General features: G+C 43.0%; 3 protein-coding genes across 5 annotated transcripts; 2 read left to right on the forward strand and 1 right to left on the reverse strand.

The window, feature by feature from the left end:
* Nucleotides 1–5984: 5984 nt before the first annotated feature.
* LOC118090979 (olfactory receptor 4S2-like) lies at nucleotides 5985–6941 on the reverse strand. The gene has a single exon (XM_035127507.2). The coding sequence runs from the start codon at nucleotides 6939–6941 to the stop codon at nucleotides 5985–5987; it is 957 nt and encodes a 318-aa protein (XP_034983398.2).
* A 16677-nt stretch (nucleotides 6942–23618) lies between these two features.
* On the forward strand, nucleotides 23619–36380 carry RHOD (ras homolog family member D). 2 transcript variants are annotated; one of them, XM_060277631.1, is made up of 6 exons: nucleotides 23619–24168; nucleotides 24620–24990; nucleotides 27949–28036; nucleotides 31995–32104; nucleotides 32956–33090; nucleotides 33979–36380. In XM_060277631.1, the coding sequence occupies exons 2-6, from the start codon at nucleotides 24844–24846 to the stop codon at nucleotides 34144–34146; spliced, it is 648 nt and encodes a 215-aa protein (XP_060133614.1). In that variant the 5' UTR covers nucleotides 23619–24168; nucleotides 24620–24843; the 3' UTR covers nucleotides 34147–36380. The 2 variants fall into 2 exon arrangements, with proteins under 2 accessions (XP_060133614.1, XP_034981401.1); XM_035125510.2 differs by having other exon boundaries at nucleotides 23619–24990.
* Nucleotides 36381–43432: 7052 nt separating this feature from the next.
* On the forward strand, nucleotides 43433–98737 carry KDM2A (lysine demethylase 2A). Of its 2 annotated transcripts, XM_035125521.2 has the most exons (22): nucleotides 43433–43539; nucleotides 44353–44380; nucleotides 46160–46264; nucleotides 65438–65576; nucleotides 67624–67702; nucleotides 70400–70446; nucleotides 70772–70950; nucleotides 74015–74121; nucleotides 74642–74735; nucleotides 77300–77453; nucleotides 77930–78045; nucleotides 78795–78921; nucleotides 79408–79805; nucleotides 85358–85441; nucleotides 85948–86214; nucleotides 86498–86629; nucleotides 86721–86810; nucleotides 91781–92496; nucleotides 94733–94896; nucleotides 95935–96093; nucleotides 96288–96503; nucleotides 97638–98737. In XM_035125521.2, the coding sequence occupies exons 1-22, from the start codon at nucleotides 43520–43522 to the stop codon at nucleotides 97817–97819; spliced, it is 3603 nt and encodes a 1200-aa protein (XP_034981412.1). In that variant the 5' UTR covers nucleotides 43433–43519; the 3' UTR covers nucleotides 97820–98737. The 2 variants fall into 2 exon arrangements, with proteins under 2 accessions (XP_034981412.1, XP_034981421.1); XM_035125530.2 differs by lacking the exons at nucleotides 43433–43539; nucleotides 44353–44380; nucleotides 46160–46264; ... (8 more) ...; nucleotides 78795–78921; nucleotides 79408–79805 and adding an exon at nucleotides 79817–83061.
* Nucleotides 98738–109242: the final 10505 nt, after the last annotated feature.

Consider the following 109242-nt stretch of genomic DNA (forward strand, 5'->3'; position numbering starts at 1 on the left):
CTGGAAAATAATTATCATTACTGGTGATGGGGAGTTGTAACATTTTTAAAAATATATCTGTTTTATTTATAAATATCAGGATATTTTCCTTGAGGCTTTATGTTATTCTCACTTAAAGCTTAAAAACTACTAAGCATTTGAAATCCTAGCGTATTATACTGGAGGTAGTTGCACATTGCTATCATCTTTAATATATAAAATAATTTTTTGCCATGTAGTTGAAAATGAATCTTGTTTTGTTCATCCTCTAGTGTACCTTAATTTTTCAGCATTTCCGAAGGACCAGTTTATTTCATTTTTCAGCACTATCTATGGACCAGATTGGACTAGGTCACGAATCCTTATTTAATTCCTTTAAATATGTCCATTTTCTTGCAATAACCCACACAGGAGGTAGCAATAAGAGCAGATTCAATTCTTTATCAAAAACCATCTTCATTTGACCCATCCCATATCCGCAACAATACTAATGAAGAGATTAGTATCAGTTATTGCTTTGTTATTAAATTAATTCCTATGAACACCATCTCCCAAAAAGCTCCCCAAAAGAGGAAATACATGACTTTGGGTTTTTTACACCACCAGCATTTTGCAGACATACTGGGGTTAATGTATGATAAAATTACCAGTGTATAGTTCCACCTAAAGAATTTATTGAGTAGAGTCTTGAATCTTTACGGAGATTGATTTGGTAGATACCTTGTTCCTTATTCTTTCCTATTTAATGAGGTCAATATCATAACCCAAATATGTTGCCCAACATTTTTGTGATCCGGTTAGATCACCTGTTAGATCAATAAAAGAACAAATGATCAATGCTTTCCATCCAGTCTAACAGCAATGATCACATGAGATGAGGGGCTTAGTGTTGGGCTGTGGAACATCGGAAGTTGCCTTATACCGAGTCAGATCACTGATCCATATAGCTCTACTGTGACAGATGATGGCAGACCTCTTCCAGCCCTACCTTTAGATGCCAAGGATTGAACCTGGGGCCTTCAAAATAGATGCTCAACCATGGAGCTATGTTCCTTACCGTGTCCATATGCCCTGTTGCCTTTTAGAGGGGATCAACAATGTCAAGTCTGAAATACTGGATCAGCTGTTAGGCAGCAAATGGGGCTCTATACGGACAGCTATTGTCCCAAAGCCTCTTGTTTAAGTCATCAGGGCCAAAGTGATTCCAGTTCAATGCACACTGAATTGGGAATAAGGCCTATTACTGACCCAGCAGAACTTAATTCTGAATAAGCATTGGATTGGGCTGGACAACTGGAGGCAACCAAGCCCAGTCTCATGACCACCTCAACCATGGATGAGGAACCTGTAGCTCTCCAGATATTGTTGGACTCCAACTCCCATCACCCACAGCCACTATGGACAATGGTTAGGAGTGCTGGGAGTTGTAGTCCAACAACATCTGGAGAGCCACAGTTTCCCCGTCCTTGACCTAATCAAGCCATTCAGCATCTTTGTACAACCTTCTCACCATGGTCAGAAAGGAAAGGACACATTTTTAAATGTGGTTTTGATTATCCTCTTTTTGGCACATATCAAGAACCTGCAGTAGCGGAAACATTAGAGAACTGTGTGAAGTTTTTATCTGCCAATCAGTGACATTGCCAATATGGGCAGAGAGACTCAAAATATCTCTTTTCTTGCAGCTCCTCAGCACCTTAGTTGCCTCTTACTATTGAAAGACCTACACTGGTTTCCAGTACGTTTCCGAGCACAATTCAAAGTGTTAGTGCTGACCTTTAAAGCCCTAAACGGCCTCGGTCCAGTATACCTGAAGGAGCATCTCCACCCCCATCGTTCTGCCCAGACACTGAGGTCCAGCGCTGAGGGCCTTCTGGCAGTTCCCTCGTTGCGAGAAGCCAAGTTGCAGGGAACCAGGCAGATGGCCTTCTCGGTAATGGCACCCTACCTGTGGAACGCCCTCGCACCAGATGTCAAAGAGAAAAACAACTACCAGACTTTTAGAAGACATCTGAAGGCAACCCTGTTTAGGGAAGCTTTTAATGTTTAATAGATTATTGTATTTTAATATTCTGTTGGAAGCCGCCAGGAGCGACTGGGGAAACCCAGCCAGATGGGCGGGATATAAATAATATATTATTATTATTATTATTATTATTATTATTCATGATTTGAACTTCTCTTTTTTAAACTTACCCTTGTTGCCCTCACAATTTGCATTTAGTTTACCACTGAACACTCATGCCTGAAATAAAAGACCTGGAATCTTACAATATGTTAACCATGCGATTATTCCAGTTGCCTCAGGATAAAGGAAAAGAACTCACAAACATTTACCCCTTCCCATATGTTCTGGACCCATCATGACTTTGCCAGAGAGGGGGTGTAATGTCACATCAAAATAAAATAGAATTTTTAAAATGGCACTTTGGGGAGTGTTTTAAGAATAAATAAGGAAGTACTGTATGTACCTCGATGCAGCATCAAAGAAAGAAAGAAATGAACCAGCTGGAAATCCCAATCAACATTTTCTTTAGTGCAATAATAATCAGTGATCTGTACGCTTCATTACTGTATCTCGCCATTCTTACCTGGGTGGTCTTGACTGAGGAGTGTCCTTTAAGGGCACTGCTGGGCTGTTGCTATCTTCAGGTGGGATTCAATCACATGCCAGCAAATTCAGGTTATGCAATTAAAGTTCGTAAACAACAAACCCAATCCCACTCCCCAAATGCAGACTTCTGTGATAAAATGTGCTAGAAAGGATGTGATAATGTTTGCTTGATGCAATGTGATGACATGTGCTTCATGCACCCCATGATGCAATGTGCTTCATGCACCCCATGAAGAAATCAGCATGATTGTTCCATAGAAGGCCAGTGTTGTGTAACTTTCCTGCAAAATTTGTGCATACAATAAACTGGTCCTCTGGAAGAGATCCTATTTCACTATCTGCCACCACTGACAAAGTTTCCTTTATACCTTCTGTTACCAAAGTCCCTGCATCTCTCTACCAAGTTTATCTAATCTTTGATTCACTGAACTGCTCTGCAATTCCACCAGCTGACATCTGTCCAAGTGCTGGTGACTTAGCCCAAATTCCTCTCTTGAAAGCAAAAGACCGGCTGAAGCTATTGACTCGATATATTTATCTCGAATCACTGCTGCTTCTACAAACTCTTTGGGAAGGTTGCCACTCCTCTCCTTTTTCTGAACTGAAATATTTGCATGTGATAATGTTCCGCAATAGCACATCGTCGTCATCAATTTAGTTAATAAGCTCTCAAAAGAATATAGACGTTTCCCAATAGAAAAAAGTTCACAAAGAGGCAATGCAAAACTTTCTTTTAAGATACAGGACAGAAATGTCAATCAAGGTTTTGTTTTTTCTATCAATATCCCTTTTTCATTGAGAAGGGGCGTTTACAGGTTCTCCCTTTAGAAGTTAGAAGAGAAACTCCAGAGTTTGGTTCTCTGGTGCTGCTCTGGTGTTTAAAATCAAAGCAACATGTGACATGATGGAAATTTATAAAATGCTGCATGGCATGGAGAAAGTGGATGGAGAAAGCTTTTCCTCCCTCTCTTCTAACACTAGAACTCATGCGCAACCAATGAAGCTGAATGTTCGAAAATTCAGCACAGATAAGAGAATGTGCCTGTTTAGACGGTGCAGAGTTAAACTTTGGAACCCACAGGATGCAGTGATGGCCATCAATCTGAATACAGTGGTGCCTCGCTTAACGAATGCCCTGCTTAACGAAATTTCCGCTTAACGAAAGGTTTTTTCTAGTGGAGGTTGCCTCGCTAGACGAATTCGTTTTATGAAAAAATCGTATAGCGAATCGTGGTTTCCCATAGGAATGCATTGAAATTCAATTAATGCGTTCCTATGGGCAAAAAAAAAAAATTCAATGCATTCCTATGGGATTCGCTGGACGAATTTTTCGTTATAAGAAAAGACCCGTGGAACGAATTAAATTCGTCTAGCGAGGCACCACTGTAGCTTCAAAAGAGGATTAGGTAAATTTATGGAGGATGTGACTATCAATGGCTACTAGCCACGATGGCTATGTTCCTGCTCCACAGTCAGAGGCAGTATGCCTTTGAATACCAATAACTTGGTTTTACTATGTTTTTATATGTACTGTAAGCCACCCAGAGTGGCTGGGGAAATCCAGCCAGATGGGTGGGGTATTAATAATAAAAGTAGTAGTAGTAGTAGTAGTAGTAGTAGTAGTGAGCACAGTTCTGTTGCACTTGTGCCCTGTTTGCAGGCTTCCTATATGCATCTGCTTGACCAATATGACTACTAATTTGGGCTTATAGAACCCACAGCAATACAGAAAGGACGTCATTTCTCTCCCAAACCTGGTAGAGGAGTTGAGTGAGAACACACATTGAATCATATCTCAAATGTGTGTAGAAGTTTTCCTTCTGGTATTTCAGTACCTAATGGAGTTATCCCCTTACAAATGAACACATTTATAGACAGTACGCCAAAGTAGCAAGTGAAAACCAAGGTATTTATTTATTTATTTATTTATTTATTTATTTATTGGTTCATTCATTCAGTCATTCATAGCATTTTTATCCTGCTCTTCAACCAGAAAAGGCTCCCAGAGCAGCTTACAAATGTCAGTGATAAGACAGTCTTGCCCTCAAGTTTACAATCTAAAACACGTAACACAAAAGGGATTGGAAGTAGGGGACAAATTCAGGCACTGTTTCTTAATTACGGAGTTCTTGTAAACACCAGCTGGAATGAAAAGAGTTCAAGGAAAGGAGCATCCCAGTTGTGTTGGTCTTGCAGAATGCACCGGTGGGGGGGGGGGCACCAGAGTTAGTGGAATGAACTGGCACAGAGTATGGTGACATTTTGAATGGCTCACCAAAACAGATCTGGTTCCTTCCATCACTCCACTAATTTTCTTCTTCATTATTTCATAGTACAGTGGTGAGAAACCATCAGGACCTCCTTCTTGCTCCCATCCTGCACCTCAGTTAGGTTTGGAGAAAATCTGCTATTGGAGGCAATAGGATGCTTTTTCCCCAAACCTAAACGCAGCGCAGGGAGACATTTTTATAGGGGCTGCTGCTGAGGGAAGAATTAGAGCTTTTTCAATGGTGGGTGAGAGACAGACAGACAGACAAGACAGACAAAGAAAGTCACTTGTGCACCATCTACAACCATTCCCGGACAGGGCTAGTCTTGCCAGGATGGCCCATGAATTGGTAACCTCATGATTAGACTACCCGTGTGCCTGGTTCAGAAGCTGCAACTAGTTCAAAGTGCAGCTACCAAGGTACTGAGTCACATAGTTGTTCACACATTACACCATGTCAGGAACATTCCTTCCCAAAGTGACAGCGAGGGCTCCGAGGACCAAGGGGGGTGGCAGGCAGAAAGAGACAGACTTGTTTTCTTCCCATGTGGAGAGTGAGGCGAGTCCCTCCCGTCCTGGAATGCATGTCATAAATTCCCAAGACAGCGTAAGGCAGGCAGAGGGGCCGGAGCTCTCAGACACATTCTCAGGGGAGGAGGGGCAAACTGGACAAGCTGCCCCTCTGTACTACGAGGAGGAGTAGAGTCCAGGCTTGGTGTCAGGCCAACAGAAGGAGGGGAAACTGATGGAGGATATCCTGTTGGCGAAGAGCCTACCCTTCAGTAGGCTCAACTGACCCATCTAGTGAGGAAGATTGAGCTGTGTGCTCTGACCGAAACTACTGTGTAAATACCAATAAATCAGATTGTTCTAAAACTGCCAGCTTGCCGTCTCTTGGTGTGAGAGGGAGATCGTAAATCCTGACACACGAGAGCTAAAAAATCTGCACCAAACTACTACAAACTCATCCACACATCCCCTTGCCCCATGCCTAGAAAGCATGGATCCAAGCAGTTTTTTCGCTTGCCCTGTGCTTTCGGGGCATGGGTCCAAGTGGTTTTGCCCCACTGGATTTCTATGCACCTTATTTAACTAAATTAATGACTTAAATAATGCTAAAATTCAAATTTTTGCTTTCTCGCTTGAAGTCACTTTCCTCCTCCATAGTTTTCTCATGGCATTCTTCATCTCCGCATTTCGTAATGTGTAGATCAATGGGTTGAGCATCGGGGTGATCAGGGTGTAAAACACAGCCACCGACTTGTCTTCTGCGAAGTCACTGGAAGGACGTATGTACATAAAGGTGCATGGCCCAAAAAATAAAATGACCACCAAGATGTGGGAAGCGCAGGTAGACAGAGCCTTCTGGCGCCCTTCGGAAGAGCGAGACCTCAAGGAGACCAGGATGACAATGTAGGAGACAAGCAGGATGATGAAGCAGCCCAGGGCAATCATCCCACTATTAGCCACCACGATGATGCCAATAAGGTAGGTGTCTGTGCAAGCCAGTTTCAGTAAAGGGTGGACATCACAGAAATAGTGGTCAATTTCATTGGGTCCACAAAAGGTGACCTGAGTGACGGATAGGGTCTGCACCAATGAATGCATGAGCCCTCCAACCCATGAGGCTGCTATCATCTGCCCACAAACCCGCTTGGTCATAATGGTGGTATAGTGGAGAGGTTTGCAGATTGCGATGTACCGGTCGTACGCCATCACTGTGAGGATGAAGATTTCTGTGCAGCCAAAGAAATGGACCCCAAAGAGCTGCGCTATGCAGCCAATGAAAGAAATGGTTTTCTTTTCATCAAGGAAGTCTATAATCATCTTGGGGGCCGTGACAGAGGAGTAGCAGATGTCTACAAAAGATAAGTAGCTGAGGAAAAAATACATGGGAGAATTCAAGCGGGAGCTGAAGAGGATGGTGACTGTGATCAGGGAGTTTCCCAGCACAATGGCTAAATAGAAGAACAGAAAAACCACAAAGCAAATTTTCTCCAGCTCCTCATTTTGGGTGAGGCCGAAAAAGATAAACTCTGTCACATTGTTTATGTTCTCAGCTGGAGATTTGAGATCCATATCTAGATCACCTGCAGAAACAAGGAATGAAGATGCTCAGAAACTGGCATATCTTTTTCGGGATTCACCCCTGGTTTTATGACAATCAGAGCCAGGAAGGAAGCCTTGCCATGCAACTCCATATTAAAGGGATGGGGAATCTGTCACCCTCATAGCTGCCAAGTTTTCCCTTTTCTCGCGAGGAAGCCTATTCAGCATAAGGGAAAATCCCTTTTAAAAAGGGATAACTTGGCAGCTATGGTCACCCTCTGTTGGATTCCAACTCCCAACCAGCACGGACATCCCTCAATGGCAGTTTTGCATAAATTAGTTGACTAGGGTTGTTGTTTTTAAAGGAAAGAGGATTTAAATCAGCAGCTCCTTAACAGTTGCTGAGCTCAGGAAGGTATTTCAGCTGATTTTTCACTTTCTGAATAAGCAGCTGATTTAAATCCCCTCTTTTCTTCTCTCTTTTTAAAGTTACCCATTAACTAATGTGTCTGTAATAGTCAGTTCTGCTCTTTGTTTATTTGCAGATCATACAGTTAGAGCAGAAATCCTCAAATGCAGCCTGCTGCCTTACGTTTACAGTATTCTTTACTAAAGTGAAATAAAGAGGCAATGGGAAAGAAATGGGCTTGTCCACACTGTAGCAAAAAGTGGGTTTGCACCTGCCTGTCTTGCCATTAATACAGGAGGGCCCATATGCCCATCCCAGTGGTGCCCTGGAACTTCCCCCCAACCCTTTAAATAGGGGGGGAGCAGTCTTAGATGTTTTGGACTTTCCAAGAATAGAAAAACCCTATGTTTAGAGAGGGAAAAGGTCTGAGACAACACTGGTGTCTTGTGGATGCCCCTACATTAAGGGGAAGACAGGCAAGTGTAAATCCACATTATGTTCCAGGGTGGGCAAGCCTGAGGAGGAGGAGGGGAGAAAAGAACTGGGACAGAACCAGAGCAAGGCATCCACCACCCAATGACAGCACACATTACCTGGCTTTTTTGGGCTTTCCACAGATTAAAAAAAACCTCTGCATTTAAGGTGGGGAAGATCCAAGGCAACAAATGGGAGGAAGAGGGCATCATGTGCACATACAAAAATTAATGAGGAAACAAAGCAGACAAATAGACATTTTTCTCTAGTGTGAACAAGCCCCTAGAATGCGCTGGTTTTAACCTGGGAAATTTTGCTGTGCTTTTATGCAACTTGGTGGTGCAGCTGGAAAATTTTAGACACTGAACTTAATGGGCTTCATGGAAGGGAGGGGATCCTTTCGCTAGTGACATTTATTACTTCACTTTCAAAGCACACAATTAACATTTTTCTTTCCTCTACCTCCACTATTGTCATTCCATGCTTTACAGCTGCTTCTACATTCCTGATATGAGAGAGAGAGAGAGAGAGAGAGAGAGAGAGAGAGAGAGAGAGAGAGAGCAAAATGTTTGCCCATCTGAGAACAGCAACAAAAAGACTCTGCACACACGTCATTTCACATTTTGAAAACTCAGCTAAATCATAGCACCATCATGACATTGTGCCATTAGGAATAAAGTGATGTTTACTTACTGCTGCAAAACATATAGGACTTCTCCAAACTGGAACAAAACGTGGTCCCCATCCCAGAGTTCTTCATGACCTTCCCCACTTTAAAGGTTGGCTTTTTCTGATTCAAACTTTCCAAGGATTCAAAAGCCCCACATTAGGTAAAGCTAATCTTATAGCATGTTCCCTTATATTATTAAGACTTGTTTGAATAAATAATAAATCTGTTGTGCATTTGGGAATCTAAGAGATGTTGGAAAGAGAAACTGGGTTGAACAGAAAGATTACCAAACAAAGAGTGCACACACAAAGTCCCTTTTTCTCCCTTTGAATGTCTTAAAACAACAGCCAAAGTTAAGCACTTTTAAGTATCATTGATTACAATGGGGTTATTTAGGAACTTGTCCACATATATATACATATATACACACACAGCATAAAAAGAGAACGCATCCCTTCTGCAACAGGTATATACCTTGCTTGTATTTGCAGCTGTTGATAGCCTTGTGTGGTTCTTTCAAGGTTTCCTTTGGAGTTTCTCACTATCTTGACCTAATGAGTTGAAAGCAAAAAACATCTAGAGGATATGAAGCCTGCTGCAGAGCCATTCACTTTTATGGCACTGGATGGTGAATGGGCAAAAGAATGTAGAATTCTCTCATGCACCTTCATTCAAAAGAGTAGTTCACAGTAAGGAGGACTCTTCTAAACTGAATTCCTTGCCGATTGATAAATTAGCTATTCTGTACCAAAAGGGTGACTGAGCATCTTCGATGATTATATGCAGTCATGAAAAGGCATAATGGTATCTCAACTTCCCTCTTTTGGGTGCTGGGAGGGGTTGCGTGGAGATGTTCCTTAGCCTTCGTGTGACCCTATATCAAATCTACCCACTTTGAATCTTTGGGGAGGTGGAGTGATAGGGCAGAGTGATGCAACTATCCAATTTGCAGAGTATGACGTGAAACACTGAGTCTGAAGCTAACAAGATATCCTAAACCTGGATAATAAGATCCCAGGGGCCACGAGAAGCGCAAGAGGGACACCAGCCAAAAAAGGACTAAACTTTGTGCATCACTTTTCAAAACTATTTGTAGCCTCAGGCTCTGATGCTCTCTTTAACTCCAGGTGCCCAGCCTTGAATGTGCTTGTGCAAAGTTATTCTATCAGTGTCCTTCCCGAAGCCAGGCCACAAAAAAATTCATGCGGTATAGATTCTATGTGCCTAACAGTTGTAAGTCAACTCCACACCATCCAACATTTCTCTGTTGAAAATAGGGATGTCAATGATCTTATTATTTATACCTTGTTCATCCGACTGGGTTGCCCCAGCCACTCTAAGTGGTTTCCAACATCTATTAAAAAAACATAATAAAACATTAAACATTAAAAAGTTTTCCTATACAGGTCTGCCTTCAGATGTCTTCTAAAAGTTGTATAATTACTTATGTCCTTGGCTCGGGGGTCACCTAACATAGCCGCCAACATTTCTCGGATAAAAATAGGGACATCCTAAGGAAAAAGCCCCCTTCATGGATCAATGCCTTGTCGTGGCGAAGGGGCTTGAATAACTCAGAGAAGCTATGAGCTATGCCATGCAGGGCCACCCAAGATGGACAGGTCATAGTGGAGAGTTTTGACTAAACGTGATCCACCTGGAGAAGGAACTGGCAAGCCACTCCAGTATCCCTGCCAAGAAAACTCCATGGACAAAGACAACAGGCATATAAAAGTTATGACGCTGGAAGATGAGCCCCTCAGGTCGGAAGGCGTCCAACATGCTACTGAGGAAGAGCGGAGGACAAGTACAAGTAGATTCAGAGCTGATGAAGCGGCTGGGCCAAAGCCGAAAGGACGCTCAGTTGCGGATATGCCTGGAAGCGAAAGGAAAGTCCGATGCTGTAAAGAAAAATATTGCATAGGAACCTGGAATGTAAGAACCATGAGTGGAGGTAAGCTGGATGTGGTCAAAAATGAGATGACAAGAATAAATATCAACATCCTGGGCATCAGTGAACTAAAATGGAAGGGAATGGGCGAATTCAGTTCGGGTGACTATCATATCTACTACTGTGGGCAAGAATCCTGCAGTAGAAATGGAGTGGCCCTCATAGTCAACAAAAGAGTGGCAAAAGCTGTAATGGGATGCAATCTCAAAAATGACAGAATGATCTCGATACGAATCCAAGGCAGACCTTTTAACATCACAGTAATCCAAGTTTATGCACCAACTACCGGAGCTGAAGAAAGTGAAATTGACCAATTCTATGAAGACCTACAACACCTTCTAGAAATGACACCAAAGAAGGATGTTCTTCTCATTACAGGGGATTGGAATGCTAAAGTAGGGAATCAAGAGATAAAAGGAACAACTGGCAAGTTTGGCCTGGGAGTTCAAAATGAAGCAGGGCAAAGGCTAATAGAGTTCTGTCAAGAGAACAAGCTGGTCATCACAAACACTCTCTTCCAACAACACAAGAGACGACTCTACACATGGATATCACCAAATGGGCAGCATCGAAATCAGATTGATTATATTCTCTGCAGCCAAAGATGGAGAAGCTCTATACAGTCAGCAAAAACAAGACCTGGAGCTGACTGTAACTCAGATCATCAGCTTCTTATAGCAAAATTCCAGCTTAAACTGAAGAAAGTAGGAAAAACCACTGGGCCAGTAAGATACAATCTGAATCAAATCCCTTATGAATACACAGTGGAAGTGAGGAACAGGTTTAAGGACTTAGATTTGGTGGACAGAGTGCCTGAAGAACTATGGATAGAGGCTCGTAACATTATACAGGAGGCAGCAACGAAAACCATCCCAAGGAAAAGGAAATGCAAGAAAGCAAAATGGCTGTCCAACGAGGCCTTACAAATAGCGGAGGAGAGGAGGCAAGCAAAATGCAAGGGAGAAAGGGAAAGATACAGGAAACTGAATGCAGATTTCCAAAAAACAGCAAGGAGAGACAAGAGGGTCTTCTTAAATGAGCAATGCAAAGAAATAGAGGAAAACAATAGAATGGGGAAAACCAGAGATCTGTTCAAGAAAATTGGAGACATGAAAGGAACATTTCGTACAAAGATTACCATAATCAAGGACAAAAGTGGTAAGGACCTAACAGAAGCAGAAGACATCAAGAAGAGGTGGCAAGAATACACAGAGGAATTATACCAGAAAGATAGGGAGGTCTCGTACACCCCAGGTAGTGTGGTTGCTGACCTTGAGCCAGACATCCTGGAGAGTGAAGTCAAATGGGCCGTAGAAAGCACTGCTAATAACAAGGCCAGTGGAAGTGATGATATTCCAGCTGAACTATTTAAAATTTTAAAAGATGATGCTGTTAAGGTGCTACACCCAATATGCCAGCAAGTTTGGAAAACTCAGCAATGGCCAGAGGATTGGAGAAGATCAGTCTACATCCCAATTCCAAAGAAGGGCAGTGCCAAAGAATGCTCCAACTACCGCACAATTGCGCTCATTTCACACGCTAGCAAGGTTATGCTTAAAATTCTACAAGGCAGGCTTAAGCAGTATGTGGACCGAGAACTCCCAGAAGTGCAAGCTGGATTTCGAAAGGGCAGAGGAACCAGAGACCAAATAGCAAACATGCGCTGGATTATGGAGAAAGCTAGAGAGTTCCAGAAAAACGTCTACTTCTGCTTCATTGACTATGCAAAAGCCTTTGACTGTGTCGACCACAGCAAACTATGGCAAGTTCTTAAAGAAATGGGAGTGCCTGATCACCTCATCTGTCTCCTGAGAAATCTCTATGTGGGACAAGAAGCTACAGTTAGAACTGGATATGGAACAACTGAGTGGTTCAAAATTGGGAAAGGAGTACGACAAGGTTGTATATTGTCTCCCTGCTTATTTAACTTATATGCAGAATTCATCATGCGAAAGGCTGGACTAGATGAATCCCAAGCCGGAATTAAGATTGCCGGAAGAAATATCAACAACCTCAGATATGCAGATGACACAACCTTGATGGCAGAAAGCGATGAGGAATTAAAGAACCTTTTAATGAGGGTGAAAGAGGAGAGCGCAAAATATGGTCTGAAGCTCAACATCAAAAAAACCAAGATCATGGCCACTGGTCCCATCACCTCCTGGCAAATAGAAGGGGAAGAAATGGAGGCAGTGAGAGATTTCACCTTCTTGGGCTCCTTGATCACTGCAGATGGTGACAGCAGTCACGAAATTAAAAGACGCCTGCTTCTTGGGAGAAAAGCAATGACAAACCTAGACAGCATCTTAAAAAGCAGAGACATCACCTTGCCGACAAAGGTCCGTATAGTTAAAGCTATGGTTTTCCCAGTAGTGATGTATGGAAGTGAGAGCTGGACCATAAAGAAGGCTGAACGCCGAAGAATTGATGCTTTTGAATTGTGGTGCTGGAGGAGACTCTTGAGAGTCCCATGGACTGCAAGAAGATCAAACCTATCCATTCTTAAGGAAATCAGCCCTGAGTGCTCCCTGGAAGGACAGATCGTGAAGCTGAGGCTCCAATACTTTGGCCACCTCATGAGAAGAGAAGAATCCTTGGAAAAGACCCTGATGTTGGGAAAGATTGAGGGCACTAGGAGAAGGGGACGTCAGAGGACAAGATGGTTGGACAGTGTTCTCGAGGCTACAAACATGAGTTTGACCAAACCGCGGGAGGCAGTGCAAGACAGGAGTGCCTGGCGTGCTATGGTCCATGGGGTCACGAAGAGTCGGACACGACTAAACGACTAAACAACAACAACAACAAGGAAAAAGCAAGACATTCCAGGATCAAATCAGAAACCAGGACAGCTTCTGCAAATCCAGGACTGTCCCTGGAAAACTTAGTAGGAAGAGAAACTGGGGAGATAATGGAGGAGAGGTCTAAGTAGCTATGAAAGCAGAATAGACAAGGTGGCAGGAGGGCTGAGATTCATTTTTTTATTAGAAATTAGAACAGATATTTGGCTATAATACCAGAAAAGGAGGTGAGGTTTCTCAGGTCCTGCAATTGTCTTCAATACCACCTTGTTTGTGGCATGAGCCTTTGCCAAAGGATCAAAGGGATACAGTTTCCTCTATTGATTCTAATCAATCAGCCATTGCCATAAGCAAAGCCTAAATTCTTCAGTCAAGGACTAGTAATCTGAAGTTACAACAACCAGGTAAACCTGAAGCTATAAGTGCCCACTCCAGTTTCTTGCCCCAAAACAGAAAAATGTAAATGGAGAGGCGTTAGCCGACGTTTGCCAGCTAACATACTGTAGACCAGGCATCCCCAAACTTTGCCCTCCAGATGTTTTGGGACTACAATTCCCATCACCCCTGACCACTGGTCCTGTTAGCTAGGGATGGTGGGAATTGTAGTCCCAAAACATCTGGCGGGCCAAGTTTGGGGATGCCTGCTGTAGACCCTCCAAGTATCCTTATTTCCCAGGGACATCCCTGATTTAGAGAAGCCGTCCTGGTTTCTGATTTCATCCCAGAATGCGCCACTTTTTCTTAGGATGTCCCTGTTTTCATTGGAGAAATATTGGAGGGTATGGAGGGTATCTGACCCCGAGCCATCTAGAGGCAATCCTGTATAAGGGAATTTTTTAATGTTTAATGTTTGATCATGTTTTTATACATGGGGCAACCCAGGAAGATGTGTAGGGTATAATAGTAAAATTACCATTATGGAATGGGACATCCCTATTGGAGAAATGTTGGAGGGTATGCTAACAGCAATTTCTCTCTCTCTCTCTCTCTCTCTCTCTCTCTCTCACACACACACACACACACACACACACACACACTTTTCAGAATGTAATGCCTTGCATTACATTCAGTGTTGGTTTGGTACAGCAATAAGAATGCTGAGAAATGGGAGACTCAGGTTCAAATTCTTGCCAAGGCTGCAGTCCTAACCCCTCTTTTACTTCGGCTGTGTCCAAATTCTCATTTATTCTGTATCCAGTGTTGGTTTGGGAAGCAAACTCTCAACTCTCCACCCTGGCTTTTGTCCTTCTCACTCCCTGTGAGATGCAATTAGTTTTGAATCTTCTCATAAAGAACTTGATCTAAATCTTAACACAACAACCTGGTTGTTATATTCAGTTACATTATCAAAATATTCTGAAATCCCCTTATGAGATCATAGGAGGCACGTTACTTTTGAAGAACACATTCTAATGTTAAATTCAAATTCACACCAGGTTTCAAAATAGACAGTTCCATTTCAGATCAAGTCCATTTTAAAGACATTTCACACACGGATTGTGAGGAATTTTTAAAATCCAAAGGAATATATTGATCACCAGTTTTCCAAGCGTTTTCTCTGAGTTTTGGGTTTTTTTAAAAGATGTGAGCAAGTCTTCTTAAATTCCCTATTCTGGCAACTTAATAAAAATTAAGAACTCTTGTATATTTTATGAAAAATGTATGTGCATTCATTATTGGGTTGTTCTTGTATTTATTTTTATTATGTATTTTGTGATTTGTGCTTGCTTCGACAGCAGATATACTAAAATGTATTTTTGTGATTTCATGTTGTGATTTTATGGCGTGAACTGCCCTGAGATCTGTGGGTATAGGGCGCAATGCAAATTTTAATAATAATAATAATGTCCAGGCAGGTACAAGCTGCGGTCCTGCGAGACTGGTGAAATAACTGACACAGGACAAAGATGTTGGATGAAATCAGGCCAAATCTTTATTGACTACAGTGGAAAGCAGGCTTGGCATGGAAATAGGGCAAGGATCATTTCTTCATTGCAGTCACCCCCCTGCTGATGGAATAGCACTCCATCGGTGTTGGGGAAACACCCAGCCCCCTTCCATGGGAATTATCCTGCGCTGAACCCTGGTATGGTACAAGCCAAGCTACCAGGGTCTCACTGGGTGACCAGGAGAGAGATTCCAGCCAGGCAGAGGCTGTAACCAAGTTTAAGGCATTCCTTGGCCCAGGCATCCCCAAACTTCGGCCCTCCAGATGTTTTGGACTACAATCCCCATCATCTCTGACCACTGGTCCTGTTAGCTAGGGATCATGGGAGTTGTAGGCCAAAACATCTGGAGGGCCACAGTTTGGGGGGTGCCTGCCTTGGCCAATCCTTCCTCAGACCGCTTATGGCCCTGTTCTCTCACAAATCAGCCTTTTAAAGGCTTCACCTATCCCTCTTCTTGCAAGATCTCATGGGAGAGTCCAATCCCACAAGATCTCACTCCAAAGGGAGGCGCAGCTACAGTTCCCCCACCACTCTCTGGGTTGTGCACTGCCAGGAAGGTTGGCCCAAACACAGATTGCACAAGGAATGAGGCTTAAAATGCTATCAGTGCAAAACTCATTCTCTCCCTCACATTCTCCTGCTGCCAGCCTTGCCTGCCATAGCTGTCTCTTTGATCCTCTTCTGCTGGCTATGGAAAAATCTCTGGTGATGTCCATTAAGTTGGCAAGAAGAATAGGAAGGATACTCTTCATCACTTTTGATGGCACAAGAAAGCAATTGGTGACCTGCTGCTTGTCCCACTACCTCTGGTGGTTCCTTGAGAAGGGTGGAAGGCAAGACCCTCTTCATTGAGCAGCCTTTTTGGTGCAGATGTTACCCAAGGACCATGTCTGAGTGCAGTCATTTTGGAAGAAGAGCTGCAAGGTTTGTCATGTGCCACCAGGGGACTGTTTCCTTCTCATGCTAGGATTGGTCTCAAGAACTCATGGGATCCCTCTTCTGGTTTGTCCCAATGCCCCTGACCAGTAGTGAGTTATTTTAGATCTTGAGGTGAGGAGAATCAATTCCCCTTGGCTTGTTCCTACTACATTGGTACCTCTACTTACGAATTTAATGCGTTCCGAACGCACATTTGTAAGTCGAAAAAAATTGTAAGTTGAATCCCATAGGAATGCATTGGGAGAAAAAATTCGTAAGTAGAAGCAACCTTAACTAAAAATTCGTAAGTAGAAAAAATCCTATCTAAACCACATCCAAGATGGCGGACGGAGCTCCATTCGTAAGTAGAAACATTCATAAGTAGAGTTATTCGTAAGTAGAGGTACCACTGTACTATTTCTCTGATTGATTCTGAAACAGCTTGTGTGACCTGTGCAAACTTGCCACATCACCTGTCACCCTCAACAATCAGAGATGGATAGTCAGTGGCGGAGCTTCATGCTCCGGCACCGGGGGCGGGGCTGGCACCCGTTCTGGGGGTGGGGCGCGCCTCCTGGAGGGCCGGAGTGCGCGTTCCAGGGATGTGTTGCACCTCCCAGAGGGGCGTGACATACGTTCCGGGGGCGGGGAGCGTGTTTTGGTGGCAGGACGGGCGCCCGCGATGGCGCCCCTTGGAGCCCGCCGCTCAGGGCAGCCCGCTCCTACCGCCCCTATCTTCCTACGCCCCTGTGGGTGGTGTTCTGTACCTCAATGTACTTTTTTATATATATATAAATACTTTTTATTAAATTTTCCAATTAAAAAAAAACAATTCAATTATTTCAATTATATCCAATTATACATATACATATCAATTAAGCCAAATATTATGCCAAATCCTTAAAACAATTTTTTTCGACTCCCCATGCTCCAAAGTCCTGGGATTTTAAGCAGCTGTTAACATTGCCATCCTCATCCTATTGTCAAAATCTTGCTGTTATCCATCATAGTCCCAATCTTTTCAATAATCCTTCTAGATGTTTTCCTCTCTCTTTTATCTTTCGTCGCAGCTTCTGAGATAAGCATCAAACAAGATTTAACACTGTCCATTTTTCCTGTGTGGGTTTTTTATCCAGTCCAACCTCCCCATAAATCTCTCTTAGTCCAGTATGCCTTTCTTGCCACGTCAACAGTCCGACACAAACCAGCGCCATTTTAGGAATCTCGGATTCTATGCACTCTTCTTCCAAACTTCTTATAGATTTTGCACGAGTCCAGCTTTTGGCGTGGAACAGCTGTTTCACCTTATGTATAACCTCTTATGATTGACTTACAGCCTTCCTCGTCCTTCAGCTGGTCACCGCACTCCGAGACTCCCGTTTGGCTGCTACTATCCATCAATTTTCACATACGCCACAACTCAGCGCCATCTTGAGTGCCTCGGGATGTACCTTCTTCTTCCAAACTGATTATGAACTTAGCGAGAGAACAGCTTTTTAGCGAGGGGCCGTAATTGATTTATAGCTTTCCTCACCTTTCTGCTGAACCCTGCAGTCCGAGACTCCGATTAAACCACAATTAGCTCTCAGATTCCAAAGACGCCACAGCTCGTAAATCCCACTCGTCAGCGGCATTCAGGCAGTACTGATAAACGTTCCGGGGAGGAGGGGGGGTTTCCAGTTAAAAAAAACATTTTCTAAAATGATAATCCTCTATTTAAATAAGATCCAATGCCACACAGTTCATTTCCATTTCTCATTTGTCTAAAATAGTCAGGCAGTCCGTCCAGGAAAGTTATATGTACGTCTTAAAATATGAAAATAGAAAGTTCACTTCCCTTTTCGTTCCGCCCCAGTCATTCTTTTCTCTTGATAAAATACTCTCTCGGCTCTTCTCACTCAGAAGCTGATAAAGTCCTGGCAGTATCTTCTTCCCTTTCCTTTGAAGCATGTCCATGATTTTAAATCTAATTATTCTTCTTAATCATGGCGTTCGTGCTCGCATGGGGGGCCTCCAGGAGTTTCGGCTCCCATGAGTGCTTAGCCCAGTCCCCCCCACCCCTTCAGGAATCGGGGTGGGTTAAGGGGCACCCGCGGGCCAGCGGCCCCCCCGTCACCCCCGGGGGGGTCAGGGGACTGCCTTACTCCCCTGGCAGCCGCCAAAATTCCTCATGGGAGTCGAGAGCGATGGTACGGGTCAGCCATAACTCCCACGAGCACGAGCGGAAGTCACCTCAATGTACTTTTTAAGGCTAGGAGTGGCAGCTATGGTCTCTCTCTCAGCCTAGAAAAAGTATTATTATTATTATTATTATTATTACCCATCTGGCTAGGTTTCCCTAGCCACTCTGGGTGGCTCCCAACAGAATATTAAAAGCACAATGAAACATCAAACATTAAAAACTTCCCTAAACAGGGCTGCCTTCAGATGTCATCTAAAAGTCAAATTGTTGTTTATTTCCTTGACATCTGGTGGAAGGGCGTTTCACAGGGCAGGCACCACTACCGAGAAGGCCCTCTGCCTGGTTCCCTGTAACCTCATCTCACAGTGAGGGAATCGCCAGAAGGCCCTCGGCACTGGACCTCAGTGTCCGGGCTGAATGATGGGGGCTGAAAAGTTCAGAGTTGAGAGAGGAAGGGTGAAGAGTGACGCCTTTCTCATTTCCTTCCATGTCTCTATATACTTTCTAAAGCTGTGAGGAGAGCACAGAGATTTCACAAGCACCTGGGGAGGTCATCACTGGCCCAGTTATCCCCACAGGCTTCACACTGGCTACACTAGTCTTAGGGGCTTCAACTTGACTGTTTGCTATGTCTCTATCAGCATAGCTGCCAAGTCTCCTGTTTTTCATGGAAAACCCCCGTATTTAAACCCGTTTCCCACTGTTATCCCAAATAGAGAAAAATCCCGTAAATCCCCCGGATTTCCTACCTGCCAGGGAGGCTCCTTCTGTGCATGTCTGGACATGCATAGAAGCGACTTCCGGTGCCACACCGCTGCTGATCCCGGATTTTTCTTACCGGGAGTTGGAGGGTATGTCTATCAGTACTGCAGCAGACAGTCCTTTCCTCCTCAGCCTCGTTCTCCTCAGTTAGAGACCTTTGAATGATGAACTGGAGAGGCTCCCTGAACCATCTCTCTCTACAGAAAGCTACCAGGAAATAAATGGCAGGGTTGATGCTGCTGTTGATGCAGGCAAGCATGTAAGAAACACTGGAGAGTTCATAATAAGAGGCTATGTGGTGCACACTGAGGGGAACACTGAAAACAACAAACACAAGAACTGTGAGCAAGATAGTTTTACAGAGGTGTCCTGTCGGACGCTGCAACAGCGAACAAAACCTGACCTTTATGACCAGGGTCAGGCTGGACAGAATCATGATAGGGGTGAAGAAGGTGAGGTTGACAAGAGAGATCTTTTGTTGCATTTTGTCACACACTGTTTCGTTACTTAAAGAATAAATGTCCAGCCCAAACAGCAGGATGTCAGCAGACCACAGTGCTAGACAACCACGCAGGGCGGAAGCAGCGGGACCAAAATGGGCACAGCACACAGAGACACCGCTCAACACTGTTAGCAGTGAGGAAATACATGCCACTGCAGAATGAGGACACTTCCATCTTGCTCAATATGGTCATCAGCTCACACCACTGAAAGATGTGGGTGGCAAAATACTGCGCAAAAAAGAAAGATGTGATAAACAGGCACAAAAAGAGAAAGAAAAGGTCACCCACGGCTAAACTGAGGGTGTAAATGAGGAGTGGATTCTTCCTGGTGCCTAGTCGGAGAAACCAAAGGACAATCCCATTCCCCAGCAGGCCAAGATGCAGATGAACAGACTGAGGCAATAGATGATGTCATTTGTAAAATTGTGCCCAAAGTATTTGTATCCAATATCACAGCTTTGTGTCTGAATGCTGCAAATAAGCAAATGTGCCTGTGTTGAGTTAGCCATCACAAAGGCTTTGCTGGGGCTGGCAGATGTCTCCTCCTCCTCCTCCTCCTCCTCCTCCTTCTTCTTCTTCTTCTTCCTCTTCTTCTTCTTCCTCTTCCTCTTCCTCTTCTTCCTTCCAGCCCCTTTTCACCCGCAAGCACAGAGAAGATGGAGGAGTTTCAGTAAGTAACTCAGGCTGCACTCCCATTGGTGATTTATGCATTGACAGATTTGTGGTATTTATAACCCATCTTTTACCCAAAGCTTGCAGAGTCTGACCAAACTGCGGGAGGCAGTGGAAGACAGGAGTGCCTGGCGTGCTCTGGTCCATGGGGTCACGAAGAGTCGGAAACGGCTAAATGACTAAACAACAACAAGTTGCTACTCTTTGCCCCTGAAAATGCTTGTCACAGTCAATGTCTCCTTGGGGAGCAATTAGGGGGCCCAGCAGGAGACCAACATGGGGCCCTGATCCGGAGCACATTCTAGTTTTGAGCCACATTGTTGCTGGAAGTGGCCAGTTTATACACACCTTATTTAAAGTGTATTGATTGCACTGTGTAGTTTGGCTCTTAAATTAAGAGTTAGTTACAGTGTGAGTCTATACCTGTCTACTCAGAATGAAGAGACATTGAGTCTAATGCAGGTTACTTCCATGTAAGTGAGTACAGAATGACAGCCTTTGTTAGTTACTGTTTTTTAATTGTTTTATTTGTAATTTTGATATTTCATGCAAACTGCTTATACAGATCAGCGGTGGCAGAGCTACCTGCTCCCTCACCGAGAGCAGCGTACTTCCGGGGGGTGGCTGGCGTGTGTCCCAGGGGGCGTGGCGCACTGCCTGCAGGGGCGTGGCACACACTGGGGAGTGAGCAGCAAGCGGCACGCGCCCCGGGGCATGCGCAGCAAGCACCGAGCGTCCCAGGGGCGGGGGCGGCCCTGATGGCACCCCCCTGGGATGGCACTTGGGGCGGACAGCTTTGTCCGCCAGTGAGATCAGAATGATTTTAACCAGCACTGGTTTCTTGTGGCTCTGCCATTACATATCTGCAGTGGGGTCCCACCCCCAACATATTACTTTTTAACAACCAGCCTTTGCCTACTTACTCTCTTTCTTCTCAGCGAAGTAATGTGTACAAAAATGCATTTACTGGGGCGAAGTGTGTATAGAAATGCATCTATTCATGAAAATAACATGCAGGAAAGTTTTATATTGCAGGAAATTGCTTTGCAAAATCGTGTGTGTTAGGCAGCAGGAGTGTTGCCTTCAGGAGAGATGTCTGGATCCCCTACAACTGATGACTGCCAGCTGGGTATTTGAAAGCAACATCTGGAAAGCTCCCTACAGAGGAAAAGGGACTATGATACCCCATAGTATACCTACAGCTACGATGAAATCAGTCATGCTCAAGCTTTTGCTGCCATCATGTGGCTCTTTGTTTTATACAGTTTCGAAAAGCTCCTGACAGCAGAGGGACATAGCAAAGGGATGGTAATCCACAATATACAAACTACTGCTCCAAAATCCCACAAACCCCCATGATGCAATCAAAGAATGACATAGGCTATTAAATCAACCTCACCCAATGGACTAGAATGTGGTCTAAACCTCCCTTTAAGTCCATACTAGCCAAAAGAAGGAAACTCACACTGAAGTAAACTGGTCCCAAGCTGCTAAGGGCTTTATTTCATTTCATTTTATTTTATTTTATTTTATAAAGGACATACACTTCAATAACATATAAGAAAAAAGGAAGGAAATACAACTGAATTAAAATTAAACATACATACAAAACAAATTTGAGTTGTTACGTTCACAGTCCCTAAAAAGAATTATTAGTATTGGGAGTAGGGGTAATAACATTATTTTGCTAAATTTTAATTATTTCATTACATATAAAATGTGAATATTTGAAAATACAGAAACAAAAAATGACTAGCCCTTTCAACATCAGATGGTGTAACTTGTGGGCTTTAGATAACAAGGTACAAAAAGCACAAGGAATTTTATGACCACATGATGGCAGCAACATCCCAGAGAAAGGATCTCTTAAGGATCTTCAGCTCAGTTGGGAGCTAGGAATAAAACTTTTTAGGATTGCGTTGCGTCAAGGCGTCGGTGTCTCCAGAGCGCGCAGCCATTCAACTGAATGTTTCATTTGCCACTCTAAGAGCAGCTTAGAATTCTCCCCATTCTGAAGCTGATGAGTAGAGAGGAAATATTGCTCTTGCCGTTCGGTATGGGCGGGACTCATAGTCTTAGTACCAGATAAGTTACACTTAGCTAGTGTGTGAGTCACTGCACATTCTACCTTGGACTTTGGTTGTTCTGATTGTTTTGGGTGACTATAAAGGAACTGTTGGTATGTATCGATTTTATGCTTGGCAAGTTGCAACCAGGAGATACTGTGTTGCTGTTTCAAAGGCTAGAGGCTGCAAGATTGTCCAGGTTCACCATTGTTCCCCTCGATCATATTCCTCCCCTACGAGCTGCATTCCAATTCTGTCCCGCTTAAAGCAAGGGAGGAGGGTGGGCAAAAAAAAAAAACTGGTGGAGGATCAAGGCAAGAGAAGCTCCATCTGCAGGATCTCCTGCAATCTCATAACTTCAAAGGGAAGTGCAACATCTCTCTGCCCCCAATGTGGCGACCCTTCTTGATTCTGTATAATCTGTCCTCCCAGTGAATACATAAGAAAGATGGTTTCTGAAAAGGCAATCCACCCCTGACCATTGGCTGTGATGGAAAAGGTGTGGATAACCTAATCAAAGGGGAGGGAGTTCAAATGTATATCAAGTGGGTGTGCTGTGGTCATGAGTCTATTTTGCCCACCCCTTAAGAGAACCACCCTGTTACTTTAATTCCCCCCCCCCTGCACTTAACATAGCAAATGAAGGTTTATCTGCCATGGATATGAATGGAGAGGAGCTTCCTCAGCTGCATTTCTGTGCACTTAAGCTGGTGTTCAAGGGTAAGTAAAAATGTATCTCTTGTTGTTCTATTCTTCAAAGAACACCTATGATTTTAAGAATTGCAGCAAGGGCAAAATTTCACCAGACACAACTATTTCCATGCACCTATAAAGCTATAGAAGCCCACACTCACTCAGCAACCCTTATTTCATCGTTGAATTAAGTAATTGTGTTCATAGACAGGTGTCAATTTACAAAGCTTTACCTTTGTAAAGCTTCTTATGGACGGAAAGTAGGGTGCAATCTGACTGATGGCCTTTTCTTTTGAAGTCCTTCCCTCTGAAACCCTGGTGATATTCTGTGCTACTCCCAGTCAGAAGAGCGCAGCTGAAATCAACAGGCTCAAGGAACTGAAGTGCATTGATTTCAGTGGGTCGACTCTGAATATGACATAGTTCGATCACCTTTTGTGACTTTTAAACAGAGCATTATTTTATTCCATTTCTTCATGGGAAGAGGTTTGAGGATCAGAGCCTCTGAGCTTAGAGAGAAAGAGAACACAGCTTGAGAGCAACAAAGAGCACGGGGAGGTGAATAGTTAATGGCCCATTAATTTGAACAAAGAAGTTCATTCATATTCAACTCAAAGTAGTAGTAGGCAAGGACTGAGCAGGTATAAACTGGCCACACTCTTCATCATACAGAGGAATGAGCTCTTTGGAAATGGACACACCACCATTTCCGTAGACTCCTTCATAGGTCCTGCCTGTGTATTTAGCTGCTGCCCAGCCTGCCAAAGTAAGTTCCCTCCTAGGGAAACAGAAAGCAACCAGATGCTCCCTCAAATTTATAGCAGATAAAAAGATTTATGTGGCATCGAAGCACTGGTGAAAATGTAAGTTTGAATATTCAATTAACTCTGTGCAGGTGGCACATGTCTGTATTCAAATTTGCACATGTTTGCTGTGTCTGTGTGTCCATAACAGAGTATGCATGCATTTTTACACTGGCATCAGAACAAGGGTCAAATGAGATGGTACACAACTACACAAAGTGTGTAAAGGTAAAGGGACCCCTGACCATTAGGTCCTGTCATGACCAGCTCTGGGGTCGCGGCGCTCATCTCGTGTTATTGGCCGAGGGAGCCGGCGTACAGCTTCCAGGTCATGTGGCTAGCATGACAAAGCCGCTTCTGGCGAACCAGAGCAGTGCACGGAAATGTCATTTACTTTCCCGCTTGGAGCGGTATGTACCTATTTATCTACTTGCACTTTTGATGTGCTTTCAAACTGCTAGGTTGGCAGGAGCTGGGACTGAGCAACGGGAGCTCTCCCCGTTGCGGGGATTTGAACTGCCGACCTTCTGATCGGCAAGCCCTAGTGTCTGCTTTTATCTATATCACTTCTGTTCCTCTGTGGATTTTGTTGAGTATACCATTGTGTGCTACACCTGTGCGCATGTGTAGTCCTGAATGTATGTAAGATATGGGCATGAAAAGGATTTAACAGTGTTTAATCAATACATGGCTGATGCCCCCATCTTCCTTGCTTTGTGAACTGTTTGAAAAGCACTTTGCCGATATGTGAATTTCCCTATCTTCCATTCTATTCGTCATCACCATGAGGGTGGATGCCTCTGGCAAAGTGTCCCTGTTTACAATCTCCACCCTCTGCCAACCAATCCTTTCACATTCCAGCCACACCTGCTGTTCCACATTCACCCTTGGCCACTCTCTCCCACTGACCTTGTGCTGTGAGCCTCAATTTTTAAATCTACGGCAAAGAAAAGAGTCAGCCTGCAGATCTCAGCGTGGAAGAGCCCTGCTATACAACTGTCGGAGAAAAGAAGTTATCTCATCTGCCGTTTCCTTGGATCATTGCAAAAGATATCCTTTTGTAGGGCCCTGTGGGGCTGGTAGAGATGCAAAGAGGCTTAGAGACTCCAGACCAGTTAGGTGCCAACCGGGAGACTCCAGGAATCCCTGAGATCAAAGTTGTTGTAGTAGGAGATGGAGGCTGCGGAAAGACATCGCTGCTCATGGTCTTTGCAAAAGGAGACTTCCCCAAGGTAAGCCCTTTCTGTCCACAGGATTGCTACCACCCATAATCTGCTTACGATCTGCCATACTACATCCTGTCCAAGGCAAACTGTCCATGCATTCTGTCCAACCTTCAAAGTGGGTTTGGGTTGTTGACTGCCCTGAGGTAATTGTTCTGGGAACCTCTAGCATAAGGGTGGCGGGGAAACCTTTTACATTCCATTCTAGGTAACCTTGCAGGAGCCATATGTAAGGGTGGGTATCAGGGTCAGGTCAGCAACGACTCACAAGATATCTTTATTCAAGTCTTTATTCAAAGAAACAAAAATGGCTCAGCCCTAGTAAGCACGGCTACCCTTCCCAGTAAGTCCTGCCCCAATGAGGCAGTTGCCTTACCACCTGCCTTACCACCGCTCTTTAAGGCTCCTCCTCCTCCCCAGGTTCCTTCCCAAGCTCTCTGAAGCTCATTCGTCTTGTCTCTCATTGCTCCACCCTCTTCATGCCTCTGTGGGTTCTAGAAGTCCAGGGGGGAAGAGAGCTGAACACAGCAGGAGGGGGAGACCCCCTGACTTCTTCAACAGCCTGCCTCCACTCTGCCTCTTGGCCCACCCTCCTCTCCAGCCTCCACTTCTGCCTCTGGACTGCTCTCTGCCACAGCCTCTTCCTGCTCACTAAAGCCTGTTACCACTTCAGCTTCTGGCATCTCCTCCTTCCAGGCTGCTCCCTCTTCTCCCTCTGACCACTAATCGTCATCCAAACACCAATTCCCTTGCTCTGAGCCTTCTTCCTTTGGGAATTCCCTTGGGGGTTCCCCAGCTGGAGTCTCCCACCACTTCTCTGCGTCCAACCAGTCCATGACACCACATGACAGAAATGGGCAGGGCCAGAGGCAATTGTGGGTGGAGCAATTTATGTAAATACTAGCTTTGTGCAGGAGGCTCACACTCACCCATCCCTCTCTGTCAACCACCCAGGCAAGGAAAAGGCATCATCAGAGCTTAAGGACATATTTCAGTCTGGCAAAACTACCCAAGGAGGGTGCAAAGAGGGACTGGTGACAAGGTGGGGTCTGTGGAAAGGGTATGTTTAATTAATTAAATGTATTAGTTTTATACATTTATGTATGGCCTAGGGAGAATCCTATGGGGCAGATAGAGAGGCTGGGGGTGTCAACTTTGGTCTCAGGCCTGAGTTTCCCCATCCCTGATCTAACATGGTGAATTCTTTTTTAAAAAAAATAATTATTGAATTTTACATAGAGAGAAAAAGAACAAAAAAGGGAAAAAAATAAAAAAGAGATACCAAAAATACAGAAAAGAAAAATAACAATATTATCACATCTTATCTCTTCAAGCTTCTTCGCTTCCCCTTCTTACAGTCCTTATTAATAATTAACTCTTACCATTTCCAAATCTTAGCTAAACATCATAAAATTACGTCTTATCTCCCATTTCATAACCTTATTCTTAAATAATTCTTATTCATTTTATATAGAAGAATGAAGGAAAAATGAAAAGAAAAAAGACCAAAATAAAAATAAAGAGACATAATCATATTTTCCAATTTCTAATCTAATCATTTCGGACTTCCTCATTTCCCCTTCTTGAGCTCCTTATTAATCACTAATTATTGCAGTTTCCAAATCTAGTATTACATTCTTTCTTCCAATTTACAACTTCTTTTTAACCATTTACCCTTCATACTTCTCTTTACCTTTATTACCCAATATTCTTTACCCTTTTACCCAAAAATATTCATATTTAATTTTCAAAATCTTTTCCCCCCTTTCTATTCCCACCCTCGAAACTGGATCTACCCCCTTTCCTTGGAATCGATGTCTCCAGAGATTTCAGCCAGCTCCGTAATGCTTTCCGAGTTCAAACCGTGTTTTATCCACCTATAAAAAATCACCCCAATTCCTCCTCACCACACTCCTGCTCTATCCCAGTCTAAATTTTGCTCAATCCTTCCCCCCTCCTCCGCTGTATTCCCAACATTTTATCTTCGATCTCATTCTCTTTCTGCCCCCCACCTGCTTCCTTCTCCCCCTCTCTCACTGGGGTAACAACCTTTTCTAACATGGTGAATTCTACCAGGCAAGTGAGCTTCTTGTTTTTACAAGGCAAGCGAGCTTCTCTCACCATCTCCTTGGAGTCGTGGGTAATGGGACCCTTGGTACTTCTCAGGAACTAGTACAGTAGGGAAAACTCAAGCTGTGACTAAGAGTACTACTGGTCAGTGTCACCAGACTTCCTTTCACACACACACAAAAACCCCATATTTAGTTGCCAACACTGTTGCTATACAAAACAAGAATTTGTCTGGTGTGCATTTTCCAGTGGTGCCCACTAGGGGTGGTTGGGCGGGAGGCAGGAGGACCAAAAATAGGTGGAGCCAGAATCAAGGACAGGGAGACCCGACTGATTCAAGTTCTGCCCCATCCTCCTCTTTGCTGACTTGCACCAGAGCAACCCTGAGGCTGAGGAGGAGGAATCTAATAACCAGATCCACCCCGATGGCTGTTTGTAAGCACAAAGGCAGACAAGTGGGAACTGGCTGAGAGAGCAGACTGAGGGTGGTGGGTCAGTGCAGTCGCCTCTGGTGTTTTCAAAAGGTAAGCCCACCTGGCAGCAAACACAGCACAGGGATCAGTAGCAGATGGTGGCGTGGGATGGGATAGGATGGCTGTGCTCACCTGACCACCAGACTTTTCATGCTGCTTACTGGGAAGTAGAAAGGAAGGGGTGGTGCAGGGGTGAGGCCAGTATGGTGCAAACACAGAAGCAGAGCCAATCTCGTGCTCCTGCCAGCGCATTTGCACTGCGCCAACCTCACCCCTGCACCTCCCAGTGACCAGCAACAATGTGAGGGAAGAAATGCACGATAGTATCTTGAAGAACAAATTTTGGAATGGAGATAGAATACAAAATGGTCCTTTCTCACAGACAAGGCAAAAACATCTCTTTCTCACCTTCCTCTTCTTCTAGGTTTACATCCCAACAGTATTTGAGAAATATTCAGCCCCCTTCCGCATCAACGACAAGCAAGTGAATATCAGTCTCTGGGATACAGCAGGTATGTGCGTCAGGGTAGCTGAAGAAGAGTGTTACGGACAGTCACATTGGAAGGTGACATATTATCAGGTCATCTTATGCTGGGAATGGGTGTGCTGTCAAGTCATAGAGGCATCATCAACCAGAAGAAAGCTAGGTGTGACACAGATTTCTGCATATTCATTGTGGCCTGGTTGGAAAGTAGGGTTGCTCTTTCATAACGACAATTGATTTCGCTATGTCAACTATACAATTATATCAAAATGTGTTTTCCCTTTTACAATACAGTAGTACATTTCTTACCGTGGGCTAGCCGGGGGGGGGGGGCCTTAGGGCATAAGCCCTGACCCAGACTTGGGAGCATACCAAGGAGCCAAGCAAGCTTTATGAAGCACTTGTGTCAACAGCCCAAGCCGTTTGGCTGTTCCAGTGATTGGCCAGGGCTTTAATAGGAGCGCCAGTCACAGCAGCCGGAAAATCCCCGCTTTCAGTGTACTGTACCGGTATTCGCATTCTTTTAAATGATCATACGCTACATTTTCCGTGTTGCTGATGAGACTCCTTTTGGTTGTGTGAAGCGATACATACATCAAACAAACTGAACGTAAATTAAACTTGAGTGGGGTGTTACAGATGCTATAAGCTCCCTGACAGAGATTTTTGTTCAAAGAGGCAGTATCAATAGATTGTTAAAATGCTTGGGTGGAACTTCCTTCCCTAAAATGTCACACAGGTAGTATATATTACTCACTTAGGTGGAAAGAGCCTCATACCCCCCAAACTGCATCGGGAAAATAAGGATGAAAACTCAGGTTAAAGAACACAGTATGTGGAATATTTCTTCAAAATAAATTCTCCATTTTTTAATGTAGAGTAGAAAACAGAACAGAAGTTGAACTTAAACATGTAAATAAAACATATCTTAATATTTGGAGGGCTTATTTATTTACTTACTTCCAAAAGTCCATATTTTCATGGTACAGCTTCCTGGAAACCTTATTGAGCATTTCCCTGATTTGTTGCAGGGAGGTTAGATGACATTGGCCTTCGTTCCGCCATTGTCTCCCGAGGTAGATGGATGCCAACCAGTTCTGATTCATTTGTAGGGAGGTTAAATGACATTGTATCAAAGCAGGTGTCAACCCCCCTCCCCACCCCACTTCCAGTGCATTTTCTGATCACTTCTCTTCTCGCAAAAATTTAATTCTTTTGGGGAACTTGGTTTCTTGAGCAAGAGCTCCCAATCAGCAGTAACTGCAAAACCTGAATGTGCCGGTATATGACTGGATCCTAGTACAGTGGTACCTTGGTTTACGAACTTAATCCGTTCCAGAAGTCCTTTTTAAACCATTCTTAAACTGAGGTGCACTTTCCCTAATGAGGCCTCCCGCCGCCGGTGCCCTTCCACCGTTCGGCTTCATTCTTAGACTGAGGTAAAGTTCACAAACCTGGACACTACTTACGGTTTTGCGGAGTTTGTAAACCGAATCGTGAACAGGACTGTTCTTAAACTGAGGTACCACTGTATGTGACTAAATCCCCCCCAAACTATAAGGGTGTGGAAATGTTTCCTTCCAGTAGGTGGCAGCCCAACCAAATTTGCACAAACAATACCTTTACAGTACTGTTAATTGAAAACACATTTCCCACCCCACCCCTCAAAAAATTCTAGGCATTGATTGTAGTTGGTTTGGAGCTGCTGGAAATTGTAGTTCTGCAAGCAGTAAACTACAGTGGCTGAAATCCTTTGAGAGAAAGAATGTGCTTTGGCTGTGCTTTAAAAGTATAGTGCATACACAGCCCCAATATGAGGAAGAGAACTTTCCTGTGAAAACTGGAAATCTGTTTTGTTAGAAGAGTTATTTTAAAATTTCTGAATTTCAGTTTCCAGAGTAGCCAAGCAGGGCCCTGGTGGTGCTTAAGTAGGTTATCTGAGACAGGTTTCTGAGGGAAGACAAAAGGGAAAGCCTCCCTCACTCCACTCCCTGCCCTCAGGCACATGTTCTTATTATGAAGGTATCCTTTAAGTGGTCCATGGGGTCACGAAGAGTCGGACACGACTAAACGACTAAACAACAACAACAACAACAACAACAACAACAATCCTTTAAGTGATAAGCATGATAAGATTAACAAGATAGAATGCAATGCAGCAATATTCCCCTAAGGAAATGCAAGTGGTGGCATTTTTTGCTTGCTTAAGTATAAATTAATCAGATGTTAATGGCTCAAACATTCCATTTAAAACTTCATTTTCAGTAGGAACCTGTTTCCATGCTAACCGTGCAATCTTGCAGTGTTGTTGTTTAGTCATTTAGTCGTGTCTGACTCTTCATGACCCCATGGACCAGAGCACGCCAGGCACTCCTGTCTTCCACTGCCTCCCGCAGTTTGGTCAAACTCATGTTGGTAGCTTCGAGAACACTGTACTACCATCTCGTCCTCTGTGGTCCCCTTCTCCTTGTGCCCTCAATCTTTCCCAGCATCAGGGTCTTTTCCAGCGGAGTCTTCTCTTCTCATGAGGTGGCCAAAGTACTGGAGCCTCAGCTTCAGAATCTTGCAGTAGAAAGGCTGAATTGAAATCCTCTGATTAAAAAAGGTCTAGCCTGATGGACTTGTAGAAGCCAGTTGGCCCATAACCTGTTAGACTCAGGTCCAACCATCTGTTGTTGATACTACACCACACTTTGACAAGTGTGATCAGCAGAGTATGCGCATCTCCAGCAGATACTTCCAGCACAACATGCAGAGTCTTCCTGCTTTCCAGCAGCCCACCATTTCCAGAGTTCCCAGTTAAAGCAACTCCTTTCTCACTCAGTTCAGTTCAAATTGTTGTTGTTGTTGTTGTTGTTGTTGTTGTTTAGTCGTTTAGTCGTGTCCGACTCTTCATGACCCCATGGACCAGAGCACGCCAGGCACTTCTGTCTTCCACTGCCTCCCGCAGCTTGGTCAAACTCATGTTCGTAGCTTCGAGAACACTGTCCAACCATCTCATCCTCTGTCGTCCCCTTCTCCTACGGTAGTGCCCTCAATCTTTCTCAACATCAGGGTCTTTTTTCCAGGGAGTCTTCTCTTCTCATGAGGTGGCCAAAGTATTGGAGCCTCAGCTTCAGGATCTGTCCTTCCAGTGAGCCCTCAGGGCTGATTTCCTTCAGAATGGATAGGTTTGATCTTCTTGCAGTCCATGGGACTCTCAAGAGTCTCCTCCAGCACCATAATTAAAAAGCATCAATTCTTCGGCGATCAGCCTTCTTTATGGTCCAGCTCTCACTTCCATATCTCACTACTGGGAAAACCATAGCTTTAACTATATAATAGTACCGTATATAACTATACTTTGAACTATATAAGTTCAAAGTATAAAGTATTTATTGTCTCAAGGCACAAGACAAGCATAAACATGCTTAGCTACGTTAACTGATGCTGGTACATCATGAACTAATCTACTATAAAATACAATTATTCTGGTCTTAGAAATAAACATTTCAAAGATACAAATTTACAGAGAGATCCACTAGCACTTTGCCATGCTAGCTCACCATGCTATAGCATGTAACCTTCAGTTTCACAACATTTATACTTCGCACTGAGCAGTGAACACCTCACACCGCTAGCAAAAGCAGCCTTGGCTTTATACCACCAACACCATCCCACTCCACATACACACATTTCTTAGAGAAAGGGATGGTGGGTGAGTTGTGCTTTAGGCATTTATACTTGGACTGTTTCTAACCACCTGGCTCTTTCTCTAAGCAGAACCCAGTCATAGAGGATGTGCACATCAAAACACTGCCCAAGCATTTAGTGCGATTTCACCCACCCCCCAAATTACACCAACATAGCTGTTAATATTTTGGACAGTGAAATGCAACATGGAAGGGGGATATTTATTAAAAGCATTTGTCCTCGGCAAGGAGCATTTGCATATTGCGCTATAAAGGTGAAAGCAATGCGTCCAACTTTGTCTCCACTTCACCTAGGGCAGGACGACTATGACAGGCTCCGCCCCCTCTCCTATAATGGGGCTCATGCAGTTATCATGTGCTACGATGTCACCAGCCCTGCCAGCTTCAACAACATCCTCACAAAGGTAAAAAGGCCATGCAGTACCTAAGCCAAGGCTATCTATGAACTCAGTAAGAATAGCTGCCTCTGGAGTCTATGGAATAGGTGATATAAGAATAATGTGATATTGCAGATGGATGTACTGTAGTAGATATAATCTGCAGATTTGTACCCAACATTGCTCAGGAATTCTAAGATACCTTTAAAAAATCAGGGTCGTCTTCAAAATGGCATCCAGTTGTACCCTAGCATAGATTAAAACAGGCATCCCCAAACTGCGGCCCTCCATATGTTTTGGCCTACAACTCCCATGATCCCTAGCAAACAGGACTAGTGGTCAGGGAAGATGGGAATTGTAGTCCAAAACATCTGGAGGGCCGAAGTTTGGGGATGCCTGGATTAAAACCAGCTTGATCACAGAAAACGTGCAAAATTTTGTTTAAATGTCTTAAGAGGTGTCCAAATGCGTAGCAAACAAACAAATTTCTCGTGTGTGCGTGTGCTATAATCAAATTGGTATGCCAAGTTGGCATGCACACACAAACATTACCAGAGACAGCAACTACAGCATTCCTGAAACATTGAAAGAGGGGAAGTAGTAAAGAGGAAAGGCAGCATTTAGCAGATGGCCAGTGGGTGCCTTCTTTAAGGAAACAACTCATTTTCATTAATATAGTGAACAAACTAAACATTTTAGGTTGTGGTTCTTCAGAAATACCTCTATTTCTTTCTCTGCTCCTTTATATATCAGGATCCAGTCCCTCACCACCATGTTATTCTCTCTCTCTCTCTCTCTCTCTCTCTCTCTCTCTCTCTCTCTCTCTCTCTCTCTCTCTCTCTCTCTCTCTCTGTGTGTGTGTGTGTGTCCCCTTTTAGTGGTACCCTGAAGTGAACCATTTCTGCAGAGGGATTCCACTTCTGCTTGTTGGATGCAAGACAGACCTAAGAAAGGACAAGGTTCTGCTAAGGAGGCTGCATCAGGACCAAATAGAGCCCATCACATACCGGGAGGTAATACAATCAGCAGATTGCTCCTGTGCGCCAGCCTCAGATGGGCAGGAGTCAGCACCAACAGACTTCCACACTAAACAAAATGAATCCCACAGACAAATCTCTGCGACACAATAGACATGTTGTTGTTTTTACTTCTGCCCAAGCTTGGTAGAATTTCAGCAATTGAAATAAATCTATTACCCAGGATGCTGTTTTTATTCCCATCAGTCTCAGTTGTAAATAATTCAGGCTGTTTCAAAGAATGGAAGAAGGATATTTCTAAAGTTATCTGGCAGGGGGGAAAGCCAAGAATCAAACATAAAATTATGACAGATAAAAAAAGAAAGAGGAGGGTTTGCCCTACCAGACCTGCAAATTTATGATGAGGCAGTCTGTTTGTGTTGGTTAAAAGAATGGATTACTGTACATTGGATAATACATGCATCCTGGACATAGAAGGTTATGATTTAAAATTTGGCTGGCATGCATGTCTTTGGTATGGGAAGGCAAAAATTTATGAAGGTTTTATGAACCATATTATTAAGAAGAATCTGTATAGAGTTTGGGAGAAACAAAAATATCTGCTGGAAAGGAAAACACCTTTATAGGTATCTCTTATTGAGGCTATTACTATTAAGAGAGTTAATATGGATAGATGTTTATTGAGTAGCAGCAGCCTCACCATTGAGATGGTCCAATCCAGGCACCAGCTTTTGTCTTGCCATGAAAGGGCAGAAAATTTCTTACTCTGGGATTCAGTGTGGATTTTCTGTTTCAGGAAGCAAAATGTCATGGACTACCCCTTATTTTCTTTTTGGTAGGGTCTTTACTCTCCTCCTTTTCCCTAACAAGATCTATGGCATTCTCTTCTTCTTCTCTGTTCCCCCTCCACACACACCTTTACAGGGGGAGAATATGGCCCGGAATCTCCATGCAGTTGCCTACCTTGAGTGCTCAGCCCGTTTCCATGAGAACATCATCGACATATTCACAGAGGCTTCCAGAGCAGCCTTGAGTACCATGAAGAAGAAGAAGCGCAGGCGCAAACCCAAAAGGACTTGCCTGCTTTCCTGATAGCCAGAGTAGATCAACATGTAAGCAGATGGATGGAACCAACAGTGGAGGCTTGGTGGGGTGTTCGGCAACTGCCCAGCACCTCACACTTTAGGGAGCCCCCCAGTCTTGTACAAAATCCTGCTTGCCTCCTTTATGGTCAGTCATTCCCAGCAGGATTAGCACTGATTTCAGTTGAACATAAACTTGGGAGAGGCTGGAATTACAGTGGATTGATTGAGGACCCCCAAGGAGGCTCAAAACAGTTCATTTCATTAAACAGGGTACTAGAGAATTGACTTTTAAATTATCAGTCATTATACCATTATTTATCAGTGAACTGACTATCACCAAACCACCATATGTTCCTCCCACGATGATATTACATAATAATCATTTTTAAATGTTTAGTTTTTGGGGGTTTCCTCAACATAACAATTTGTTTCGTTTTGTTTATGACTTGTATCTGTGTAGTTACAATGTGGTGTTAGATAATGTATTGTTGCACACCAGCTAGTCACCGTCCATTTATATTCAAGAACACCTCACTCAAGGGCCCTCTTCCAGAAAACATGAATCCCAACTTCTGACACCAGTGCTGCACACCACCCCAATCTCTGAGCTGTGCAAAATTCTAGGGGTTCCAGGTACTTTGTCCAGGGTCCATGTTTCATTTTGGGAATGAGGCACATCAGAGACTGTGGAGTCTTTATGATATATAGTTTATTTATACATATATACCTGAGCCTGAACCATAAAGAAGGCTGATCGCCGAAGAATTGATGCTTTTGAATTATGGTGCTGGAGGAGACTCTTGAGAGTCCCATGGACTGCAAGAAGATCAAACCTATCCATTCTTAAGGAAATCAGCCCTGAGTGCTCCCTGGAAGGACAGATCGTGAAGCTGAGGCTCCAATACTTTGGCCACCTCATGAGAAGAGAAGAATCCTTGGAAAAGACCTGATGTTGGGAAAGATGGAGGGCACTAGGAGAAGGGGACGACAGAGGACGAGATGGTTGGACAGTGTTCTCGAAGCTACGAACATGAGTTTGACCAAACTGCGGGAGGCAGTGGAAGACAGGAGTGCCTGGCGTGCTATGGTCCATGGGGTCACGAAGAGTCGGACACGACTAAACGACTAAACAACACAAACAACAACAACAACCTGAGCCTATGATGGGTTCACAGCATTAACACTCCAAGAGTGTATTGCTTCTCCCATAGCTGCAGCCTTGAATCCAAACAAACATCAGACATCATGCCCTGCCTGCTACTTCACTTCTCCTGGTCACATAACTCCAAACACTGCTAGTCTAAGCTCTGGCTTTATCTGTTGGGGGAAAGGTCCCACTCATTTGCCATCTCACACCGAGCACCTTTGATCTTTTGTCATATTAATGGCTCATCACCCATCCCACCACCTCAGCACAGGAGAATAGCCTGGCTTAATTAGCTCTGGACACTTGCTGATTCTGGGGAAACTTAATACATACGGGTCTGGCATCTAGTTTTAACACCCTAAGCTTAAATTAAATTCTAACAGCTACTAGACCCAGGAATTTAGGGATGTCTAGCACCCATAAACTCATAATATTCTCCACTCCAGTTGTATTAAAAATTGACCACAATGAATGTATTATGAGACAATTGTACTTCCATTGCAGTTTCATGTAAAGAATCAAGTGAAATTTTATGCCTGACTTGCTTTCATTCCTTTAAGGGGCCCCAAATGATTTCTTGCCCAGCCCCCCCCAAAAAAAACCTTAGGGGCACCAGAATGTACCAGCTTAAAATCAATCCTCCAAGATCAAATGACTCAATATCTTCTTGCTTTTAGCAGCTGGTCATCAATTGCATAAGCTTAAGTGGAGAAGATTAGTAGATGGTCTTAGCTTCTGGACCTAAATGTCATGAGAACCAGGTAAAGACCTCCCTCCACATACTGTATTCCATTTATGTTTATACCAGCCAAATGCAGCCTACCAGCCACGCAATAAGCCTCCTGTTTTTTCTGTCTGCTTGCATTAGATTGCAGATGGAGGAGTTGTCAAGTGCCTGGCATGCTGCAGTACACAGGTAGCAAGCAGGCTGCAACCAGCTTCTTTAGGACAGGTTTACACCAAACCTTAAAAGAACATTCTCCCACCTTCTAGATCTGTTGTCCACTATATCTACCCAAGCGCTTATGTCCTCCTTGTTGTTCCTTGTCAACAATGTCAATTCCAGAAAATTATATTTCCTGAGAAGCTGCAGTAGAGGTTAATTTCACACATTTTTTTTTCATCCTTTCTGGGACCTGATTCTGCTTTTAGTTCACTTAGGATCAGACAGAGTACCAGTAGTTGGCGACAACTACAGGCACCTGGCCACAATGAGTGATATTATTCCAAGCCACCCAAAGAACAGGTTTTCTCTGCTACTTATAAGGTTTCATTAGATATTGACCAGAAAGAGTCTCTGTTCGGGATTACTGTTTTTTAAAGTCACTGCTTTTTGTTTTTTAATTTGTTTTTATTTGATTTTACATATATAAATTTATAACAAAACCAAATACAGAGCCATATAAAGAGATTTCTCTGAATCTCAAGACTTCCCCCCCCCCATCCCCTCCATGGGTTCTAATGTCAACATTTTCAACTGCATACCATGCCATAGTCTATATTTTATATCTATCCATATTGTCCATAGTGTTTGTAACATGGGACACGGGCATAGCTGTCAACTTTCGGATTTGAAAATAAGGGATCAGCAGCAGCCTCACCTGTCCTGGGGACAGTCTACAGTATATCTAACAATCCAGGATAGCAGTGGGAAACGGCGCTGGAATAAATAATTTCCAGCAAAAAAAGGGAAGGCTGACAGCTGTGGCTTGGAATAAGGGAGTTTCTTGCAAAAAAAAAGGAGGGTTGACAGCTATGGACACGGGTGACACTGTGGCCTAAACCACTGAACCTCTTGGGCTTGCTGATCAGAAGGTTGGTGGTTCGAATCCCTACGACAGGGTGAGCTCCCGTTGTTCTGTCCTAGTTCCTGTCAATCTAGCAGTTCGAAGGCATGCCAGTGCAAGTAGATAAATAGGTACCGCTGCGGCGGGAAGGTAAACAATGTTTCCATGCGCTCTGGCACTCGTCACGGTCCTCCGTGTGCCAGTAGCGGTTTAGTCATGCTGGCCACATGACCCAGAAAACTGTCTGTGGACAGATGCTGGCTCTCTTGGCCTGAAAGTGAGATGAGCACCGCAACCACAGCCTTTGACTGGACTTAACTGTCCAGGGGTCCTTTACCTTTACCTAGTATTTGTAACATTATAGTGAAATTAAAATACTGCTAATGTTTTCATCTGCTTACAGTGGTCTCCTAAGTAGATTATTAAATTTTCCCATTCTTTCTTGACTTTAATTTATGGCAGGAAAGAGCACAGGTGGCACACTCACTTAAACTGGGCAAAAGTAGCGCTGGCCACAGCCCCCACCCAACAGTCTGGGAGTATACAATACAGGAGCACATTCAAACCAAATGTGGTCATTCAATGGGAATGCTGTGCAACTCCATCTGCGGCATGTGTAACCTTGCACTGATTTCCCTGTTGGCCAACAGCACCTCACCACGCTCAGACATTAGTTTCCACAGCATGTCTAGAATGACACAGAAAAGAAAAAGAAGTGTGCATGCACACGAAAGCTCATACCAATGACAAACTTAGTTGGTCTCTAAGGTGCTAGTGGAAGGAATTTTTTTGGTTGTTGTTTCGACAGAAAAGAGAGTGAGGCCTGAGTATCACCTGCATATTATTGATAGCACCCCACACCAAATCCCCAGTTTCATGTAGATGTTAAATAGTATAGAAAAAAATCTGTGGGGGTTCCATAAACCAAGGGATCAAACAGGTGTCCCCCAAAACCACCTTCTGGGACCTGCCCACCTAGGTAGAATTGCAGCCATCACAAAACAGTGCATCCAAGCCCCATCCTGTCCAAACAGCACAGGAGTCATCAATTAGTCCCATGGATTATAATAGTGTGCCTGTAAAAGACTTCTGGGGAAAGATTTATAATGAACTTCAGAGAGTGTTGAAAAACACATTTATTAAAAAAACCAGAAGCCTTTTTACTTGGACTAATAGGGGAAGAAATTCCCAAAAAGGATGTTAATTTCTTTTTGTATGCCACGACAGCAGCGAGAATTTTAATGGCACAATATTGGAAGAAACCATAATTACCAACTATAGAAGAATGGCAGTCAAATGATGGACTTTATGGAACTTGCTGAGCTGACGGGAAGACTCTGAGACCAGAAAGAAGAGTCGGTGGAAGAAGATTTTAAAAAATTAAAGTATATTTAGGGAAATATTGTGATATATAAGCATGGACTTCTGTGGAAGACATTTATTTTAGGCTTAGGGATATAAATAGATGATAGGAGAGATATAAAGATGATTGTAAGGTGAAGTTTTTTGATAGAATTGAAATATTATTAAGGTGGAAAATATTTAAGGCGATGAGTATGAAACTGCTATTGAGGATTGGAAAGGGAAATCAGATTGGGGGGACTTTGGGAAGTCCCAAGAACAATGGTTTGAGAAGTTAAGGAAAATGCAAATGGTTTTATGTTTTTGTTATTGTTTTGTATTTGTTTTTTAAAATGTCGTGTTGTTCTTTTTTGTGTGCAAATTATTATAAAAGTTATTTCCTTAAAAATAGCGTGCCTGGAACTGCTATCTTAAATATATATTTTCTTAGGCTGCAATTATTTCTAATTGACAGAGAGCAGAATAGAATCATCCACAAACCACATGGAAAGTGCTTCCATTCATGCAGAAGGAGATACAGTATATCCCTCCATTTCTGGGATTCACTTCCAGGTTCCTGGCATTGCCCGTGTGTGTGTGTGGTTGTGTGCAAATAGAGCACATGTAAATGGAGAGTTGCCTGAAGATGTGTTTCAAGGTAAAAAAAAGGGGGGGGCATCAGTGAGTGGAACGAATTCCACAAGCAGGAAGCCACCACAGAGGAAGCCCTATGCCACATCACCATGTACCAAGCCATGCACATTTATGGGACTGCGAGATGTGGCTCCCGTGCATTCACATGCACAAATACCGTACATAGGCACATTTTATACAGACACACACAATGAGTAATACTACTACTACTACTAATAATAATAATAATAATAATAATAATTTATTATTTATACCCCACGGCTCCCAACTGAATATTAAAAACACAATAAAACATCAAACATTAAAAACTTCCCTAAACAAGACTGCCTCCAGATGTCTTCTAAAAGTCAGATAGTTGTTTATTTCCTTGACATCTGATGGGAGTGCGTTCCACAGGGCGGGCGCCACCACGGAGAGGGCACCTCTGTCTGGTTCCCTGTAACCTCAAAGTGAGGGAACTGCCAGAAGGCTCTTGAAGCTGGACCTCAGTGTCCGGGATGAACGATGCGGGTGGAAATGCAGGTGAAGACGCTTCTTCGTACTTGGCTGAGGCCGTTTAGGGCTTTAAAGGTCAGCACCAGCACTTTGCAACTCCGAATGGTTTTAGGTGTTGTGGAGGAGAAAGAGGATGAGGAATTTTAAGGGTGTGCTTACTCGCTAGTTCTCAGCCTGGACAACTCCGAGGGGCCAAGGAGCTAGGAGCAAGAAGGTATGAGAAGGAGAATAGCTTAGATCAGTGGTCCTCAACCCCCAGGCCACGGACCGGTACCGGTCCGTGGATCAATTGGTACTGGGCCGCCCAAGGAACATTTAAATACAATTAAATTAAAATTATTAAATCAAAACAATCTAAATAAAATATAACCAATCAACGTCCCCCCCTCAGCGGGCCGCGGTAAAATGATCAAACATTGACTGGTCCGCGGCGATAAAAAGGTTGGGGAGCACTGGCTTAGATGAGTGCTAAGGGGGAGGCAAAAAGAGCAGAAGCCAGCCATGCTCCCCAGATTCTGGGTGCAGCCTCTCCCAGCAGTGCCAGACTGAGGGCATTGCGTGCAGTTCCCCTGCACAGGGCGCTGAGCTGAGGGAGTACAAAACTGAGAAGATCCATAACAGAGAAGTTCTCTATCACCATATTACAAATGATTACCAAAGTCCGCTCCTACTTTCAGCCAGTGCTTCATGGAATTTCTGGCCCTCTCTTCCTCTTCCCCCAAAAAGTTTTGCTCCAAACACAACTCAAGCCTCCTGTAAAAAAGGGCATCTTTTCTGCTATTGTTCTTTACAGTACTTGTTAACACATAGCTGGGGGAGGAACTCCACTCCACTTTTGTCTGACGCTGAATAGCTCACCCTTTTGTCAGGGTAATGACCCCGCCATCACCTGTCTTTGTTCTTTGATAGCACCTCTCTCAGCCAATCTCCTGAGGAAACTGGCTTGACTTAATCTTTTAGGCCTTGCTAAATCCATCGACCAAACCCCACATTTACTAATGCCATAAATTATGGGGAGGACCTGGCACCCAGGAATTTTAGGGGGATGCTTGTCCCCTGTAAACCCATAACACTATGTTTGAGCATGTGCACAATGTCCTTTGTTTCTGGGTAAACTGACCTAGTCAGCCCCACATGCCTGTGGAATAAAGCAGAGAATTTTTTTAATGAAACAGCACTACAGCTTGGGAAGGTCCAGAGCTCAGTAGCTGAGATTCTATGTAGCTTGCAGAAGGTCCCCATTTCATTCACCTGCATCTCCAGGTGGGGCTGGAAGAGATCTCTGTTTGAAACCCTGGAGAGTCACTGCTGGTCAGTGTAAACAATACTGAGCTGGATGGCCCAGTGTACAAGATAGGCGGTCTTAAAACCCAGCATTATTTACTATTTTTAAAAAGAGCAAAACCTAAGCACTATAGATGCAATATGTTAACTTGAAGCAACATCCGTCTAAAACACTGCCAGATAGGCTTAAAATAAAAAGGCAGAGGTATTGGAGACAAAATGGGAAACAGAAAGATGGGTCAGGTTTTTACATAACCTGTCAGACTGGAGAACCAAGGAGTGCCTCCTTAAAGCTCATTTGGCTGTAGCCACACCTAAGAGCTGAATTCGCCTTTGAAAGTCAAGCAGTGGCAAAGAAATGTAGAATCTGAAAACAAAAACGACCAAAATCTGTTTAAGGGAATCTTAAAAATTAGTACATTGATTGCAGTATAAACTTTATAAAAATAAAAAATAAAGTTAACCTCTTCTCTATCTCCAGTTTCTTACAAGTTTCACTGAACCCAAGATACTAAAGAGATAAGGCAAAAGCAAAAATCGCTTTATACTAATCTGGCAATTGTTTCACAGAATACGAACTGTAAGGAGAGTCAAATTAAACATTTGTGTGATGCTAAGAGCCCTTCTCATGTTGTAAACAAAATCTGCCCTTATTCTACACAAAGAAGAGGGCACTGTTGAGATCTGTCCCTTTAATTTCCTTATTTGTGAATTGCATAGACAACTAAATGTCCTTAGACATACATTCCAGGTTAATTTTAAACAATTTTGATATATGATCAACCTAAACAATGTTTCAACGAACGAGGACCCTCGTTTTCTAAATGGGCATGAGATTTGATTGATTATATCACAGTCCTAAACGCATTGGTTGGTTTCGATTGAAAGTTTCTTCTGTTGCGGTTGGGAGGGAGGTGTTAATTCTATATTACGGCAAGCATCGCCTGTCAATTCATTCAATTCAACCAGATTGAAACCCCGAGCCATCATGTGCTTCACAAAAGTCTACGGATTGCGATCAAAATCGGGATACACTACTAAACAATAAAGCGTATCATAGTTTATGTAGGGTGCAGTCTGCACACGCCTAAAAGTTTTTTTTTTAATCTTTTACTCCAGAGCAAGTTCCACCAGGACGTCTTCTTCCTAGATACACATAGGATGAGGTTTCCTCCGTACAAAATAGGTCGTCATAATTTGCTATTTTACCGAACTCTATTATTGTATAAACTACTAATGTATACTCAGTCTTCTTCAAAATTTAGATCCACGCCCCTGTGCTTTTCAACATATTTTACGTTTCGTAAATGTAATCTAATCAAACTAACGAAAGCCTGATTTAATCCAAACCGAACAGCCCCTCCCCTGACTTCTGCGGGGGGGGGGGGAGCCCTCCAAAAGATTAGGTTAACTCCACACCTTTGAGGAAATTTATCTCAACATTAACTGACGCTGAAGTAATTATATACTGACAATAGCCAGCCGCCAGGATGCATTTGGTTTTTGATATTTAGTTGACAGTGTGCATGGCCCTTTGATTCAGTTTTTTAAGGGGCTTTCCGCGCGGTTTCTGGAAAATAAGAGGACTGTATCCCTTTTCTGCCCCACTTTACTTTTTAAAACCACCGCAGCGTGACGCCGAAAAAGAATATTCTCAAAGCAGGTTATGTTAGATGCAACAGAGTGAGCTCGGAGGAAGGCGGGGAAGGGTTTTTTTTACTATGCTATCCTAAACATCCCTACACGTGGTCAGCCCAACTGAACTGCTGCGAGATTCGTTTAAAAACTTCAGCTTCAGCAAACAGGGCAGGTCTCCAAACCAGATACTCATTTTTTTTTTTAAGTCGCTCACTCCCTTCCTTGCCCGAAACAGAGGCATAAGCATAAACATAGCCTCTGGCAATTGTGGGCTTGGTGGGTGGGGATGCCGCTTCCAGAAAAGATAAGAGGACATTGCACTCCCCGGAAAAAAGAGAGAAAAGATAAAGCAAATATTCTTACAGCCGAATTGCTATTTGTTCTCTCTGCAGCCGACACAGAGACAAAGCCTTGAGACTTTTGATGCCCGCCGTTACCTGCAGAGCCACTCTGAGAAGGGCATGTCCCCCCAAAAGCCTCATATCGCTAAATGGGCCTAGAACTGGGAACACCCTTTGTCCCCTTTAAAACAAAACAGAGTGCGGAGGCCTCTTTATCTAGACACTTTTAAGAAATGCGGCCCTTAAACTTCTTACTCTGGATTAGTTCCATTGACATCAATAGCCCTAATCCAGTCTGACGGGACCGCTGCCTGCAGTCGCTAACGCCGAGCAGGCAGCTGCCGTTACTGCGCACGCGCCAAAAACTATATTAGTACGTATTTCCATAGGCAAAGCAACAGAAAACTACAGTTTTACGTAAGGCTCCGGTCAAGTCAGAAGCAGAAGGGTGACTAAAAAAAACACCACACAAAGGCGCATGCGTTTCCGTTGCCTGACTCCAGGCCAAAAAGAGGTAGTCTGTGCTCTCGCGCTTGCGCAGTTAGGCTGCTCTCGTTTCTAGGTGGGGAAAATTACGCCTGCGCATCGTAGGCCCCTGCCCGTAGGGAGGGGGGTCAGCGAGAGAAGGATATGCCGCGCAGGCGCACTATGGCGGCCTTGTATGTGTGTATGTGAGAGTCTGACGGGTTCAAAATGGCGGCGGCTGCTTCTATGTGAGGAGAAGAGTCTGGGGGTTGTGGGGAGGGAATGAGTGGCGGTGTCGGACGGGCGCCGGTGGGTTGGGGGCCCCAGGTGCGCGGTGCTGGCTCGCAGCTCCTTGGCCCCAAGAGGCGGCGCGGCGGTGCTGGCTGGCCCAGCGCCTTGAGAGGCTGCGGTCGCGTCCCAGGGGGGTGTTAGGGCTTCGGCTCGGGTTCGAGTTCGAGTTCGGGGAATGCGCGAGAAGCTTCGCGTGGGGCCGGCGTTGCTGAGCCCGGGTGGAGCGGGGGGGGGCTGGGCTGGGCTGGGTGGGGGCATTTGAGGTGAGCTGAGTGGGCTGAGCTGAGGGGTGTGTGGATGCCCTAGAAAGGCAAGTTGTGGGACTGGGAAAGCTAGACGTGTAGGTGAGACTGGTTTGGATTTGGGGCACAGGGGTCCAGGAGCTGCAGCCCGAGAACAGCGACTGAGAGCTGATTTGTTTCATGACTGGATGGAGGTGGGGGAGACTTTCTGTAAAGGGCAGGAGCTGGAGAGAGAGTTGCTTTCCCTCCTGAAGAGTTATGGTTCTGGGTTCCCAACTTGGAGGGTAGGGTAAAGAGAGACTGTAGTTCTCAGGGCAACCCCCTCCCGCCCAAGGCTGAGAGGAACTGAGCGCCCTCCAAAGCCCACCTGATGACGCCCCCTTTCCCCCAACAGTGGGATCGGGGTCCCTTCTTTCTGAGGGGCTTATAGACCATTTTGGATGCTAACGTTCTCCAGCCTTCAGGGTCGAAGAGTAATGCACTTGGGAATTTAACTGACTTTCCGGCTTTTCTTTTCTCCTGCCCTAGGAAGGGGCAAAGGAAAACCAGAGACCTGGTAAGATATAGTGATATTTTTCTTATTTAGCTTTGCAAACAGTCCTATGCTGTATCTCGTTCTTTCCCTTTTGCCCTGTGGGAGTCAGGCTGCCTCATTGCGTTTATGTCACTACAAACAATGAGTGATATTCTAGTGCTTAAAATGCAGACAAAGTTTCGGCTGGCTCTGATTTGTGTCCCTCTCCTGCTGGAATGGAGTTGAGCTGGCATGTGGGGTGCTGATCCTCTTCCTTTTACTGACTTTGGGACTTTTGAGGCTGTTTGGAAAGAGAGAGGCACACACAAGGCTGATTTGGAATAGGAGGTGGCAAGTAGGAGCTTCTGAGTTTCTCTTACTTACCCCACCCAAAACCCTCATGCTGCTGTTTACAGGAAGCCCGCAACTTATGCGCATTTAACTTGTGCACATTCAGCTTTATGCTTGTGGCAAAATAAATAAATAAAAATTAAAAGGGGGCAGGGTTCCAGGAAATTGACTTTGGCAGTCCCACATGCCATTGAACTCCGTATGTTTTGACTATACTGTACTGATTTTGGCTTTAGGCACAATTCCCAGAATGTAACCCCTTGTAAGTTGCAGGCTTACTGTACTTGAAAATGTAAACAGAGACCATTTAGGCAATTTTGTATTGGCTTTAAATCGAGTTATGTTGTGGTCTGTATCCTATACTACAGGTACTTGTTTAACCCATGCAAATGTTAAGCGGGTGCTGAAATGACTGTTTTCTGGTGATTGACTGCTGACCCAGTCTTGTAATGTGTCTACCACCAAAACAGTACCACCATAACTTATATACACCATATTGGGGTATGCTCAGAATCTATATCATTTCTTTTCTTTGCTTGATGCATAAAGTACCTTTACACAGGCTGCTCCAGAATTAAATGTTCCATTCAGTAACTTCTCCCTAAGTGAGCAATAAAATAGTTGTGACACACATGTCCTGAGATACAGTGGTAGTAAAGGTGTGAATGGACTACAGCACATATGATGGCTTGCTGTCATATATTGTGCCTACACTAACCAATTAAAACATTATGCTGTTGAACTTAAAATTCTGCTGCATTTGGTGTCTGGCTGCATTTGATCAGACTAGGTCTAGGTTATGCCATGATCATTAGCACAATTCTGCCTCTATAATGGTAGGTACTGTAACTCTTACAGTATACAAATGAACAATGGCTTGCATACTTTTGTCTTCTCCACATAGAGCCAAACTGCAGTTTCAACAAATGCTGAGTTGTGGGGTGTGGGGTTGTGGGGTACACTAATATAGTAAACTGAGCCCTCTGTATTGATTCCATTGTGTTTAATCATGGTATCTCTATTGTTTTGAAATGCTTCCTGGGAAAATTCCTATAGGTATTTGCTGACCAAACTGAGCATGTTTGTTCTTTAACTGACTTTCTAATTCATTTAAAAAGCAGACACCACATAGAATACTTTGTCGCCACCTAGCATATATATTTACTTGGGTACAGTACTTGACAAAACTATGAAAGTATTGCTTGATGTTAAAATGTGGATACTATGAGACTGATTCCATTGTGGAATGGCCTTATCACCACTTGGGATTTTTTTTTAATTGACCCTAGTTTTAAAAAATGGCCATGGCGTAATCAGGTCCTAAAAATTAAGTCATCCTGTTACTTCATAGTCATTGTTAATTTTCCATTCTTGATTCATGACATTTCATATTGTTGATAAAAACCAAGACAATAAAGAGTTAAAGTGGAATTTCTCATCTGTTCTCCTTCCTTATTCTGGTATCTTTAGGAGGAAGAAGAGGAAGACAGCAGTTCTGATATCTCATTCTCGCTCTCATCAGAAGAGTCTGAGATGGAACCTGAAGAAGAGCGGATCCGTTATAGCAAAAGGCTGGTCAGTAGAGTACTCTTATTCACAGTGTTTCTACCCATAACTTTTTAGATCCACTCTAACTAAAAGGAAAAAAATGCAAATAATTGCCCAGTAGTGTTAATGGGCTCATCAATTTCAAAGTTTGTGATTTAGTAGCTACTTCAAGCTAGTCATAAATTTTAAAATTGTGCTTCCAGAGGAAGAGGAGTGTAGTAAGGCTACTAAAAGTTGCATACAGATGAATACAGCAAAGGCTGAGGTGATGATGGTTAGCAAAGGTGGAGGTGGCTGAGCAAGAATGTGGACACACATGGTTGGCCTCCATTGTGCTTTCAGTTTTGCAGTCTTGGATTATCACAGGTGTACTATCTTGAATTTGACACTGTGTCCAGAAACTCAGGTTGTGGTGGTGTTAGAGTGCTTTAATTGACTACATCTGGTGAGAAAGCTTGGGTATTTTGTCCAGTATGAACCTGGTGAGTTGTTCATGTTTGTACCCTTAAGGCTAGTTCACCATAACATATTTTGTGGCGCTTACCTTGAGGATGAGTCAGAAGCTTCTCAAATGGTATACTGTGCTGCAGTTCATTTCCTGAGAAGAGTAGGTTTTATAGAGCATAGTATACCTAATGCTTCAGTGCTTGTTACTGCAGAATCTATTAGTGTCCAACATACCATATGAGGGGTTTTGTGGGATCAGTTTGTTATGACAGCCTGATGATATGAACAAAGTGTTTGAAGCAGTGGATCCAAACAGGGCTGGTTTCTAAAGTGCTACTGAAGTGCAGACGGTCACCTGATCAGCAGGAGTTCAAAGCAGGGCCCTTCACAAAGCCCTTGCAAAGAGCTCTGTGTTGTGCTTTGAAGTACTGAGAACCAGCTGACCAGCAGTGCTCCAGAAGCAATTGGGAAGGATTACTGGCAGGTGGACATTCTCACCCGCCTGTCAGATTTGGACTGTGGGGGTGGAGGTAAGGATCTGGCCTGTCAGCTGGATCCAGTCCCCCACCCCTGGAGTAATGCGTAGTTATGTGATATGGTGCTGCCCGGCTGCTTGAAGCAGGTGGTGGCATGGTCTTTCCTGAAAAATCTAGCCTTGGATCCAATGGTATGTGGCAACTTGGGCCCAATTGCAAAATACCCTATTTCAGAGGAAGGTGCTTTAAATACAGGCGTTTCTGTGTGAAATATATTTAACCTTACTAGTCTGGGTTCCAACCTGGCTTAGGGACTGAGTTGGCCTTAATTGCACTGATGGGTGACCTTTATAAGGTGAGGGAAAGGAGGGTTGCAACCCAGTTAATCTTTCTTGATCTCAGCAGCTTTTGATATTAAGCTTAGTAGCCTTCTGGATCAGCTCTTTGGTTTGGGAGTTGACGTATTGTTCAGCATACCTGCCCAGCTTGATTCTAGAGTAGTACTGGGTGACTGTGTCTGTCCCCTAGCAGTTATGCTCTTGGATACCACTGTGCAGTATCCTCAATGCTATTTAACATCTAAGTAAAGCCATTGGGATTTAGAGCACAATGTCTTCATTGTTATTGTTATTATTATTATTATTATCACTATCATTATTATCATTAATTATTAGATTTATATACTACCCTTTATCAAAAGGTCCCAGGGCAGTGTACAACAGTACAAACTATTTTATGGAGCATAAGATTGAAAACATAAAACAAAGCATAGTTATAGGCAGCATAATAATAAAATAATAATAATAATAGTCCCTCCGTCCCCACAACTTTAACAGGCCATAGATTATTTAATGGCCAAAGGCCTGGGTAAAGACGAATGTTTTCAGCTGGCACCTAAATGCATTTAGTGATAAACACCACGTGAACCGTTCTGGGGAGACCATTCATTCCACAGATGGAGAGCCACCAAAGAAAAGGCCAGTTCTCATGTTGTCATCCTCCAAACCTCTCGTGGAGAGGGGCATAGAGAAGGGCTCTGATGACAAGTACAGAGTCCAGATCAATTCGTATGGGGAAAGGTGGTCCTTAAGATACACACAACAACCGATTTAGGCATGTCCAAATGATGCGTGATTGTACACAGAACCTGGAAGTAGCCCCCAAATGTCATAAAGATGACATGAAAAGGGGCAGGGTGGAACAGATTTACACATTCCACTGATGTATGCAGGGGTCTGGAATGTAACCCCCGTGCAAAACAAGGATTGCCTGTATTGCAGTCCTGAGCTGTGTAAGGCTCATGACAATTGACTCTCCTTCTCTCTTACATCTGAATCTGGTGGCAAGTTCTGAGCTGATATCTAAATGCAGTTGTGTGCTGAATGGACGCCCGTAGACCTTGACTGAATCCTGACAAGGTTATGGGATGTTTCCCTCCCTTTGAAGATTTGTAGTCTGGGGGTACTCATTGATTCATCCTTGTCACAAGAATCCTCATTGGCTAAGAGTGCATTCTACCAGCTTTGGTAAGCCAGATAAGGACGTCCCTGTTAGGGGTTATAGGTCCACATTGGTCCATGCATGCATTGGTAACCTCAAGACTTGGTTATTGTAATGCACTCTATGTAGGGTTGCACCATACCAAACTCTACATAATCTGTTACTTCAAGAACACGGGATGACTGTCCCCATGCAGTATAAATAGGAAGAAAGAAGTGTAAATGGAGAATAATTGACTTGGAAGTGTTTGGCTGAAACCAACGTATCATAGTTATTATTGAAATTACAGAACTGGAATTTGACCTAATTACTTCCAAGAGATATTCAAAGACACTCTTAGTTTACTGATGTGTAACATATTTAAGTCTGTCTTGGTTGTTTAAGCTTACAAATGTAATCAAGCATTTTGTTTCTTGGCATCTTTCATTGTTTGTGTATAGGAAAGTTGTATTACCTTCAACACCCATGTTTGTCGAAACAAAATTTAAAAAATTCCTTCCAGCAAACTTAGTTGGTCTCTAAGGTGCTGCTGGAAGGAATTTTTTTATTTTGTTTCAACTACATCAGACCAACATGGCTACCTACCTGTAACTAGACCCATGTTTGTGATTATGATATTATGTGTGTGGTGGTGGGAAGCTATATGTGCTCAGTCTTTATGGGTTTGTAAAGGCTGGAGGAGTGGAATTAAGAGATGGAAGTGTTAATTGTACAAGTGGTGGGAGGTGGAGTTCATATTGGGAAAGAAGAATTGAGAATAAGATCTGGTAGCAAACATTTCTTTTAAAAGTAAGAGTGGAAGGGATGGCTGTACAGTGGTTTTGAAACATTCTAACTTCAGGGAATCCTTTTTATATTGGTTTGTCTGCTGTGGTACCCTGAGCAATGCCACAAAGCATATGCATGGCAAAGGACTCCTGAATATGTTTAGTGCGCTCTGAATATGTTTAGTGTGCTCAGCTTAGTTCACTTGAGATACTGGTTTCTCCTGTTAGCCCTAGTGGTCAAACCACACCAATTGTACTCTGGAATTAATTTAACATTGCCACATAAACTTGCACCATGGCATTAAAGAAGTACATTGATAGTACTGGGCAAGCTATTCTTTTGGTGAGTGTTGTCCTTTGGTAATCCAGTTGTCCTTCAGTAAGAATTCTTAGCATGTATCTAAGGAACTACAAGATTTCATAGGATTGCATTTGAAAACCATTCAAGAAAGTATTGTGGTAAAATAAGGAAAAGGAAATTAAGTTGCCCTGAACCTTCAGGATAGAAAGCAAATTAAAATATATTGATCGTATCTGTCAAAATACTGTAGAACGATTGATGGGATTAGATTTTATACTTGTTGTTGACTAGTTTTCCATATAACTTTCAGGAAGGGTTTATTTCAGCATTCAGTTGTGCCTGAAACTAAAAACTGTGTGTGCATTAGGAATATTGGCAAGTGGTTAGCCAGCAAAGATAAAATCGTTGTAATGGACATAGTCAAACTATTGTAAAGTTGAGGTTCATTTGTTGGGGTCTTTGTAATTGTAGCTAGTTGATGGTTTCAAATATGTAGATAAATTTTGAGTTTCTGCAAAATTGGACTCTCGTTTTTAATACCTGCTTTCAAATAGAAAAGTATGTACCTAGTTAGCTACATACAATAATGTTGTATCTAGCTCTTCAGATAATACAGTGGTACCTTGTGTTACGCACCGCCCCCCTTACAAATGCTGCGGGTTAGGCGCTCTGCTAACTCGGAAGTAGATGCCCCTTGTTGTGACCTTTGCCCCAGGATGTGAGTGGAAGTCGTGTTGTGGGCGCCGCGGCAGCAGCAGGAGGTGCCATTAGAGAAAGCGTGCCTCATGTTATGAGCGGTTTCCTGTTACAAATGGACCTCCAGAACAGATTAAGTACGTAACCCGAGGTACTACTGTAGAAGAAAGAAACCTATAATCCAACTTTGGTTTGCTCAACATGTTTGGCCTTGGAGCCAATTTTGTTTTGAGTATGTGAAATTGGTTTTTATATGGAATGGATTATAGTATTCTTACTAAATGCCTTTACTTTATTTTCTGGTCAGGTGTCCATGCCTTCCCACCAACCTTATGATTCTTCTTCCCCTGCCCCCATCCCCCAAAAGCTCTTGCTTTTTATCCCTCCAAACCAGGTTAAGGATATCTTTGTCCCATGGACCATATCTGACACAACACAGGCCCTACCAGTGAGGCCATTTCCCACAAACAACACCCATTTGCCATTGAGTGTGGCATCAGGTATGGGACAGGTAGAAATGCAGTTGGACTAGCATAGCTGATGTCTGCAGAAAGCAGCTTTGGCAGGTCAGCGCTCAATGCATGGGAAGCACTGCACAAAACACTTTGCAAGCTTTGTGCTCGATGGTTCCCAAGTGCTTGCCAACCAGCTGGCTGTTGGGTGTTTGGGAAGCACTATGTGGGGGACAGGTCGGAGGACAACCCACCTATCAATCACCTGGTGTCATAATGGTTGTCCTGTTGACATGTCAAAGTTGGCCCATAAGGCTCTAGCTTGCTGGGCCAAAAAGGTTCCCCTCCCCTACTCCAAACTCTCTGAAGTGCTGCCAAAAAGATTCTCTTGAATCTTTGGGACTGCAAAAGTATAACATTATATATGTGCTTTTTATTGGACCAACATGGTTGGTTATATATGTTTCACCTGAAAAAGGGTACCATAATTACAACTTTCAAACTGGCCAGTTTGATTGGAATTGTAGACTAAGAGACAAAATTGTGCAAGTACAGTGAAAGAAAGAAAGATAAAGAATGTATTTAATTTTTCCAACAATATATGCATAAGAGATATAAATGAAGTTACTAGAATGCAGTAATAATGGACACAACCATATAAAGTGATGTCTGAATTTCAACTTCATGTGACCAGCAATAATACTGAAGGCCAGACGCATTTCAGTCCAAAAGGGGTCTTTCATAATGGTCAATAAATGTACTAATTTCATTGTTTTCACCAGAAAGAAATCATGTGGCTGATGTATATAAAAAGCTGACCTACCTCATTTTTTGCTCTAATTAGAACATGATTATATTGATTTCTGGCTTTCTGTATAGGTTAACATGGAAGGTGGTATATTTCTAGTGCTCAATCATATATATTTCTGGGGCTTTCAACAGGCTCTATAGTTGGCAAATGTCAGCCATCCAGTCCATCTGGCAATTCCTCCTCCCCCCCCTTTAAAAAAACTTCATACCCAATTTTGTACCCAAGTCATACTTTTGAGGTTGGGTTTTATGTTTCCTTTTCTTTGGATCTTCTTTACTGGGAATGCACACACACACACACACACACACACACACACACACACACACTACAGTTGTCAGAGTTCTGAGCTTACTGAGATGAGAAATAGTGAATACATGTTTGGGATAATAGGCAGACATCTTGAAGAATTGGTTTTGAGACCCAACTGCCAGTCAAGTTTAAAAGTACTGAGCTAAATGGAGCTATGGCCTTTCCATTACACACAATAGATTTTTGTGTGGAATAGAAGAAGCAAGGGACTGCATTGTCTTGTATTTCTTTTACATTTCGACTCGATAACTGAATTGGAAATTCTCTTTCACCAGTGAAGTGAATGTATTCATTTTTAATTACTGATACAGTCTCTTATTAATCATTGGTGGATCTTGCAGAGCTTCCTAGGTCATGAGTACTGGTCTTACATGATTTTAACTTTGAGCATAGGCATTTCCATCTGAAAGATTCAGCTGCCCTGATTGAGGACACACACACCTTTTTTTCTTCTGTTGGTGTAAATGTAGCTACCGGTAATTTAGTTTGCATTCACATACTGTATTGGTGTCCTTCATTTCTTTGGGCATCTTTTAATTGTCTGTGCTGGCCAGGCCTAGGGCTATGCCAGGTTACTATTACTGATACTCCCCTGCATTATCCTATTTGAAGAACTTCAGTCTGGTGCTTGATTTGGGGATATTTTAAAAATATATTTTAAACATTCAAAAACAATGTAAAAACATTTAAGAATATTTAGAATATCTAAAAACATTTAAATGCAATTGCATATCCTCACAGTTATTTCATGGTTGCCATTGTGAGCATTTCTTAGCCATCAAATGCTTGGGTGAACAGGAATGTTTTTAAATATCTCCTGAAAATCAGTAATAAGGGAGATAAGCACACCACACCAAGAAGGTAATTCCACAGGCAGGGAACCACCACAGATAAGCCCCCGTCATGGGTCAGCACCAACTGGGAAGCAGCCAAAGGTGGCATCACCAACTATGCTATCGGACCTACTATAGCCTACTGTAACATGTTCTGTGTAGGGCGGACTCAGAAAAGTCTAAAAATTATCTGTAACTGGTGCAAAATTGTCTGCTAAGAGTGTTAACAGTACAAACTGCACAGAATAGATAACAGCAATTTTGCAACAACTTCATTGGCTCTCTGGTCCAGGTTAAAATTCTGCTATTGATGTTTAAAGCCCTAAATATCATTCTAGGACCTAGGTATAGCCCTTATGTTCCAGTACGCAAATGATTTAATAAACCCGTCTCCATTAATGTTGCCAGGTATAAAAGGGAAGACACCTTCAGAGGTTATAAATGTAAGAGGCTATAAATATTTGGACTCCTCATCTGTGTTAGATTTTAATTCTGATTCATTGAATCAGTCTCGTTTTCCAAAGTCAAACTTTGTCAGAATAGGGAAGTGTCTACCAGGAAAATCCAATGGACCTACCACTTAAATTGTAACAATTTCACTATCTTCATAGGGCCAGCTCCTTAAAAATCGACCCTTTCCCTCCATCCTGGAAAATATTGTATAAAGGAAATGGACCTCAACGTCCAATGTTAATTGTTTATATCCCACTTTTCTGAAAGCCAGAAATCAATATATAGTAATCTTGTTCTAATTAGAGCATAAAAGACTAAAACAAGTAAATTGGGCAGTAAAAGCATATCAGGTGTAATTCTCAAAGCATCAGGGCATTTTGCTTTAAAAGCTTTCTAAAATAAAAATGTTTACAGAATGCAGGTAAAAACAGTGGGAGCCAACTGGCTCTCTCAAGGAGGTCGTTCCAGAATTTTGGCACCACTACAGAGAAGGCTCTGCCTCTTGTGCCTGCCTCTGTTGTCCCATGATAATGGGACAGAGCAAAGATTAACCTATAAATTAATCTTATAATTCAAGCAGATTGTATCGTAGAAGAGAGTTCTTGAAGTAGCCTGGTCTTGGGCAACTTAGAACTTTAAAAATTATTATGTGCAAGTATGGGGAGACAACTCTCTAACTGAAATAAACCTCATTGGGAGTTGCACAATAGAATTACTGGGATCCCATTTCTAAAATGCGACCATTTCTAAAATATTACTCTTTTATCTCATTGGGATGTCACTTCTTGACATCTCTTGCAAAAATAAATATCTGGATGGGCCTTGAAGGCAAGAAATGGTTCCTTCGGTTCCCAGTAGAGAATCCTGAAGGAACCAGGGTGACAAATCACATTTTAAATTAAACATCGAGATTTTAGTGTATTACTCTGTTGAAGTTCACATCATGCATAATGTGGCACCCTATTAGATCCCTTGACAAGTTTGAAAAAGTTTCTCTCCCAGCTGTTAGCTTGTGAGATATAATACTGTTGCTATTCAGTGATGTGGGGTAGAAAATTACCCTAACTGCCTAGTTCAAAATTTTCTGGAAAGCCCTAATCACTGCTGTAAAAAGAAAGATGTGTCTTTAGATTTTAGAATAAAAAACTACTAATGCAGAATATTTTCTGTTCAGTAACACAACCAATGAACAGAACTCCACTCTTAGGACACTCCTGCTGGAGGTAGAGGAAATGTGATTTTTGCTTCATGCTCCCTGAAAAGGTGGTGCTGTGGTCTAAACCACAGAGCCTAGGGCTTGCCAATCGGAAGGTTGGCAGTTCGAATCCCCATGACGGGGCGAGCTCCCGTTGTTCGGTCCCAGCTCCTGCCCACCTAGCAGTTCAAAAGCACATCAAGTGCAAGTAGATAAATAGGCAGGAAGGTAAACGGCATTTCCGTGCACTGCTCTTGTTCGCCAGAAGTGGCTTAGACATGCTGGCCACATGACCCGGAAGCTGTCTGCGGACAAATGCCGGCTCCCTCGGCCTATAGAGCAAGATGAGCATGCAACCCCAGAGTCGTCCGTGACTGGACCTAACGGTCAGGGGTACCTTTGCCTTTTTACCCTGAAAAGTTTGGTTGAAGGAACCTCAAACAACAGTGGTGGTGCAACAATCTGAAGAGGAAAGGGGGATTAGTTTAAGTCACCCTCTCTCCTCCAGCAGAAGCCTCTCCTGAATCTCAGTCTCTTTCACAAATGGGACACTCTGGATGCAACCCATTGACTTTATATCAGCTGAGGAGTGCTAGTTTCACTTGCCTGAAGCTTTTAGTATTGAAACAATAGAATTTTTGTGTTTGAACAAAAATTATTTGCTAGCATCAAATACAAAATATAAGAGAAACCACCTAAAGGTTTCTTTTCCATAAAGTTTTTCTCAAACAGCTGGTCAAAGTGGTGGAGACTTTTCAAGAGTTTCAAGTCCTAAAGTCTTCCTTTGTTCTTTCAGTTAATCGGTGGGTAAACTATAATCTGAGATTAAATGAGGAGTTGAATATTTGCATTTATTAATCAATTAAAGGCATAATCCAAACTGACAGCCACCTGGAGGGGCTTAATAAAGCAACATTACCTACCACTGGTGCATTTCAATGCCTGTTGCACACACCAGCCATGGCAGAAGGTGAGAACAAGGCAAATCACTGGGCCAGCATGGAACTGGTGCAGCAGTTGGATCTGGTGTCAGCAGAATGGCTGACTTGGTAGGCTCATTTTGGAGCTTTCTGCTGGCTTCTGTTGATGGGAATCCCATCAGCAGCAGTTCTGTCTGCCTACAAAGACAGGAACTTCCCATCATCAAAGTGATGCTGGCAGCACTTTGCAGGCAAAGGCTGGCAGGGCTTGGTAGAGGGACACCCACCCAATTCCCTTTCCTCCAGTCCAGTGCAAATGGGGTTTGGATTGTGCCGTAAAGTTTGTGGCACTAGAAAATATCTAGTCTGCTTGCTGAATGGCATCTTTTATACTCAGGGTTCGTAATTAGTAGGGTGCCAGACGCATTTTGCACCTAAAGATTCTCCATTTGCGATCACCTCCAAAAGTCTGGGTGTCATTTTTTGCACCTGGCTGGCACTCAAAGATTACTGAAATGTATGTGCTTTGAAGCCTCAAAGTACATGTTAAGGATAGACAATAAAGGAGTTAAGGAGTTTAATAATAAAGAGTAGAGTGTGTTGAAAACTGAAGTTTGGTCCAAATATTTTTATTGTAAAAACCAAATAAACATGTCTTAACAATTTCTGCTAAAAATGTGATATTAACGATGTGTCACTTATGTGAATTGCATATTATACAAGAATTGCATATTAGTTCACGCTTATCAAAATAATAACTAAAAAGGGTTACACACACACACACACACACACACACACACACACAGTGGTTGCTGAACATCTCCAGGCACGCCTGGAAGAAGCGGACCATTTGGATCCCTTCCAGTCAGGATTCAGGCCTCATCATGGGACTGAAACTCCCTTGGTTGCACTGGTTGATGATCTCTAGCAGGCTAGGGACAAAGGTGAGAGCTGTTTCCTAGTTCTGCGGGATCTCTCAGCGGCTTTTGACACCATCGATCATAACATCCTTCTGGACCGCCTAGAGGGGTTGGGAGCTGGGGGCTTGCAGCCTCCGGTGTCGCTGTTCTCTCTTAGCCCCTCTTTCAATTCGTTAGTCCGTTCTTTATCTTTTTCTACCAGTTGTTTCCTCTTCACTCAATTGTCCCCGCCCTATTCCACCTCACGCCGCTCCATCTTGTTTCAGGTATCGTTTCTGTCCTTTAGGATTTGGGTTTAAAACTCCATTTTCACTGGTCTCTGCCTTAAAGTATGCAAAGTTCCCTTTTCAAGATCCCACCGCGCTTTCTTTGTTGGTTTCTTTCAAAGGATTGCTTTTATGCGAGTCATTCCTCTCTTACTCTTTCCCCCTCCTCCTCCGCTCAAACCGCGATGAGGATATCTCTTTTGCAGGGTCTCTTTCAATAGTCCTTCTTAATATTGAACCTTTTAGCACTAAGTGTTTATTTCATTTACACAGGATACGACTTTCTTGTCTTTCCCACGTTCTCCCGCTTGTGATTGAGTCTCTTTAATTTTTCCGGTACCACGTCGTTTTCTCTTTGTTATTTTTTTACTCAAGTACTCCCTCCATTAGTTTTTTTTTTATCAGGTTTCTTTATATAGTCCCAGTTTTTATCTAATGTCCTTATTTAAAAGTACCGGATTTATTTTCTGGGGTTGGATATTTTTTTAAAAAAAGTTTTACCGCTCTCACGCCGTTCCAGGCTCTGGGGCTTCTTGCTGGGAGGCGTTTTCTTCCAAGTGCGTCTAGGTCCCTCTGCTCTCTTGCCTTCGGCTGGAGAATGCTGAGAGTCCTGTCCAACGCCGCTGGAAACTTTCAGTTGTGGGTCACCCCCACAACTTTTCTTGGGGTTGCGCAGCCCTCGCTACCCCCAAATAGCCTCTCCAGCAATCGCTCACACTGCGGAGCTCGCGCGGAGCGCTGCCGTTTCGGTGGTGGTCAAACCCGGAAGTCCCTGAGATGCTTTTTAACATCTATATGCAGCCATTGGGAGAGATCATCAGGGGGTTTGGGCTGGGTGTTCATCAGTATGTGGATGATACCCAGGTCTACCTCTCTTTCAAATCAGAACCGGTGAAGGTCCTGTATGAGTGTCTGGAGGCGGTTGGAGGTTGGATGGCAGCTAACAGATTGAGGTTGAATCCTGACAAGACAGAAGTACTGTTTGTGGGGGACAGGAGGCGGGCAGGTGTGGAGGACTCCCTGGTCCTGAATGGCGTAACTGTGCCCCTGAAGGACCAGGTGCGCAGCCTGGGAGTCATTTTGGACTCACAGCTGTCCATGGAGGCACAGGTTAATTCTGTATCCAGGGCAGCTGTTTATCAGCTCCATCTGGTACGCAGGCTGAGATCCTACCTGCCCGCGGACTGTCTCGCCAGAGTGGTGCATGCTCTAGTTATCTCTCGCTTGGACTACTGCAATGCGCTCTATGTGGGGCTTCCTTTGAAGGTGACCCGGAAACTACAGTTAATCCAGAATGCGGCAGCTAGACTGGTGACTGGGAGGAACCGCCGAGACCACATAACACCGGTCTTGAAAGACCTGCATTGGCTCCCAGTACGTTTCCGAGCACAATTCAAAGTGTTGGTGCTGACCTTTAAAGCCCTAAACGGCCTTGGTCCAGTATACCTGAAGGAGCGTCTCCACCTCCATCGCTCTGCCCAGACACTGAGGTTCAGTGCCGAGGGCCTTCTGGCGGTTCCCTTGCTGCGAGAAGCCAAGTTACAGGGAACCAGACAGAGGGCCTTCTCGATAGTGGCACCTGCCCTGTGGAACGCCCTCCCACCAGATGTCAAAAAGAAAAATAACTACCAGACTTTTAGAGGACATCTGAAGGCACCCCTGTTTAGGGAGGCTTTTAATGTTTAATTGATTATTTTCTTTTTCTTTCGGAAGCCGCCCAGAGTGGCTGGGGAAACCCAGCCAGATGGGCGGGGTATAAATAATAAATTATTATTATTATTATTATTATTATTATTATTATTATTATTATTACTAGACATTCTGTTTTGGCGCCCACAACTTAGGTCCCAGAAGCCATTTGGCTCCTAGCTTTTCTATCCCAGTTTATACTGCCACAAAAAAGCTCAAATTGCTAGGCACAAGAATTGCAGAAATAGGAGTTCAGATACAGAATCTAGGAGTCTGGAAGCATAGACACTCTGAGTGCTTATGTGTGTATTCCTGTTTACTTTTAATTTGGGGAAATTTCTCGAAGGACGAAACCAGATGAAATCCAATGCGTCCCCTGCCTTTCGGACCTTCTTGTAAGACTTTCTCAGGTGTGATGCTGAAAGTAGATCTTAGTTAAAGGTCTGTTGTTTACATCCAGTTATGTTTCTACAGCAACAAGCATGCACCCACATAGCAAAAAAGGAAATGTTCTCTATCCAGGGATTCTTTGAATCTCTAAGGAATCTGCAAGATCTTGACAAAAACAAGATGACTTCAAAATTCTTGATTAAAAGCTTGGGCTTAAAGGAGACAAAAACCATACTAATGTAATACAATACAGTACATTTGTGGGCTTTCTGGAAGCAGAACACAATTGAAAACTTTACTGATGTTATCTTAACTTAAAGATTTGGGGGAGGAAGGTTCAGTAGAAAATGGAGTGAACAGAAAAGTGCTGAGGAATGCTGTTTGAATCATCCAAGCAGAGTTCTGAACTCTTCATGTGTGCTAGGCAGTATGATGTGGTATCCACGACAAAGATTTGTACTTCCATAAATAGGTAAAGAGTATGTTATTTACCTTGACCAATGCCAGGACACTGTTCTGGTCTCACTTACAGAGGACTTCATACATTGGTCACTTTGCAAAATCAAATGTCTCATGTCAGCTAAAAAAGCCAATGCAATTCTGGGCTGCATCAATAGGAGTATAGCATCTAGATCAAGGGAAGTAATAGTACCACTGTATTCTGCTCTGGTCAGACCTCACCTGGAGTACTGTGTCCAGTTCTGGGCACCACAGTTCAAGAAGGATACTGACAAGCTGGAACGTGTCCAGAAGAGGGCAACCAAAATGATCAAAGGCCTGGAAACGATGCCTTATGAGGAACGGCTTAGGGAGCTGGGTATGTTTAGCCTGGAGAAGAGAAGGTTAAGGGGTGATATGATAGCCATGTTCAAATATATAAAAGGATGTCATAAAGAGGAGGGAGAAAGATTGTTTTCTGCTGCTCCAGAGAAGTGGACACGGAGCAATGGATTCAAAATACAAGAAAGAAGATTCCACCTAAACATTAGGAAGAACTTCCTGACAATAAGAGCTGTTTGGCAGTCGAATTTGCTATCAAGGAGTGTGGTGGAGTCTCCTTCTTTGGAGGTCTTTAAGCAGAGGCTTGACAGCCATATGTGAAAGATGCTTTGATGGTGTTTCCTGCTTGGCAGGGGGTTGGACTGGATGGCCCTTGTGGTCTCTTCCAACTCTATGATTCTATGATTCTTATTTGAAACCATTAAACTTAACAGGGGGAAATGTCATGGGTTTTGATTTCCCTTTTAAGATGGCACTGTCAATTCCATGCTATTCTGGTGCACTTGATAGTTTTTGGAATGAACAATTTTGTTAGCAGAAGCATTCATTTTTCCGGTCATGCTGTCTGTCTTGAAGCCCTAGACAGTATTCAAGCTTAGTTAATTACTGGTGGTTATTGTGTACTAAACAGGTCTGCTCAATTAGTCACCTGTTATTTTATCTAGGTGTGAAAGCTGGCAGCTCAGATGATAGTCTGACCCAGGAATATGGCATGAATCCTAATTAATCTGTATCAGACCTCATCAGGAACAGGTCTTGAATGCAGAAATGACATGCAGGTGTTTCTTAAAGTTAAGACAAGCAGTGGAAATGATTGGTAATCTTTCAGTTAACTTCTCTTAGGAAAACTGCTTCCTTACTAGTGTCTTAACATCGGCGTGTAATTTCTAGCTTTAGGTTGCGTGTGCCATATTACTCTCTACAGTATGTCAAGAGTAACATAGGTATAGAACATGGATATATTTGTGCGTGTGCGCACACACGCACAAACACACACAGATTCTATGTTATTTTTCTTGGTAATCCTGACATAGGGTCTGAAGTAACGGAAGCATGTGTGAGGGGTCATTTGGGTTATGGTAGTATGTACAGCTCTTACAGATATGTTGTTTCTACTGCTATGCATTGCAGGGGGTTGGACTAGAGGAGCCTGGGGTCTCTTCCAGCTCTACAGTTCTAGATTCTATGCATACAGATATCTATTTATGCAACAGGGCTTCCTCTCCTTTCCCTGCATGCTCTCAAAAATTGCTCTGGAGGCTCCTCCTACCCTCTGGAGCAGATTTTGAGGTTGCACGGGGGATTGCCTAAGCAAAATTGTGAAAGCAAGATTATGCTAACAGGACAGCAGCATCGGATGTGAACCTGAGGTCTTTTCACTTCATCCTATACTTTAAGAGCACCTTGCTTGTTTGGTTCTCAAGAAGGCAGAAAAGTTGTAAAAGCATTTTGATCATGTCTGTCGATATTCTGACTGTCCCACTTTGTGTATATACAAAGCACTGTAGAAGGTGAAGCATTTGATGGCATACCAAGAGGTTTGCAGGCAAACAAGTATATCCTTTGTCTCATTTAGTATGGAGAATCCATAAATAGGATAAACTTGAAATTAAGTGTGTAGTGTAGTTTGTCAGCTTTTCGCGATGGGCCTCTTGTGCTCTTAATAGCAGAAAACTGGGAGATGAAGCTTTGCCCACCACTGCATCTCAATGCCACAATAAGCTAAGCCGATGCTATCAGTGACAGCTTGCAACACAGGAGACAGGCAATACTGGGACCTGTACCTGTAGTCTCTTTTTAAAATTAAACTGTTAATATTTCTACAGTTCACAAGTCAGTTTTTAAATGGCCATGTCATTTCCTATGTAGCTTCTAAGCAAGGGAGTGACTGCTTATTTGGCTTCGTTTCCACATTGTTTGCTTTGTTAAAATTACTGCATGTATGCGAAACCAATAAATGTCTGATTATGCAAAACAATATAACAATTTGCAAAAGATCTTTTGCATCCAATCTTGTATTTAGTGGGTTTTTTGGAGCAATTTTTTTCTGGCTGAATAATAGTCATTCACCACAGTGACTTGCAGAGACCTGAAGCTGGATGGGCTGGTCAGCTCTGAGTTGCTAACCTTCCATTTCCATCTCTTTCAAAATAGCCTAGCAAGTTTATAATTGAACTGATGATGCAACAGAGAAGTTAGTCAGTTTTCCCCTGCAGGAGAAATTTAGCTCAGCAGTATACTAGATAGACACAGTTAATTCTGTCAAAAATAGAATAAGCTGACCAATTCTGTTCTGGGCCAGAATTGCTAGATACTTCAGTACTGTACATGGTTCAGTCTTAGCATCTTCAAATATGTCTGAGTGTTCGAAACTCCCATTGTTCTAGGTGCATTTTGCAACAGGGAATCATTAATGGTGAACAGTTTCTGAGCTCTGGGTGCAGTACTGTGCCTAAGATTTCAGATTAAAACTGCAGAGTGGAAGGAAAGGAAGACCCTTTTCTGCCTCCCCACTTCTAGCTACTCTCTGAAGACTGGAGAAGAGACCCTCTTAAGAATATTAGGGGGGTGGGCAGGGGAAGGACTAGACCATGTGAAGAATGAACATAATATTTTAGCTGCAGTTCATTCATTTTCAGCTTGTATTCTTGTTATAAAAAAGCACGCCTAGACATTCCATTTTTGCACCCATAACCTAGCATTAGCTCCTAGCTTTCATATCTCAGTTTCTAGCACTGGTCTGTGTAGATTTTCAAACTGGAATGACTTCCCCATCCTGTAAGAAAGTAGAGTGTATCCCACTCATGTGTGACTGTGCTTACGCAGGCCATAAATAAATAAATAAATAAATAAATAAATAAATAAATAAGACCTGCCCTTGCTTGGGACTACTGCCCGGAAGTCACTTGGGGCTGCCTTCCAGCGACGACCAGTGCGGGGCTAGAGATGTAAAATTTCCGGAAATTTTGAAGCTCGGGAAAAACCCCAGGTTTTTTCCGGAAAAAACTGAAATTTCCGGAAAAATTGAAAATAATGCTACATTAGCACTTCTTTTTTCTTTTTCAGATTGAAAGTCATTCTGTTACTTTAGAAACATAAAATACAACTATGGACAATTTTAATGGGCATAAAATTATCACGACTAGCATATTAAAAATAAAGTGTATCCAAAAAATATTAAAAATAAAGTGTATCCAAACAGGAACTGAAATTTAACTTGTCATTCATCACTGTTTGCTATGCAGCATGCTTACTCCACCTCCCATGTTTTGCCCATGAGAGCTTATGTATTTCCTCACACTGATGTGTGTGGTCTGTTAACCACTTTAGTTATACTATATGGTTAAATTAGTTTATTTCACTTTTTAAAGACCGTTTTACAGCATTTAATGTTTAAAATATTTTCATTTCTTTTTTTCTTTCATAACACTTCTCTGATTGCCACGACAGCACATTTCAAGCCCTTTTTGTTGCTCTATATTTTCTTCCAGTGCTTTGATGCCTAGTGAAGAGGAACAGAACCAATGCATACCACACACATGCAAAAACAAAACTAAAACCTTTTTCTTTTCTGGTGACAACAGCACCTCCTAAAGGAAGAAATGTATCTTGTTCTTGCATTGGAGAGTTCAGTTTGTAACCTAGGACTTGCTTGTCCTCACAGAAATTAGAATAATCTGATACCATACCTCTGCTGCTCCACTGCATGTCTGCACTCCATCTAGACCATCACAGCAACTTTTGCTTGTTATGCACAAAAGTAGCTTCACCCTCTTTATCTCTTGCCATGTGAAATTACATTACTAATCCTGGTTTTATTTATTTAAATAGATCCATGCTCAAACTAATGGGAAAATGTAGTCATCCTGGGCAACTGGTTATTTGCACACTTGCACACATCCAGTTGCCCAGGATGGCTACATTTTTCCATTAGTTTGGACTTTAGAATCTAAGAAATATTAGTCTTTTGGTTAATATCAAATATGTTGAGCTTTTATGGTTTCACGGGAAACTAGGTGACTGCAATGTGAAATACAGTGGTACCTTGAGTTACAAACGCTTCAGGTTACAAACGCTTCAGGTTACAGACTCCGTACGTCGAGTTGAGAACTTTGCCCCAGGATGAGAACGGAAATCATGTGCCAGCAGCACAGCAGCAGCAAAGTGCCCCATTAGCAAAAGCGCGCCTCTAGTTAAGAACAGTTTCAGGTTAAGAACGGACCTCCAGAACAAATTAAGTTCGTAACTAGAGGTACCACTTTTAGCCATTGTGGATTAATGTAGCCACGGGGGTCCAGTAGCAACATAATACTGTACTGAGCAAATGCTTTTGCAGCCCAACTTGAAAGAAAGAAAGAAGGAAACATACCTATATGGACAAGGCTGACATAGTAAAGTACAATATCTGTCTAGCACTGCTGGAAGGAAGGTACAGTGGTGCCTCGCTTAACAAACGCCCTGCTTAACGAAATTTCCGCTTAACGAAAGGATTTTTCGAGCGGAGGTTGCTTCGCTAGACGAATGCGTTTTCGTCTAGCGAATCGCGGTTTCCCATAGGAATGCATTGAAATTCAATTAATGCGTTCCTATGGGCAAAAAACAATTCGAAAAGAATTCAATGCATTCCTATGGGACTCGCTAGACGAATTTTTTCGTTATAAGAAAAGACCCGTGGAACGAATTAAATTCGTCTAGCGAGGCACCACTGTAGTGCCTACGGCAGTGTTTCAGCAGGAGTATGGCTTAGGCTGGGTATACAGTATCAGGAAGAGGAGCTATGACTTGACTTAATTAGTCACTTGCTTTTAAAAAAATATTATAGCAGTTGAGTCCAGACTGGGTATTTGCAGGAAATAAACGGCTTCAGTTGAAGTGTTTGTACCTTCACACAAATGAGGGCCTCTTCAGGAAACCCTCATCCAAAAATTGCTCAAATTATTTCCCTGTCTCAAATCTTCCTAAGACAATAGACTTGGGGTGGAGAAGCTGTGGCATTCCAGATTTTGTTGAACTCAACTTCCATCAGTCCCTGCCAGCATAACCAAGGATCAGGGATGATGGGAGTTGTAGTCCATCATAACCTAATGATCCATAGGTTTCTCATCCCTGCAACAGACTGACTTCATCGCAAACATGGGCATTTCTGGATTATAGTTAATTTCTCATTTTACTACATTCTCTGCTCTGAGCTTGATTTGGTACACTTAGCTAATGATGTGCTTCCAGAAATGCAGTTGGTTAATACAGGGTGAGTCCTTTAAAAGAAGCCCTGTAGATACAGAGTACACATGTTCCACGGGGCCTCTTTTAAAAGGCTCACCTGTACATCTTAGGGGACCACCAGATTCTGGTAGTGTTTGCAGAATTTAAGGGAAATATAGAAAGAATCCAATTTCTTTGGAACTATCAAAAATCTATAGATATGAGCAGGAAGTATAATACCAGGATGTTACCATCTTGTGTTGCCATTAGCCCCCATCATGCTTTCCTCGAAGGGGCATTGTGTGAATAACAGGGCTGTGCCCCCTTTCCTCTGGGCCCACCCTGATGACACATGGCTTTTTTTTTACCCTACCCTCTCTGTCCACACATTAGCATGGCCATCTGAGGCAGGGAACACTTTGTATGTAGACTTCCCATTTCACTTCCCATTAATATGTAGATAGTGGTACTGCAGAGAGCCATGCATCAGGGTGGAACTTGAGACATAGCCATTGGCTCACTCTAGTAGTGGGAAAGGGCTATCATTCAGCATCAATATGAAGTCACAGGGAAAGAGCATTCAGATAAGTAATTGCATGTTTGTTAAAACTGATGTAATTGTGAACAGGATCTCTTTATGGAAGATTGTATTGGTTTAATCACCTATGCTCAAGAAGAACATGCAAGCACATGTTGTGCATGTACATTGCATATCTCTGGAAACTTGCTGCTATCTAGCTGTTGGGTTCAAGACAATGGCTCCTCCAATTCTCACCTGTCACTGTTTCCACAGCGTGGTGCTATGAGACGACGTTATGAGGATGATGGCATCTCAGATGATGAAATTGAGGGGAAACGAACATTTGACCTCGAAGAGAAACTTACCACCAACAAATTTAATGCCGATTTTGTGGTCTTCATGGAAGGCAAAGGTAAGCATCATGCCAAGCTACCTTTCTAATATTCAGATGGCTGTGAGCTCTTTTTTCTATTGCAGTAATAAGCAACAAGTATGTTTTGACTCTCTAGATGTGCTTAAGCACCATGTGTATTGGAACTCCAGCTTCCTATTTTGGAAGAACCAAATTGATGTGCATCATGATTGCATAGAGTATTTGAAAATAAGTTGTTCTACCTCTCATGTTTCACACTAAAGCATGGCAATATGGTAAGGTGGACTTCCTTTAGGCTTGTGTTATCTTGTTTTTAAGCATAACTCCATGGCCTGCTTATCATGAAGAACAATTACAAAAACGCATTTTAAGAACTTTTATTGTAGATGCATTTCATTATTTGAAATATAAGAGTGCCTTGTGAAATAAATCACAATTTTTAGGGTTTCAGCAAGGAAACGAGAGTCACAGTCATGCCAGCCACAGGCAAAAGTCCTATTTTTTTATATAGTCAAGATTATATTGTAAAAAGACAGTGCACTTTAAGAAACATTTATTGTGGTCACTTATTCTCACAGTAACCAGAAATATAGGTACTTCTGAAACACACTATCCATACTAAATGGTGATCCTGATTATTATGTGATATTAATAAGGCGGCTTGGGAAAAATGTGCTAGCTATTTATCATCTAAACAAAAAGCTATAGATAAAGTTCGGATTCTGGGAGCAGGAAGCTGGTGGTCTCCTAGAGGTCTGTCAGTAGTATACCTTGTGATCCTTATTGACATTGTGCCCACCAGTGCAGTGTAGGGTACAGGTGTTATTCTCACAAGGAACTGTGGCCAACCAAAGGTAATGTTACCATTTTTCATGCATCTTTCTGTGACGGACCCATTATGATCCTTTCCAATATTGGGCTTAGTTATGGGACCTCTATCAGCCAGACATCAAAATGGGGCCACCCACAGACAAGACAGTTCTGCATACAAGGTGGATTCCCCTGGGGTTGAGGAACATTTGATTCATGTGAGTGTTTTAAACTTTTTGTGTTTAGTAGGTTACCTGTGAATGGGCTGCATAGTGAATACCGCTGTTGTGAATGTAGAAGGGAAGGATGGCATATAGAAGGAAAAGCTGTTTAGAACTAGAAATGTCCCTTTCTGAACTCAAGAGGACTTAACTCTGGGAAAATTCATTGCCACCTAATTTTGCGTTTTTACTACTTGTGCATCTCCTTTGTTGTCCTTTCTTGAGGCACCTGCTGGACGATGTTCTCCTTGAAAAATAGCATCAGCTATCACTTAATGACTTGCATTACAGTACTGTGGGAAATTCTGTATGAAAATGCTTTTTAAAAATAAATTGGTCAGTTCCTCAGCTGTAGATAGAAACTAAGATTTGGAATAGTTCTGAATCTGCTCCTTGGAAGTGCACCACATTGGGATGCAGCTGATTGAAATGTCTTTAAGTGAATGAGCAAGGGAATAGAGAAGGGTTGGAATACTGTTTTGCCTTTCAGCTCTGAAGTAGCAGTTGGCTGAAATCCTTGCAAAAGACCATCTGAAAGCTAGAGTGAATAATTTTGGGCGGAGAATCAACATAAAGGTTTTTGTGTCAATCTCAGCCCTTTGATTAACCAGTATTATATATGTATGCTTGAATCTGAATACTCAGAGATATCTGCCAAATTAAGGGTCTTGTGGTTGCAAATGGAAAAATCTATTGCTCTGGGCAGTGTCACTAGCGTCCTTTATATTTTGTCTCCCTTTTTTAAATACAGTGGTACCTCGACTTACGAAGGCAATCTGTTCCGCCGCGCTCTCCGGAAGTCGAAAACTTCAGAAGTCGAAGCGCCCATTTTGCGCATGCGCAAAGCGCGATTTTGCGCTTTGCGCATGTGCAGACCCCGTGCGCCGCTTCTGCGCATGAGCAGAACGCACGCACAGCGAAAATACTTCCGGGTTAGTGGGCTTCAGAAGTCGAAACCTTCGGAAGTCGAGGTACCACTGTACAGCTTTTTCCTGGTACCTTCTTGTCAGCTGCTAGCCTCTCTTAACGAATGTTGTCTTCTCTCCTCCTGACAGACTTCAATGTGGAATATATTCAGCGTGGTGGCTTAAGAGATCCCTTGATCTTCAAAAATTGTGATGGACTTGGAATAAAGTGAGTGTTGGTGCAAAGTGTTTGCCATTAGTTAAGTTGTTCACTGATGCTAGTAAAGTAACCCTGATCAGGACTGGCAAAATGATGAGGTGTAATGGGACAATTGCCTCAGGCAGTGGGCAAAAGGGATAGCTAACTGGCATCTCACAGGTCCCTTATTTGATTAATTACTGGCTTGGGCAGCCAGCTGCCAACCCAGCATGGCTCTTTACCACCCGTTCTGCCACATCTTCCCTGCCTTGCCTTGCTCTGAGAAAGTATGAAGGTGTGAGGCCTTCTGGGTGTTGTGGCCAGAAGAATGCCTGATACCTGCAGCAGCTGGTGGCAGTGGCTGTTTTAAAAATTGGGGAGAAATGTAAAGTTGCTTGTAACTTTAGAACAAAAATTAAAACCTAAGTTTAAAACAGTCTTTCTAGATGACAACACAAACTGAGCTCAAGCAGTCTTCTGGTAATCTTGCTCAAGGCCTCACTCTGAAAAGCCCCCCCCCCCAAAAAAACAGCTCTTCTTCTGAACAAGATAGGAAGGGGGTGGAGAAACTGCTGGCACTGCAAATGCAGCAGCAAAGAAAAATAAAATTTAAAAATGTATGAGAAGGCAGGGAGGAGGAAAGTGAGAGGGAAGAAGCCGGCATGACCAGCACTGCAAAAAGCAGTGGGGTACCAGCCTACCTCAGAACAGTCCCTTGTGTCAGGCTTGACCTCAGTGTGCAGCAAATTTCTCAGTATGTCCTCTATATAGCTGTACAGAAGCTTCTAATTCAAACACAGGATTCCATCCCAGCCAGTGAATCTCAGAAGCTGCAGTCGGATTGTATCCAGTCCTGTTTGTTGGCATTTTCATCCTTGTTTAAGCCCCACCACAGTAATAATCTTCTGACTCACTGAAAGATAGTGCAGCAGGGTCCTTGACTCGCAGCAATGTGTAGTGAGTCTTCTGAAGTTGTACCTTCCATAAGGACTTAAGCCAGAGGTTTTCAACCTTTTTCGGTCCACGGCTCCCTTGACCAGCTACATTCTTTCTGTTGCACCCCTGTAGGGCACAGGAACCCTTGCCTGCTGAGCTGACAGCCTTTCACCCTTTTTTGAACACCCTCCCTTGTGTAATGTTCCCTCAGCCTTCTCTCCCGTCTGCTTGGTAGTTATAGGGGCTGCTGCTGCTGCTGCTGCCGCCGCTGCCTCTACTCTCTGAGCTGCCCCTCTCCACTTCCCCAGAGAGAAGTGGCTCCTCACACTGCCCCACAGGGGCCTGGGAAGCACCCCCTGGCCAGCCCCAGAGGCACCATTTGCCTGAGGAGCCTGTAGCCAGGGCTGCTGCAGCAAACAGCTGTGCAAGCCTTTGGGAGGCAGAGACGCGAGGAGGGAAGGAAAGAAGGACAGAAGCCAGTGTTGCCTGCAGCACCGCTGACTATCATTCAAGGCACCCCAGGGTGCCACAGCACACTGGTTGAAAACCATTGACTTAAGCTGTGGGCCCAAGTGTTCCCTCTTGCTGCTTTAATCATGGGACAGATTACAGACATAGTTTGTTCTGCTTTCAAATAACATTCATTCATTCATTAGATTTATATCCTACTTCTCAGCTAGAGTCCTCAAAGTGGCTAACAGCATTTCTAAAACACAACAGATACCAAGAACCACAAGCACCTTCCTTGCTTCATTTTCCTCCCAAGATAATCTAGCACAAGTAATTGGTACAAACGTGCCAGCCTGCCTTGCATTGACGCTGGCATGGCTGCAGCAATTTTCCATCTGCAAAGGTATAATTACATATATACACACACTGCTGTCCAATACAAAATATTACTGCTACTTACTACAGTGGCTAACTACAAGGAGTTAAAACAATAAAATGCACATAATAGTGTGGGGAAAGTGCAGATAAAACACTGAGTAAAGATGGCAGAAAAATAAACTCTCAGTTTAAAAGCCTGGGGAAAATTAAAAGTTCTGGTGTCTGAACAACAGCAAAATACGCAGGCAACCAGGCAAACCTACTTGGTGAGAATTCCACAGCTTGGGTGCCACAACTGAGAAGGTCCTCTCAGATACCACTCGCCTTACCTCTGTTTAGGAGAGCCAGACAGCAGTTCTTGGGCAGGGTTATGTGAAGGTATGTGTATCTAGGGAACTAACCCATGTGGGGCTTTAAAGGTATGTTCTAGTACTCTAGTACTCGAAATTCTGCTTGGAAATGGACCAATAACCAGTAAAGATGTTTAATCACCTGTGAGAGATGTCCCACCAACTGTTCCCAGTCAAAGGTCCAGCTCTTGTGTAGTGCATTCCAGTAGTCTAATCTTTGGTTGCTAGCCAATGGACAGATTGAGACCAGGCTATCAGGGAGGGGCTGCAGCTGGCACACTTGTTCCAGTTTAGGGAAGTACCGAAACAGCTGCACCTATAGTTGGAGAAAAGAAGCCCTAGAACTGGCTAAGACTGTGTTAGGCAGTAAGTATGGCACACTCTCCCATCTGTCTGCTTGAGAATTATTGCCCTTTAGAAAGTGAGCCACACTTGCAGTGACAGCAAGCAAAGATGGGGGCACAGGATTTGTATGTTTCCACATTTACTCTTTGGAGGCTGAAGCAAACCCATGAAATTTTTGTCGTTCGTGTCTGAAGTGCCCAGGATACAATTGCATGGTGAAAGGACAATAGTGTGATTATTGCATTTATTTATTTTTTTCATTTTGCAGGATGCCAGATCCAGACTTCAGTGTGAATGATGTACGACTCTACGTAGGTAATTATGCACTCCTGGTTTTTTTAATAGCTCAGAGTATTGGCTGTATGTAACATATGAACAATCTGAAATCTGACATGGAATTTGGTTTTAGTTACACAGAATTTTTTTGTTTTTAAAAAAACCTGGCTTTGTGGGGGAAATAGCTGAAACTTCTTCAAGGCACCCCCCCCCTAAAAAATAATAATCAGGGGGCTTTGAGTGGATAACCTATACGCTGTCCTCCCATGCATTCTTTAATCTTTTTTCTATACTCTGGTGTCCCTCCAATCTTTCCTACTACAATTTCTAGCCCAAGTAGCCATGTATTTCTGTGTCCTGATAGGGAGCCGAAGGATGGTAGACGTCATGGATGTAAACACACAAAGGGATATTGAGATGACCATGGCACAGTGGGCACGCTATTATGAAACTCGAGAGGAGGAGCGAGAGAAGCTGTATAATGTCATCAGCCTGGAATTCAGCCACACACGGCTCGAGAACCTGGTGCAGAGGCCAAATACAGTAAGCAGAGACCCTTGCCCTGCCAACATCACCCTGCTTTTTCCATTTCAGTTGAATAGACATGGGGCTTCATAAATTTTAATCTGAATTGTTTGAAGAAGGGAATTATTTCACATTCATTTGGGTAAATTCCACTGTAGTATGAATCATCTACGTGGCAGCGCAAGTTAACTTTAAGGATGATACTTTATAGTAGTGTGAATTTTGTGAGAAGAATTCAAGTAGTACTCGCTAATTTCTAGCCAAGCCTTAATTACTTGAATCTTGTCCCTTAATTAGCTCAGTAGCAAAGTTCTGTATACATTGACTAATGTAGTTCTGCGTAGTCATAGTCATTTTGAACATTTCAAAGCTGCATGCTCTCAGTGCACAGGTTCTTGCAAGGGCTTATACATTTAAATACAAATCAGTGTTTAGCAGTATCTCAGCTAGCTGCCGTAATTGAGTACAAATGTTGCTGGTTTTGTGATGTAAAGAAGGGAGAGCAAACCAAGCTCCTTGAGTAAGTCATAGTTATGCAGTTAGCAAATGTATCTAGGGAAATGTGATGCAAATGGCTTATTATTATTATTTTTAGAATGGTATGGATACTTACAAACATGTAAACATCAAGGGCAGCTGGAGCAGAACTTTTCATTCCTGAATAACTACTTAGGTGCAAGACTATTCACCATGATTCCATTTTCTAGTCATGGTTGTAGTCTAGACTTTGTAATAAACTTCCATAGGAAAGTTATTGCTGATGGCATTTGCAACTTGGGTGACATAGAATACACTGCTTGGAATGAAACATTGGGTAGACATCATACAAAATTGGGAATAAATCTGCAGCAACCGTTTTACAAAATGGCCACAAGCAGCAGCACTCCATCATGCAAAGATGCATTTACCACACCTCTGACCCATTTAGTCACCCCAACTCGGCTAGCTTTAATAAGCCAAGATGGACAAGGAGCTAATGAGCATGTGGTCAACACATCACTGCAGGTATCCTGTCCACATTTACTAGACCTGATACCAAAAGACTGGGCTGGACAGTACATTGGACACCCCAGTAGACACTGTCAGAATAACAGCATCTAAATTGCTACGGAGTCAAGTGACTTTATCCTCAAAGTGTTCAGCCATCCAGTTATAGCTAGACACCATGTACTCCAGAAGTGTACTCTCTGTTCAGAAGTAAGTAGCCTCCAGACCACATGGAACAACTCTGCCAGTCAGTTCCTCAAGGATACAATGGAGGCAGTGGAGTAGGATGTCTTTGCTGCCCTCACTGCCTCATGGTAAACCAGTTAGGAGCCCAAACCAGTTAGAAACCCTCCTGAGCAAGATTTATGTCACTTAAGCTCCAGTCCTTGCCCAGTCCATTTCATCATCCACAGCTCCTTAGTATATCAAGGAGCAAAACTCCATAGCACCAGAGAGGGCACTCAAGAGTAATTGTGTCAATGACTGTACGAGTCTGTTTCCTAGTGAAACTAGGACATAAACAGGATCACATGCTTTATCCACTGGAAAAACCCCAAAGCAGTGAGGAATTCAACAGATTCCATTAGTATCAGGGGGCAGACCACCCTAACTGGTCCCCCACCCTTGCAGGGGAGAATCATTGCTGCAAGTCCAAACCTCACCAGGATGTGGTCTGACAATGACATGCCCCACCCCCTTTTCCAGACTGCCCTGCTCTCAACATGAAGCAAAGACTAAAGGGTATGTCCTTCTCTGTGCATTGCACCGATGATCATTTGAGACAGGCCCATGGTTGCCATGAAGACCATGCACTCCCAAGCAAGACCTGAGGCATCCTCAGCATGAATGTTGAAGTCACCCCAAACCAGAGTTCTGGGTTCCTCCAACATCACACCCAAGACACCATTGGCCAGCTCAGCTATGGAGGCTGATGAGCAGCATCCCTAGCCTTTGTCTTTGGCCCAACACCAGATTCCAGGCCCTCCATTCCCACTCCAAGAAAGAAGGCTTTCCCAGTAGTGGTAGATGAATTCCTGTGGACTACAATAACAGCTCCCCATCCACTCCTGTCTGGGCTGATGTTGCCCCAATTACCCAGGTGGGCAAAGCTGAGTCAAATCTGGCCCACCCAGATGTTGGTGATCCATCACTGGTCAGCCTGTTCCTCCACAACAAGATTATGAATTAGCATGATGTATCCTCCCCTCCAGGAGAGTGTCCACTATAACATAGGAACATAGAAAGTTGCCTTATACAGAGTCAGACTTTTGGTCTGTCATGCTTGGTTTTTTTTACACTGACTGGCAACAGTTCTCCAGGGTTTGAGAGAGTGAACCTGCCATACCTGCCAGATATAGAATTTGGCACCTTCTGTATGCCAAGCAGATGCTCTACCACTGAGCTACACTCCTCCAATTGTCATCTTGTAGAGAACCCTCATTTGGAGATGTTGGCATATAATTTGTGTCGGCCCAACACTTATTTTGAGATGCACAATCCTAATCCTTTATTCTTGCTCCCCCCCCACTATTGGCATTGTAATATAATAAAACTAATGTACATAGAACTTGTGAAGAACTGAGACATCTCAAAACATGTAGCTTGACAAATTTTATGGATGTAGGTGCCATAATTCATGAAAGATTGCTGGAGGATGGCTGGCAGCCACTTTGGGAAATGGCTTTCACAGACTTATGTTGACCTGCGCATGATGTCTACTCAATTTTCTTCATTCCAAACTGTCATCTTGGTTATCCAACTGGAAATTTCTGTCAGTAACAACTTTGCTATGGAAAGCTATTACAGAATCAGGGCCATGATTGCATAATTAATTGAGACATTAATAAGCTGAGTACTCATTTCATATCTGATACTTCAGGAATGCAAAATATATGGAGATCATAGTGCAATACTGTATTTGTAGCTAGAGAGTATGTGGTAAGTGTTACTGATAATGTACCTCAAAGTAAGTATAGCATTTTATATTCAGCTCATTAAGTTATTTTGACTGCCATTGGGAATTATGTTCTGTAGCAATGATGCCTCCTAGTAATACTGTTGTCTAAACTTTGCCCTAATACCTGTATGGTTTCAGGTGGATTTGATTGATTGGGTTGATAATATGTGGCCAAGGCATCTGAAGGAAAGTCAGACAGAATCAACAAATGCCATTCTGGATATGCAGTATCCCAAGGTGCAGAAGTAAGTTGTTGTGTGTAACCACCTATCTACTAGGGCAAGATTTCAGAATGAGGTCTCTGCTAAAGCGGCATCTCCTTAATATAATTCCCAAACTCTGTTTTCAGTCATCCAAGCCAGAAACCTAAAGGTTGTTTTCCCTAACACAACAGTGATACAGAACAGCCTTGCACACTATATTGTAGAAAGGTTATCTTTATTTGATTGAAAATATCAGGAATTGCAAGAATAAAGTAGAGATGGTTCCTGTTACAACATTGTTGGGATGTAGTTCCCTGTTGCCCCTGTTCTGATGCAATAGTAGCTGTGCCCCATGGTGGTCATTTAGATCAACAGCAATTGGCATGGGGGTCAGCATCCTGAATGTGTAAATTCTGGGTGATTAGTGCTTTGATTCAAAGTGCCACTCACCCATAAAATACTGTCAGCAAGCACTCTAATACCAAGCATTTATTTCATCTGCATAGAAATGCAAGATTGATTGGACTTGAGTTGCAGTTTCATATTGCTGATTTCATTTCAGGTACTGTCTGATGAGTGTCAAGGGCTGCTATACAGACTTCCATGTAGACTTCGGTGGCACTTCAGTGTGGTATCACATCCACAGAGGGGGGAAGGTATTGTGACAATCCCAGCAAGTTGCTCTGTTTTGTGTGGGAGATTGTGCAGAAGGATATATATTTTAAATGCTTAACTGAGTAGAATTGGAATTCCATTTCTCATTTGCCTGCTGAGGTATCCCCAAACACTGGACCCTGTGAATCTTGGAAGTTGTGTCTGCTTTGTTCAGAAATCCTTGTCTGGCTTCTGACTAAAAAAGAAGAAGAAGAAGGGCAGGGAGGGTGAAGGAGACATGGGAAAGGTTCTGTTGTGCTTCTAGAACACTTGCCCACTGCGGAGCTGCTGTATCATTAATTGCTTCGCTTTCTTGAACCACCCAGGGAGCCACATGCAGCTCATTAGCTTGTGTTTGGTCACTGTGCTTTAGAATCAGGACAACTAAGCTTATTGTATTGTTGAATAGGATTCCCAGGTGGATACAGTGTGTAACTAACGGAATATGAGCAAATTGAAAAGGAGATGTAAGAGTGATTAGTGAAACAGATGTACAGTATATTAAATCATTTGCGTTGCTAAACAAACTTGAAGACATTATACTGGAAAAGCGGGATATACATACTTTGAATCAAATTATATCCAATGTTTTTATATAAAAAAATAACATTGAAAATATAAGAGCTCACTGTATCCACTAGTATGCTTTAAAATTCGGGAGGTTGTGCCCAACTAAATCAGTGCATGCACATATCAATTTCTGTGTAGGCAACTGAACTTCCCCTCCCTTTCATCTCCTTTTGTACCCTCCAGTCTGCTCTAGGGGTTTCCAAACCCTTAGAGCAAATTTAGGGATCTTGAAGGGGAAGGAGAGCTTGCAAGATTCCTATTCCATATACCAGTAGTCTTTTCTTCTTATTTCCCTTCCATTAGTGGTTGCAGGCCTTTCATCCAACCTGGTCTGAGGAATTAATTAACGTGTGTGTGCATGGACACACACACACACAGTATTACAAGCTGTTTGTGAAAACATTCAAAAGCTGTGAACATTTAAACACAAAGTTCTAGACAATCCATGTTACGGCCCTTTTCTCCCCCTAGTCAGAAATATAATTTTTGGCACCTCTGCTTCTTTGTAGACAACAGGTACTTGTTTCTCTAACTTCACCAGTTTAGAGAAGTATTCCTTGGTTTTTGTTGCAAATAAGGCATAGAGACAAATTATCAGTAGCTCTCTCACAAACTGAGGCATTGCTGAGGATTACACATAAGGATTACTTTTAGAAACAACAAAGTGGTTTAGGGACCTTATATTTCATATTATGTGCTGTGTACTTGAGTGGTTAGTGTTTGTGACCATAGAACTTCCTACTTTTAAAAGAAATTTGTAGAAAACTACAACACTGAGCTCTCCAATAATTCTAATTCTATTAGTGTGACTACTAAATAATCCTCATTCATTTTATATAAACAAACCTTTGCTTTGGTGGAAATAAGTATGAAAGGCAGGTAATTTGTTAGAACTCTTGAATGCTGAAGTATAAATTGTCTCTGTAGGCATGAAAATAAACTACTTGATTCTGAATTTTAATTGCAACTTACTATTCTATTCATTTAATACTCAAAGCATAGTGCGGTTACTACTACAAAATGCAAGCCATAAAGATTCACCAACTCACAGCCTTCATTATGATTTGGGGTTTTTAACTTTCTGATTTGTGCACTGCCTGCTCTTGGCACATCTTATTGCTGCAGTGACTCTCATTTTTCTGAGCAGTGTTGGCTGTGCACTGTTTGTACAATTGAAGTTTCATTCTAGTTCGTGTGTTAATACTAACCACTCAATCCAGGCATACTATACTACACATGAAAAGCAATCCCCACATAATGCAAAATATTGAGGCTGCCTCTTACGGTAATGTATACTGCTGGCCATTAAACAGTTAGCATTTGCAGCAAGGAAGACACATATAGAAAATAAACAATGTGTTCTGCGCTGTAGAGTGGAGATGTAGGAGGAGGTTAGTCTGTGGTACATACATGACAGATAGTGCTGAAAGATTTTGCCAAAAATCTAACCTCAAAGATCCACTACTTGGAGGAAGAGTGCTGAAAAATTAGGGAGGGGAGGTTTTTAGGTAGAGTAATCAGCATGCAACAAGGCACAGATGAAAGGTAGGATGAAACAACTCTGGGACAAGTAGTTTAATATATCTCTTCAGTTATTTTTGTCCATGTTGCTCCAGCAACATTTGCTGCAGTCTCAAGGAGTGACCCATTCTTTCCCCCATCTCCAACCCGCTGCCAATAACTGAACTTAAAATTAAGGATCCATGGTTAGTCTCCACTGCATGTTTGGATACACGCCAGATAGTGCTGAATTTCCCCCATCACAATTGATGTATTTATCATGGTAAGCACCAGTGTACCTTAGCTACAGAGTAAAGCGTGAAGTGCTTTTATTTGGGAAGGTGGGCTTTGTTGGCCAATTGTTGCATGGTTTATATAGCACTGTTCTTGAGTTTCTTTTAAGTCTGGCTCATATAACAAAGCAACAAATGGATCTCAGCAAACAGTAGGTTTTCAGAAGAGAAGGTTTGTTAAATCTATCTTTTTCCACTTGTAGGTCTTTTGGTTAATTCCACCCACTCCCCAGAACCTGGAGTTGTATGAAAACTGGCTGCTGTCGGGAAAACAAGGGGATATCTTTCTTGGTGACAGGGTGTCAAATTGCCAGCGTATTGAGCTCAAACAAGGCTATACCTTTGTCATACCCTCAGGTAGGGTAATGTGAGCAGAGCTTCAACTAATTTTCTGTTGCCAAAAATAATTGTGTCCATTGAAGCATTAGAAGAGTTATTTCTTGCAGTTTGTTTGTAAGCCATGTGGTCTTGAGCTTTAACTATTGTTGCTCCTTAGACCCAATGAGGCTGTCAGCTACATGGGCAAATCTTATGTATGGGAGAGCACTTGAGAAGAATAAATACCAGTAGATCAGAGACCCCCAAAACAGTATTCCCTTTTCCAAGTCAATTGGAATCGATTCCTTTTTGATCCTGCCTTTGAAAATAAGATGGCACGCATTGCTGAAAAGGAGGAAGACTTGCAGCTTTTAGTAGCAGGAGCTGAGATTAAGAGCAGGCCTGTTTTTCAGAAATCACAACTCTTAGGATACTACAGAAATCAGCTTTAGTAGCACAAGGTTCTCCACTATGCAACATCAGTAAATCTTAACCTATGGGCTCTTTGCTATCAGGTTGGATCCATGCAGTGTACACGCCTATGGACACCCTGGTCTTTGGGGGTAACTTTCTGCACAGCTTCAACATCCCTATGCAGCTGCGGATCTACAGCATTGAAGACCGCACACGGGTAAGCAGTTTCCAAAAGTTTTCAAACCTGAATAACATAGGAATTTCAGTAGCAATACTACTAGCTCCCCACATAATTTTCTTTGCTCGCTGGTAAATGAAATAGGCAATTTTTATCTCTGGGGAGCAAATGCAGTTATGCAGTATTTTTTTTCCTCTGCTGTGAAAACTGGCAGTTTATTTGTTGGTTGTATCACCCATGCAATAGGCTGTAAAATTCCACGATATTCCACCTTTTCTGTTTCTGGCATTTGAGTGCCCCACAGTTGGTCTCTGGTGTTTGAGTCCAATCCTCACTCACCAAATCAGCAGGTTTCTACAGCTGCTTTTGCCACTGTTCATTGCCGTGCATCTATTGAATATCAGGCTATGATGCTTGCAAGATCAGTCCACAGAGCTGTAGTAAGCCTTGTAGCCAGCAGCAGTTTGGACAATCAGGAGAGAATGTATTTCTCTGTTAGGCATCTGAGGAAGCCGAAGCAATCTGTGTCAGATGATAGAGAGGCAACATAAACAGATAACTTAATTGAAGGTTGGCAACTTTGAGAAATTGATTAGCTTTCTGGTAGGAATGGGGGTGCTTCACTCAGCAGTAAATAATAAATTAACTGATGAACTTCATTACTGAGAGGGGAGAAGTTGTCTTTTTATTTCCCTAAAAGGGAGTGAATGGTAATGGTATGGTTTACAAGGGTGTGCAACTGGTAGCATTTTCTAGACTCAGCCTTCTCACTTCTTACACATTGACAGGTTCCAAATAAATTTCGCTATCCCTTTTATTATGAAATGTGCTGGTACGTACTAGAACGCTATGTCTTCTGCATCACCAACCGTTCCCACCTAACCAAGGACTTTCAGAAGGAGTCACTCAGCATGGGTAAGAGTTATTTCCCTGTTATTTGGCTTTCATTCTTCTGTGAATTTTTAAAAACACTTTGCCTCCATGTTAAACTTTCATCTGGGTTGACATTAGAATAAGAAGAATCACTTGTTTGGATGCCTTCTGACTTCAGCAAAAGTATCTGCTTAATTGAGCCTTTTCTCCAAGATTTGTGGGATATGCCAGAATACAGATTACATAGTTCTACAGTTTGCCGTGGTTTGTGTTCCCCATTGATAGCCAAGTGGCAAATGGGTCACAGCTGCTGTGTGCCGTATTTTCCCAAATTTGGCTGTTACACTTGCACGCTCACTCTTGTCAAGAGTGTTTGTGTCCACAACAGCTAGAGAGCTGTACTCCATTTTCCCCAGGCCGTTGTGGTGGCTGAGTGAATAATACAAATACTGAAACACGTTAATTCCATCTGAAGCTGTTCCACAGGCCGATCTGCTCAATTATCACTGTTCTGCCCTTTACATACAGATATGGAGTTATGCGGCTTGGAGTCAGGCACTGTGGAGGAAGATGATGCAGCAGCAGAAAAGGATTCACAGCGCCCTGTCACTAGGCGTTCAGTCCTCACTAGCCCTGTAGCCAATGGTGCTAATCTAGACTATGAAGAACTAAATAAAGGCTGCCGGAGTTTGCCAGGTCTCAAGAGAACTCTCTCCATGGACTCAGAGTCCAGTCGAGGCTCTCACAATGGCCAAGCCTGGGACACTCATAGCAACAGCCCTCTTAAGAGCAACAAGGTGCATCTGACCCAATTTGAGCTTGAAGGTCTGCGTTGTCTTGTAGACAAGCTGGAGTCTTTACCCCTACACAAGAAGTGTGTGCCCACAGGCATAGAGGATGAGGACGCCCTTATTGCAGATGTTAAGGTATGTTGTGAAGTCAAGAGTTAGCTCATTTTTGTGTGTAGCACTTTTTTTTTCAGCACCTGTGACCGACTGACGTTTGTTTACATGGGCCATGTGCAAGCCTAAGTGATTCCTTGCTATGGGCAGTTTCTCTATTAGAGTTGATCAGCTGCTTATGCATCTGTTAATATTGTAAAGTTATCTAGCATGGCTCTGTGGGTGTGTTGGGCTCTGCCACCTCCGTAGTGTGTGAGCACAGTTGTCAACTGGATTACATTTTTTGCTAGTGCTTCACTTCTAGTCCTGGGCCATACGAAGTTGTTTCATGCCATTAGAAGTTGAAAAAAGGCTTGCTCTCCCAATCTTTATCCATATGAAACACTGTGCATGTTGATTAACAGTGTAATTATATGGCCTCTTGTCACTTTCTCTGTGTGAATCCCTGAATGGTAATGAGGTGCTTTGAAAATGGCTCAGGAAAGCTCTCTTGAAACTTGGCCCTCTTGTTATGGCTTCTTTGGCTATGATTTATTCCTGACTTTGTTTGTTTCCGTGGTACCAGAAAGGTGTACATACACCTAGCACACTTGCATAAACTTCTCACTAAATCAAAATTTCCAAAAATATGCACAAAAGAACTTGACAGATGAAGTGGCAGTAATCGCTGTCTGTCCAATGGTTTGTTTATTTTTCAAGAAAGCAGAAGGCAAACCGTGTATCCACAGCTTCGTTGTTTTTTAATAAGTAGCTTCTTCCTTTGGTCTGCTTACACACACTTCTTTCTCCTTGCACTTCTCTATCAGGTGTGGTGGCATTTAGGAAAAGATGGGCTTACCTGGCCAAATGGGCTAGCAAAACAGCTTTTTCAGACTCGAAAGGCAGCAGGATTGAATGCTGTTCTCATTATTGGAGACTTCCTGGAAGAAATATATAAGGCTAAAAATGGTAGAACCATGAGCTGCTCACCTCCCTGGAGGGGATAAAAGCTGTCACTTATTCACCTTTCGTTTCACTATAGTACATGCAATGTTGTCTGACCTGTCTGTAGAAAAAGGGTGATTAACCCCAGGGTTTCCAATGAAAAGGGGGCACTCAAACTTGACTGGGGTCATAAAAAGCCTAGTACAGATAGCTTGTGTGCTCACATGGCAGCACTGTTTCACTTCTTGTCATTTTGCTTCAGCTTGCTTTGTTACATAAGCCCATCCACCTGTTTCAAAATGCCACCTGAAGTATGAAAATTGAGACCTGACTGTAAAAAAAAAATGCTTTCTTGATCTTGTGCATTTATGACAATTCTGTAGCATGCTAAAACAATGTCTAGACTAGAGCAAGAAAAGTGTTGAACATTTTTATTGGCAATACTATGTACAGGCATTTCACTTGTCCATAGCTTCTATAGGATGTCCCCTTGAATTCAGTCAGTTACTGATACTTATGACACTTGGGGCCATTTCATACACTACCCTTTGTAGGTAAGATACCCTTTGTACTTGAGTACTTAATTCCATAGTATAAATACATGCAAATATCATCACATATAAGCAGTGCACACATGTATAAATGTCAGATCTTGCCAGCAAAATACACAGGAGTTGGAGTCTGATTCTTAATGTAGATGCACTTGGACACCATTTTATAGATTTTATAGATTCACAGAATCATAAAATTGTAGAGCGGGAAGGGACCCTGAGGGCATCTAGTCCAACCCCCTGCAATGCAGGAATCTCAGCTAGATCATATATAACAGATGGCCATCCAACTTCTGCTTAAAAACCTCTAAGAAAGGAGAGCCTACCACCTCTCATGGGAGACTGTTCCACAGCTATTCCTGTCATACATTTCATTTATGTAGGCTCTGGGATCTGCTCCAAACTGGCCTAACGGATAAAATGGAGGGAAAAGGATGATAAAAGGCATATCAAAGGATATACGTATATTTCATATTGGCATGGTGCAAGGTGATGTACCATTTGGCAGCTGTGATACACAGAAGATTGCAGCTGCGAATGTGAGCAATTTTAATGTCTGAGACTGGCACTTTTAAGACTCAGAGAGCTTGTAACCTAGTGATATTTGCTGTACCATTTGTGGTAGAAGCTTTACAAATGCTTTACATCTATCTAGCTTAACTACTTTTATTTTAGCCTTCTAATGTGTAGGCGGAGGTTATAACCAAATAGTACTCAACTAGTCAGTTATGCTAGTTCACCCAGTAATACCTGTTTGACTGGTCTAGCATCTGCTTATCATTGCTAGTTGACATCTCAAGTTCGCTAACGCATTGAATTCTGAAACCTACAAAATGTTGATTTGTGTGTGTGTGTGTGTGTGTGTGTGTGTGTGTGTGTGTGTGTGAGAGAGAGAGAGAGAGAGAGAGAGAGAGAGAGAGAGAGAGAGAGAGAGAGAGAGAGAGATCTTGCAGCATTGAAGAGGGTAATTCAGACGTCTTAAATAGAATGTTGTGGATTCTAGGTTGGAGGAGGCTGTCTTAAGATTTCAAATAGATTGAACAGGGGTTGATATGTTGCAACAAAGTATCTATTTCCACCTCTCTGACGATGAACGGCATGGACACCTTGGGCATGTGCCTTCTTCGGAGTTAAAACGTCATTATGGGTGTTGAGAGGGCGTCGTCGTTAAGCGGCAGTTGTTTCTGAGGGCATAGCGAGGTAGGGGGATACTGGAAAACGGGGTCGTAGCTGCAGCGCGCTGGGCGGGTGAAAAGCTTTCTGTCCTGTTCTCTATAAAGTCTGCCCCAGCCAGCCCTCCCCTCGGGTGCTGGCCCCGGATTCTCCAATTGCAGTAGTAGTGGGGGCGGGGGGGAGAGGCTGCCTCGGCTGCCGTCTCGACCAATCAGCAAGCAGCCAGCGGCTTGGCCCGGCCCCCTCCCAACTCTGCAGCAGAACGGCTTTGCCGTCCTGTTTCTCGCTTGGTTTTCTCGGTCTCCTTTCTCTTCTGCCATCTTCCGTTGCAAAGCATTGCTGGGAACTGCATGTGGGTGACGCAGCAGCATTGTTTGCGGGCGCAGGAAGCTTCCGCTGAAGGGTTCTGGAAGGAACATGCTGCTGGCGCCGGGCAGCCGCTGGTGCTGGCGGAGTTGGGATCGCGCTTCCTGAGCCGCTCGTGTGAAGGAGGAGGATTGTGCTGGAGTTAAAATTACATAGTGGGGGGAGGATCGAAACCGAAGCCCTGCAACTTGGCAGAATAGAAAACAAAGGGACTCGGAAACTTCCTCCGAGCCTCTCGGCACCTTCCGTGGAACGAAGCACGCAAGGTCAGGCAGACACGAACGGGGGGGGGGTGTTCAGCAGGGTTCCGCTGGCGGGTGGGGGAAGGGAGAGAGCTGCTTCCAACATCCATGCAGGATAGGATCACCCGGGACTCCCCTTCCACGGTTCCTCTCTGCATTTGTTTGAATGGTTCTTTCTATGGGAGGAGTTCGTAAGCTTGGAATGCAGGGACTCCCTTATATCGGTTGTTACAGGTTCGGAGCCCGCGTCTTCCTTTCCCAAGTTGGTTTGCATTCTTTGAGTGTTTGGGAACGGCACGTTTTCTACTTCAGATCAGTGATAGACTTCTTCTTATTCTTGGGGCGGGGTGGGGGCTACTCTTTCCTAACATCCGCGTGAGTCGGTGAAGCTGGGTGTTCCCACCCCCGGAGTTTGCACGTCTGTGCAGCCACCCCTAAAGTGCCCCAGGCTGATGCATATAGTGCGTTTCCCCCTCTGCCCCGTGAAGCATGTGTCTTCATGCCCTCAAATGCCGACCTTTCCTCATAAGTAGACGCTGTACGGGAAAGGGTGGGGCTTGGGGACTGCACATTCTGCTGGGTTAGCCGAACAGCCACTTCCTTACACCCACAACCTTCTCTTGAAGGGTGGAGAAGCAGCTGTAAAGCAGAGTGGATAAAAACTGATGGTGCTTCTTTTTAAAATAAACCGGATTTAAGTTGGTTTTTTTTTTGAAAAATCCAATTACTAAACAAACATTTAAACTGCAGTCCCACATCCATTTACTTGAGAGTTGACCCCATTGCATTTTGTGGACTTTCAGTAGGTAGTTATATTAGTATCTATCCTGAGTCAAACACATTGAATTGCTTTCTCTCTCCCCCCCCCTTTACTTAAATTAAGGTGCTGTTCTATGTTATAGAATGATCCAGTTTTAAAAAAGTGATATCTTAAGTCAGGCATTAATAAACATTCTGGCTGATAAATTACTAGCCCTTGATTATGGAAAGCTCTGGACATTTAATCTTAAATGATTTTGCTTGGTGTTCTTACATGCTGGTAGAGAACCAAACATTCTTTATCAAAAAGTGCATTTCTTTAAGCAGATACAGTTTGCAGCAGAAAAAGCATGTATGCTGCATGACCAGGTATTTTGGACTGTGTTCCCTGGTTAATAAGAAGACTTGCTCTATTTAGTCGTAGACAGATGTTTTAATTGTTTGTAGCAACCAGTTAACATTGCTTATTTAGGAACCATTTATTGGACAGTTGGAAACTTCATTGTAAATTGTCGTTGTGAATTGCACGCCTTTCTTGGTGACTTTAAATTAATCTGTCCTACTGGAAAGCAACTTCCCTGTATAGGCAGCTTCAGATGGGAATATGAATCCCCTTGCTCTGTTAGTGCCAGGGAGAGTGAGCCCAGCCCATGCAGTGTTCTTTGCCTCTTGGCAGCTAGAGACACTGCACTCCCTGCACACGGGGATGCCAGCAATGTAACCATAGTAACCTCAAGTAAATAAAGCACATCTGAAATGGCAGTCAAGAGTGGGTGGGTAAGGTGGACAACAGAATCAGGAACAAGGCTAAAAGAGCCAGGCGGGAGGAAATCCTGTCTCAGGATGGCAACCACTTTTGCTAGAACCTGGTCATTGGTTGGTGGCATAGAAATGATCTAGCCCATGTGTGAGATAGAAAACAGTATGGTTGAAAATACTGTGTTTCTGTGCTGTTTTGAGAAGTATAACTTATGGGATAAACATGGGCATATTGGTTGGGTGGAGGGCTTTGCTACATTGTGGAAGAGACCACACTTAACCCAGACCTTAATTTCTGATCATGCTTCATCATTTTATTTTCCCTAACACAATGACTTTAATTACAGGTAGGTAGCTGTGTTGGTCTGACGTAGTCGAAACAAAATGAAAAAATCCCTTCCAGCAGCACCTTAGAGACCAACTAAGTTTGTCATTTGTATGAGATTTCGTGTGCATGCACACTTCTTCAGATACACACTGTGTATGCACACGAAAGCTCATACCAATGACAAACTTAGTTGGTCTCTAAGGTGCTGCTGGACGGAATGTTTTTATTTTGTTTCGACAATGACTTTTACGTGTGTGAGTCATGAGGCAGGGGGGCTCTGGTCAAATCTAATCTCTGTCAGGTATCCTTAGGCAAACCACATCTCTTGACCCTCATCAGTAACATGGGAACAAGAACACTGATCTGCCTTCAAGAATTGTTGTTAGGATTACTAAGAAAATGTACTGAATTATTCTGAAATACCATATAAATATAAAAACTGATTTTTATTTTATTTTCTTAACCCTGCTATAGCTGCTGCTGGAGGAGTACGCAAACAGCGATCCTAAACTGGCACTTACTGGAATTCCTATTGTCCAGTGGCCAAAGAGGGATAAGGTAAATAATGGATCCATGACTTAACTCAAATAGCTTGGAGACTTGGTGGAGGGAACAGGAGTTATGTGCTGGAAAGTGTTGTCAGTTGACAAGAATAGCCTCATAATTTAAACCAAAGAACCAAGAAAAGAACCTTACACCAGTATAGGAATAAGGGTAGTGGCAGAGTAGGTCTGGGCACAAATCGCAGATATTAAAATGAAGTGCAGTATAAATATGAGGATAAAGAAACCAGGAGGATCATGATCATGGCTTCACTTTCTAGGAGATGTGATTGCCCAAATCCAGAATTGGTTAATGATAAAACACAAGTCCATTATTTAAACACTGTGCCTCTGAGATCAAAGTCCTAATTCTTTCCATGCATAATCTCTTCTGTTCCAAATTCCTGACTTTAAACTTCATGCATCTGTCATCTGGATCTCTTCTGACAGATTATTGTTTCCTTGGTTGATTATATGAGCCTCCTAATTTCTTGCTGTCTTTTCCCCTCCCACCAATGACAGCTCAAGCTTCAGGCTCGGCCAAAGTTAAGATTACCTACCATCCCTATCACCAAGCCACACACCATGAAACCCGCGCCACGGCCAGCAACTGTGAGACCTACAGTCTCTCCTATAGTGTCTGGTGCCCGCAGAAGGCGGGTACGATGTCGTAAATGCAAGGCCTGCTTGCAAGGTGAATGTGGCATGTGCCACTACTGCAGGGATATGAAGAAGTTTGGGGGGCCTGGTCGTATGAAGCAGTCCTGTGTACTACGGCAGTGCTTGGCGGTGAGTCCTGTGGTATATTGGGTGGGGAAATTGCTTATCTCTGTGGAAGGTTCTAAAAGTAGGGAATGAAACCTGTCGTATTTCTCAAAAGGCAAAAGAGCAACTAATGAGGTTGATTGAAAAGCCTTGGGAACAAATGTGGTTGGCATTTGGAAAGTAGTTAATGTCCTTCAGTGCAGTGCATAGAGGCAAATGGGGTTGGGGAAGTGGGATAACCATCCCCTGAATCTTAGAAGCAAGCCTGTGGTATAACTTCCTGTTTCACTGTTCGTTTGCTTTGTAGCCCAGACTGCCTCACTCTGTTACATGTGTACTTTGTGGGGAGGTAGATAAGAATGAGGATTCGCAGGACTTTGAGAAGAAGCTAATGGAGTGCTGCATCTGCAATGAGATTGTTCACCCAGGTTGTCTACAGGTAAGAAGGTCTACTTGACTCATCTCAATACAGGAGTGTCAGGAACAAATGCATTGCTGGAAATCACCTTTGTGTATTTTTTCCTCTGCAGATGGATGGGGAAGGGCTACTGAATGATGAATTGCCCAACTGCTGGGAGTGTCCGAAGTGCTACAAGGGAGATGAGTCGGAGAAAGGCCAGGTAAGAAATGGATTTTCAAACATTGGCGCATGTGTTGCATGCTACTCTTGGGTATTGAAGAGGCACACTGTTTGCACCTAACCTGTACCTAAGGCATTGGGGTGAGGAGGTTCTTTGGGTATCCTGGGTGTTTATCCTCATGCACTTTGGGAAGGCTTAGCAGGAGCCACACGAGTGTGAGGTGAGCACTAGGTGAGCCTCTTCTGTTGAGTAAAAGAGTTCCACCTGGAAATGAGCACTGGTGACACCATACCATGTTACATGATGGAGCCACTTTACAGCTTTTCCACCGCCACCTTCATGGCATCTGCAGAGAGCTCATCAGCACATGAACTGTGACATCCTGCTGGAGAAACAGTTCCTGGAAGGGCAGCAAAATCAACTTCCATCAACCAAGCAGTGGACTTGTTATCAATGGCAGAAACTGACAAGACTGCCCTGGGAGAAATACAATTGCAAGATCCTGCGTAGAGTTGTGCCTGCTCCCCCAGCAAAGAGCATCCCAGTGAAGGCAAGCAGGGGTGGGGGAAAGGGACTAGTAATCTCTTATTACCATCACAGGAGTTATTACGATCTGGCATTCTGTTAGAATAGTGCCCTGCAGCACTTCATTCCAGCCTTGGGGAACTTGGACCATGGCAGTCAGGGGCATGTTTCTCCTACATGTTTTGTGATGGAGATCTGCTTTTAAATAAGCCATAGCTTAGCAGAGTGAAGAAATTGGCTGAACCCTTCCCTTAACATCTGTTTGAAAATTGAATCTAACAGCACATTCTTGAATTGGCAAATTAAGATGCTGATACAAATAAATACTGCATGGTTCAAGTCTAGTATAACAATTGACTCGTTCCTCACATCAGCTACTTATCTTCAAAGTTGGGTGCATGTGTGCAGCTAGTGTTCCCACTTGTATTCTGCAGCTTGGTGACATTTTATTAGAACCACATAACCCTTCAGCTTTCACTAAGTGACAAAGTCCAATTTCTTCAACCTTAATGTAACTAACATGAGGGCAGTTGGGAACAGAGTTCATACTATAGCCAAATGAATGGATTCAGATGGTATGGGCCCAGCATGTCCTTTAAGGAAGTGATCTGGGAAGAGAGATGGTACTTCCAGTAACTTCACTTGCAGGTGCTCTGGAATGCCAATAGGATTTTCTGGGCCCAGTACACTCATTGTATGTAGGTTGCCTACCCATAGGTTTGCCTACCCATAAGCTGACAAACTGCTACCTATATACGTACTTTAAGTAATTGTAGAATTGCAAGCTTTCATGCAGTATATTGCTACCCACCATATTTTTCGCTCCATAAGACGCACCTAGTTTTTAGAGCAGGAAAACAAGAAAAAATACTCTGAATCACAGCCTCCTAGGGAGGAGAGCAATCCCCGCAGAGGCTTGGGAGAGAAGCTGCGCACCCACTAGCCATATGGTTGGCGGGGCGCAGCTTCCACCCTAAGCCTCTGCAGGGATCACTCTCCTCCCGCAGAGGCTTGGGAGGCTTTCCTTCTCCCCACTTTTTTCTCCCCCTTCCCAAGCAGCACAAGCCCCTTTTCCAGCTGCCTCCTCTCCATCCCATTTGCCCAAACTCCTCAGGTGACGTCTGCAGTTTCTCCTCTTCGCTGCCGCCTCTCCTTTGCCCTCTACCATGACTCTCCACTTGCGGCAACCTACCACCTCTCCCTTCACCCTGCTTCTCGGTCCCCCTCCTCTCCGCCCTCTTCCTCCCCTCTCTTGGCAGCTGCCTCTTCTCACCATCCTCCAGCCAACATCTCCGGAGCCATCAGGGGAAAAGAGAGGCCGTCAGCAAAGCCTCTCTCAAAGAGAGCAGCCCGGGAAGCGTGAGGCAACATCGCATAGCCTGCCCGCCGCTCCCAAACCTTCCTGTGGCTTCAGGGGAAAGGGGAGGCTGACAGCAAGCCACAAGGGCGCGGCAACGGTGCGCGACACACTCAGGCGATTCGGCTCCAGGGACCACACATTCGCTCCATAAGATGCACAGACATTCCCTTACTTTTTAGGAGGGAAGAAATGCATCTTACGGAGTGAAAAATACGGCAATTATTTTCTAGACTAAACATTTTGTTTAACTACTAGCCATGCATAGTTTCTACTGAGAGTTCCCATTAAGTTCAATGGGACTTACTCCCCGATAAATGGCTAAAGGTTTATAGCCTAGTTAGGTAAAGAAGAGAAAGGAGGCTCTCCCCACACACCATTCTTTTTAATGGACCCTAATTAAATCATCCAAAAATATACTCAGGTCACCTCTCTACTTTGCTAGCTCCATTATTGAAAATGGTTGTGTGTGTTTTTACTGGTAGGAAGCGAGGAAAATTTAGTAAAATGGATTATTACCGTATTTTTCCATGTATACGTCAATTTTATTCTATTTTTTGGCTAATTGTTTTAAGTCAAAAACTGGGGGTCGTCTTATACATAGATGGTGAATGGGCTCTGGTGGGGTGGCCTGGGGTCAGGATTGGGCTCTGGTGCAAGTGGCCTGGGCTCAGGCCCAATTTCTTAATTATGTGTTCAAGAAAATAGGGGTTGTTTTATACATGGAGGTGTCCTACACTGTATTGGCCCAAATATAAGCCGCATCCTAATATAAGCTGCACCTTTAAAATTCAAGGGGGCAAAACAAAAAAAGGACAATACCCGAATATAAGCCACTCTCTTAAAATTCCACAGGCATTCACACCCATTCCATTTTATCATATGTCTGTTTGAACAGCGATATTGTAAAAGCCCATTTTTGTAAGGTCATGAATTTATGCCGCACTTTAACTTTTCACGGTCGAAATTTGGAAACAAAAGAGCAGCTTATATTCAGGCCAATATGGTACATGGAAAAATACGGTACTAACAAAGGGCCAAAGACAGCCTTTAACTTCCTAACCACAGCATGGTAACCTTGTTGCAATAATCTGTTCCTTCAAAAACACTACATTGTTCTTTTTTTTTTTACTGATACAGAAAACAAAGTAGTTCTTCTGTCATTTTGGTTTTAGGAGACCAGTGGGGGGAGGAACTCTGTCATGATTAAGACTGGTGTCCTATTTTTATTTGCCTGGGAGTGAACCCCATTGAACTCAATGGAGTTTACTTTTGAGTCATTTTCGTAGAATTGTACAGTAATATGGCTACCTTGACATATTGCTTTCAGAAAACTTTGCTTAGAGACAGTAGGTACCATACATAGAGCATACTTCCTTCAAGGACTTGAGACTCCCTGGGGATGATGATCATTTCCATTCATGTCAATGCAGGTTCCCATTGGCTTTCAACAATTATTTTAGGAATTCAGCTTAACTATAAATGCCAGAAAATCTGTCTTCATATGTAGTGACAAGAATGTGTTTGCATTACATCTGTAGACCCTGATGTCAATAGATTGTGTGCAGCTGCTGTATTTTATGTAAATTTTGCTTCAAAGGGAAAAGGATAAGCCTGAGGTTTACAAAGGGATACAACTTGGAAAGAGCCGCAATTTTAATAATACTGTACATTAAGCATTTCTTTCAGACATCTTCTGCAGTGGTAGAGTAACATTGTCTTTGATTTGTATCACTGTAAACTTTGTTTCCTGTCCCTCTGCTGTAGCTACCGTGTTTCTCCAAAAATAAGACACCGTCTTATATTTATTTTCCCTCAAAAAAACACATGGTGGCTTATTTTCAGGGGATGCCTTTTTTTTTTTAAGTATGGTACAGTTTAACCTACAAGGTTAAACTGCCTGTCACTATGGCTTATTTTCGGGGTATGGCATATTTTCAGGGTATGGCTTATTTTCGGAGAAACACGGTAAGCCATAAGCTAAAGTACAACAATGGTATCATCCTAAAGAGTTTTCTTAAGAGAAAAGTGGCATGTGGGTTAGCCCAGTTTGTGTTCTTCCTTGGCTTCTGCAAGTTCATTTATCTACAGGAGTAGTGAAAATTTACAATTCTTTTATCTGATCTTTTAACATACCAACTAGATCAGGCATATGATCCATATGTTTTTGAACATCCATCAACCCCAGTCAGCGTGGCCAGTGGTCAAGGATGCTGGGAACTGTAGTCAAACACCAGCAGGACACTGTGCTGACTAGACAAAGGGGAATTAATGGATGGCATTCAACTAAGTTTTACTCAGAATAGACTTTGTGAAATTAATGAACCTAACTTACGTCATGTTCATTAATTTCAAAGTTAGGTTCGTTAATTTCACAAAGTCTATTCGGAATAAAACTTAGCTGAATTATTATCCATCCCAATGTTTCTAACCTAAAATCTCTGAGGTAGGAAATTTAGTAAAGCCGTTGCCACTACTATTTTAGAAGAGCTTATTTACGTTAGGACTATAAAAGTGTTTATTAACTAAGAAAATGAAGACATGCTAAATTTATTTTAAAGTTTTGTCTTGCTTTCCTTTAAATCAACCCCATAAATATTTTTATCAGCCCTAAAGATAAAGAAGCACCGTTCATTTTTTGTTTGTTTTGTTTTGTTTTTAAGCTTGCCTTTGCTCCAATAAAGCTGGATACACTGTTCTCTTTGTATCATTTTTTGGAGATGAGATTGAGAGCAGGGCTGCCCATGTTCATCTCAGTAGTGGGTGTGGGGAAGCTGGCTTCTGGGTGACGTATACTTAAGCGACCCAAGCTGCTTGGAGCTTTATAGTCCAGAACAAGCATTTCACATTATGCCCAGAAGCAAATGGAGAGCAAGCACAGTTTTAAATGCTGGTGTCCTGCACTTTAATAGAGTTGGCTATTGGAAAAATAACGACAGCGAAGAATGTAAATTTCACTTCCTTCACTGACACCAGTGAGAAAGTAAAATAGCTTATAATAATGAGCATCACCCACCCTGATGCATTTTACTTTTAAATGGAATGCATTCTACCATATAAATTTCAAAATCTAACTCCCTCCTGTTTTGGTCTTTAAAATGGTAACTTGTTGCCACTCACTTTTTAGAAGCGGAAAATGGATGATGGCGATGATGACACAGTCCAAGCCAAAGTTCTGCGTCCTTTGCGAAGCTGTGAGGAACCTTTGACTCCACCACCACCACATTCGCCTACCCCAATGCTGCAGCTAATACATGACCCTGTGTCACCACGAAGCATAGTGACACGGTCCTCTCCGGGGGCCGGTCCTAGTGACCATCACGGGCCTAGCCGGGATGAACGCTTTAAGAGACGCCAGCTACTTCGGCTGCAAGGCACAGAGCGCACAGTGGTGCGGGAAAAAGAAAACAACCCTAGTGGCAAGAAAGAGCTTTCAGAAGTAGAAAAGGCCAAGCTCCATGGATCCTTTCTTACAGTCACATTACAAAGACCTACCAAAGACATGCATGGCACTTCCATTGTGCCCAAGCTGCAGGCAATCACTGCCTCCTCCACTAATCTGCGGCACTCTCCTCGTGTGGTCATGCGCCAAAGTTCAGCCAGAGCACCTCAGCGGGGTGGAGATGAAGAAGGAGCTGAGGATGAAGAGGAGGAGGAAAGTGCAGAGGAGGAAGAGGACAGTGCAGAGGAGAGTGGGACAGCCAGACTGAATGGTCAAGGAGGCAGGGCTCCAGATAGTGAGGAAATCTGGATGCAAAAAGAGGTGTGGATGTCTGTCTTCCGTTATCTCACTCGCAGGGAGCTTTGTGAATGTATGCGTGTATGCAAAACCTGGTACAAATGGTAAGTGACTGCAGAACTGGATCCACCTCCTATTTTAATAGTAGTTCTCTCTTTTTCAGAATGTTTTTTATTAAACCCCTAAGCCTGTTGGGTCCAATTCTGTGTGCTGGACTACATCTTGCAAATTTATATATAAAATGCAAATGTAAAAGGGGCAATTTGGGCAGAAGGCAGAAAGCAACTGTATTTAATAATACAGTGCATAAACTTGTGGAATTCATGTCACAGGGTGTAGTGTTAGTTGCAAGCTCAGGTGCCTTTTAAAGAGGATTAGACAAGGCTGTTGGTGGATTGTAACAATTACTAAAAATTGAATCTCCACCTTCAGCACCAGTATAATGTCTAAGTCTTGCTTTTGAGTTCCCATGCCTAGTTACTGCTGAAAACAAAATGGCGTAGAGAGATCTTGATCTCATCTAGTGCAGCCATTCTTGGATAATTATCCTACTAGTCTTTCATCATTTGGGTATCATCTGACCAAACTCCATGTGTTGCTGCATTCTGGTAAAGCTGTGTGTAACCAATAGGAATTAAAATGATGGCCTAGGGCTATTAAATCCTAAGAACTTGCTTAAGCAACTCTATGCACCTGAGTTGCTAGTTCTGTACTTATTCTATATAACCATTGGACCTAGATTAGAAGTAAAATCCTCAGATTGAGGATACTTTCTCCCTATGTGTCTTAAGAAGCCCATCTCTGAAAAAGGGAGAGAGACTAGTTCAACTCCCAGCTTCAGTTTCCCTAAATGCTGCCATCTTTAAGGAGGACCTGTCTTCAAGCATGAGCCGAAAACCTCAGATTCCTTGCCTCTCCAACCCCCCAAAACTTTCTAAGATGAAGATTGATTCAAAGGCTAAAAGTCAGAAAAATTAAGCATGCCCAATTCAAAAAATTCCGCAATGGAGAGCTAGAGCAGATAAGATATAGCTATTCTCAGTCAGCCAATATACAGTACACAAATGTTACTGGTGTAGTATCCCACCTTAGCCAATTAATTGTATTAGAAAAGACATGTTACAATGAACACAGAATCAAAGCTGAAAGCTTTAAGGATATTCTGCTGATAGGCCAGAGGCATCCTAAAATGTCATATCTGGATATAACTTAATGTAGGAGGAGTATTCCAGCCCTCAGGGGTAAGCAAGAGCCCTCCTACTATGAGGAGTAGATATTTAAATCAGTAGTTGAGCCCCTCAGATTTCAAGGTATGAAGTGATGTTGCCACCCTGGGATCATATGGGAGGAAGGGTGAGGTATAAATGTAATAAATAGGATAGCATCTCAGGTGTTTCAGAATTAGAAGCTTAAGACTCCAAGGAGAATACATGGGCATTGCTCACCCCTACAGCAAGACAGTCTTACCCGATGTGTATTCCGACCAGCAGTGTGAGAGTCTAGAGAAACATAAATATCAGAAAGACATTACTTTATTCATTCATCAACAACTTCTCAAAAGCACACATTTTTAAATAGGTGATGATGTAGAGTCCCTTAATACAAATTCTTGGTCACAAAGGAATGCACTGATTTTTGTCTTGGATCAATTAGAAAATATTGTAAGTTTTTTATTACTGTATCAACAAAAAAATTCTTTTCCACTCCTGATTTTCGTTTTCGGCTGTGAATAATGAATTAGTTTAAAGTGTCTTACAAGTTTTCTCATTTCCCAAATAAGATTTTGCGGGTTGCCCTCTACCTTGAATATGTTTACACAGAGGAGATCTAGGATCATGATGTTAGGAAGGTGAACATATATCCATCCTGCTACCTTAATTCCGATTTTCTTTGGTAGATATATAATGTGTAGTTTTCTAGCGGTTAAAGTGTGCTTTAGTACTATAATGTTTCATAGATGGAAAAGAATAGTCTTAAAGGTGTGTCTAGCAGTAGCCTTCATAGTCAGTTACTTTAGCTATTTTTTCAGTGATCTTCAAGAGCCATATTTATATTATCCCTGTGGAAAGAATAAATTTAAGTGTCTCAAAGGAAAGACAATATTGTACCAGATACACCTGTTGAAGGGCTGAGGGGAGTTGACAAAGTCCAAGAGAAGAGAATTTGGGTTACCTACTCATCACAGACTAGGAGGGCTTTTTCTCTTCTCCTCGGTTTCAAAAGACATAAGTACTACTGCTCAGTAAAAGACTCTGCCACAAATAATTGGTCAGAAACCAAGAGGTATAAAGAGTTTGTGGAAAGGAGTATTTCTAGTCTAACACAGTGTGTCTCAATTAGGTGTGGTGACAGGAGATTGTGGACGAAGATTGACTTAAGCAGGTACAAGTCCATCACACCCCTGGCACTGGGTGGCATAATCAGGAGGCAGCCAGTTAGCCTTGACCTCAGCTGGACCAATATTTCCAGAAAACAGCTCACCTGGCTCATCAACAGACTACCAGGTTTGTGTTTTAGGCAGCTGGGTGGGTGCATCTTCACTATTTGCGTCAGTTTCAACATTATTGAGTTAAACTGAACATTCCACTATACAGGTCAACTTTGTGGTGCCTGTGAGTGCAGTGGAACCCTTGAGGTTTCCCCCTGGCACCCACTACCTGAACCCCAGCTTATTGGTAATGAGAGTGATTACATTTCCCCCCCTTGAAAAGTGCATAAAGCTGAAAGACGGAAGATGGCAGAGTGACTCCCACTTCAACTTCCAGCTCTGTGTGCTTTTCAATGCACAGATTAGTTCTATTGAAACAGACTTTTATGCAGGTTCTTTGGAAAAGCAAATAGTACATGCTTATACTCTCCTAGGTCCACTTGCCAGCAGTGGATATAGTTACCCACATACTTGCTGCACACAGGAGAAACCACAATGCCCTCTCAGCTAACCTGTGCAGGTCAGCTGAGGAAGGGGGTTATCACTCCTCTCAGTTCATCAATTGATTGATATGATGACTGAGGTGGGAACAATTTGCATCCTCATAGGAGCAATGGGCTCCACCCCCCACCCACCCCCCATCGCTGTGTCTACTCTTTAAATTTCTTTTTCCTGCTGCCAGCAGAATCAGTAAAACAGAGCTTTCCAAACTGTGTCGCAACACGTTAGTGTGTTGGTGTGTCGTGCGAATGCTCCCTGCGCTTCTCCAGCGGCAGGAAAGGGGTTAGTTTAACCTCAGGTTTGCTAGTAAGACTGAATTACTGTGTCACGAAATGATGCCTGTCTAAAAAGTGTGTCCCCAGCATGAAAAGTTTGGAAAGCTCTGCAGTGGAGCCTTGACAAGCCTCAAAAATTGGCTTGGGGGCCAAATATATCTCCTAAACTGCGGGTGGGGAAGTCACTCCTACTTAACCTGAAATGAGGGCTCAAAATAGATCATTAGTTTTGTTTTATTCTCTGATGGATTGGGGTAGTGCCATGCTATTAACTGCATGAAACATAACTGTTCTGAAGTAGAAGGCACTAATATTTTCCATCTTTTGCTGTGCTACAGGCCTCAAAGACCTCATCTTGGCAGGCTGCTCCTGGTCAGCAGTGTCTGCTCTCAGTACCTCCACCTGCCCCCTTCTCAGGACACTTGATCTTCGGTGGGCAGTAGGAATCAAGGACCCTCAGATTCGGGACTTGCTCACACCTCCATCAGATAAACCCAGTATGTTTTGACTTCTGGATATACTAGGATGTTGTGCTTGCTAGTGAGGTGGGGAAGGGAGAAAGCTGACAAGAGTTGGATGCAATGCAGGTCTTAAAAGGGAAAACTTCTGACCAGAGGGTGTAATTTCTACTTGCATGCTCTAGAGAAACAAGAGGCTGTGCCTTCCAACTTACTTGCATATCTTCCTACAGGCCAAGACAATCGCAGCAAACTCCGTAACATGATAGACTTCCGGTTGGCTGGGCTGGACATAACTGATGCCACACTCCGGCTCATCATTCGCCACATGCCTCTGCTCTCACGACTTGATCTTAGTCACTGTAATCACCTTACGGACCAGTCAGCCAACCTATTAACAGCTGTGGGGTCTTCCACGCGAAACTCGCTCACTGAAATCAACATGGCAGGTTTGTGCATCTTTGATCGTTTCCCCCAACATACTAAGGGCTGTGGACCATGTAAAATGGGTGGGGAACCTCTGATCAGCAGCAGTTCAGCTGTGAAGCAGGTAAAGATGTGGCTGCCAGGGTGCGCTCCCAATTGTGCATTTGCAAGGGAAAGTGGGCTTTGACTCGACCACCCCTCTGGAAGCCCTGTGCAGTGATCCAGCAGGCAGCTGTCTGTCTGTTGCATCACTGCTTGCAAAGCTCTTGGTGCAGAGGTTCCTCACCCCACCCAACAGCCAGCTGGCTATTGGGCACAGCTGCACGAGGGATTTTGACAGGTGGGCAATTCCACCCACCTTACAAATTTACCCCTATTGTAAAGGCTGTATGTCCTCTTGCCTCACTGAGGTTTCTCTTTTGCTGGAAGAAAGAGAAAACATATCTAAATTTATACAAGAAGTTTTTGCTCCAGACCAGAGGGATAAATGAAGGATTTAGTCCCAGCAGCCTCACGATGAGGCGAGTGTTATTTCCCTTTTTTACAGGCCTACCCTGCCCCACAGCCCTCATTGTTTGTGGGGTTAACAAAATAGTAATCTGAGCCTGCACTTAATCTTCAAGTATTCAGATATGGATATACTGCAATACTGTCTTTAAAAGTATTTGTAGTGACATATTTGAAGTTTGTATCCCTATGTAGCAGAAACACACACCACCTCCATGGGCAATACAGGTTGACAGATCATGCCAGATGGAAAATGAGCCTTAAGGGAAATAATCATGTTTCAGCTTTTCTGTCTCCCTCTAGCATCAGAAACTGCTACTAAGGGTCTAATAGTTCACTGTTGCCTGATTCACAAAGAGTGGCTGCCTATGTGTGTCTTGACAATACAAAAGTCAAACTTGTTCATATTAAGATGTCAGAAGTTGCCAGTCTTATCAGCTTGAGGTGTGTTGGTATTCAAACAAGCAAGTGCTCTGAAGTCAGAGTTTGAATAGAAGAATCACACTTGCAAACCAGAAGAATCATTTGTGTAATGTAAGAGTCTTGACACTTAGTATTTTCTGAGTATTTATACCAGTGGTTTTGTTCTCTGAACACCTTTGTGGCACTAGGCATTATGCAAATAATGACACTTGTCATCCTCTCCACAGGCTGCAATAAGCTCACAGACCAGTCCCTGCTGTACCTGCGGCGCATCTCTAACGTAACCCTGATAGACCTGCGTGGTTGCAAGCAGATCACCCGCAAGGCCTGTGAGCACTTCATCTCAGACCTGTCAATCAACAGCCTCTATTGCCTGTCTGATGAAAAGCTGATCCAGAAAATCAGCTAGAGATTCGCCACACACAGACTGAAGAGAAGGAAAGATCCCAGACAAACCCCTCTTGGAGAGCAGACCCTTTCCTCCCCTCCCCCGTTTCCCCCACATCCACAGGCAGGGAAGATACCTGTCTGACTGTGACTGCAATGTCCCTCCTCTCCTTGGGACTTCTGCAGACCAGAAAATCTCACCAGGCATTTGAGGAAGTGGCGAGATTGCTGGATGGGTGCTCTTGTGGGGTGCTTGCTCATCAGCTACATGCTCTAACTTGATGTTTTGTAGCAGCATTTTCAAGGGGGAACGTGCCCCTTTCCTTTCTTCTCAACCCTTCCCCCTCTACCATTATATCCCACAAAAAACAACTATACTTACCCATCAGATTCTGGGGGGAGGATCAGACCTGGATGGTGTAGAACAGGTGCATTTTTTTGCTCCCTGTTTCCCTGCTGTCTTGGTATGCAATTTCTTAATATGTCATTGGGCTTGGGAGTCACTTCTCCTGCCTGCCACACTCTGCTAAGCTTCCTTTCCTTGCCCTTCAGCAGCTGAATGGGCAGCAACTGCTCTGGGCTGATTACGCAGAGCAGTAGTGTAATGTCTACAGCAGCAGTGCCTCTTGTCTGGTAAGGGACTCTCCATGTGCCCCCAGGTCAACCTGCAGGCACCTTCCAACATGAGACTAGAGCGGGGGTGACTAAGTGTTCATACGGAGGGAACCATGTTCTTGCCGTCAACTTTTCCAAGAAGGAGAGTTAAGCGAGCACGTTCATCCTCTGAAAAGATGGCGGTATTTGTAGAGGGAAAGCTGCAACAGAGCTTGGAGGCTTGGGAGGCACCTAGTGGGATTTCTTACACCAGCGGAAGTGGTCTCTGTCCCATAGTCTGTGGAAACGAGCATTCTTGGGAGATGCTGGCCGATGAAGAAATGCCTCCATCAATTCCCCATTAGCTGCCTCTCTTTCTTTGCAATGAATGGCCGGTCCAAAGAACTTCTCTCTTGGGCAGCAGAGAGCTTTTTGCACTTTAGAAAGAAAGGTAATATTTTGGAACCCTATTTTATTTCCCCCTGCCCGAGTGACTGGACACTCCTTCCAGCTGTCTGAGCTTGTCAGGGTTTGAATGCACACTTTGCACTCTGCTCTCTTTCCCCATAGCGATAGCACAAATTAGACTGCCCTTCACCCCGCCTCCCCCTCTGAGCCTCGCATGGCAAAAAAGAGCTCTCCAGTGTCTGCGCAGCAAGGGAAAGGAGGAATCTGGAGGAAAGCCCAATGCACCCTCGCTGCTTCTGAAGCAATAAGGGAGGGGGAGGAATCCACCCCATAGCTCTCTAAATTGCCCAGCCCAATTGCATTGAATGCTGCGGCACCTGAGCCTCAGGGAAGAGCAGCTTCCCCTGCACTGATGGGGGTGGGGGATGAATATCTAGATCTACTGAATTCCAGAGGTTCCCCCTCACTTCCACATGAGGAGCAGGCTTCTTTGCCGAGAGGACAATGCTAGTGTGATGAGTTCCAGAGTGCCTCAGTACACAGGAGCTTTGCTGCAAATTGAATTTTTCTACAAAAAAAAAAAAACGCCCACTGATCTTCTTCTAGAAGTGGAAACCTTCTGCCTTGTTGTGTTGGCTCCTGTGGAAAAAAAATATTGTAGAATCAATCTCTAGCTTTTGTTTTCTTTCAAAAGAGGAAGGTGAGAATAGCCATAAATAGGAGGTTCAAGTGTATCAGCCCAGATAACTCCCACGGAGATCTCTAGGCTCTGGATATTTTGTGTTTTGTTTTGTTTTTCCAAAGTGGGAGCACCTTCACAACTCTCCATATGCATTGGTCAGCCGGAGAAGTGCTGAAATGCAGCAAGTTGGCATGTCGGGAGCATTAGTCTGGGAAGAATCTCGTCCTGCGGCAAGAGGGATAAAACAAGTAGCAGACTGATCGGGTGGGGTATTGGCTTCGCTGTCCTGCAGCCTTCTCAAATGTGGCCCTCAAATGACTGTGGCTTAAACTTCAAAGCAAATTGTGAAACTTCAATGCCTAAACTGGCCCCCACCTCAAGAGGGCAAGTGATGACATAAAGGAAAGAGAAATTATATATGAAATCACTTAGTGATTTAAAACAAAAACACGCTCCCTAAATAAATCTCCCTAAAGAAAGTCACTATTGTCTAAAAGGGTTTGGTTGTTCTTTTGTGTTCTTTTGTTTGTTTTTTTGGAAGAAATTGTAAATATATATTTTTTGTTGCTAACTTAGAGTCAATCTCCAATGTTGTGCTTTAAAATTAAATGTAAACATTAAGGGTAAAAGAAACCAAGTCTTGCGCTCTCTCGGTTGACATGTTTAGGGTTGGGGGATATTTGGGGCTAAAGGGAGGGGAGCTAGTTGGGATTTTTTCATTTTCTAATCATTTGCCAATAATGGTTTTAGAGAATCTTTCCTCAAACATATTACCACAGGAATGAGAGACAAGTGAAAGGGGGAAGAGAAGATACCAGCCTCTGAAGGGAGACCTTGTTTCATGGGGTGGATTTTGGAATAAAAATTTCAAGAAAAAACATGCGGGTCTGCATATTGATTGCAATGTGAGCTCAAATCCAAGGGCAACTCCAGTCTGAATGAGAGAACCCAGTGGGTAATTTATCCTCCCTATATATAGGGACTTGTGTATCCCATGCTATTAAAATTTTGTACTCAGGCAATCGAAATTCTGTGTCCAGAAAAACTGAATTCTCTTAACTTACATCAGTTACACAACCTTGTTCATTTTGCATAGCTTTGTGGGTTTAAAAAAAAGAAATAATTATGCCAACTTAGCTAGAGATGGGAGATGGACATTGAACTAAACTAGGTACTTGAAGCCCTATTCTCAGCCCTTAGAAATACAGCTTTAAGATTTTAGCAAGCATTACCCCTACATTTTCCAGCATACCTTAAAAGTCATGAGGACCAGGAACTTTTCTTTAAAAATGATGCTAAATTCTGCATTGTCTACCATTTTCTGCACGCCAAGAGTATTGTACCATATAAAAAGCCCTGCTTATATCAAATAGAGGAGTGTTTCCAGGAACACCACACAATTCTAGGTCAAAGGACCCATTACTATAGTTGATGCCTGTAAGCTTGCTTGGTCTTAGATGGAACATTGTAATGACATTTTGGGCTGAAAGCTCATTGGTCATTTGTAAAAGATAGTGATATTGTAACACATAATTTTCTTACCTGTTTTGTATGCAAGGTACAGGTGTATCAAGGGTATTTAAGTTGGCTGTAGATCTCAGGGCTGTTGTGAGGGACTTCCCCCCCCCAAAAAAAATCAGACATTTATTTTTAACAGGCTATAGCATCTATATCTGGCCTTATACTTTCTTAATATTACTAAATATATTGGTACTCTTCAAACTATATGAATATCCACGATGAGAGGTGGTGGAGTCTCCTTCCTTGGAGGTTTTTAAGCAGGTTGGATGGCCATCTGTCATGGATGCTTTAGCTGAGATTCCTGCATTGCAGGGGGTTGGACAAGATGACCCTTGGGTCCCTTCCAACTCCCAAGATTCTATGATAAAATCTGAACTATTTATCCAGTTCCTTCTGGCTCACATGCTACAACCTGTTGGTATATATGTAACTTCAGGGCACTGTGGCCAAAACTGATTGCTGGACTCCCATTTTCGAAACATGTTGGAAAAATTGGAAAAGGCTCGGAGAAATGAGTAGATACCTAGAGAGAGAGAGAAAGATCTCTAGTTATAAGCTGCCCTGGGAACACTGTAGTGTTGAGGATGCAGGATAAAGCTGTCAAAAACAAGTTTTCATTCTATGTATTGGCTTCTCATAGAAGCAAGTGCTAATCTAGCAGAAGTGTATGACAGCTGCTAGTTGAAAACAAATCAGGTAAATCTAGTTTATGAAGACAAAAAGTTGATAATAGCAAGGAGAACTCGTTGGTGCCCTTTACTGAATAGCCTTTGGGGCACTTGCTCAAGATGCCCTGACTTGAACACGTGACTGAGAATGCAGGAAATGGAGCATAAAATATGCTGGCCTATAAGGAAAGCAAAGATCATGTGAGCTCATACTCTCAAATCCGCAAAAGAGTGTTAAACATGTCACTTCCTTAGTGTATGTACAGTATATGAAAGCCAACTAAAGAGTTTTTGTAAGAAATAGAATTAACCAAGTGTCTTCTGCAGGTTGGTTTGCAAGCTTCTCTTAAGAAATGAGGTATACTTTGTGTGCATTCTGTCAAAAGCTAATACTGATGGTATATCCTTTATAACTGAAACCGAATGAAATGTTAGAAGGTGGAAGCAAACATCAAAGACTGCAGCTGTCATGCAGTGATGCATTTGGACTGTCTTGAGCAGCCCAAGGTTTAATCCCTGGCATCTCCCAATTAAAAGGATCTCTAGAAGTAAGACGTCTGTGTGTGGCCCAGCAGATCCACCACCAGCTCTGGCATAAATTGACCAGTTTTCCAACTCCATATATGGCAGTATTTTATATGCACCAGCTTCTTTGCTACTTTGAAAACACTGTCTCTCATTGGTTGCACAACTGTCAGATAATAGAGCACAAATAGCTGAGATTAATAGCAAATTAATTTTCTTTGATTTTTTAATATATACTTCTGTTAATATTGATTTCTCTCTTTTTAGCATAATTTAAGCTGTGCTTTCTATTGTCCCAACTCCCCCCACCCCAACCACCACCCTTCAAAAGCAAATATTGGTGTATGTTGCCACCGTTTAACTTAAAGACTCAAATTTGGCCAATGTTTGTGGCTACAAATTGCTTCCTCCCTCTTGGAAGAACAGTACCATCTGCTGAGCTTAATTTGTAATCTCCATATTTGGGGCCTTTAAACATCTCCCAGTAGTCCAATTTGTTAAATTCATACCACCCTCTTCCTCATTCATGGATTGATTAAAACCAGAAAATTGCTACTTGAGCCAATGACAGCTTTTGGAGCTCTGATACTCTGCAGACGATTTCTTTGTGTATATCCACAAACCATGAGGTGGGCAAAATATTTTTGATGTAGATTAATTGATGTTTGGGGTCCCCGTATCACAAGAGAAGGATATGCACTCTGTACATCTTAATCTGTGTGCTTGTTCTGGAAGAAGTTGAGTGTTCTCTGAGGAAGTTTTTCAGGAAAGATCAGATCGTAAGATTCACACTTAAATGCCCACAAGGTTCTAGATTTTGAATTTTGAAGCATCCTGATGTAAAATACAGAAGGCTCCTGCACCCTCGCTCATGGATATGTTTTGGTGTGTATGCAAAATAGCAATGTATTTTAGAAACCAACATGAGTACACTCTTTCATACAAGCAATTCTACACATGTATAGACAACATGTACGTAAACTCATTCAGTGCAAGAGGTGAACAACTCTGCAAACGCTGGCACAACCAGGTCACTGGGGGATGAAAAATAAATCCAAATACCAGGGAGCTGTGCTTGGCCATATGTGTCTACATATTTATTTGCAAATGTGCATCTCCCCTTCAAATATTCATGCTGTTCACCATGTAGTTATTGGTACCAGTTGGCCAGTATTTTACTGGCCTAATCAGTAAAGCCATGATGTCAAAAGTTGGCCACCCTGTGTGGGCACGCCAGGAACATCTTACCTGGGTCAGGTGTAGAATGATATTGAGGTTCTATATTAAAACAATGTTATTTGCTCTATTTATTTTGTTATTTATTTATCTATTTACTTACTAGTCATTTGTTAGCTTTGTTTTGTTCTCCCACCGAAGTACCCTAAGATGCCCGAATCAAGCCAGTGAGGGGAAATTACTAAGTCTACAATCCTCTATCTGGGAGCAAATTCAATGGGACTTACCCTGTGTGTGCATGACAAATAGCTTGGAATCTAAGTTACTAGATAGTATGGACATGCGCCATCCGTTAGATTTCTTTCCACATAGATTTACTACTCAAACTTGAACCTTGTTGTAGGTAGCTAAGCGAGAATACAGTATTTTAGTTGCTCAAACTGTAGAGTGAGTTGGTACAAGGCTTTACAGGCAGAGAGAGGATTGTTGCATAATTTTACATTTAAAAATGCCCTAAGATGTAACATACACAACATGAGAAAGCTTGAAGTATGTGGGATGGTGTTTGGTTTTGTAGTGGGAAAAATTAAATAGTGGGAAAAGTGGGTTAGAGCTTGAAATGGGCTTTCTGGAGTAGGTTTGTAGTATTAGTAGAGGTAAAGGTACCCCTGACCGTTAGGTCCAGTCGTAGACAACTCGGGTTCCACGCTCATCTCGCTCTATAGGCCGAGGGAGCCGGCGTTTGTCCGCAGAGTTTTTAGGTCATGTGGCCAGCATGCCTAAGCTGCTTCTGGCAAACCAGAACAGTGCACGGAAATGCTGTTTACCTTCCCGCCAGAGCGGTACATGCTTTTGAACTGCTAGGTGGGCAGGAGCTGGAACCTAACAACGGGAACTCGCCCCGTTGCGGGGATTTGAACTGCCAACCTTCCAATCAGCAAGCCCTAGGCTCTGTGGTTTAGACCACAGCAACACCCATGTCCCTTTGTAGTATTAGTATTGTCTCTTATTTCTCCATAGGGATGTCAGCTTTGAGTCCCCATTTCTGCAAGAACCATGTTTCAGATGAGGTTTGACCCAATATTACTTCTCTAATTGTTACAATTCCTGCCAACCTAGCAGTTCAAAAGCACCCCCAAAAGTGCAAGTAGATAAATAGGTACCACTCTGGCAGGAAGGTAAACAGTGTATCCATGTGCTGCTCTGGATTCGCCAGAAGCGCCTTAGGCATGCTGGCCACATGACCCAGAAGCTGTACGCTGGCTCCCTCGGCCAATAAAGCAAGATGAGCACCACAACCCCAGAGTTGTCTTGGACTGGACTTAACTGTCTGGCAGGGTGGATAAAAATCAATGATTTTTTTTTAAAAAAAATCAAAAAATCGGATTTTTTTATTTAAATCGATTTTTTTGATTTAAACTGGATTTTTTTAAATAAAATGCTTTTTGAGGAAAATATATTACCATCCAAAGGTTATTCCATCATGAAATAAAGATTAGTTTTTTAATTATGTAGAATAAGGTTGTATATGTTTAATTGGGGGGGGGGGTAAATAAATTCCATTAATCCATTCACAATGTCATGCTCTTCCAGAGGTTTTTGTACAATTATTGGACAGTTTCTCTGCCTACAAGATATTATCACAGGTGCTTGGTTTACTTTTGCAGTTCTCAAAACTGAATTTGACTCAACAGAGATCAGATGCCTCTTCTTCACAGCAAAAATGTTGTAACATGAACAGAGTTGAGAAAAAGACCTTAATCCTATTGTTCTACAAACCTATGAATACAGAAACAACCCCTTGAGTGCTAAGTTTGAAGAAGTTCAGTGAATAGAATAGAAACAATATTTTTCTGATTGTTTGGAGTGGACAGTATTTAGGTTTTTCATGTGTAGGCTGGGCTGACAGTCTAAGTTTCTTAAAATATATATATATTGTTTTTGTTTAGCCAAATTAGTTAACAAACATGGATGTTTGTTTAAGCAAATAACATCTACTTGCATATTAAAGTTATACCAGCAAGAATTAGTCTTTATGTAGAAAACTATGATTTAAATCAAGCCTTACTGACTAGTGATTTAAATTGTGATTTAAATCAGTTTGATTTAAATCAAATCCACCCTGCTGTCTGGGATCCTTTACCTTTTTTTTTAATTGTTACAATGCAGAGAAAGACCCTTGGAAGAATTTGGAAACCCTTCAGCAAAGGCTGTTTTTTGTTGTTCTAAGCTCATACATCAAACCAGATTAAAGTTCTAATGTGCACTGGAGGCCTGCATATCCCTGCTGCCATTAAATAATAATAAAAGAATTTATAGTTCTACCTAGATCCAGAGGGATGATTAATGATACCGCATCTATTAAAGCATCCAGGACGAGAGAATTTTAGGAGAATGTCATTGGGACTTGGTCACAATCCCATGACCCTCCTTATAAAATTCAGTCTCTGATTCCTGACCTAGAGCCCGCTGTGAATTTCTTTTCTGTCTACATTGTTGCTCCCCTTCCTAAAGGACTGTTCTGTTCAGTGAGCTGTAAAAGTTGTTTAATTTTGCTTATTGTCCTGCTGTCTTTCCTCATCCCTTAACCTCCTACAACTTTGCCTTGACTTCTGCTTGCCCTGCCTGTTGATGTCATTAACAGAGGTACTCTGAAGACAGGGCGGACCCTCTGCCTGCCATTGGCTTAGCTGCTGTGATGTCACAAGAAGGCCTCTGGCCTACGTATAGTAGAGTCACAGGACACATTAGAACCTGAACACCAAAGTCTTCCATTATTACTTTGTTCCTGTCGTTGAATTCATCTGTAATTACACTGCGGGTTTTGAATGGTGCTTTGTTGGTAAAGACTAATCTGTTATGTGCATGCGCAGAAACACACACATGGAGAGTCTGGTAAAAGGCTCGAAAACCAGTCATATACCTGACTCGCCATGGATGGCATGAGCCAAACTTACAGCTCCTGATATAGACTATTTTGTGTTTTAAGAAATTAAATATGAGTTATTACTAGTGGGCTTCATCTAATAATCTGCAAAACACTTCTGCTTGTGACTAACTTGTAGAATCTGGCTGACAAATCTGGATTTTGACTTGCACATTTTGACTTGAGTGTCGGAGACAGGATTGAATTTTGCTGTTTTACTCTGTTGTTGGCTTCCAACTTGACATATGGAAATGGTCACGAAATCTTGGGCATTCGTATTATGTTGATGACTCACAAGTTCAACTGAAGCTAAGCAGCAATTTTCCAACCTGAACCCAATATTCTTTATTGGAACTAAGCCTGAAATCCTGAACCAGCTTGGTTCTAATTTTTAATAAGCTGTTTCAAAAGATCTCTATTCTGTGTTTTCTCCATTCCTAGCCCTCCTATGTGGTGTTACATTGTATTAATAAACCACCTAATTCAAGTGATATTGAATAGCTATTCCAGGAGGTTCCAGAGGGTTGTTTTTTCATCCACAATGCTGCTTTTCAGACGTGGAAGCTACACTCACCAAATGTTTTCCCTGCCAAGTAAGGTCATAGTGATCCCATTAATAAAAGCTGAGTGGAATGTGTCAAGCCATGCAAACATCCTCAAGCATACAGGGGACAGAAGGCTTTAAGCTCTCTTCTCTCAAAGAGGTACCTGGTGTTCAACAAGCAGCTGTGTGACTGGGGAGATGGGTTCTTGATCCAGAGAAGGGTAGCTAGCCCTTTTCCAGAACAAGTCAGAATGGCAGCTTCAGAAATAACCCAATCAAGTTGTCATAAAGATCTTAGTTCTATCTTCCACTGATTTCTGAGTCAAGCTTATATTCTGCCCCACAGAGCTGAATTAAAGTAACAGTGCACATGTTGTCTACAGGGCCAAAGAACTGAACCCAAGAGAGGTTGCAGCTTTAAAAGTTGCCCAGTCTTTTCCTTGCCAAGGAACGATGTTCAAAACCAAAACAATTGTTATTTCATTTTTTTTAAAAAAAAATTAGCACCTTATCTACATCACCTTTGCTTCAGACTTGTTTCTTCTTTTGTCAATAGTATATAAAATGCTTCAAAGATTTATCAGATTTTATCTGATGCTCGTAATGAATTTTGCCTCTACAGCTCTGAAGATCCAAAGTATTTTGTATCTAACAGTAAGGTAATAGCTTTAACAGTGTAGACCGGAATTGAGGGGAAGTTGCTACATGATTACAGTACTGTATAGGGCCTCTCCCCTACTCAGAGCCCTTCTATTTCTGCCCGACAGGTAATATTCCTTTCCGGTTCAGGATACTTTAAACCAGGCATGGCCAAACCTGGCCCTCCAGCTGTTATGGGACTACAACTCCCATCATCCCTAGCTAACAGAACCAGTGGTCAGGGATGATGGGAATTGTAGTCCCAAAACAGCTGGAGGCCCAAGTTTGGCCATGCCTGCTTTAAACATACAGCAAGGGGATACATACAGCAGGATAGAAATTCCATTCTCTGCCTTCCACTGTCGCTTGGTTAGTTCATAACCTCTGGTTCAGAGATTTTCTAGCAAGATTTCTCAAGAAGCTGCTCAGAAGCTTCCTCCATGAGATCAGTACCAACAGACAAATTTACCTGAAAGTGAAAAGGCCATAGAGCTCAGTACAGCACATGCTGCGCCAACAAGAGTCCCAAGTTCAGTCCTTGGCCCTTCTCCAAAAGCAGGCATGGGGAACCGTTGGCCCTCCAGATGTTGCTGAACTACAATGCCCATCAACCCTGACCATTGGCCAGCTCACTGGGGCTGATGGGATTTGTAGTGCAGCAACATCTGGAGGACCAAAGGTTCCTTGCTGCTGTCCTAAAAATATCAGGCAGTGGGTGATGGGGGAAGACCCTCTTGCAAAGAGCTGGTGCTAGTCAGTGTAGTAGATTGTGCTATGTAGCTGGAGAGTCTGACTTGGTAGAAAGCAGATTCCTATCTTCTAAAATGCAGATTGCCCATCGCTCCCAACTACCCTACCCCTACCCCAAAGCTAAATTTGGGAGAAGTGGCACCGTCTAAACCAAAAGGGTCTCGCTAGTGCTCAGCATGTGTGTGTGTGTGCACCCTATAATATCCTCTACAACACACAGGGTTTCCATGATGACCTGGCTGAATTCTACAGTAGTCTTTTGATATGGAAAGTCAAGGCAGAAAGTTTGAAAACCACTGTCCTAGTTATGCAGGGCCTAATAAGGAAATGTGTGTTGGCTTCCCCTGGAGCCCTACAGTACTTACATCACTTTAAACATATTATTTCCTGGCCACATATATGGCATTTTGCCGGCTTCTCCTCCGCAGGAAAAATTGGTCTCCTGCCCCAGGGTGGAGAGCGGTTTATGTTGTATGGCGGTGGCTGATCTCACTTGGGCGAGGATGATCAACAATAGTTGCTCTCCCTCCTCCTGGTCCTAGGTGAATGAACCGGTGTGAACAATCTGGAATTATAGTGAATTCTGCTCTGGAGTAGGAGTGGGTAGACTTGGTTAACTTTGTGGCCCCTTTCTGTCACTTAGTTTGTGCATATATGGGTGTAGGATCAGAAGCCTAACTACATTAGGACTAAACAAAACAAAACAAAAAAATTCCTTCCAGTAGCACCTTAGAGACCAACTAAGTTTGTCATTGGTATGAGCTTTCGTGTGCATGCACACTTCTACATTAGGACTGCCATATTTCAAACAGTGAAAATCCGGACAGAAAAGTTGTTGAGCTTTTGTTGCTGTTTGGCCAAAGTTGTTGAGCTTTTTGGGCTGCCACCAAACACCCGGATTTTCCTGGACATTTACCCAATTTCTGCCTGACCACTGCTGCCGACTGCAGTATTATGTATATCTCCAGCAAAATCCGGATATATGGCAACTCTAAACTTCATTAAACTTTTC

The sequence above is a fragment of the Zootoca vivipara genome, chromosome 1, assembly GCF_963506605.1.
Source record: "Zootoca vivipara chromosome 1, rZooViv1.1, whole genome shotgun sequence".
Taxonomy (NCBI): domain Eukaryota; kingdom Metazoa; phylum Chordata; class Lepidosauria; order Squamata; family Lacertidae; genus Zootoca; species Zootoca vivipara.

Excerpts from the sequence above, each read along its gene's own strand:
- LOC118090979 (XM_035127507.2), bottom strand. The coding sequence starts at position 6,941 with ATGGATCTCAAATCTCCAGCTGAGAACATAAACAATGTGACAGAGTTT.
- RHOD (XM_035125510.2), top strand. The coding sequence starts at position 24,844 with ATGCAAAGAGGCTTAGAGACTCCAGACCAGTTAGGTGCCAACCGGGAG. Across the intron at positions 24,991-27,948 it reads CAAAAGGAGACTTCCCCAAG|GTTTACATCCCAACAGTATT; the intron begins GTAAGCCCTTTC and ends CTCTTCTTCTAG. Across the intron at positions 28,037-31,994 it reads CAGTCTCTGGGATACAGCAG|GGCAGGACGACTATGACAGG; the intron begins GTATGTGCGTCA and ends CACTTCACCTAG.
- KDM2A (XM_035125521.2), top strand. The coding sequence starts at position 43,520 with ATGGCGGCGGCTGCTTCTAT. Across the intron at positions 44,381-46,159 it reads AAAGGAAAACCAGAGACCTG|GAGGAAGAAGAGGAAGACAG; the intron begins GTAAGATATAGT and ends TGGTATCTTTAG. Across the intron at positions 77,454-77,929 it reads TACCTTTGTCATACCCTCAG|GTTGGATCCATGCAGTGTAC; the intron begins GTAGGGTAATGT and ends CTTTGCTATCAG.